The sequence below is a fragment of the Notolepis coatsorum genome (genome assembly GCF_963971535.1).
Source record: "Notolepis coatsorum genome assembly, chromosome: 15".
Lineage (NCBI taxonomy): Eukaryota > Metazoa > Chordata > Actinopteri > Aulopiformes > Paralepididae > Notolepis > Notolepis coatsorum.
The window spans coordinates 10,925,134-11,059,452 of record NC_140179.1 but is presented as its reverse complement, the minus strand read 5'-3'; the positions used below and the strand labels follow the sequence as shown (position 1 = coordinate 11,059,452).

The 134,319-nt window shown below is 46.3% G+C and overlaps 2 protein-coding genes across 2 annotated transcripts in view; one reads left to right on the top strand and one right to left on the bottom strand.

Moving 5' to 3' along the window:
* LOC311241665 (matrix metalloproteinase-15-like) overlaps window positions 1-3,156 on the bottom strand; it is a gene marked incomplete at its 3' end in the record, with an annotated part of 68,051 nt that extends 64,895 nt beyond the window's left edge. The window contains exon 1 of the mRNA XM_084330541.1: window positions 3,042-3,156. The remainder of the gene's footprint in view (window positions 1-3,041) is intronic.
* A 28,030-nt stretch (window positions 3,157-31,186) lies between these two features.
* LOC311241315 (synapse-associated protein 1-like) lies at window positions 31,187-94,388 on the top strand. Its single transcript, XM_084330095.1, has 9 exons — window positions 31,187-31,533; window positions 33,535-33,653; window positions 40,841-40,907; window positions 45,642-45,715; window positions 52,358-52,497; window positions 56,673-56,821; window positions 60,272-60,321; window positions 83,657-83,828; window positions 91,694-94,388. The coding sequence occupies exons 1-9, from the start codon at window positions 31,344-31,346 to the stop codon at window positions 91,822-91,824; spliced, it is 1,092 nt and encodes a 363-aa protein (XP_084186221.1). The 5' UTR covers window positions 31,187-31,343; the 3' UTR covers window positions 91,825-94,388.
* The last annotated feature ends 39,931 nt before the right edge of the window (window positions 94,389-134,319 follow it).

Here is a 134,319-nt window from a genome sequence, read left to right as displayed (position 1 = left end):
CGCTCGCGAGAACGCGCTGCGCTCGGCTCGGATCGTTGTGTTTACCTGCGGCGCTACCTCGCATTATCATAACAATAGCCGCTATAGGCTGGTGTCTTCAACCAGTCTGGGACTCTTTGTGATGTAAATATGGAACGTCCCAAGTTGCCGCTGCCCACAGAGTGCACCGCCGTCCAAAGGTGAACGACGGCGAACGAAGGGCCAAATCAAAACAGCCGTCAATTCCGAATTGACAACTGTTTTGATTCAACCCCCCACCCACCACCACTCACCCCCGGACAACAACACACTCTGCAAACAGCAGCAACCCGGGACATTCCATATCTACATCACAAACTTCGGGACTGAGTAGATAATTAATTAATCTTCTCTTTATTTTTATTATTTATATTAAAACTGAATCAAACCATAAACAAGGTTGCCTGTTGGGATGTTAGATCCTAATGTGAAAAACTGATTTTATATGTCTGCACTTTATGTGCTCATTTTATGCCTGTCTTAATTCTGTTGTGAAGCACTTTGAGCTGCAGTTTCTGTATGAAAGGCTATACAAACAAAGTGTATTATTGTGCGCGAGGGAACATATGCGCATGCGCGCGGGGCCGCGCGTGCGCGCGCGCGTGCGCGCGGCGTCATTATCCTGCGTGGCGGCTCAGCCCATAATAACAACGCAACGCTGGGTATTGGTAAATACGCGGCTCGCCTGTACGTTAATGCCAAGCAAGCAGTGCAAAAATGCTTCCGCATTCGTCACCGCACGCTAGTGCGGTAAAGCGCCCTTCTTTTCAGACAAATGCTACCGTGCGTGCACCGGCGGCGGCGTGCTCGCTCAGGTGCGTGCGTGCGCCGGCGTGCTCGCGCGAGGTGCCCGCGCATGCGACACGAGCGGAGCTCAATATATATAAGTCACCGCCCCTTATTCAGTATCTAGCAAATAGCTCAATTGGCAAGGACACATGGCTGTGGATCCTATGGCTTGTTTGCTGGCGAGTTCGAATCCCATCGAAAGTATTTTTTAACGTGATTTTTTTTTAACGTGTATTCTTTCGCCGATTAAGGTTAGGCATTGTTTCGGAGTTGGTTAAGGTTAGAACGGTTAAGTTTAGGCGCTGTTAAGGAGCTGGTTAAGGTTAGAGTTTGTCAAAGAGAATGGCAATATAATTTCTAAGGTTAAGGTTAAGGTTAGGCATTGTTTCGGAGTTGGTTAAGGTTAGAACGGTTAAGTTTAGGCGTTGTTAAGGAGCTGGTTAAGGTTAGAGTTTGTCAAAGAGAATGGCAATAGACAGCCTATTTCCGCGCGACCTGGGCGCTGGGCGGCGGAAAATGAAAGGCGCATTACTGCATGCCACTACGGTAAATTTTTGCACTGCTTGCTTGGCATAAAGCTACACGCAAACGGCTCCTCCTGTCGTCAGACATGGAGCCTAGCGTACCGGCTGGTGGAGTCCCATTGACTGATGGATCACACGTGACGCTGTAGCAGTGTAGCAGTGTAGCAGCGTGTCAGTGTGTCAGGCTCTGCTGGAGGAGTGAGTGAGCTGAGCTCGTGTGTGTTTTGGCTCGTGTGCCTCTAGTTTAGGGCTCGAACATTTCCTGGAGAATTGGAGCTCCGTGCGTGCAGGAGGGGGAGCCCGACTTTAACCCTTTCACTGCCACACAACAGCAGGTTAACCCTTTACTATCACACTACTACAGACGGTTACCCCGACTTTAACCCTTTCACTGCCACACAACAGCAGGTTAACCCTTTCACTGTGACAATACTACAGACAGTTACCCCGACTTTAACCCTTTCACTGCCACACAACAGCAGGTTAACCCTTTCACTGTGACAATACACAGAAGGTTAACCCTTTACTATCACACTACTACTGACGGTTACCCCGACTTTAACCCTTTCACTGCCACACAACAGCAGGTTAACCCTTTCACTGTGACAATACACAGAAGGTTAACCCTTTACTATCACACTACTACTGACGGTTACCCCGACTTTAACCCTTTCACTGCCACACAACAGCAGGTTAACCCTTTCACTGTGACAATACACAGAAGGTTAACCCTTTACTATCACACTACTACTGACGGTTCCCCCGACTTTAACCCTTCCACTGCCACACAACAGCAGGTTAACCATTTCACTGCGACAATACACAGAAGGTTAACCCTTTACTATCACACTACTACTGACAGTTACCCCGACTTTAACCCTTCCACTGCCACACAACAGCAGGTTAACCATTTCACTGCCACACAACAGAAGGTTAACCCTTTCACTGCCAACCCGTCGGTAGTGTGATAGTAAAGGGTTAACCTTCTGTAGTGTGGCAGTGAAAGGGTTAAGGAGATCGTGCATGCAGCGGGACCCCGGCCGACTCTAAGGAGCAGTGGTGCCTGGTGATAATAGTCTCGCCGCGTGCTTGTTGTGAAAGTAACCCGGTCTCCCGCGTGTCTATATGAATTGAAAATGGGGGACCCTGATGGAAACAAGACAAACGTCTTTCTCAGGTCTGCATCCCCTTAACAATTGTGTGTATTGAGCCGTACTGTATTGTACCCATTCTGCAATCTGTTAAATAAAGTTTTCATTCATTCATTCATTCATTCATTCATTCATTCATTCATTCATTCATTCATGTCGGGAGTGGGACCTCCACCACGCGCACCTGCGGCACTCAGTTGTGCTTAAAATGTTCACTTTAATAGATCCGCTTCTTTTGTTTCGGAACGTCTGAAGTGCGCATTACAAGACAGTAGAGTGGCTCTAAATACCCAGAGAGCGGCAGCAGAATATATAACATCTTTATAACATTATTATAATATATTATCATAATATATTATAATAATTTGTATGATGTGGTCCTCATCAAAACAACACAACAGCAAGATGTGGTCAGATCATCATAAGTAACACATTACACAAATGCAGTATGAAGTTACATACTTTGAGTGAGTTGGCCCATCATCTGACAGTAATTCATGTTCTATATTAAAAGAAAAGTCGTTGTTATTATTATAGGCTATATTTCATTTTCTTTTACCTCTGCGTTGAATGCGACGTCCTCTGTGGCGCTGTGCGTCCCGGCGAGCAGGAACAGCCCCAGCAGGAGGAGGACGGTCCGTCTGAGCGACCAGAACCAGCTGCTGTCCCGCCGCGGGGAGGCCATGGACCCGCTGACCAGACCACTGGACCCGCTGACCACTGGACCCGCTGACCACAGAATACTGGACCCGCTGACCAGACCACTGGACCTGCTGACCACTGGACCCGCTGACCACAGACCAGTGGACCCGCTGAGCACTGGACCCGCTGACCACTGGACCCACAGACCACTGGACCCGCTGGACGCAGACTGACCACAGACCACCGGACCCACTGGACCCGCCAACAACGCGTCTCTTTGTGTTCTGGTGCTCAGGGCTCCACCGCGCAGCGAACAGTGATGTGGACGCGGCTGGACGATCTCTTCTTCAGACGCGTCTCAGAGGCATCAGAGCAGCAGATCCCGCTCATGAAGAAGAAGAAGAACACGATGAAATTCTCAAAAAGAAAACAAAAAGTCCCATTCCGGTCGGCGGGGGTTAATAGAAAGTGGTTGTTAGCTCTCTCTCTCTCTCTCTCTCTCTCTCTCTCTCTCTCTCTCTGGTCCCATGGAGGGTTGGTCCGACTCCCGGACCGGCAGCAGAGCTCCTGTTATCTGTGGCGGGCGGGTCCCATAATATTACTATTCAATACTTTGCTTTATATAAAGAAAATATAAAAGGTGTTTTATACCAGTTCACCTTGAACGCGGACTAGTGAGCTGCAACGACACGCGGCTCGTCCGGGTCGGTCTCTAGAAACATGTTGTAGGTGAATAATCTGCGAACAACATGTTGACATTAAAACAGAATCTCCTCTCGGGTCCGGAACGACATGGAGCAGAGAATCACTTCAAGTTGATCCGAAGCAACAAATATGAGCAAAAGTTCACCGTAACTGACCGACCGACCGCCGGTGCGACGATAGTTATTATTATAGATGTTAATATTATTCCAGTCGGGGTTAGAGGAGATGGGACGGCTGTTTGGAATCGCGACCCGCAGCTGTTTGTAAAAGATTTGATGTGATGGTTTCTCTGCCGTTAAATCCTGGTTTCCGCCCGGAGGTTTTCCTGCAAGGCGTCCCTCCAGTCCCTCTGTGCTTCTCCCGGTGCTCCTCCCGGTGCTTCTCCCGGTGCTCCTCCCGGTGCTTCTCCCGGTGCTCCCGGTGCTTCTCCCGGTGGATCTAAATAAAACCTTTTTTTTTTTTTATAAAGCGGGGCGGCTTGTTGTGTCCGGTGTTCTGCCGGGTCTGGAGAGAGAAGTGGCTTCAGTCAGTCAGCCTCCTCATAGTAACACTGAGGGGAGGGAGCGAGAGAGGGAGAGGGGGGGGAGAGAGGGAGAGGGGAGAGAGAGGGGGGAGGGAGAGAGGGGGGGAGGGAGAGGAGAGAGAGAGGGGGGAGGGAGAGGAGAGAGAGAGGGGGAGGGAGAGGAGAGAGAGAGGGGGAGGGAGAGAGGGGGGAGAGAGAGAGAGGGGAGAGAGAGGGGGAGGGAGAGGGGGGGGGAGGGAGAGGAGAGAGAGAGGGGGGAGGGAGAGGAGAGAGAGAGGGGGAGGGAGAGGAGAGAGAGAGGGGGAGGGAGAGAGGGGGGGAGGGAGAGGAGAGAGAGAGGGGGGAGGGAGAGGAGAGAGAGAGGGGGAGGGAGAGGAGAGAGAGAGGGGGAGGGAGAGAGGGGGGAGAGAGAGAGAGGGGAGAGGAGAGAGAGGGGGGAGAGGGAGGGAGAGAGGAGAGACAGAGAGGGAGGGAGAGAAGGGGGAGAGGAGAGGGAGGGAGAGAAAGAGAGAGGGGGAGAGAGAGAGAGGGGGAGAGAGAGAGAGGAGAGACAGGGAGAGAGGAGAGACAGAGAGGAGGCGGACGGCAGTAAACACGGCCCGCCCCTTTGAGACCACAGCGAGGTGACAGAACCATATAGTTCAATGGACTCACGCACGCGCCCAGATCGCTGTCTGTCTCTCTGTCTCTCTCTCACACTCTGTCTCTCTCTCTCTCACACTCTGTCTCTCTCTCTCACAATCGCTCTCTCTCACACTGTCACTCTGTCTCTCTCTCACACTCTGTCTCTCTCTCTCACACTCTGTCTCTCTCTCACACTCTGTCTCTCTCTCTCAGACTCTGTCTCTCTCTCACACTCTGTCTCTCTCTCACACTCTGTCTCCTCTCTCACACTCTGTCTCTCTGTCTCTCTCTCTCACACTATGTCTCTCTCACCTCTGTCTCTCTCTCTCAGACTCTGTCTCTCTCACACTCTGTCTCTCGTCTCTCTCACACTCTGTCTCTCTCTCTCTCACACTCTGTCTCTCTCTCTCTCTCACACTCTGTCTCTCTCTCAGACTCTGTCTCTCTCTCACACTCTGTCTCTCTGTCTCTCTTTCACACTCTGTCTCTCTCTCACACTCTGTCTCTCTCTCAGACTCTGTCTCTCTATCACACTCTGTCTCTCTCTCTCTCTCACACACTGTCTCTCTCTCAGACTCTGTCTCTCTCTCACACTCTGTCTCTCTGTCTCTCTCTCACACTCTGTCTCTCTCTCACACTCTGTCTCTCTCTCTCAGACTCTGTCTCTCTCTCACACACTGTCTCTCTCTCTCAGACTCTGTCTCTCTCTCACACTCTGTCTCTCTGTCTCTCTCTCACACTCTGTCTCTCTCTCACACTCTGTCTCTCTCTCTCTCAGACTCTGTCTCTCTCTCACACTCTGTCTCTCTGTCTCTCTCTCACACTCTGTCTCTCTCTCACACTCTGTCTCTCTGTCTCTCTCTCAGACTCTGTCCTCTCTCTCACACTCTGTCTCTCTCTCTCTCTCACACACTGTCTCTCTCTCAGACTCTGTCTCTCTCTCACACTCTGTCTCTCTGTCTCTCTCTCACACTCTGTCTCTCTCTCACACTCTGTCTCTCTCTCTCACACTCTGTCTCTCTCACACACTGTCTCTCTCTCAGACTCTGTCTCTCTCTCACACTCTGTCTCTCTGTCTCTCTCTCACACTCTGTCTCTCTCTCACACTCTGTTTCTCTCTCTCTCAGACTCTGTCTCTCTCTCACACTCTGTCTCTCTGTCTCTCTCTCACACTCTGTCTCTCTCTCACACTCTGTCTCTCTGTCTCTCTCTCTCAGACTCTGTCTCTCTCTCACACTCTGTCTCTCTCTCTCTCTCACACTCTGTCTCTCTGTCTCTCTCTCTCAGACTCTGTCTCTCTCTCTCACACTCTGTCTCTCTCTCTCTCTCTCTCACACTCTGTCTCTCTCTCACACTCTGTCTCTCTGTCTCTCAGAGAGAGACGGTGGGAGGACTTTCCACGAGTGCAGACCGTACACACTAGGACGAAGGCACGGGTATCCTCCTTCATCGAACCGGCCGGTATGGATCCACTGGAGCACCTGGGGCGTACAGAGTCAGGTACAAAGAGCCGGCTAGGGGGTCCATTACCTGGGTCTGGTTGAGTCTGCTGGGCCTCCCTGACGATGGACTCGATCTCCCAAGTAGCGGTGGCCACATTTACATTTAGTCAGTGGCCAATCAGAGAGCGTCCTGCAGAAATGCGGCTACGGAAAGTATAGACGCAGGGTGGGCAGTTCATTGTACTGAGAATAGGCCACCACACGGGAGGAGGGAGGGATGGTGTCTGGGTGGACAAGGAGTGAGAATAGGCCACCGCACAGGAGGAGGGAGGGAGGGTGTCTGGGTGGACAAGGAGTGAGAATAGGCCACCACACAGGAGGAGGGAGGGAGGGTGTCTGGGTGGACAAGGAGTGAGAATAGGCCACCACACAGGAGGGAGGGGGGGAGGGTGTCTGGGTGGACAAGGAGTGAGAATAGGCCACCACACGGGAGGAGGGAGGGAGGGTGTCTGGGTGGACAAGGAGTGAGAATAGGCCACCACACAGGAGGAGGGAGGGAGGGAGGGAGGGTGGACAAGGAGTGAGAATAGGCCACCGCACAGGAGGATGGAGGGAGGGTGCCTGGGTGGACAGAAGCATACTGGCGAGAGAGAGCACCAGGGTGGAGGTTCTTGGATCCAGGACGGTAAGTCAGAGTAAGGTTGAACCCACCGGGCCTGACGGGAGTTCAGACTCCTGGCCGTCTGAATGTATGCGAGGTTCTTGTGGTCCGTCCAGACCAGGAATGGAAGCTCGGATTCCTCCAGCCAGTGTCTCCACTCCTCCAGCGCGAGCTTCACCGCCAAGCGCTCCCGGTCCCCGATATCGTAATTCCACTCCGCCGGAGACAAGCGACGTGAGTATGTAGTAGAACACAGGGGCGGAGTTTCTGGTCGGGTGCAGAGCGCTGCATGGGAGAGGGCCGCTCCAACCCCTAGTGTGGCAGTGAAAGGGTTAAAGTAATAGCAGCTGGAGTTGGAGCAAGGCAGCCATTAGACCATCAGCTCAACATCGACTTGAAGCTACGCTTGTCATCACGCCAGGATCTGTAGCTTTACAAAACGTATTATTATTATTATTATTATTATTATTATTATTATTATTATTATTATTATTATTATTATTATTATTATTATTATTATTATTATTATTATTATTATTATTATTATTATTATTATTATTATTATTATTATTATTATTATTATTATTATTATTATTATTATTATTATTATTATTATTATTATTATTAATTATTATTATTATTATTATTATTATTATTATTATTATTATTATTATTATTATTATTAAATGACTAAATGTAAATGTAGCGTTGCACAGCCATCACGGAGCGCTGTGTGTATGTATTCATTAATTAAAGCTTAATTTTCCGTTGAAGCTTGTATTGTGAATGTCCAGGGTCCTGGATTTCTGGTGAAACTAACCTTCTTACTGTCTTCTACTATCATGGACTCTTCCACTAATTCACCCTCCTTGTCTATATTACTACCTACTATACTAACATGTCTATGCACTCAACACTGCAGCACCCAAGTTTCAACACTGTTTGATGAACATTGTTACTCAGCTGAACGAGTTGTACCCTTCCTGATGACTTGTCGTACAGACGTACAGAACTTGTAAGTCGCTTTGGATAAAAGCGTCAGCTAAATAACTAAATGTAAATATAAAAATGATGGAGTATGCCATGACAAGTGATTAAGTGTTAATGCTTACAAAAGCATTTTTCCCCTCTTGTTTTTTCCCACTTGGGCATTTCCTGATGTGATAATGATCTGCTTAGCTTCAAAACGTAGCACATTATGACTCAAGTCAGCTGATATAAGACCCCTGGCCATGACACCTGCTCTGAGTCAGTCTGTGTTCTGCCTCGCTGGGCTCGTCTCAGCTTCTGCTACTAACAGACACGATGATGACACACACCAGAGGAAAACCCCTCCAAATGTGGATGGTTAACCTTCTGTAGTGTGGTAGTGGAAGGTTAACCGTCTGTAGTGTGGTAGTGAAAGGGTTAACCTTCTGTAGTGTGGTAGTGAAAGGTTAACCTTCTGTAGTGTGGTAGTGAAAGGTTAACCGTCTGTAGTGTGGTAGTGAAAGGGTTAACCTTCTGTAGTGTGGTAGTGAAAGGTTAACCTTCTGTAGTGTGGTAGTGAAAGGTTAACGTTCTGTAGTGTGGTAGTGAAAGGTTAACCTTCTGTAGTGTGGTAGTGAAATGTTAACCTTCTGTAGTGTGGTAGTGAAAGGACTAACCTTCTGTAGTGTGGTAGTGAAATGTTAACCTTCTGTACTGTGGTAGTGAAAGGTTAACCTTCTGTAGTGTGGTAGTGAAAGAGTTAACCTTCTGTAGTGTGGTAGTGAAAGGTTAACCTTCTGTAGTGTGGTAGTGAAAGGTTAACCGTCTGTAGTGTGGTAGTGAAAGGGTTAACCTTCTGTAGTGTGGTAGTTAAAGGTTAACCTTCTGTAGTGTGGTAGTGAAAGGTTAACGTTCTGTAGTGTGGTAGTGAAAGGTTAACCTTCTGTAGTGTGGTAGTGAAATGTTAACCTTCTGTATTGTGGTAGTGAAAGGTTAACCTTCTGTAGTGTGGTAGTGAAATGTTAACCTTCTGTAGTGTGGTAGTGAAAGGTTAACCTTCTGTAGTGTGGTAGTGAAAGAGTTAACCTTCTGTAGTGTGGTAGTGAAAGGGTAACCTTCTGTAGTGTGGTAGTGAAAGGTTGACCTTCTGTAGTGTGCTAGTGAAAGGGTTAACCTTCTGTAGTGTGGTAGTGAAAGGTTAACCTTCTGTAGTGGTAGTGAAAGGGTTAACCTTCTGTAGTGTGGTAGTGAAAAGGTTAACCTTATGTAGTGTGGTAGTGAAAGGGTTAACCGTCTGTAGTGTGGTAGTGAAAGGGTTAACCTTCTGTAGTGTGGTAGTGAAAGTGTTAACCTTCTGTAGTGTGGTAGTGAAAGGGTTATTCCTTCTGTAGTGTGGTAGTGAAAGGTTAACCTTCTGTAGTGTGGTAGTGAAAGGGTTATTCCTTCTGTAGTGTGGTAGTGAAAGGTTAACCTTCTGTAGTGTGGTAGTGAAAGGTTAACCTTCTGTAGTGTGGTAGTGAAAGGTTAACCTTCTGTAGTGGTAGTGAAAGGTTAACCTTCTGTAGTGTGGTAGTGAAAGGGTTAACCTTCTGTAGTGTGGTAGTGAAAGGTTAACCTTCTGTAGTGTGGTAGTGAAAGGTTAACCTTCTGTAGTGTCGTAGTGAAAGGTTAACCTTCTGTAGTGTGGTAGTGAAAGGTTAACCTTATGTAGTGTGGTAGTGAAAGAGTTAACCTTCTGTAGTGTGGTAGTGAAAGGTTAACCTTCTGTAGTGTGGTAGTGTTAGGTTAACCTTCTGTAGTGTGGTAGTGAAAGGGTTAACCTTCTGTAGTGTGGTAGTGAAAGGGTTAACCTTCTGTAGTGTGGTAGTGAAAGATTACTTTTATTCTTTAGTGTTTGGATTCTCCTGGTATGGTTTGGTTTGTGTTTATGCTCTGTGTGGTACTGATGGTTCTTATGTGGGTGGTCTTTGTGTTTATGCTCTGTGTGGTACTGATGGTTCTTATGTGGGTGGTCTTTGTGTTTATGCTCTGTGTGGTACTGATGGTTCTTATGTGGGTGGTCTTTGTGTTTATGCTCTGTGTGGTACTGATGGTTCTTATGTGGGTGGTCTTTGTGTTTATGCTCTGTGTGGTACTGATGGTTCTTATGTGGGTGGTCTTTGTGTTTATGCTCTGTGTGGTACTGATGGTTCTTATGTGGGTGGTCTTTGTGTTTATGCTCTGTGTGGTACTGATGGTTCTTATGTGGGTGGTCTTTGTGTTTATGCTCTGTGTGGTACTGATGGTCAGGGGAGGAAACTAACTTTTTGGCTTACCAGCCAACTGGCGAGTATCTGATTTTTTTTACCAGACAAACTGATTTTTTACCAGCCCAAAAAAATCGCTAATTGTGATAATTACTTCTTTGTATGTCTTTGTCTAAATTGATTTTCAATCATAGTAAAAATCACACCGTGTCTCTACTCTTTAAAATATTTATTAGCATAAAACATTAATAACAGTCTCTACTCTTCACAATATTAGCATACAACATGTATTAATCACACTGTCTCTACTCTTCAAAATATTAGGATATCACATATTAACATGAAAGAGGGAACTATTCTGGACTGGGTTGGGCTGAACTAGGCAGTGAAAGATGCTGGGCTGGACTGGACTAGGTTGGACTGGTCTAGGTTGGACTGAGTTGGGCAGTGAAAGAACCAAGCATTTCACTGTAATGTAATAGCTAAATAAAACAACTTGACTTGTTACATTTGCACTCTGGTTGGATGCCAAATGTATTCTGGTTGTACTGTACTTGTGCTGTAAGATGACAATACATTGGAACCGAATCGACAACGCTAGGGGTTCAGCAGGTGTATTCTGAATGCCAAGTATGACAACATCACCGTTGTGAAGGGCATATGGGCGAGTGGTGATATGGGGGGAAACCCGGTAATAATAAAATGTCACTCGGCTGCATTTAAGCAAAGCCGCTCAGTATAGTCCACTATGTTGAACGCGCGTTATGGTAGCTTGTTACATGCTAGGTAGCTAGCCGGCTAATGCTGGTGCCTGGTTGACTTGTCATTCTCATCCGACTCGAAGGAGACGCGTCGCATGCTATTGTTCGCCCCCATGTCAGACCGCACTGATATCCGAAAGCGACGACACTACATGTAATTATTTTCATCCACTGATGTGTTTTTGTCTAAGTTTGTCTACGTTGTCAAGCCGGTGGCAGGAGTCTGTAGGTCCGCGCGCAGTGATCTGTCCACTTCCCCTAGATGGGCGGCATCTTCTAGAAAATGAGTGTTCATTGGAGGAGCTTAGAGCGCATCTGTACAACGATGATGTTCATTGGTTATGGTTGGATTGAGGCGCAAATGGGAGGAATCAAGGGGGGAGTCAGAGTTCGGCTTGTGCCAGTGAGCGAATCAGCAGATTGCAGAATGATTTTTTTGTTTGTTTTGTAATTACAAGTACTCGCCAGACTGGCGAGTGCTCTTCATGAATTACTCGCCAAACGTAAAAAATACTCGCATTTGGCGAGTAAAGTGGCCTAATTTCCTCCCCTGCTGATGGTTCTTATGTGGGTGGTCTTTGTGTTTATGCTCTGTGTGGTACTGATGGTTCTTATGTGGGTGGTCTTTGTGTTTATGCTCTGTGTGGTACTGATGGTTCTTATGTGGGTGGTCTTTGTGTTTATGCTCTGTGTGGTACTGATGGTTCTTACCTGCTCTTGTTTGTACTGCACTTTGGTCAATGTGGGTTGTTTTTAAACATGCTTTATAAATAGATTTAACTTGACTTGTTTTTAAACATGCTTTATAAATAGATTTAACTTGACTTGTTTTTAAACATGCTTTATAAATAGATTTAACTTGACTTGTTTTTAAACATGCTTTATAAATAGATTTAACTTGACTTGTTTTTAAACATGCTTTATAAATAGATTTAACTTGACTTGTTTTTAAACATGCTTTATAAATAGATGGGGATTAAGATGGGGATTTTCTTTGCAGTGTACATAACTAAGTACTCTGAAAATAAGATTTTAAGACTCAATAAATCACACTCCTCCACCCCCCTACAAGGACCACAATGGAAATAAGCTCTGAGCTTTTTTGTGTTTCATCCTTGGCAGTATATTCCGACTGTGCTCTTCTGTCACATGTTTATTTTTATATTGTCAAATAAAGTCATTCATTCATTCATTCATTCAATATACGTTTAAAATATTATTATAATATAACGTAGGATTTTGGGAATCAGATTTGGGATCACACTGTCTCATATAGATATATACTTACTTTAAAAAACAAACTATGAAACGATACCAAATCAAACTATACATTTAATCAAATCATCTATATCTTTTTTCACATTTAAAGTTTTTTATTTTTCACAAGCAAGACAATACATACATGACAAGACAAACTAAGACAAAAATAATAATAATAATAATAATAATAATAATAATAATAATAATAATAATAATAATAATAATAATAATAATAATAATAATAATAATAATAATAATAACATCAAGGGGGTGAGGGGGGGTGGGGGTTGCAGAGTGTTACAAAGGTTCAGTACACAAACATATTCCAGATAGTGATCTAATAAAGTTCAGAGGACCTTGAAGGCCATCGGGCCGATCACTCTCTTGAAGAGACAGAGCAGCCTGTTCCATTGATAACAAGTCCATGAAGTCCTTGCGCCAGTTCTCCAAACTGAAGCAGTTCAGTTTGCGTTCTTTCCAGTTCATTAAAATAATCCATTTGCATGCTAGAAAAGCCAGTGCTACAATATTATTTACAATCTTTGCTTGAGCAGTGTCCATTTTTACACCCAATATACACGTTATAGGGCAAGGATTAATGTCAATTTGGAGAGTAACTGACAGGTCCTCAGCAATGTCCAACCAAAATTGCCTAACAAGCGGGCAGTGCCACCACAGCAAGTGCATGAGCGTACCCTCTACTCCACACCCATGCCAGCACAATTTGGGTAGGGTGTGATTCATTTTATTCAGTGTACAGGGTGTTATATAGGCCCTGTGTAGTATCTTTAATTGTATAGTTTTATATCTAACACATTTTGATATTTTAGTACTATTCCTAAGTGCTGCTTCCCATTGTGTTTCAGATATAGGTATACCCACGTCATCTATATCTGGTGTGTATAAACATCACCACCAACATCCAATCTGTCACTGGCCCACTATTCTTTTTTTTATCCACTTTTTCTCCTTATTTTCTATTTTTCTCCCATCCCAATTTCGTATAGCCAATTCTCCCCTTCAATTCTCCCCTCCCCTGTCTTGAACGTTGCTAGACTATGCCCCCCACTGGTCGGTTGTAGGGAGGATAGAAGCCTTGCATCACGTGTCCCCTCCGGTACACGAGGAGGCAGCCTGTCGCATCTTTTCACCAGACAGCGCGGTGGCGAGGTGTAACGTGTGGGAGGCTCACGCTGCCCCCGATACTTCCTCTCTCTGCTGTGCAGGCGTCACCCAACCGACCTGTAGGAGTCGCTGTCCACCACGTCCGATCCCCACCCATCGACTTCCACCCGCTGACTCTACCAATTGAGATAGTATGACGCCGACTCGGGGAGTCGAGACCGGAGTCTCTTGCATTGGTGACGAGCGCAATCTCCGCTACGCCAGCTTTGGAGGATAATGATGGATGAGAACAACTTTATCAAAAAACAAACACGTTTCAGCTGTGAAAGCTTTCATCCAGGTTACATAACAATGAAAATATAATTATATATATAAAGAGATCTCAAATAGGCCACACAAAGGTGCACCAGCACACACACGGAGGCTGCACGGCTGGGGGAACAGGAAGTGATATCAACCAATCCAGGAGAGGGCTAGTTAGTTGCTTTGATATCAGTGGTTTGACTGGGAACTAGCTAAGTCAACTGGTTCTGTCAGAGAACGCCTTCATGGTCCCTGCGGCGGCTTCTATAGTAGCCAGTCAGGGGCCTCCATGTCACGTGTCATCCAAATGGAATGTCTCCGTCCAGGAGCCTCAGAATGTACAGTAAATGACCAAGTATGGTCTTGTCAATATTCCAATGTACAGTTTTGCTTGTACAGTTGTACAGTGTCCCCCACCCACCCACCCACCCCTCCTACCCAACCCCCCCCCCCCCACCCACCCAACCACCCAACCACCTCCAATGTACAGGCCCCCCCACCCCCCCCCCCAACCCCCACCTACCCAACCTCCTCCAATGTACAGTTTCTACGTCAAATGTATATACTCTCTTTTCTGGACTCTTTTCGTATCACAAACAGTACTGTATTTGCAAATCTGGTATGTCATAAATGTATAGATGTAGCAGTACTGTCTATCTGTATGTCATGTATTATGTCATGTTATGATGAATTGAAAATGGGGGACCCTGATGTAAACAAGACGAAAGTCTTTCTCTGGTCTGCAACAATTGTGTGTATTGAGCTGTACTGTACTGTACCCATTCTGCAATCTGTTAATAAAGTTTTCAATCAATCAATCAAAGACAGAGTGCGCGCTGCCGCACAGCAAACACCGGGACCCAAACCCACGACTGGTCACGTCCCCCACCAGGGGCCATACCCACGTAGCTGTCCTGCTGGACGGAGGAAGCTGCTATTACTAAATCTCTTTTGTCAACATGTCTTTTGTCAACATGTCTTTGTCAACATGTCTTTGTCAACATGTCTTTGTCAACATGTCTTTGTCAACACCGGAGGCCAGGGGAACTTCCTCCCGACATCAATCACACGCCTGTCCACAGCCTGGATGACTGAGACGCCTCAGGCTCCAACGTCCCACCTGGCTGGACGAGGGGAATGTAGGGCTTGAAACGAGTCACGCGTTTCGTTCAATTCTTACAATGCACAATTGAACGTAATCGCCGATTATCGATTTCAAATTTCAAACCGGTACATGCAATTTTTCGTAATACAAATTCAAATCATGCTGTTGAAATAACAATTAAAACGTGATTGCAAGATCCTACCTAACCTCATTCATTTCGGCCAGACAGGCTTCATTAGATAAAAGGCAGAAACGAGACAACATTAGAAGGTCACTACTACACTTTATCAAACATATCACTCAACATGGAATAGAGGCACAGCCCTTGTATAAGTTTGGATGCAGAGAAAGCTTTCGATTCGGTAAGGTGGTCCTTCTTATACAGTTACATTTACATTGAGCCATTTAGCTGAACGCTTTTATCCAGCGACTTACAAGTTCTGTAGGACAAGTCAGCAGGAAGGGCACACCTCTATCAGCTGAGTAACAATGTTCATCAATGTGTTTTGTATTGTGTTGTCTTGACCACCTGCAGCCCACCATGCCCTCTGTGTGGTCACGCCTGTAAACCTGCTGATGGAGAAAACACAGTGCGCACTAAGGGGCGGGGCACTAAGTGACAAAACACACAGAGATTATTGCACACATGCATCCTACACATACATCCTACACACACACACACACACACACACACACACACACACACACACACACACACACACACACACACACACACACTCACACTCACACTCACACTCACACCCACACACACACACACACACACACACACACACACACACACACACACACGCACACACACACACACGAGTTAGCCACAGCTGAGTTCATAAACACATGGCATGCGGGGAAAAGCAATAGTTTGACGCTAATCTAATGATGAAGAAGAAGAAGAGGCCAAAAGCCCTTCATCCCAAAGGGGCACGACGTCTGGGAAATTAATGGGTGACATCATGAGCCAGCAATGTGACTGGACGTTTATTGGTTAGAAATGTCACAAATTATGCATTTGAGCATCACATCAAGTTATCGTTGTGTGATACAATAATAATGTATTTTAATGAGGAAAGATATAGCTCAACGTCACTCTGCAAATATAGCTAGATTTGTATGAAACGATATAGAGACTATTATTTAAGTTCTCCCTGGAGCAGCTTTGGATGTTTAAAAGGAGTTAGCAGGCTGCCCTATGCCACATCTTCCCTGGAACCGACAGAGACAAAGAGACAAGGCTCTTTTACAAACACTGCATATTTACAGTGTTCATCAGAGTGACTGTGTTCATCAGAGTGACAGTGTTCATCAGAGTGACAGTGTTCATCAGAGTGACAGTGTTCATCAGAGTGACAGTGTTCATCAGCGTGACAGTGTTCATCAGCGTGACAGTGTTCATCAGAGTGACAGTGTTCATCAGAGTGACAGTGTTCATCAGAGTGACAGTGTTCATCAGAGTGACAGTGTTCATCAGAGTGACAGTGTTCATCAGAGTGACAGTGTTCATCAGAGTGACAGTGTTCATCAGAGTGACAGTGTTCATCAGAATGACAGTGTTCATCAGAGTGACAGTGTTCATCAGAGTGACAGTGTTCATCAGAGTGACAGTGTTCATCAGAGTGACAGTGTTCATCAGCGTGTTCATCAGAGTGACAGTGTCCCTCCTATCTGTCCGAGCTCCTGCACCGCCACACCCCCCACCGATCCCTCAGATCAGCTGACCAGATGCTATTGGTGGTACCCAGAACCAGGCTCAAGACTAGGGGAGACAGAGCTTTCTCCACCGCAGCGCCTAGACTGTGGAACAGCCTCCCCCTCAGCGTACAGGCCGCCCAGACCGTACAGGCTTTTAAATCACTCTTGAAAACCTACCTGTTCTCCTTGGCCTTCCCCCCTACTTAACCACCACTAGACCCCTGGCCCTTCTATCCTATTTGTTTTACTGTGTCCTACCAGTTTTTATTACTTTCATTGCTTTATTATGTTTTTAATCCTATATCTTGCACCATATTGTTTTGTTTTTGTTGCTTTCATTGCTTTGCTATGTTTTTTTTTCTTTCTTTCTTTTAATCTTATACCTTGCCTCACACTATTGTGTTTTTATCAACTTGCTTGTGAAGCACTTTGGTGTCAGCTGCCGCTGCTTGGAAATGTGCTATACAAATAAAACTGACTTGACTTGACTTGTTCATCAGAGTGACACTTGGGTGCTGCAGTGTTGAGTGCAGCCTACTAGAGACATACTATTAGTTTAGTAGGTAGTGATATAGACAAGGAAGATGATGTAGTGGAAGAGAGCCTGATAGTAAAAGACAGTACAAAGGTTCCTTTTGATTTCGTTAAATGTCATTTCAGATGTTGATTGAAGAAGTTGTTTTTAGTCGACGGTGGAAAATTGGTCAGGTTTTGTATTAACTCTGTATATCCCGGACAACAAAGAAGATATACTTTCCACCCGGCAGATCCTTATTACGCACCTATGTACGGTGTATTCTGACACTGAGATACTATTGTTGACCTTCGACCCCCACTGTATTTGTACAGTACCTCCCAACACCCCTCTGCTTATACACCACTTGTTTTATACTTTCAATCCTCAATGTTCGACATTCACTTTAGAATTGTTGCGTTGGTCCTCTTTGTGTGAACAAACACCCTTTCACTACCACACTACAGAGGGTTAACCTTTCACTACCACACTACAGAGGGTTAACCTTTCACTACCACACTACAGAGGGTTAACCTTTCACTACCACACTACAGAAGGTTAACCTTTCACTACCACACAACAGACGGTTAACCTTTCACTACCACACTACAGAGGGTTAACCTTTCACTACCACACTACAGAAGGTTAACCTTTCACTACCACACTACAGAGGGTTAACCTTTCACTACCACACTACAGAAGGTTAACCTTTCACTACCACACTACAGAAGGTTAACCTTTCACAACCACACTACAGACGGTTAACCTTTCACTACCACACAACAGACGGTTAACCTTTCACTACCACACTACAGAGGGTTAACCTTTCACTACCACACTACAGAAGGTTAACCTTTCACAACCACACTACAGACGGTTAACCTTTCACTACCACACTACAGAGGGTTAACCTTTCACTACCACAATACAGACGGTTAACCTTTCACTACCACACTACAGAAGGTTAACCTTTCACTACCACACTACAGACGGTTAACCTTTCACTACCACATTACAGACGGTTAACCTTTCACTACCACACTACAGAAGGTTAACGTATGGTTATGTCTATAACCATAGTTATATGAGTATAGTGACGCTCTGCGTCTACTGGAATACACTTCCATATCAGTACTAGCACTGAATAAATTTTCACATGCACCTTTACACACCCATCCGCCTGGCCACACCCCCATCCGCTCCTCTACATAAGCAGGGGTGTGGCCATACTAACAGCTCCTTCCCAAGTCTTTCACCACAAAGGCGAAGACCACGGGGTCCTCAGTGAGTCCGACGCAGAGCGTCACTATACTCATATAACTATGGTTATAGACATAACCATACGTTATATATCGTATAGCTCCGCTCTGCGTCTACTGGAATACAGGAGCTGAGCAGAGCGGAAGCTCGACAAATTTACCCGCTGAGGCCCCCCACAACCATCAGAACCGGGGAGGACCCGAGCCCCCGGACCCCCCTAGCGGAGGACGGGAGGGTATCGGATCCGACTGTGCGAAGAGGAGTTTAGCAAGTCAAACGCACAGGGTGAGCAGACCGTGGGACTTACCTTCCACAGAAGAACCCACGACTACACAAACGCGCAACCCACATGCCACTAGGGAACGAACAGGAAGAAATAAAACCCCTGTTACAACCCTTAATATCACGGGGTCAAGGGCAAAAACCCAACCCCGTGGCAAGGCCGTAGCAGCGGAGCGCGAAGGAGGACCCAGCCCCAGGAAGGGACTGGACCCCCCGGAAAAGTGGGGGCCTGGTGAGGCCAACGACGCTGCAGCATCGAGATCCCACCAGGCGGTCACTAGTGACACCACCCCCCATATCGCCAGTGTATTTGGACAGGGCCCATCCAAGAACAGGCCCTTCCCCCCTACAGCACGCCGCCCCGAAGCACTCAATAGGCTACACCCACAGCAGGACCAGGCAGCGCACCGGGGAGACAACCCCCAAAAGAGGTCGATCCCTCAATCCAGGCAACAGGCCACTCGACCTGAGCCTGGAGCACTGCGGACTAGACAGGCGCCAAAGGGGTCTGCTGAAACAGCACCCCGGCGGAAGGGCCGTATGCTGGCATGCGTTGCACCATGTCGCAGCCTCCACAAAAAAAACCTTGACTCTCTAGAGGGGCCGAGGCAGAGAAGGCTGACATGATTGGCAGACGTCATGAAAGGTGCGGGGGCACACTCACAGGTAGACGGGGCCAAACCCGGCCTACCCCGAGAGTTGACTCTGCTACCAACACACCAGGGAACCAACCACCCCCTTGGTTCTAACATGCGGCGGTTGTTCCTATAACCCCCCAAGAAAAAACTCCAAAAACACAACTGCGGGTATACACTGGCTATACAGCAGTACAAGTGTTTCAGTTTTCAAGAAAGGGTTAACCCAGGCCAACAGGTAGACGAAAACAAATTAGAACCCGGGCCCGGCGGACCGGGACGTACACAGGGATGCCAGAGGAGTTCTACAAGAACCACCTGAACAGCCCCCTCCCAGCCCCGCCAAGCAGGAGAAGAGAGGGGCGAAAAAGAATGGAGAAGGACCAGGCTCCTTCAGCACGGCGCAAGGTACAATACAACATGGACCAAGCAACAGTGAGGGATAACACGTAGTAACACAACCACGAACATCTCCATAACGGCAAACCCTGCAACGCCCGGACCGACCCGGCATTTTCCCCCCGAAAAAGCACAAGTCCCTCAGGGTACCAGAACAGCAGATCTGCGCCCCGGCGGACAATGGGTTAACTGACCTGGTCCGGCGCGACCAGAACCAGTCCCGTGCCCTAATCACGCCGCCATCCCCAGTCCCAGGAGGGGGGTAAGTACGCGTGTCGAACCAAAACATTATAGAGGGCGCCACCCAGACGGTCAGAACACAAAGCACCGCGCCCGGTGGCCCACCCCAAGGGCGTGAGACCCCTCTACCAATGCTTTGATCTATTCTGTTAACATCCCCCAGAGATGAACGAGAATTCGTCGAGACAAGCCTAGTACACTGGCGCTCGGAAGAGACAAACTCCATCCCAGTTGCCCCATAAAAACGCTGTTTCAATGATGAGGAACCAAGGCGCGCAAGCCCATGCATGGTGAAATACGGACATGGGTCCCATACGACGCGGCTGATGGAAAACAACACCCGTCAACCTGCTCCATAAAAGAGGGGACGGGGAGTGACGTACCCTATGGCGGGGGGAATCCCATGACTCAACCGACCATTACAGGCGAGGAGTCAGGGAACTCCCTAAACAACACCCCGTCAACCTGCTCCACAAAAGAGGGGACGGGGAACCCCCAAAGAGACTTCCCACGTGAGCAATAAATTGAAAAGACATATGCAACATTGAGCTATGTAACAATTGGACTAGGACTCTCTGAGGAGGAGGCTCTGAAACTCTGAGGAGGCTCCCTCACTGAGAGGGAGGCTCTGAACTCACCGAGGAGGCTCTGAAACTCCCTGAGGAGGAGGCTCTGAAACTCCCTGAGGAGGAGGCTCTGACCCAATATACACACTACTAGTAGGGAGCAGAGCAGAAGAACAAATCGTCTCTACTGCATTGCATCACCTACCAAGCTCAATACACATACAACAGAGCAGAACTTCTTTTTAAGTTCTACTCACCATGACAATCTGAGGAGGAGGCTCTGAAACTCTGAGGAGGCTCCCTCACTGAGAGGGAGGTTCTGAAACTCACAGAGGAGGCTCTGAAACTCCCTGAGGAGGAGGCTCTGAAACTCCCTGTAACAGAGGTCCACAACATGGAGCCTGAAAATAACTCACGAAAGTCTCACAACCAATAGAAACACGCCCAGTGACGTACTCTATGGCAGCGGGAATTCCGTGGCCCACCGCCCAATATGGCGTGGGACCAGGAAACTCCCTCCCCCCTCCTCCCTACCCTGTGACGCGCTGATCCAGCAACGTGACAGGAAGCCCGAAGGACAGGAGGCCCAACCCCCTGACCAATCAGAAAAAGGGGAGGGAGGTTTTACCAGTTCACCCCCTCATGACCCCTCACCCCTGATACGATGCAATGACAAAGCAGATGTAACAGAGGCAACTCGCCCCTGCCACGAATTCGACCATGCCTTGAGTGGGAGTCGAACCCCAGGCGTCCGCACTGCGGGCGACATCACAAACCGCTGCGCCAAGAAAGGAATTCCCTCCTAAGCGCTCAGTTTGGATGCCTCTGGGGAGTGAGTTTTACACCCGTTACACTCACCCCCCCTAAACTCACACCACCCAAGGCATCCGGGTCACGGCACCAGTGTAACAGAGGCAACTCGCCCCTGCCACGAATTCGACCATGCCTTGAGTGGGAGTCGAACCCCAGGCGTCCGCACTGCGGGCGACATCACAAACCGCTGCGCCAAGAAAGGAATTCCCTCCTAAGCGCTCAGTTTGGATGCCTCTGGGGAGTGAGTTTTACACCCGTTACACAGAGCCATGACACCAGTCGTAGCATGCTACATGAAGCGTTAACAGCTTCACATAGACTCATGTGCGAACCTGCCACCTGCATTTTTACACCTTTTCCTAAAGGAAGAAAAACACAGACCAAGAGAGGGCCCCTTTAAGGGCCCATGTACAAGAGCTTACACATGTAACTTCTGTAGGCCAACACCTAACCCAGTTGTGGATCTTAACGACACACACAACCCTCCACCACAACAAAAAAGGCAAAAGTACACTCTCACTACCGTAAGAGGAACGCCGTTTTTCATAACGAGAGAAGACACAAGTCCTTGATTAAGTACTGGCCACAGGCCTTGCTAAGTCCACATGACAGCCACCAAACAATCTTCAGAAAGGAATTGCCTCTCTAAGCAGGAGCACAACCCCAGCAGAAGCTGAGGGGTTACACCGTATCCCCACAAACATAGTGAAACAATATATTGTAAACAAAATCATGTTTGAGGGGAGGGGGGGGGGGGGGGGGGGCCCAGGGGAAAACCGGGGGAAAAAACGACCCCTCACCACCTTACCCCTGATACGAATCGTTTGAACAGGTACAGCCCTGTTAATATGTGAAACACGCCACCTGTTTATTGTCATCACAAGCTGAGAGAGGGACTCACCCCTCGATCACATGCCACTATGCATAGCTTTGCAGGGTTTTTAACCCAGCCAGTTGTGAGCTCAGCTACGTTGCCTACCTTGCTTCTATGCGAGGTTTTAGGCGGTGAATAACAACACCAGCCTACAAACCACTGCAATGGAGGGGGGGGGGGGGGGGGGGCGCTGCTGATGGAGATTCAGTGTTCAGAATAACAGAACATGAGGTGAGGAGGACCTTTAAGAAAGTGAATATCAGGAAGGCAGCAGGACCGGACGGTATCCCCGGCCGCGTCCTAAAAGTCTGTGCCGACCAACTGGCCCCAGTATTCACTGACATATTTAACCTGTCCTTAGAACAGGCTGTCATCCCCACCTGTTTGAAGAAGTCCACCATCATCCCTGTACCCAAAAAATCTACGCCCACTTGCCTCAACGACTACCGCCCTGTAGCTCTCACCTCCATAGCCATGAAGTGCTTTGAGAAGCTAGTGAAGGGCTACATCTGTTCCTCCCTCCCCATCAACCTGGACCCCCTGCAATTTGCATATTGCCCCAACAGGTCCACGAAGGACGCCATAGCCCATGTTCTGCACACAGCAGCATCACACCTGGACAAGAGGCAGGGGAACTATGTGAGAATGCTATTCATCGACTACAGCTCAGCATTCAATACCATAGTCCCCTCCAAACTCATAGCCAAGCTCAGGGACCTGGGCTTGAACTATGACCTCTGCCAGTGGGTCTTGGACTTCCTGACGGGCAGTCCCCAGGTGGTGAGAGCAGGCAACTGCACCTCCTCATCCATCACCCTCAACATAGGGGCCCCACAGGGCTGTGTTCTGAGTCCCCTCTACTCCCTGTACACACATGACTGTGTGGCTCAGCGGAGCAACAACACAATCATCAAATTTGCTGACGACACAGTAGTGGTGGGCCTGATCTCTGCAAACGACGAGAGGGCCTACCTGGAAGAGGTCAAGGTCCTGGCGGGATGGTGCCAGGAGAACAGACTATCCCTGAACGTCAGCAAAACAAAGGAGATGATTGTGGACTTTAGGAGGTCGGGGGTCAAGGACTACAGCCCCCTCAGCATCGACGGGGCACCGGTTGAGAGAGTGAACAGTTTTAAGTACCTCGGAGCCCACATATCCGAGGACTTTGACATGGACCACACACATTGACAGTGTTGTGAAGAAGGCACGACAATGCCTCTACTTCCTCAGGCGCCTAAGGAAGTTCCAAGTCAGTCAGAAGATCCTTAAGAACTTCTACTCATGTACAATAGAGAGCATCCTGACTGGCAATATCACCTCCTGGTTTGGGAATAGCACTGCACAAGACCGAAGCAGACTACAAAGAGTGACACGTTCAGCGGAACGCACAATTGGAGGGGGGCTTCCCACCCTCCAGAACATTTACAACAAGCGGTGCAGGGGTAAGGCTAAGAGAATCATCAAGGACTCCAGCCACCGGAACAACTGCCTCTTTGAACTGCTGCGGTCAGGCAAGCGATACCGGAGTCTCAAGGCGAGCACAGAAAGACTCAGAAGAAGCTTCTATCCCCAGGCCATCAGGCTGCTCAACGAACAATAAACACTATGCAACAACCATCAAATGCACACAGCACACACACACTCACTTTAAACAAACAACACACTGCAGCACCCACTCTCCACACTTTAGATCACCTAAACACACTTTATATTTATTGGTAAAGGATTTGCACTACAACTTGTACACCTTACTGTAAATTGTACCTAAATTGTACCTCATCCCATTTCTGCTTTGCACTATATAGTATTGTATATTAGTATATTGCATAGTATATTGTATATTGTATGGTAACTCAGTTACTTCTAGTCTGCATCGAACATTGTACATATGTCTATACTGAACACTGGGACCTCTATTTTTACTTCTTTTTACATGCTACTTTATTTTATTTCATACTTATCTTGTCTAGCACAGTCTCTGGAGCGTAACAGTAAGAAGCATTTTGTATAAAAGTATTCTGTACTTCTGTATGACAACTATTAAAGAAACTTGAAACTTGAAACTTAACGTTACATGAACATACAACCTCTCATCATACAACAAAACCAGTAAATTTTTACACACGTAAAAAACAACGCCGTTTTCTAGGTAGAGAGAAAGCTATACCAGCGATCAAGACAATTCACACACAACACATGTCGCATCCCCAAATGTAGTGAAGCAACATACGTTTTGGAAAAAACATCGTTATTACAAAACATTCGGAAAGGGGAAGGAAGGAAGAGGCGTTAAGTGTCCAATGGACCCTTACCTGCACCAATGAACGCAGGCTGAGAGGACTGCAACAGGCTGGTCTCCTTACGTTGACGAAGGCCCTCGCTGGCGGGGCAAAAGAAGCTCTTCAAGGCCGGAGCGAGGCTCCTGCGAAACGCCCCCCTCCAACAGCCGATCATGGTGCAGGGCCGACTACATCTTCTGTCAAAGATGACGTCGTAGTCAGAGTGCTATGGCCTGCTATTCTCACGTCTAATGTTCAATGGTGTAGCACAAGCTAACAGCTAACTCCAGGCTAACTGGTAGCATCAGGCTAACGTTCCCAGCCGAGCGAGCGTACAGAGCTAGCGTCGTAGCTAACAGCTAACTGGCTAACAGGTAGCTCAACCCAGCTAGAACGCAAGCCAAGCAGCCACCACCGAAACTGCACAACGTGAGAACACAATATAGGCCAACACTTCAGACAGCCGCTGTCTGTGCCTCTCCTCATCCGAAGAGAGAAGAGGAAAAGAAGTCAACACAGTCTTCAGAATGGTGATTATCAGACACAGCGGTGCCGGCACAATTCCCTCACGGGCTGCAGCCGACTTGAGCGTGGAGATATTCCTATAATGAAACACCAAACCCACCTCCCTCGTGCCGGGTAACTTTCATCTTGAAAGGTGAGGCCTCGCACGGTGACAGAGAGTATCCGTTTGTCCAGAGATCCGGCGGATTGAACCGCAGATTCGGATACGGTCCCAGGCAATAGAGCTCCCGATGAGGAGCTCATGTAGCATGGGCGTCAAACCAGAACCAGGGTACCAGCCTGGAGCCGGCTTTCGTAAGTCGTGTAGCCATTCGCCCCATAGCAACACAACTGGCGCTCGCATATCAAAACCATCACCCACCCGGAGAGGCAGCTAGCCCTCACAACAGCCGAGCGCCTCTCAAGCAAAGTCCAACTGCAGAGCGGAGGTAATACCTGTCCAACTGCAGAGCTGGAGGAATGCCGGTGGGGATTAGGCCAGCGACGCGAGCCCCTAATACGAAAATGCCGGTGGGGGTCAGAATGATCATCATCTTCTAGACCCACCGGTGGCGAAGATATTATCGCTGTATTTCCTCGAAAATAGTGAGAGAGAAAATAAAGATATGATGTCAACGCAGCCCCTTCATCGTAGCTCCTCTTCAACATTTCACTAATCTCAAAGTGGTGTATACAGACACTCGCCGTGGTGAAAACAAGGAAGGAGCTGTTAGTATGGCGGATGGGTGTGTAAAGGTGCATGTGAAAATGTATTCAGTGCTAGTACTGATATGGAAGTGTATTCCAGTAGACGCAGAGCGGAGCTATACGATAACCTTTCACTACCACACTACAGAAGGTTAACCTTTCACTACCACACTACAGAAGGTTAACCTTTCACTACCACACTACAGAAGGTTAACCTTTCACTACCACACTACAGAAGGTTAACCTTTCACTACCACTACAGACGGTTAACCCTTTCACTGCCACACTACAGAAAGTTAACCCTTTCACTGCCACACTACAGAAGGTTAACCTTTCACTACCACACTACAGAAGGTTAACCTTTCACTACCTCACTACAGAAGGTTAACCTTTCACTACCACTACAGACGGTTAACCCTTTCACTGCCACACTACAGAAAGTTAATCCTTTCACTGCCACACTACAGAAGGTTAACCCTTTCACTACCACACTACAGACGGTTAACCCTTTCACTACCACACTACATAAGGTTAACCTTTCACTACCACACTACAGAAGGGTAACCCTTTCACTACCACACTACAGACGGTTAACCCTTTCACTACCATACTACAGGTTAACCCTTTCACTACCACACTACATAAGGTTAAACTTTCACTACCACACTACAGAAGGTTAACCCTTTCACTACCACGCTATAGACGATTAACCCTTTCACTACCACACTACAGGTTAACCCTTTCACTACCACACTACAGAAGGTTAACCATTTCACTACCACAAGAAGGTTCCTTTTCATTTCGTTAAATGTCTTTTCTTCTTTTCTTCTTCATTTCAGATGTTGATTGAAGAAGTTGTTTTTAGTCGACGGCGGAAAATTGGTCAGGTTTTGTATTAACTCTGTATATCCCGGACAACAAAGAAGATATACTTTCCACCCGGCAGATCCTTATTACGCACCTATGTACGGTGTATTCTGACACTGAGATACTATTGTTGACCTTCGACCCCCACTGTATTTGTACAGTACCTCCCAACACCCCTCTGCTTATACACTTGTTTTATATTTTCAATCCTCAATGTTCGACATTCACTTTAGAATTGTTGCGTTGGTCCTCTTTGTGTGAACAAACACCCTTTCACTACCACACTACAGAGGGTTAACCTTTCACTACCACACTACAGAAGGTTAACCTTTCACTACCCCGCTACAGAAGGTTAACCTTTCACTACCACACTACAGAAGATTAACCCTTTCACTACCAGACAACAGAAGGTTAACCTTTCACTGCCACACTACAGAAGGTTAACCTTCTCACTCACTACTTTACAATGACCTTTGTATATCTACTATGAATAGGTCTGACATTGAAAGAGTCACAGAATACAAAGGTTACATTTAAATACCACGTGAATATTCTTGCCAGTAAATTGCGGGAAAAGATTGGATTTTTGGCCAGAAATAGATCCAGCTTCCAAATGATTAGTAGAAAAAGAGTTGTCGAAGCACTTTTCCTGTCTGTGTTGGATTACAGAGATGTGATTTATAGACATGTGGCAGCTTCCACTCTTAAGCCTTTAGACTCTGTATATAATTCAGCCATTAGATTTATCACCGGTGATAGTTATGGTACTCACCGTTGTGTTCTGAACAATAGGGTTGGGCCATTTTATTTGGCAGAAAGATTTGGCACTGGCATTTGTTTCTATATAAAGCCATAATTGGACATTGTCCAAATTACATTACTTACATTATTGAAAACCTCTGGACAAATGATTGTCTAACACTTAAAGTGACAAGAGTTTATAGTGAACTTGGTAGATGTGACTTTAGTGGGTGAATGTGTGAGTGAATGTGTGAGTGAATGTGTGAGTGAATGTGTGAATGTGTGAGTGAATGGGTGAGAAACAAATTGCGCTTTCGATAAAAGCTGTTATATAAATGCACCATTTACCATTTTATTTGATGGTAAGTGCTTAACGGGCAGCCCCTCAATGTAATTTTGAGTCTAAATTAAGATTTAATGAATGAATGATTCATAAAATGATCATAAAAAAAGCTTCCTGGTACACTGTGTATTCAGATTCAGATGTTGTTTTTATTGTCACATCATTCATACACTGTTACAGTGTAGAGGAGTGAAGTTATTATTTTCATGTAACTGTTTAAACAGATTTTTATCTATGTTTGTATCTGTGTTTTGCCTGTATGTTAATGTTTTTACTTTTTATTTTATTGTAGTGTACCTACGATTTTCTTTCCCTTATATTCAACTGTAAGCTTGACACAGTTACAAAGGAGGGCAACCTCAATTAGTTTTTGTGTGCTAAATAAAGGTTTGAATGAATGACGGAGTTCCAAGAGACACGGAAACTCCTTTTCGATCTTTTCACCACGTTTGCCTGTTTATCTTCTATGATTTACTTCTTTGTTCAGATTTGTAAACACAACCTCAGCATACAGGTAAACACATAACAGTACACAGTTTACTGTGGAATAATAATATTATTCCCTATCACACAGATGGAAAAGACCATTAGAATGTATTGTCATATGCTGCCCCCTGGTGGCCGATCATTGGTAGTGACACCAAGATGAACGACCGAATGAATGAATGAATGAATGAATGAATGAATGAATGAATGAATGAATGAATGCATGAATGAATGAATGAATGAATGAATGAATGAATGAACGAATGAATGAATGAATGAATGAAAACTTTATTTAACAGATTGCAGAATTGGTACAATACAGTACGGCTCAATACACACAATTGTTAAGGGGATGCAGACCAGAGAAAGACGTTTGTCTTGTTTACATCAGGGTCCCCCATTTTCAATTCATATCGACATTTATGACATACACAACATACATGACATTTATGGCATAGGGACATACAGGTATTTAGTACTGATACATTTGTGACATAAACGGTATTCAAATATACCCTGACAGAGTATATACATATGATGGGGAGGGGACTGTACATTAGGAGGGGGTGGGTGGGTGGGAGAGAAATATACATACGGTGGGGTGGAGACTGTACATTTGGAGGGGGTGGGTGGGAGAGAAATGTCATTTCAAGTGCTCAAAACTCATGCTCAGAAGTAGAAGCGCTTTGTAAATATCTTCATCTCAAACAAATATCATAAAGATCTTGTGCTTCAATATCGTCCCCTCAGACTTGAGTTGACTGAGTATCTCCTGCCACGGTCTTATCTGGCTGCACGTTAGCCTAGCTTAACACAATGAATGGAAGCGGACAGTGCCGGTTAGCCTTCGGGAGAGGTGTCAGTTGGACAATGCCGAGGCTAACCAGCACTGTCCGCTTCCATTCATTGTGCTAAGCTAGGCTAACATGCTGCCAGATAGCTTTCTACTGAACGCACAGAGAGGAAACTGGTATCTATCTTCTTGTCTCTCTCTGGAGAAGACGGTAAGATAATTTCCCAAGATGTTGGCGTGTTTCTTTAAGTCTGAGTAAACCCATACGGCTCACCAGAACAAGTTAAATGGATGTTATTGGTCATTACCAACCTGGTAGATTGTCACAGTTGTAGAAAAATGGGGATTAATATGCCAAATAGTATGATTGGGATCCTTCAAAACTGCTCTAAAAACACACCTCTTCACCAAGGCTTTTCCCCATCAGTTAGTTTAGATTAGATCATCCCCCCATTTTCCCCTACTTTCCTAGCCCTATTTTTTGTTATGATTGTGATTGTGAAGCGACCTTGGGTTTCATGAAAGGCGCTATAGAAATTTGATCTATTATTATTATTATTATTTGACATGATATTGTAGCGTTTCTGCAATTAACGACTCACTAACTCGGTTGTTGTTTCTCACTTATCTCTTTATTCAGCGTCTCAGGTACACAGACTCTGTGCATCACCTCTGCTTGCATTCCCATCCCCCAAGACAGTGACAGTGCACTCCAGGTGTATCACCCTCTTATACCCTCAGCCCTGCCCCCTCCCCTCTACCAACCCCGGCTCGTGTGACCAATAGCGTCACCTGCCAGCCCCAGGTTGGTAGAGCGCAGAGTGACAGCTCGGCTGACCAACCACCTCAATCCCAGTGTGGTTACAAATATCATACATTCTACATCATAAGGAATCAAATCCATGTCTGCAGTGTAACCTAAAAAAAAGTTAATAATATTCCAATTCATAATATTCTCCTTCCAAATATGGCATGTTAATTTGATGACAATAGTTTTTGCCAGATGATGAAGATTCACAAACGAGGTGGTTTCATTTTCATGTACTGGCTCCCTGCGCCTGCAGTTCCAGACTTGTATATTTGACTTAATCTGGTCATGGATTCCTTCGCCAGAGCTATTTTTTCTCTTCTTTGTATTTTGTAAAATACATTGATGATGATTTGTCTTGGGATGATGGCTTGGGAGGTAGGGCAGTCGTCTGGTAATCCGGAGGTTCCCGGTTCGATCTCCGCTCCTCCCAGGCAGCGTGGCGAAGTGTCCTTGAGCGAGACCATATTACTTTCTTGTCCTGGGGCGCCCTCTAGTGGCAGAATCCGGCCATGGCTGCACCTGGGAGGCAGAACATGTTGTATGCACCTCTTTTTGTCCCCCACCTCCTGAGATCTTTATTAAGTATATAAAGTATACAGTATGTACTGGTGGACAATCTTTAGTTATCAAGAAATTATCAAACGTTTCTGTGATGTTTCAGTTATAATAATAATAATAATAAAATAATAAATATTCAAGCCAATGAATGTGCTAGTATGAGGTACATCTGTGTGCAGATGTTACAATGATCACATACAGATGGAACAACGTTTTCCTAGCTTCATTCGACCAGCGGCAAAAGGTGCCACTCACGCTGTGCTCTTGCGTTGATATTAATATAATTTCTTTCCATTCTGGTGTGTTGGCAGGCGCAGGCTGGCTATCTGTCAAGCACATTTTACTGTAAATATCTAACCATTAAAAAACGTTGATCCCAGCAAATATCTTAGTTACATCATTATTGTGCTGTCGGAACTGCCAGAACACTATATTGTACACCGATTTGTGTCGCACTCCCACACATGTTATTACAATGGTATGCTATTGTAAGCTATTTAATGTATGTAGTTATTGACACTGAAGTCATTAGGTGGAGTTGCACCCTCTTGGGGTTTGCTTTGGGGAAGAGTTTGTGCGCGACACCTGTCCCAGTTCCGTTGTTGTTATTGTCGAGTGGGAAGAGGAAGGATGTGAATAAATCTGCCGTGTTTTTATTTTACTATATATAAAAGTATAGGCGGACTATTCCTCGGTTAAACAATTTTTGTGATTCGTTGAAATATTCATGTTTTATTAAATATCAGGTTAAATTGCCTTAGAAATAAAAATGTAATACATTCTTACCAAGCTTTATGACATTTATTGTGAAGTCCTACCGGATGTGTGTTCCGTGGTGACGTGCCTCTAGCTGACGGCTAGATGTCAGTGGCCAATCAGAGAGCGTCAGTCAGTGGCCAATCAGAGAGCGTCTCCGAAATGCGGCTAGGAAAAAAAATAACGCTAGCCGACGTGAGGGTGACGCTGCGAGCTGACGTGAGGGCGACGCTGCTAGGGAACACACTGTGACAGCGGAATATATCTATTATTATTATTATTATTATTATTATTATTATTATTATTATTATTATTATTATTATTATTATTAAAAGCAACATATTTATTTGTTCACGAACATGTTCAAAGGCTGGGGGACGTGGCTGGGGTTGGAGAACGTAAACAAGTCTGCCGACAGTGAGGAGGTCGAGCAGGAAGAGCAGGTTGTAAAAGCACAACATGAAGTAAACAAACCGCAGCAGCCAGCTGAGCCAGGAGGCGACCAGGACCAGGAGCAGGAGCAGGAGCAGGACCAGAGAGGCCTGGGGGGTAGGGAGTCGGGACACCTCTCCATACCATTGATTGACATGTATGACATACATGACATACAGATAGACAGTACTGTACTACTGCTACATCTATACATGTATGACATACCAGATTTACAAATACAGGACTGTTTGTGATACAGAAAAATAGTCTAAAAAAGAGAGTATATATTTGAGGTGGAAGAAACTGTACATTGGAGGAGGTTGGGTAGGTGGGGGGCGGGAACTGTACATTGGAGGAGGTTGGGTAGGTTGGGGGGGGGGGAACTGTACATTGGAGGAGGTTGGGTAGGTGGGGGGGGCGGGAACTGTACATTGGAGGAGGTTGGGTAGGTTGGGGGGGGGGGAACTGTACATTGGAGGAGGTTGGGTAGGTTGGGGGGGGGGGGGGACTGTACATTGGAGGAGGTTGGGTAGCTTGAAGCCTTTCTCCAACGCGTTCGTGTTTCCGCGTCTCTGATTGGCCAGGTCATGTGACATGTACGCCCAATCGTGGGACCGCAAGTTTCTACACTGGTTAAGCTTAGGCGCTCTTTCGAAGTTGGTTAAGGTTAGAGTTTGTCTTAGAGCAGGACAATAGAACACCAGCCCTGATTCCAAACTCTAACCTTAACCAACTTCGAAAGAGTCGCCTAAGCTTAACCAGTGATAAACTAGGCGTTAGGACAGGTAGTTTGCAGGCTGTTCGACCCAGAAATAGGCGCAGAACTTGCCGTCCCACGTTTGGCGCACATGTCGCATGACCTGGCCAATCAGAGCGCAAAATGGGAACCCGGAAACACGGACACGTTGGAGAAAAGCTACACGCGGTTGGGTAGGTGGGGGGGGGGGGGCAGGGTGAATTTAGGTTGGAATTGCAGTTTGCGTGTATAACGTTAGTGTTTCTCCCTATGTGGTTGTAGCTTATCCTGGCTCAGTTAACGTCACAGTCAGTAACTGTAATCACAAAGTGAATAACCTTACCTATTGTGTGTTCATCGAAAGGAGAAGCCCACATTTATGTCCAGTTGTTAGGCTATATTATTGTCTTTGCTAACGTTACATAGTTATATATAGGCTAGCGTAATGACATTATCCATGTTTGTTTGGACAATACTGACTTCTAAAATGTTAGATACGTCTACAATATGATGATGATTGATATAAGATAAGATAACACAATAGAAGATATTCCTTGATTGATCCGCTTGGGGCAATTCGGGAGTAATAGCAGCAGGGGGGAGGGGAGGTACAGGTATTGGCAGATATAAACATAGGCAATAAAACTATGTTAACACATTGAGTGCCACGCCCCTTAACCCCATGTAAACGTAGTTGTAGTTTCTAGAACTAAACCTATATTTTATAGTATCGCTATAGGTCTAATAACGCCCTCGAGTCTCATTGAGCTACTTCTGGTCAACGTGCAAAAAACAGATTATTTTTTCATCCATACATTTCCGTTTGATACCGTTTTGAATATGAACATAGTCCGGCCGCTTCTGAGAAATTCCAGGGAAAAGACACGAAAACAGCGTTTTTGTGTAATTCAATAAACACGTTGTAATTTTTCGCCTGAATCTTTCGGATCTTCCTGAAATCAACACTAGATCATCACTATTATCCTTTGTGGTGCACGCATGCAATGTGGTTTAGACCGGCGCGCCCAGCTCAGACAAACTCAGAACAGTATGCACAAGGTGCCCCGCTGAATTATGAATGGATATAGATAATAAAAGAAATACCGTGACAGAAACGTAGATCTACGTTTCCAGCACTCAACGATCGGACGACAGAAACGTAGTTCTACATGAACGGCACTGAAAGTGTTGAGATACAAAAAAAAAGCAGTGTAAACAATATAAGTAACTCTGAATATAAGAATATGAGCAAGTAGGTAGTGTGATCAATGGTGCAGGTGAGGGTCTGTATGCTCTTATCAGTTATTATCTTATATGTTACAATGCATATATGGTCAATACACCACCATATCAACACCCTGCCTCATCTCTTCCTTCTGAAGGCTACATACTCAGCTTCGCCAGTAATGCCACCAAGAAGATATCTGACTCAGTGGCAGAAACCGCTCAGACCATCAAGAAGAGTGTAGAAGAGGGGAAGATCGATGGCATCATAGACAAGGTATGTTCCCCCTTTTACCTGATGATGATTTAGAGCCAACGGATATAACCCCTTGGAAAACTCCCTCCCTGTCTAACTCTGCATCTCCTGGCTGACTTGGGTTTGATCTTTAAGATCAGTAGGCAGTTTGATTGATTGATTGAAAACTGTATATTAACAGATTGCAGAATGGGTACAATACAGTACAGCTCAATACAAACAACTGCTAAGAGGATGAAGACCAGAGAAATACTTTCGTCTTGTTTACATCAGGGTCCTCCATTTTCAATTCATCAAGACATTTATGACATACAAGACATACAAATATTCTTACTGTGTAAGAAAGAGAGAACATAAAAAAAAAATATATCCGAAGGGGAAGAAACTGTACATTAGAGGGGGTTGGGTGGGGTGAGGGAGTGGGGGGGAGATTTTGACATTTACAGGGGCCAGTTTCTAATTGCAGCCACCCGTAGGTGCTCTTTGAGAGCGGTTTTGAAGGAGGGTAGGGAATGGGATTCACATTCCTTTACAGCTCTCTGGGTAGGGCGTTCCAAATTATTGTGTCATAATTGCTAAACGTGTTTAGTCCCTTGTTTGATCCGAATCTGGGTTGAACGTGATTTGTGGAACTCCCTCTGGTGTTGTCAGGGTTCCCACGGTACCTGGAAAACATGGAAAACATGGAATACATTTTTTCATTTTCCAGGTATGGAAAAGTTATGGAAACTGAGCAAAAGTGAACACTTACATGGAAATAGAAACAGTTGTCCTGGACAATTGTATTGGATGATGTGTAAAATAGTAATAAAATGAAACTATTGAGCACAAAATTAAGATGCGTTTATAAAAACCCCCTTGGCATCCTATATGATATGTTGGAATTTGATGCAGGCAACTTGGTGAGGCAGGCAAAAGTATAGTTTCGGATTGGTGGACTTCAGGAATAATAACGTTACTCGCGATCTCAATAGAAGGGTCAAATACATGCATTTCCCAGCCAACACGGGAGCCTTGACATCTACAGTCTGTCTTGTTTTGGATGAATGAGTAGAAATGAAAAACGGAAATCTTGTTTTATTAAAGTAGTTTTGACATGTGATATAGATAAAGATATTGTTTAATTGTGTATTGATTAACTTTACATTTGCGCTTCATTACTTTACAAAAGTTATACTGGCACATGGGTCTAATACAGCAATGGATTATGGGTAAATGCAACGTTAAAGCAGTGCCAATGTAAGACTGACTTTACATTAAACGAATGACAATAATATAGTATAAAGTAGGGTATTATTTGGACTAAAGGATGGTGTTGTCTCACCCTACTCGCATGTTGAGGGAGAGCACCATACATTATACACTGAGAAACCACGGCCGAGAGTGAGCTCTCCGGGAACAACCCCACTTCTGCAACCGTCTTCCGGTCTGACATCCTCTGCTAACGGTCTAATCTACACTGCTGCCACCTATCGTCACAGAGGGGAATTGCAGCCATTTTGTATAAATAAAAAGAAATGGGGGAAAATACGGGAAAATATTTTAACGGTAGGACGGCGGGACAGAAGGTTGAAATACGTGAGAATCCCGGAAAAACGGGATGGTTGACACGGGTATGACATGGAGCGCAATCTTGCTAGCCAACATTCAGTTTGCTAACTAACTAGCTACTAGCTAGTGTTGGCTAGCTTGCATTGCTAGCTAACTACCAATACATTTTCACATTAGGCTGTGACATTACTTCTATACTAGTTGACATGAATAGTCCAGTCTTGATACATTTTGTAACATTCATTCTTATAATATAAAAAATGAAAAATCACAAGCTATTTTGTGATTTTTCATAAAAAAAAAAAAAAAAGATTATACTACTAAATAGGAACATTTGGGGTGAGACATTTTTGAAAAATCATTGATCATGCCTAGACTGATTCTATACATCTATACTGTTAAGCTAAGCTTACTAGTGGGGTTGCTGTACTGAGGAACCACAGGGGAACCAGCCTTATGTTTTCCCCTTTAGGTTCATTAGTTTGATTTACAAAAGAAGAGTAGGCATACTACCCCTTCATAATCTGATAAGACTAATAAATAAAGGAAAGAGGGAGGAGGAAGAGAAGAGGGGCGAAGATGAAAGAGGAGAAGAGAGTAGAGGATGACAAAGGAAAAGGGAGTGGAGAGGAGCTGAGAAGAGTAGGAAGAGAAGACAGGAGCAGACACAAGAGGGGAGGTGTGGAGAGAAGAGGACAGGATGAGATAGGAGAGGAAAGAGAACATATATCAATCCCAGTGCTCATGTGTTTCAAAGTTCCAGTTCAATAAATAGTTTTTCATCTACAGCTTGTTGCATTATTTCATGCATTGCATTTACAATGTAGATTTGACTGGCACATCTTTTAAATCAAGTAAGTCGTCAGGTGTCCTAGGGGGTTGTGTGTGTGAGGGGAGGGGGGCACGGATGGGGGCGGAAAGCTTCAGGGGCCTATAGATCATCACTTAATATGGTACCTGGAAAATCAGGAGGTAGCATGGAAAAAAATTTCAAGGCAAGCGTGGGAACCCTGGTTGTGGTCGTGGTATTCACTGACCTTTAGGAAGTATTTCCACAGGTAAATCAAAATCAAATCAAATATATTTGTAAGGCCCGACAACACACGTTAATGTCCCCATGGGCCGGACACGTCTTCTTTAAACAAGTCAAGAAGAAACATCACAATAAGTCAAGAACAAAACAAGAACACCATAAAGTCCAAACATTTTAAAATAAATGCAAAATAAATAAATGCAACACTCCCAGACATACCCCACGCGAAGGTAAGGAAAAACTCACTAAAACCTAGCAATAGGAAAAAAAATGCACCACAGGCAATGTGGAGGAGAGAAACCTTAGAAGGGCCATTCAAGGTACATGGGTACCTTAGTGGTGTAGTGTATCTTGTAGACCAGGCCCATTGCAAGTTGCTGTACTCTGTCGTCTACTCTAAGCCATCCTAGGTTGTCAAAGCGGGCAGGGGTGAGGTGTGTTTTAGGAGTAAGGCCAAGCAGTAGTAGTCGGGACCACCTAAACTGAGACGAGAGTCCAGACCAAGACCAGAGCTTATCAAGTCTGAGTCCAGACCAAGACCAGAGCTTATCAAGTCTAAGTCCAGACCAAGACCAGAGCTTATCAAGTCTGAGTCCAGACCAAGACCAGAGTGTATCAAGTCTGAGTCCAGACCAAGACCAGAGCTTATCAAGTCTGAGTCCAGACCAAGACCAGAGCTTATCAAGTCTGAGTCCAGACCAAGACCAGAGTGTAGAGCTGCCGCGGTACTGATGTTTTCCTTACCGCACGGATTTGCAAAATATTTACTACCGCCGCGGTATTACCGCACGCACAAAAAAAAAAAAAAAAAAAAGTTTGAATGCATTTTTTTTTTAGTAGTAGTCTACTTTTTATAGCATATAGCCTGCCTCTAGTCTAAATGTCGATCTTTAGAGGATGACTTTGCAGCATGAATATTGTTTGGGATTCGGCAAGCACGCATTAGTTATTGAAAGTGAAACACGGATTCGAAGTTTCCCCTCTGGTCGTGCGCCGTTCACTCGGTGTCGCGGGCAGGGGTGGTTACCCCCCCGACCCTTTTTTATTATTATTACTATAAAGTTACTACTTTATAATAAAGGCATTCGTTTTGTGGCATTACCATTATATAGTTATACGTGCAATAACATCCGCGTATTTACCGGACCATCTCAGTTCCTTTCTTTGCTCAGAGCGTGCTGAGTTGTCCCATTCTGCGGTCTGTTAATAAAGTTTTCAATCAGACAAGTGTATAGAACGAAGGGCTTTTATTATAACATTCGTTGCAGACAGTAAAATCATTATGTCTCGTTTAGTACTCCTGATGAGCGATGGTAGTCCACTCCGGCGGGGAGCTAAAGCTAACGTTATTAGCCGTATTGTGATGAGCTCTGATCAATGGCTGGCATTCAGGATGTAAAAAACTGCAGGACGCTCCCAACGTGTGACGCGTCTCTCTTCTGACCAATCAGTGGTCTGCAATGTTTCACGTGACTTTTCTGGTACCCAATAGGGTCGCTTGGAACCTCGATAGAGAAGTAGGGTATATCTGCAGAGCCGAAAGCCCAACGAGAGGAGGGTACTTCATTATTATTATTATAAAAAACAGCGGTGATGCGGTATTCAGCCTACTCTGCGGTGGCCGTGATGTAACAGCGATACCGCGGTAATGCGGTAATCGCGGCAGCTCTACCAGAGTGTATCAAGTCTGAGTCCAGACCAAGACCAGAGCTTATCAAGTCTGAGTCCAGACCAAGACCAGAGTGTATCAAGTCTGAGTCCAGACCAGAGCTTATCAAGTCTGAGTCCAGAGTCCAGACCAAGACCAGAGTGTATCAAGTCTGAGTCCAGACCAAGACCAGAGCTTATCAAGTCTGAGTCCAGACCAAGACCAGAGTGTATCAAGTCTGCGTCCAGACCAAGACCAGAGCTTATCAAGTCTGAGTCCAGACCAGAGCTTATCAAGTCTGAGTCCAGACCAAAACCAGAGCTTATCAAGTCTGAGTCCAGACCAAGACCAGAGCTTATCAAGTCTGAGTCCAGACCAGAGCTTGATGGGGGGCGAGACCGAGTCCAATCCAAGACCAGCTCATTTTAATGCTTGTGTTATGCAAAGTGTGTCTGTCCTCCTGTAAATTATGCTGAGGGCTGAGCTGTATGAGAGTAATATTGTCCTGCGTTATGTTTTAGTATTGCTGTTTTATATGCATGACTTGATGCGTATAGATCTATTTTATAATCTTATGTTAGCCCCTCTGTCTTTACATTATGTCTATTCCAAAATCCAGAGTAAAGTAAACTAAAACTTCCTTGAAATGGTCGTTTGAGCGTTTGACTGGAATCACGCTATGTTGTTTCAGGACCTCGGACAGCAGCAGGTCTGCGGTAGCCTAACTCATTTAGCCTGCAGGCGGTCTTTCTGACATGATGAATACGATTAAAGTGAGTTAAGCAGCTGTTTTCTTATTGATTTTAAATGCTCAAAAACTGCAGTTGTGGTCTCTACTGGTCTTGAAATAAAATCCTGAGTCCTCTTTGTCCGAGACTAGAGTTAAGACAGAGTACAAGTAGAGTTGTTCCGATACCGATACCACCAGTATCGAAAATGCCTCCGATACAGCCTAAAATGCCGTCGACTCTATGCTCCGATCCCATATGACGTAATTTATCAACAACAACACGTGCGGTGCTAGCGGAGAGTGAGGATTATAAAATGAACGTGTTTTTAAATCGACCGTGAATTAAAGTGTCAATGCTGTTTGTCATTTTAACAGCAGATACACTTTCTTAAATGCCATCTTCCCGACAGAGCGGTATGATGGGGGGGGGGGGGGGCTCGGATGTGTTTAGCTCGCTGGTGTTATTAGCATTAGCTGAAAAGCTAGCTAGTTGTTATTAGCATTAACTGAAAAGCTAGCTAGTTGGAACAACATCCGCTTTACCGTTACATCAAATCAGATGATCGCCTGTCCTTTCTCGAGGACCTGACACTGGCCGTCTAATCAACAATAATGCACCCACGGTGAATCGGATTCAAGCCAAGTAGCCGACTAACGTTATCAAATGTCAATGTGAAGAACCTTGTGTGGAAGACAAGCTAGTAAACGCGGGTCAGCTAGCTTAGCTTGATAACGGTACCTTGGCTAAAGTTGACCACAGTTGGGGCTATTCCTAATCCAGCAATAATGGCTGCAGACCTGCAAGCAAATTACAGCAAGTTAACACAGGAGTATTCACCAAGGTAAATAACTTTTCCCCCAGTAACGTTACATTGTCTTTCCATCTAGCTCACGTTAACTGGCTAACTTAAGTGTCATCACCGACCTCTCGCACACAGGCATGGAATTAAGCTGTTCTTATTGATCTTCCTGGTCAAATAAAGGTAAAATAAATAAACTAAAAGTCTTCAAAAAGTGGTCTTGAGACCGGTCTCGAATACTACAACACTGCCTGAAATTATTTCTATTCATATTTTGAGTAGTGTACCGTACTTTTCGCACTATAATCCGCACCTGACTATAAGCCGCAGCAGCTAAATTGAATGATGTGTACATATATAAGCCGCACTGGACTATAAGCAGCAGTTTTTTTTTTTCTTTTTCCCCCTCCATTTTCCGCCGATTTTCTCCCATCCCAAGTAGTAAAAGTGTATAATACAGGGTAATACAGTAATTTTGCAGTTGGGACCCGACTACAGAAAGCAGCAACATTCTTCTTGTAAATTTTTTTTTAAATATGTTATAATCGCATCGCAAATCGCAATCGCAATATCTGTCAGAATAATCGCAATTAGATTATTTCCCAAAATCGTGCAGCCCTAAGAGGGCGTAGCGTGTGGGAGGACCACACTATCCCCCTCACGTCCAATCCGCGCTTAGCAGGCGCCCCGACCGAACTGTAGGAGTCGCTGTTTACAGCGACCCGGACCCACCCCGCCAGCTTCTCCCACCCTCTGATACAGCCAATTGTATCAGTGCAGACGGCCAGCCAAGCTGGTGACAACCCCGGAGCTGTGAGCTGGATTCGAACAGGCAAATCCAGCTCAGCTCCGGGGCTGGTGACGAACGCAATCTCCGCTCGGCCACCTAACCGCCTAGCCGCAGGTGTTTTAATGTTTAATTACCATATGTTATTGGTAATATGTTATACGCTATTCTTGTGTGTTAACACCTCGCTAAGTGCACCCTCACAGACCACACCCAGCTTCTCGTTTGTAGTCTTTCCACCAGCATTGGGACACAATACTGTCGGACAAATAACAAGAATTAACTCATTTACAAGTTGTATTAAGTTGAGCAAATAAGGGAACAGATAAATAACATTTCAATGCAGTAATAAAAGCAAGATTTTTACATTTTCGGGTTTGGTCCACATATAAGCCGCACCGTTATATAAGCCGCAGGGTCGAAAAATGGGGAAAAAAGCCGCGGCTTATAGTCCGAAAAGTACGGTAATTAGTTAGATGTTGTGTAATCCAGAACACTTCTCTTAAACTGCGTGTGTGCGAGTGAGTGAGTGAATGAGTGAGTGAGTGAGTGAGTGTGTGAGTGAGTGTGCGAGTGAGTGAGTGAGTGAGCGAGCGAGTGAGTGTGCTTGTCTGTGTGCTTGTCTGTGTGTGTTGACCTGTTCATGCTTCTATTTTCAGACTTTTCTGGGAGACTTCCAGAAGGAACAGGAGAAGTTTGTCCAGGAAAATAAAGCCAAGAAATCAGGTCAGATAACCATAACCTTTCACTGACCAAGAGACACTTTTTATTAGTGTCTAATCAATGGGTCTCACTGGTCCTTAACACATTGGGCGCCGGGCATTGTGCCCATCTTATACCACTCTCTGCCACCGTTAAAAGCCTATGGAGATGTTTACCTTCTTTGCAGGGCTATAACTTTTTAAATCGTATTGCTATATTGACATTACTATGGCCCATTCAACATCGATTATCTATCGTTCAGTATGTGGGAACGCTATATTTTTTCATTCATACATTGTTGTGTTAAAGGAAAACGCCAACATTTTGGGAAATTAGCTTATTTGCCATCTTCCCTAGAGTTAGACAAGAAGATACATACCCTTTTCTTCTCTGTGCATGCATTAGGCTTAGGGAACAGCCGCTCCGTTAGCGTAGCTTAGCTTCATCACTGGAAGTGAGTCAGACCTGTACCCTGACGTTCCCTACAGTGCTCTACAGTCACGAAATACACTCCAAATACAACTCCAAAAGTGTTCCTGTAAACATGTTGTGACCTGTGTATTTACCACGTGGAGAAATAAAAAAAATAATTGAATTCGACAATTACGTTTTCTAAGCAAATATACTCTGAATAATTTTTTGCCGAACCACTCCTCTCGGGGCGCAGTCAGTGATTTCACGCAACGCAGTGATACTTACTAACGTGACGCCGTGTTTGTTTACATTCTCATTTCATTCAAAGGATCCGAACTGATTGAAGTTTATGGATACCATGACTTAAAATCCTCTTACCTTGACGATTAAAAGCCTCCCCAATTTAGAAAACAGTATTCCCATGGCTGGTGTTGATATGCTGCTACTGTAGCTAACGAAAACCAACAACCGGACACTCAAGCAGATAACGAGGGTAATAACTTCCGGTCGGGGGGTTCCAAAATAAAAGAGCGACGTCTATAGCAGCGGAAATACGTTTATTTTGTACATTATCTAACGTTAACACGAACCTAAACTAACGTTACAACTAACCTAAAGTTAGTTTAGGTTTGTGTTAACGTTAGATAATGTACAAAATAAACGTATTTCCGCTGCTATAGACGTCGGGCCGCCACAGTCTAGGTAATTAATGGGAAACCCTGACAGTATTATAGATCAGTTTATGTGCAGATGGTAAATGTCACAAGCCACAGCTCTAGCACAACATACCCCAAATGCCAGAGCTCTACAATAAAGTATAACATAAAAGATAGGGTTCCATAATCCACCGCGCAACGAACCATAGCTTTCACCAGCTCTACCAAAAACACACCCTAAGAGCCACAGCTCTACACCAAAAGCCAGAGAGACAGAACTGAGCACAAACGGGGATACATGAAGGAGTGTGGAGGTTGATTGCAGATTGGGATCAGGTGGTGATGGTGACTGAAGTCAGGGGAACATCTGAGAAAAAGATATGGAGAAAACAGGGGGAGACAGAAGACAAAACAACCAAAACCAGACATGTCTACATAACACACACAACATAAATCCCCATACATAAAGTGACGGCATCCGTAACATGCTGTACAAGTCCCACAACATAAGATAACAAATTAAAAATAAAATAAAATTATGATTTCTTTTAATTTAATTAAAAAATTTTATCTCGAAGCTTCGAATTAAAATCGAATCTCGGCCTCAAAGCTTCGAAGGTCAGCCCTAAACACTGGTCATTTCACTTTCTCATACCGCTGTGCAACGCACTGTGCTAGGCATTCTCAGAGAGGCTGCCATCTGTGCTGAGCAAGAGTGTGAAATAGTAGCAATGGCTTGTTGACATCATCATGCGGTTTTCCGTTTCCCCTTGATGATACAGACCACCGCCACCTGCTGGTGTGGAGTTATTTAATCTCACGCAGGCGCAGAAACATACTCGCTCGTCGCTGTTGGAGGTAGTCAGAGCCATAGATATAGATATAAAGATATATATATATATATATCAGTGGAGGCTGCTGACCAAATTTTTAGGTGAAGCACAAATTATTATATTATATATTAAATTATATTTTTTAAACATCCCCAACGCTGCAACACCCCCATTCCTCCCAGGTGTATATATATATATATGTAAATTAATAATAATTATGAATTATGAGTGAATTTGTGTTTCACGTGTTGTCATAGAGAAACCTCCACTGATATATATATATGGTCAGAGCGGTGTGAGCAGTGGAGTATGTCGGCCCTGAGTACAGGCACCGGGAGACGATGGGAGTCACCTTTTGTCTGTGGGATTAGTGTGTTCTTCTGACCTTTTAGATTAGTTAGCATTGTTCAATGTCTTACTGTACTACATTTCAAATATCTTACATTAGGGCTGACCCCTATTAGTCGAATAGTCGACTAATCGATCGAAAGGAGCCGTAGTCGACTGCCAACCTCTTAGTCGAATGCAAAAAAAAAATAAGTATCATTTTTTTAAATAAAAAATAAATATATTATCATTCTTTCCAAAAGAAAAGAGGCCTAGAAGCATGGCTAATGCTAATGGCACGCATACCAGAGGCTAACTGCCTAAGAAAACAGGCACAGAGGCACTGAAAGAGGATTGCACCCATCTTTATATGTATATGTTGTGTCTGTCCACTATGTTTGTTACTTTGTTATCCCCCCCCCTATGTAAAGCGACCTTGGGTCTTCTGAAAGGCGCTATATTAAATGAAGTTATTATTATTATTATTATTATCTAATGAACACACTAGACTAGACAAATATCAAGATGTATCCATCAGTGGACCAATTGCATGCTTTTGCAGAGAACAAGAAGCCTTCCGTCGACTCCTTCATACATTAAGCACCCCCACAGCCCAAATGGAATGATTAAAAAAAAGTATATATATATTTCTTTTTCATAGTCGACTAATAGTCGACTATCGGCTAATTTCGGCCAATCAAAGTCGACTGTCCAAATCCTTAGTTGGGGACAGCCCTAGCTTACATTTGACTCAGCGTAAGTGTAACACCTGCTGTGTGAGAAATGCGGGTGTTTGTTGATTTTCACAGAACTGTACTTTGATTTCTGTAGAACTCCCATTTGCTTACTTCACCTCACCAAACATGAGAATGTTTCTTACATGTCACCCTTTACCACAGTGCAGTATGTGAGAATGTAGCCTATACCGTTCTCAGATAAAGCTGAGGGGTTTTCTAGTAGTGAGCAGTTTGAACCTCAGTGTGTGAATGTAGGTGGTTTGTGAGGTTGACCATGTGTTCCTCATAACATTAACTGACACAGAGAGACATAGTGTTTCATCTGAAGTCATTCTGATGGCAGCAGCCCCTTGTGCGCTTGCTGGATTCATACTAGCACTCTGCAAATCCCTGACACTTGATTGCAATTATTGCATTTGTCGACGGTGGGCTTAACGACACTAATTGCTTTTTGCCTTTTGCAGGGCGGTATAGATATCCGTTCATCAGACTCAGAGCTCACTGCTGGCTTTAGAATCGGAATGCTGACAACGTGATTTATGGGCAAAAACCAAACATTCTAACGAATCAGTAACCAAAGCCCCATCCTGAGTGCTGCAATATAAAGTGAGAAACCTGCAGGTATATAATAATCTATCATTGATTTCCCCAAGGGGATCAATAAAGGAATATCTTATCTTGGAATTCAAAAGGTCTTAGGTAAAGATTAATACACGGCCATGATCATCCTGATGTGCTCTCCTCACCGTGATATCAGTCATTTCTCTCTGTTTTAATGTCAATGGAAGGCCTAATTAACCCATTCTCTGCCGGAGCTTATATTCATCCTTGTAGCCTCTCTGCCAGCACTATTTGTCTATGGAGATGTTCACCTTCTTTGCAGGGCTATAACTTTTTAAATTGTATTGCTAAATTGACATTACTATGGCCCATTCAACATCAATTATCTATCGTTCAGGATGTAGGAATGTTTTACTTTTTCATTCACACATTCATACTAAAATACCGTCCAGAGTATAAATATGTCTTTATCGTTTTCTGCTGTATTTCATAGAACGTGAGATATAGCCATAAATGCATATATTAGATGATCAAATGCAGTTTGATACCGATCAACGTTATATTAACATTTTCACATGTACATGATCCTAAACGTCATGACTGGTCATCTGCTGGTGACCGGAGGGGGGGGGGGGGGTCGTTTATAATGCAATGACCGACGTTAAATGATTCATGTAGTATGGGTGATATATAGATCAGAGCAGTTTGTATGGTTAATAATCAAAAACGCTGAAACTCATGGCAGCTTCCTCGTAGCGATGGGGGATGATACTGGAGCAAAAAGATCGCTATTATGGGATGTTGATCTAGGTGATCCAGTTCCGGTTTGTATAATACTAATATACGTCCAATCATGTTGTTTATTGAGTTATGGCAACGGATCGATATGCACGGTGTCTGGATAGAGTCCCGCGAGCGTTAGCGAGTGGCCGGACGGAATAGCGGACGGACTAAGCACTTCCGGCCACTTCCGGTTTTGGCAACTCGCCGATCGGCCACCAGGTGGCGGTATTGAAGCGTTGGAGAGTTGAGTGGAGATCTACAGCACCAGTCAAGACTCCGTGGGTGAAATGTGAATACCATGACAGAAATTTGAAATATTGATCTCAAAGATGCTGTAAGACGTCATTGGCAGATTACGCGTCATTGGCGGGAGATGGGTTAAAGGGAAAATGACAAAATGCTTAGAGATTAAATATACGCCTGTTCTCTCCGTGTGTTCCTGTCCAGATGCAGCCGTGCCTCCCTGGGTGGGCTACAACGAGGAGGAGACCATCCAGCAACAGATCTTAGCGCTCTCTGCCGTAAGAAATAAAGAGATAAGAAACGTCTGGATGTGTATATAGTAGGGATGTCCGATATTATCGGCCTACCGATATTATCGGCCGATATTGGCATTAAAATGTGATATCTGTATCGGTTTTCAAAAAAAGATTTTTTCTTTTTCTTTTTTTACATTTATTTCACCTTTATTTACCCAGGCAAGCAAGTAAGAACAAATTCAGATTTAATTTATTGTCAAAAGTATGCATAATGTTGTGTTAATTCCATGACAAGAGATATGTAATGTTAATTACCTGAAATTATTCCGATTTTTGGGGGGGGGAAACCCTGCATATATCGGTATCGGTTGATATCGGTATCGGAAATTAAGATTTGGACAATATCGGTATATCGGTATCGGTAAAAAAGCCAATATCGAGCATCCCTAGTATATAGTGATGTTGTATATGAGTAAGTAGGTTCATTTCAGCACTTCTCTAACTCACACGCGCTGTAGAGGCTGGTGGAACAGCCCAGAACATCTATGGTTCTCAGCTTCCCTCACTTCTCTAACTCACACGCGCTGCAGAGGCTGGTGGAACAGCCCAGAACATCTATGGTTCTCAGCTTCCCTCACTTCTCTAACTCACACGCGCTGCAGAGGCTGGTGGAACAGCCCAGAACATCTATGGTTCTCAGCTTCCCTCCGTCCAGGATATAGACAACGCATGGTGTCAGCAAAGCCTGCAGGGTTATTTTGTATTCTTTTGTATTTATTGGTTTAAAATACAGAGACAGTGCATATTAAGGAACATTACTGTAAATATGCCAGTTTAGCCAGGTTGGCAAATTTTCAACAGTAGTCTCTGGGGCAGGTGACATGAGCACTACAATAATTTAAACACAGTACAATAATTAAAACACAGTACAATAATTAAAACACAGTAGGTTATCACAAGCCGCTGATAAATCACATGACAATACACTAAAATACATTAAAATACATCACAACCCCTCACTTAAAATGGTCGCACACCATTTTTTCAACCATGATTTTAAGTTTGATTTAAATTAAATTTATCTTTGATACTCCCTGAGCCGTGTTGGCAGACTGTTCCAGGTGTGGGCTGCTCTCACCGAAGAGGCTGCCTGACTAAAAGCAGACCTCCTGTTTGGAACTACACAGTCCCCTCTAACTACAGACCTGGTACATCTGTTTGGGACTACACAGTCTCCTCTAACTACAGACCTGGTATATCTGTTTGGGACTACACAGTCCCTCTAACTACAGACCTGGTATATCTGTTTGGGACTACACAGTCCCCTCTAACTACAGACCTGGTATATCTGTTTGGAACTACACAGTCCCCTCTAACTACAGACCTGGTACATCTGTTTGGGACTACACAGTCCCCTCTAACTACAGACCTGGTATATCTGTCAGCAGAACTACACAGTCCCCTCTAACTACAGACCTGGTATATCTGTTTGGGACTACACAGTCCCCTCTAACTACAGACCTGGTACATCTGTTTGGAACTACACAGTCCCTCTAACTACAGACCTGGTATATCTGTTTGGGACTACACAGTCCCCTCTAACTACAGACCTGGTACATCTGTTTGGGACTACACAGTCCCCTCTAACTACAGACCTGGTATATCTGTCAGCAGAACTACACAGTGGGAACACCAGGGCCCTGTTCTCAGTGGTCAACAACTCACTCCGCCCCCCTGACTCCCTTCCCTCACACTTCTACTCCACTGAACATTGTAACTCCCTGATGTCATTTTTCAATAAAAAAATAGCCAATATCCACCAGCAACTGACCTCTCTCATGTCCAGTTGTCCATCTCCCCTAGCTCCACCCCCCCCCCCTCTCTGCACCTCTCTCCTGCTTCCATCTCCCCTCTGCTGCCGATATATCAAAACTCATCCGGAAATCCAAGCCATCCACCTGCCAACTTGACCCCCTGCCCTCCTCCCTGGTCATAGCCTCCCTCCCCTCTCTCCTGCCCCTTAGAACTGCAATCATCCATTCCTCCCTCACCTTTGGTTCTGTCCCATCATCTCTCAAATCCGCTGCTGTAACACCGATTCTAAAGAAACCTGGTTCAGACCCCAACATTTTCAATAACCTCCGCCCCATCTCCAACCTGCCATTTCTCTAAAAAATCCTGGAAAAAGTAGTGGCTTCTCAGATTCATGCTCACCTCTCCAACAATAACCTCTATGAACAGTTCCAATCTGGTTTTCGCCCCCATCACCGCACAGAAACAGCCCTCCTCAAAATCACTAATGACCTCCTGATGGCAGCTGACTCCGGACTATTATCCATCCTCATCCTCCTCGATCTAAGCGCCGCATTTGACACCATATCTCACTCCACCCTCCTTAACCGACTAGCCTCCATTGGAATCTCCCACACATCCCTAGACTAGTTCCATTCATATCTCTCTGGTCGTACTCAGTTCATTCAGTTAAAATCATTCACATCCCATCCATCCCCCCTCTCCTCCGGTGTTCCCCAGGGCTCTGTCCTTGGCCCTATCCTCTTCATCATCTACCTCCTCCCATTTGGTCGGATTCTCCGTAAATACAACATCAATTTCCACTGTTACGCGGACGACACCCAGCTCTATGTTTCCTCCAAACCCACTTCCACCCTCCCTCCCTCTTCCCTCTGTGCCTGTTTACAGGAAATCAAATCCTGGTTCACTTCAAATGTCCTCAAACTAAACAGTGATAAAACAGAGGTAGTCCTCATTGGCTCCAAGTCCACACTCACCAAGCACCCCAGTTTCACCCTCACCATAGACAACTCCTTGGTTTCCCCTTCCCCCCAGGTCAAGAGTCTGGGTGTCGTCCTCGACAGCACCCTATCATTACATTCCCACATCAACAACACCATCCGGTCCGCCTACTTCCACCTTCGCAACATCAACCGCCTCCGCCCTTCACTCACTCCCAACAGCGCCGCAATCCTGGTCCACTCCCTCGTCACTTCCCGCTTGGATTATTGCAACTTTCTTCTCTTTGGTCTCCCCCACAAACTCCTCCATAAGCTCCAACTGGTCCAGAACGCTGCTGCTTGTATTATAACCAGAACCCCTGTCATCAGTCACATCACCCCCGTCCTACACCAACTACACTGGCTTCCCATTAAACACTGCATAGACTACAAGATCCTCCTCCATACATACAAGGCCATCCACAACCTCGCCTCTCCATACCTGTCCGACCTCCTTCACATCAACATTCCCACCCGGTCCCTCAGGTCTGCCTCCTCCATCAACCTGACCGTCCGCCCAGCCCGTCTGTCCACCATGGGGTCAAGAGCCTTCAGCTGCTCTGCCCCCCGCCTCTGGAACTCCCTCCCCCCCGACATCAGGAACATTGACTCCATCATCCCATTTAAAACCCACCTCAAAACCCACCTGTTTAGGCAGGCGTATGTCTGATTTTATTTTTTAAATGGATTGTGATTGTAAATGAACTGTTTTTAAATTGTTGTACGGCGACCTTGAGTGTCTTGAAAGGCGCCTTATAAATAAAATGCATTATTATTATTATCCGTCAGCAGAACTACACAGTCCCTCTAACTACAGACCTGGTATATCTGTCAGCAGAACTACACAGTCCCTCTAACTACAGACCTGGTATATCTGTCAGCAGAACTACACAGTCCCTCTAACTACAGACCTGGTATATCTGTCAGCAGAACTACACAGTCCCTCTAACTACAGACCTGGTATATCTGTCAGCAGAACTACACAGTCCCTCTAACTACAGACCTGGTATATCTGTCAGCAGAACTACACAGTCCCCTCTAACTACAGACCTGGTATATCTGTCAGCAGAACTACACAGTCCCTCTAACTACAGACCTGGTATATCTGTCAGCAGAACTACACAGTCCCCTCTAACTACAGACCTGGTATATCTGTCAGCAGAACTACACAGTCTCCTCTAACTACAGACCTGGTATATCTGTCAGCAGAACTACACAGTCCCCTCTAACTACAGACCTGGTATATCTGTCAGCAGAACTACACAGTCCCCTCTAACTACAGACCTGGTATATCTGTTTGGAACTACACAGTCCCTCTAACTACAGACCTGGTGTATCTGTCAACAGAACTACACAGTCCCTCTAACTACAGACCTGGTATATCTGTTTGGAACTACACAGTCCCCTCTAACTACAGACCTGGTATATCTGTTTGGAACTACACAGTCCCTCTAACTACAGACCTGGTGTATCTGTCAACAGAACTACACAGTCCCTCTAACTACAGACCTGGTATATCTGTTTGGAACTACACAGTCCCTCTAACTACAGACCTGGTATATCTGTCAGCAGAACTACACAGTCCCTCTAACTACAGACCTGGTATATCTGTCAGCAGAACTACACAGTCCTCTCTAACTACAGAAACACAACATTGTACTTATTTGGGATAGCCGTGTCGGAGATAAAATGCCGGTTTGCCAACATGAAGCGAGGTGGAAACATAACGTTACATTTCCTACAAAGGGGCTGGTCGTCCTGCACAATACATTTGGTTATTTTCTCTATTATCAGCTTTGCTTTGTTACCGTCTGCAGGGAGTTTCTCGCACTTCTGAATGGTTTCCAGCGAAGTTAGTTGCGGTAAAAACATTTCCTCTTGGCATTCCTTCATTGCACGTATAAATTCGGCATACTCCGTTTCAATGATGTAACGTTAGTGCAAGTTGCTGCCATCCCTAGAAATACTTCCGTTGCAGATATTCCACTCGGCTGTGTATGTATCTTCTTGTCTAACTCCAGGGAAGATGTTAAATAAGCAAATTTCCCAAAATGTTGGGAGTTTTCCTTTAAGAGGTTAACACTATGTGGACCGTCCACGTATACATACGTGTTTCGATTCCATGCGTTGTGTACCAGAGCCACGAGTTAACTCGTGGCGAGTTGTTATTGTTTTATTCCATATTTATAACGCTATTAACGTCCGCGATCGAGATGCATGACCTACCCACATATTTGATTTTCGAAACATGCAATACCGGCCAGATCCGCTTAGGGGCGCCATCGCTCCACTGCAGTATCATTGAGGGGATTGAAAAAAAAATTCTTTTCACTGTCTGTGGGCGGATCATATGAGCCTCGCTTCCAAACGAAGACCCTCCATCTTTGATCCCGTTACCGAACGCATATTTCAGCCTGGAATAATGGGATTTATGATTAGCCAATGGACATATCGATCTACCGGAATCCGATGACTAATGAAGAAATGCTGCCGGCGACCACATGGCCTGACGGTAGGATACTATTCCCCCAAATTACAGCTGGATTGGACATTGTTTTAAAACCTAACGTGATCGATCACTGACATTGGCTACCTGAACGCACACTGTATTGCTAATCAATAATACTAATCAGCGTTCCCCGCCGCCCCCATTTCATCCATAGATGCTCTGTAATAGTCCGGATGCTACGCAGCTACAGCAGAAATGGCGTTTGATATAACGGCGCCAACGTTTAGCCTATTATCTAGCTTCCTGGAAAAAAGACGAGACGCAAAGCGCGATAAACCTTATATTCACGACGCTATAAAATGACAACCAACCAATGGATCTTTATTTTCTTTAAGCCATTATGAAGGCACGGTTTATGCACTCAAGTGACAATGAGAATGGACAGATAGCAATACTATAAATTATATATATATAGCTCTTAGAAAGTACATCGGTTTGTAAACAAACCTCTGTCCTCTGAGGCATAAATCGCCGCAAGACTGTGGTCGCCAAAGTGTTAATATAGCCTACATAAACAAATCTGTCTATTTATTGATACATCACGACGTTGCATTACTGCTGATCAGCACACCTTTCAGGTTAACTGGTGAAAAAGAAAGTTTAAGTGGTAACGTTAGCTAGCTATAATCTCTTTTGGCCATTCGAGACCCTTTTCAAATGTCCAATCTAACGAATTTTGTTTGCTCATAAAATGCTTAAAATGTTAAGTGATTATAATAGACAACTGGTCATGTATAGCGACGTGCACGGGGACAGACAGGCCGTCAGAATGTTAATTTGGGATCAATAAATAATAATGGGTCAGTAATGAAGAATTTCTCAATTCTCCGCTTGAAATAATTTATCAAAATGTCCAATCTAACGAATTTCGTTTGCTCATAATAGCCTACTGCTGAATAACATGGACAAATAAATAATAAATTATTTTGTGCAGATCTTGCATGGTGCAGAATCACAGCAAATCCGCCCCTCAATCAATATCGCCGTGGGGGGGGGGGGGGGGGGGGGGCATAATCCCACGGGACAATGCATTGGGAACTTGTGTCCCACGACGACATATACCCCCGTGAATATTATTGCACCGATCGGAATACGGGTGTGGGGGGGGGGGAGTGTTGTTGGACGAGGCTCATTTGCATAGAAAGGGGAACATGTTTCGCCCCCATATTACCTCATTTAAATACGCGCTAATAGTAGAGACAGTAGTATAGTAGGTAGTTTTGATTTAGTCAGCTTGGGGAGGACGGCAACCTTCCATAAAAATCCAAATGAAGTACATTTATTATTGTTATTCTCATGTCTCCTCCTCCTCCTCCTCCTCCTCCTTCTCCTCCCTGTCTCCTCCTCCTTCTCCTGCCTGTCTCCTCCTCCTCCTCCTCCCAGGACAAGAGGAACTTCCTGCGTGACCCCCCCGCCGGCGTCCAGTTCACCTTTGACCCTGAGCAGATGTACCCCATCGCCATGGTGATGCTGGATGAGGACCAGCTGCTCAACAGGATGCGCTTCGACCTGGTGCCCAAACAGTCAGTCACTCAAACAGTCACTCAAACAGTCAGTCACTCAAACAGTCAGTCACTCAAACAGTCACTCAAACAGTCAGTCACCTGGTGCCCAAACAGTCAGTCACTCCATCAGCTTCAAACAGTCAGTCACTCTACCAGCTTCCACCTGGAGCTGAAACAGTCAGTCAGTCAGTCAGTCAGTCAGTCAGTCAGTCAGTCAGTCAGTCAGTCAGTCAGTCAGTCAGTCAGTCAGTCAGTCAGTCAGTCAGTCAGTCAGTCAGTCAGTCAGTCAGTCACTAGAGTGATAGGAGGTAGAGTAGTCGTCTGGTAATCGGAATGGTGGGGGGGAGCGGGAAGTGGGGTGACATGGGCCGACTTCGGTAGGTTTGAGATCAGGCGGGCTGCTGCGTTCTGAATGAGTTGAAGAGGCTTGGTGGCAGTGGCCGGGAGGCCAGCGTTGCAGTAGTCGAGGCGGGAGATGTAGTGATGCACCGATGTGAAAATTGTGGCCAATACCGATAACCGATATTAATATTGCTGTTCTGGCCGATACCGATATTTACCGATGTCGATATCTCTGTATAGAAAACACTTTTTTATGATAATCAAATAAAGAGCTATTTTCCAAAACGCATAATTTTTTTACTTTTGTAACTTATTTTCAGAAATGACTGATATTTTGAAACTATTTAAGGCCAAAACATGTAAAAAAAAAAAAAAAAAAATTGTATCTGCCCTATCTTGATATCGGACCGATACCGATGTTTAAAAAAACGGCCATATCGGCCAATATTATATCGGCGGCCGATATATCGTGCATCACTAGGGAGATGACTGTTGATTGGACGAGGAGTTGGGTGGCTTCTTTTGTCAGGAAGGGGCTGATCCTTCTGACGTTGCTCAGGAGGAATCTGCAGGTTCTGGTTGTCACTGCGATGTGAGCAGAGAAGTTCAACTGGTCGTCGAGGACAACACCAAGCTTTTTGGCGGTTGGGGACGCGGTCACAGCTGCATTCTCGACTGTGATGAAAAGGTCGGTCAGGGGGGAGGATTTGGCCGGCAGGTGGAGCAATTCTGTTTTGCTTAGGTGAGGTGGTTGGTCGTCATCCAGGCGGAGATCCGCTCAGAGACGTGGATATCTGAGGGAGGGAAGGAGAGGAAGAGTTGAGTATCGTCTGCATAACAATGATACGAGAAGCCATGAGACGTGATAATGTTACCCAGTGATTTAGTTTAGAGGGAGAAGAGAAGGGATCCTAGAACCGAGCCCTGGTGGACACCCGTCCGCAGGGGGCGGGTGGCCGACAGGGTCCCTCTCCATGACACTTGGTAGGAGCGGTCATTGATGTATGATGTCAGCCATGTCAGCGCAGAGCCAGCCACTCCCATTCCTGCGAGGGCCGCGAGGAGGATCTGATGGTTGACTGTGTCGAAGGCTGCAGATAGATCTAGGAGAATCAGGACAGAGGAGAGGCCTTTCGCTTTTGCTAAGTGAAGTGCCTCTGTGACCGCAATGAGGGCCATTTCTGTGGAGTGGCCAGTCCGGAAGCCAGACTGATTAGGGTCTAGGAGGTCATTCTGTAAGAGATAAGCAGTAAGTTGGTTGGATACAGCACGTTCAAGTGTTTTAGAAAGGAAGGAGAGAAGAGAGACAGGACGATAGTTGCCTATGACGGTGGGGTTTAGGTTTTTTTTTTTTATGAGCGGTGTGACTCTGGCTTGTTTTAGGGAGGTGGGGACCACCCCCGAGTTGAGTGAGAAGTTGATGGTTGCAGTTAGGAATGGGAGGATGTCTGGTGCTATGGTCTGGAGGAGTGGTAGCTGGTCCAGCTGGCATGTAGTCGGACGGTTCGACGTTACCAGTGTCAGGGTCTCTGCTTCTGTAATGGGAGAGAAAGATGATGAGGTTCTCGATTCAGCATTTGGAATGGGTGGGGGTTGGAAGAAGGAGCTGCGGATGTTCTCCACTTTTTCCTCAAAGAAGATTGCGAAGTCTTCGGCAGAGAAAGATGAGGGAGGAGGGGGTGGGGGGGGGGGGTGAGGAGGGAGGACATGGTAGCATGCAGTTTGCAAAGATTCTTGGCAGAGGCCTCGATCCTATGGTGAAAGAAAGAAGCTTTGGCATTAGTAATGGTTTTGGAGAATGTTAACAAGAGGTTGTGATATGTGTCGATGTCAGCAGTGAGGCGTGACTTTCTATACTTCCTCTCAGCCACTCTCAGGGCCTGTCTTTGTTCTCTCACTGGATCTGTCAGCCATGGACTGGGTGGGGAACGGCGGGCAGGTTTCTCAACGAGGGGACAGAGCTTGTCGAAGGAGGTTGCAAGGGCTGAGAGGAGGGTGGAGGTTGCCATCTCTGTGGGGAGAGCAGAGAAGGTGTCACTCATAGGTAGAGCGGATAGTATGTCAGAGGAGAGGGTGGAGGGGGATGGGGAGGGCAGGTTGTGTCTGAGTGAGATGGTTTGAGTTGGGGTGAAGACCTTTCGGTTAAGCATGAGTTAGTGAGAAGGATATGAAGGAATGGTCAGATACATGTAGGGGAGTTACCGTGGTGTTAACACATCCTGCGCCATAAACGTCGCACAACGTGTTTCAAGTTCATGCGAATTCTGCCAATCCACGGCGTACGACGTTATTGAGATCATATTTAATTTCTTCGCCATGTTATTCATAATTCCCTCACGGAGCCTGGTATGATGCAGTGGGAGCATGCACAACTCTGCAACGCTTCAATACTGCCACCTGGTGGATGATCGGCGAGTTGCCAAACCGGAAGTGGATCTCTTGTGATCCCGGTGCGTCTTGGAAATGCGTCTGGCACTCGCATATTGTCGCGGGACTCAAGACACACACTGTGTATGGATCGCTGCCATAACTCAATAATCGATATGATTTGGGCTGTTATTATTATTATACAAACCGGAACTGGATCGACTCGATCGCCATCAAATAAGTGGGATCTTTTTGCTCCAGTCTCACCGGCCAACGGTAAGAGGACACTGATGTCATTTTCAGCGCGTTTGTTTATTATTATCCATGCAAACTGCTCCGATCAATATATCACCCATACTACATAGAGCATTTACCGACGATCACGGAATTATAAACGCCCCCCCCCCCCCGTTCACCCGCGCATGATCAGTCATAACGTTTAGGATCATGTACAGTTGAAATTTTTAATATAGCATGTATCGCCAACAAACGGCATTTGATCATCTACATATGCGTTTATGCCTATATCTCACGTTCTAGGAATTACTGCAGAAAACGATAAAAACATATTTATATTCTAGACGGTATTTTCGTATGAACCTATGAATGAAAAAGTAAAACGTTCCTACATCCTGAACGATAGATAATCGATGTTGAATGGGCCATAGTAATGTCAATTTAGCAATACAATTTAAAAAGTTATAGCCCTGCAAAGAAGGTAAACATCTCCATAGGCTTAGACTGGTGGCAGTGATCAAACATTGATGGATATAAGCGTGGCAGGGAATGTGTCAATGATGCTGGAGTTACGGGAAAATATGAGATCCAAGGAGTTGCCTGCTTTGTGGAGATGAGAGGGTGATTTACAATTCGAATGTCAACGTTATGAATGAAGCTTCGAAGCTTCCAACTATTCTGTACCTGCCTGTGTGTCTCAGTGTGTAGGAGGAACTGTTTGTGTCTCAGTGTGTAGGAGGAACTGTTTGTGTCTCAGTGTGAAGGAGGAACTGTTTGTGTCTCAGTGTGTAGGAGGAACTGTTTGTGTCTCAGTGTGTAGGAGGAACTGTTTGTGTTCCTGTGTGTCTCAGTGTGTAGGAGGAACTGTTTGTGTCTCAGTGTGTAGGAGGAACTGTTTGTGTATCAGTGTGTAGGAGGAACTGTTTGTGTCTCAGTGTGTCTCAGTGTGAAGGAGGAACTGTGTGTGTCTCAGTGTGAAGGAGGAACTGTTTGTGTTCCTGTGTGTCTCAGTGTGAAGGAGGAACTGTTTGTGTTCCTGTGTGTCTCAGTGTGAAGGAGGAACTGTTTGTGTCTCAGTGTGAAGGAGGAACTGTTTGTGTTCCTGTGTGTCTCAGTGTGAAGGAGGAACTGTGTGTGTCTCAGTGTGAAGGAGGAACTGTTTGTGTCTCAGTGTGTGGGAGGAACTGTTTGTGTTCCTGTGTGTCTCAGTGTGAAGGAGGAACTGTTTGTGTTCCTGTGTGTCTCAGTGTGAAGGAGGAACAGTTCTGGAGGAACTACTTCTACCGGGTGTCTCTGATCAAACAGTCCGCCCAGCTCACAGCGCTGGCTGCCCAGCAGCAGCAGACAGAGGAGGAGGGAGACACCAGCACTGCACCTGAGGACGTCTCCCTAACAGGTAAACATGTCAGTCTAGTGCACCTGAGGACGTCTCCCTAACAGGTGAACATGTCAGTCTAGTGCACCTGAGGACGTCTCCCTAACAGGTGAACATGTCAGTCTAGTGTACCTGAGGACGTCTCCCTAACAGGTGAACATGTCTAGTGCACCTGAGGACGTCTCCCTAACAGGTAAACATGTCAGTCTAGTGCACCTGAGGACGTCTCCCTAACAGGTAAACATGTCAGTCTAGTGTACCTGAGGACGTCTCCCTAACAGGTAAACATGTCAGTCTAGTGTACCTGAGGACGTCTCCCTAACAGGTAAACATGTCAGTCTAGTGCACCTGAGGACGTCTCCCTAACAGGTAAACATGTCAGTCTAGTGTACCTGAGGACGTCTCCCTAACAGGTAAACATGTCAGTCTAGTGTACCTGAGGACGTCTCCCTAACAGGTAAACATGTCAGTCTAGTGCACCTGAGGACGTCTCCCTAACAGGTAAACATGTCAGTCTAGTGTACCTGAGGACGTCTCCCTAACAGGTGAACATGTCTAGTGTACCTGAGGACGTCTCCCTAACAGGTGAACATGTCTAGTGTACCTGAGGACGTCTCCCTAACACAGTGCTTCTCAAACTTTTTCTGTCAGGCCCCCCTTTGGCGGACCAAAATATTTTGGGCCCCCCCCCCCCCTCGCCCCAACAAAATAGTCATGAAATGTGCCATGTTTAAATTTATTGAAATAACACCAATATCGTGACCTTTCAAATTGGCCCTATATTTTGTTTTCAGAGCTGTCATGGATGAAAAGCCAGCATGTGGTGCTGAATGGTATCAACACCTTAACTGCTGCATCATGAGATACTTGGTGGGCCATGAGATGAGATACTTGGTACTCAGCACCACACTCTGAAACTAGCTCTCTAGGTGGTATCAGATGAGATTTTAAAGAGTTCTTCCAAGAGTTTGGATGGAGATGTGTCAGGAAGCTTTGTCTCAATGTTGTCTATAACGTTTTTTTTTATCCAGAGTAACTTGGTGATCCTTTTCTGTGTTTTATTAAATAATGATTTTCAGATTTTGAGAAATGGTATTTTCATGGAGAACAGTGCAGCTGCAACAGATAGCACTTTAGTGATAATTTTCTGTAATCCAAAAACATTTTTAAATTTTAAAATTTTTTTTAATCAATCTCAAGGCCCCCCCTGTCATGCCTCTGCGCCCCCCACTTTGAGAAACACTGCCCTAACAGGTGAACATGTCTAGTGTACCTGAGGACGTCTCCCTAACAGGTGAACATGTCTAGTGTACCTGAGGACGTCTCCCTAACAGGTGAACATGTCTAGTGTACCTGAGGACGTCTCCCTAACAGGTGAACATGTCTAGTGTACCTGAGGACGTCTCCCTAACAGGTGAACATGTCTAGTGTACCTGAGGACGTCTCCCTAACAGGTGAACATGTCTAGTGTACCTGAGGACGTCTCCCTGGTGGCTGAGCAGGTCGGGTCACATACCAGGGCTGTGTCTGGAATCCCTACTAGCCCTACTACCCACCGTACACAATATGTGCATTTTAACTCATTGACTGCCACACTGTTTTCCCATCTTTACTCCCTGGCGCCAGCGTTATTGACCATTTTCACGATGTTTGCAGACCCATCGTATATTCTGTATTATAGCTATGGAGACAATAGTATGGCTCATTTGACAGGCACTATTTATACACCAACATGGAAAAAACAGTGTATGTCTACATACCTTCGTTTGTGCCCTATCCCGTGCTAATGATCGCCTCGTTTCACTATAATCCAGGCTGATATCCTGGAATGGGAGTTATGACATATTATGTGCATTATGCGCAAATTGTTCGGGTTGCTCGCCTGAAACCTATATTATTTGCAAATCTAGGTATATACCATATAGATGTTTCTTCACAAAGTCATCAAGGGGGGGGGGGGGGGGGGGGCGTTTAAGCTGCGATCGTTACCAAAAGCATGTTTTAGGCACGGTAAAATACGACGTTGTGATCAATACAAAAGCATGTTTTAGGTTTGGTAAAATAGACCTAAAATAGACCTTATACCTTTGTCAGAAGGTACTCCAAAATGAATAATCCCAGTAGTTCCATCGCGATCGCCATTATCGGTGTGCATTGGGCCTGGCTAGAATACGGAAAACAATAGGTTACATCCTCGCAAAATCGGCGACAGATGGCTGTGTGCTGCTTCACTTTGAGGGGGAAGGGATTCCTGCAGCCAGTGAGAGACAACTGAGAGACAACTGAGAGACCCAGTTCAAAAGCTAGGTGATACTGCCACATGTCGGGATTCGATCGCCATTGCAATTATAACGTAGGCAGCGGTGCCAGGGAGACACAGGCATTCCGCGCAAGTGTTTAGAATGGGGAAAGATGGGAAAAAGAAAAAAGGATCCCAATTAGCTTATGCAAATGATAAAAGCCATCTACTATAAATGTCTGTCTAGAACTGAGATAATGAACAGACTATGCAGGGGGTGTAAACAGACACACTAGGGTGTGTTCCATATGCTTCTTTCGTCTTGTCACCTTCTGTTCCTCTGAGCAAGGGCTCGAGGTCGAGGGAAGGAGAGAGGAACAGTAAAGAGAGGTCGAGGGAAGGAGAGAGGAACAGTAAAGAGAGGTCGAGGGAAGGAGAGAGGAACAGTAAAGAGAGGTCGAGGGAGAGAGAGAGGAACAGTAAAGAGAGGTCGAGGGAGAGAGAGAGAGGAACAGTAAAGAGAGGTAGAGGGAAGGAGAGAGGAACAGTAAAGACACATAATGCTCGCCGGGCAGACTAGGCTGTAAAATGCTTTGGCAATATTTAATTGAATACCCTCTTTAGTCCCCTGACCCAGGATCAAAGGTCATTACAGACCCCGTCTAGGGTGAATCAGGGTGGAGTTCCACAGAACCATCACTTCGGCACTGCAGTGAGCGGTCACCAGACCAGTGTCTGTGGGGCGGATTCACGAAGCGCGGCTTTTTCTGACGCTAAGCCGGCGCAAGTAGCTCTGAAACACAGTTTGCTATTATTCACAGAGGAGGCGCGACGGGGTGAAATGAGGTGGCAACTGCGTTGCATCAGCATTGCGTCCGGTGCTATTAGCTCATATTTAAATGAGGTAATATGGGCGGAACATATTCCCCTTTCTATGCAAATGAGCCTCGTCCAAAAACACTCCCAATTCACAACGGGGCGGTTAAAGGGACGCGCCCTTAACGTCTTCAGAGATCTGGTGGTAACTAAGCGACGTGGAAACATTTGGGTGGTTTTGCGCAAGCTCCCACGCATGCGCCCCCGTGTGCGGATCGACGTGAGATTTCTCCCGGTGGTAGATCTCGGCTAATTGTGTTTGTTTGCATTTCTACACCCAAATTAAGTTTCTTTCTATCAGTTCCTAATCAGATGGTATGCCACGTAAAACTAACGGTGTTGTATTCCTTGTGCAGAAACCGTCAGACCTAAAACCCCGCCTGTTTCCATCAGTGACAAGCAGAAGGTAAGTTGTATCCATCGTCAAGGTAACATGATGCACAGTAACACACTGATGCTTCCAAGCTTTCAATCATGGTGAACGAGAAGCAGGCTATTCTCTGTCCTCGCTCCACAATGGTGGAACGAAGTTCCCACCACAGTCAGGACAGACAGCTGAAACCATCACAGTCAGGACAGCTGAAACCACCACAGTCAGGACAGACAGCTGAAACCACCACAGTCAGGACAGCTGAAACCACCACAGTCAGGACAGACAGCTGAAACCACCACAGTCAGGACAGACAGCTGAAACCATCGCAGTCAGGACAGCTGAAACCACCACAGTCAGGACAGACAGCTGAAACCATCACAGTCAGGACAGACAGCTGAAACCATCACAGTCAGGACAGACAGCTGAAACCATCACAGTCAGGACAGCTGAAACCACCACAGTCAGGACAGACAGCTGAAACCACCACAGTCAGGACAGACAGCTGAAACCATCACAGTCAGGACAGACAGCTGAAACCATCACAGTCAGGACAGACAGCTGAAACCATCACAGTCAGGACAGACAGCTGAAACCACCACAGTCAGGACAGACAGCTGAAACCACCACAGTCAGGACAGACAGCTGAAACCACTACAGTCAGGACAGCTGAAACTATCACAGTCAGGACAGACAGCTGAAACCACTACAGTCAGGACAGCTGAAACCATCACAGTCAGGACAGCTGAAACCACCACAGTCAGGACAGCTGAAACCATCACAGTCAGGACAGACAGCTGAAACCACTACAGTCAGGACAGCTGAAACCATCACAGTCAGGACAGACAGCTGAAACCACTACAGTCAGGACAGCTGAAACCATCACAGTCAGGACAGACAGCTGAAACCACTACAGTCAGGACAGCTGAAACCATCACAGTCAGGACAGCTGAAACTATCACAGTCAGGACAGACAGCTGAAACCACTACAGTCAGGACAGCTGAAACCATCACAGTCAGGACAGCTGAAACCACCACAGTCAGGACAGACAGCTGAAACCATCACAGTCAGGAGCTGAAACCATCACAGTCAGGACAGACAGCTGAAACCACCACAGTCAGGACAGCTGAAACCATCACAGTCAGGACAGACAGCTGAAACTATCACAGTCAGGACAGACAGCTGAAACAATCACAGTCAGGACAGCTGAAACCATCACAGTCAGAACAGCTGAAACCATCACAGTCAGGACAGACAGCTGAAACCATCACAGTCAGGACAGACAGCTGAAACCATCACAGTCAGGACAGCTGAAACCATCACAGTCAGGACAGACAGCTGAAACCACCACAGTCGGGACAGCTGAAACCACCACAGTCAGGACAGACAGCTGAAACCATCACAGTCAGGACAGCTGAAACCATCACAGTCAGGACAGATGGCTGAAACCATCACAGTCAGGACAGACAGCTGAAACCATCACAGTCAGGACAGACAGCTGAAACCATCAGTCAGGACAGACAGCTGAAACCATCACAGTCAGGACAGCTGAAACCATCACAGTCAGGACAGACAGCTGAAACCATCACAGTCAGGACAGACAGCTGAAACCATCACAGTCAGGACAGACAGCTGAAACCATCACAGTCAGGACAGCTGAAACCATCACAGTCAGGACAGCTGAAACCATCACAGTCAGGACAGACAGCTGAAACCATCACAGTCAGGACAGACAGCTGAAACCATCACAGTCAGGACAGACAGCTGAAACCATCACAGTCAGGACAGACAGCTGAAACCATCACAGTCAGGACAGACAGCTGAAACCATCACAGTCAGGACAGCTGAAACCATCACAGTCAGGACAGACAGCTGAAACCATCACAGTCAGGACAGCTGAAACCATCACAGTCAGGACAGCTGAAACCATCACAGTCAGGACAGACAGCTGAAACCATCACAGTCAGGACAGCTGAAACCATCACAGTCAGGACAGACAGCTGAAACCACCACAGTCAGGACAGACAGCTGAAACCACCACAGTCAGGACAGACAGCTGAAACCACCACAGTCAGGACAGCTGAAACCACCACAGTCAGGACAGACAGCTGAAACCACCACAGTCAGGACAGACAGCTGAAACCATCACAGTCAGGACAGCTGAAACCACCACAGTCAGGACAGACAGCTGAAACCACCACAGTCAGGACAGACAGCTGAAACCATCACAGTCAGGACAGACAGCTGAAACCATCACAGTCAGGACAGACAGCTGAAACCATCACAGTCAGGACAGACAGCTGAAACCACCACAGTCAGGACAGACAGCTGAAACCACCACAGTCAGGACAGACAGCTGAAACCACTACAGTCAGGACAGCTGAAACTATCACAGTCAGGACAGACAGCTGAAACCACTACAGTCAGGACAGCTGAAACCATCACAGTCAGGACAGCTGAAACCACCACAGTCAGGACAGCTGAAACCATCACAGTCAGGACAGACAGCTGAAACCACTACAGTCAGGACAGCTGAAACCATCACAGTCAGGACAGACAGCTGAAACCACTACAGTCAGGACAGCTGAAACCATCACAGTCAGGACAGCTGAAACTATCACAGTCAGGACAGACAGCTGAAACCACTACAGTCAGGACAGCTGAAACCATCACAGTCAGGACAGCTGAAACCACCACAGTCAGGACAGACAGCTGAAACCATCACAGTCAGGAGCTGAAACCATCACAGTCAGGACAGACAGCTGAAACCATCACAGTCAGGACAGCTGAAACCACCACAGTCAGGACAGCTGAAACCATCACAGTCAGGACAGACAGCTGAAACTTTCACAGTCAGGACAGACAGCTGAAACAATCACAGTCAGGACAGCTGAAACCATCACAGTCAGAACAGCTGAAACCATCACAGTCAGGACAGACAGCTGAAACCATCACAGTCAGGACAGACAGCTGAAACCATCACAGTCAGGACAGCTGAAACCATCACAGTCAGGACAGACAGCTGAAACCACCACAGTCGGGACAGCTGAAACCACCACAGTCAGGACAGACAGCTGAAACCATCACAGTCAGGACAGCTGAAACCATCACAGTCAGGACAGATGGCTGAAACCATCACAGTCAGGACAGACAGCTGAAACCATCACAGTCAGGACAGACAGCTGAAACCATCAGTCAGGACAGACAGCTGAAACCATCACAGTCAGGACAGCTGAAACCATCACAGTCAGGACAGACAGCTGAAACCATCACAGTCAGGACAGACAGCTGAAACCATCACAGTCAGGACAGACAGCTGAAACCATCACAGTCAGGACAGCTGAAACCATCACAGTCAGGACAGCTGAAACCATCACAGTCAGGACAGACAGCTGAAACCATCACAGTCAGGACAGACAGCTGAAACCATCACAGTCAGGACAGACAGCTGAAACCATCACAGTCAGGACAGACAGCTGAAACCATCACAGTCAGGACAGCTGAAACCATCACAGTCAGGACAGCTGAAACCATCACAGTCAGGACAGACAGCTGAAACCATCACAGTCAGGACAGCTGAAACCATCACAGTCAGGACAGACAGCTGAAACCATCACAGTCAGGACAGCTGAAACCATCACAGTCAGGACAGCTGAAACCATCACAGTCAGGACAGCTGAAACCATCACAGTCAGGACAGACAGCTGAAACCACCACAGTCAGGACAGACAGCTGAAACCACCACAGTCAGGACAGACAGCTGAAACCACCACATTCAGGACAGACAGCTGAAACCACCACAGTCAGGACAGACAGCTGAAACCACCACAGTCAGGACATACAGCTGAAACCATCACAGTCAGGACAGCTGAAACCATCACAGTCAGGACAGCTGAAACCATCACAGTCAGGACAGCTGAAACCATCACAGTCAGGACAGCTGAAACCATCACAGGCAGGACAGCTGAAACCATCACAGTCAGGACAGACAGCTGAAACCACCACAGTCGGGACAGACAGCTGAAACCATCACAGCCAGGACAGACAGCTGAAACCATCACAGTCAGGACAGACAGCTGAAACCATCACAGTCAGGACAGCTGAAACCATCACAGTCAGGACAGACAGCTGAAACCATCACAGTCAGGACAGATGAAACCATCACAGTCAGGAAAGCTGAAACCATCACAGTTAGGACAGCTGAAACCATCACAGTCAGGACAGACAGCTGAAACCACCACAGTCAGGACAGACAGCTGAAACCATCACAGCCAGGACAGACAGCTGAAACCATCACAGTCAGGACAGACAGCTGAAACCATCACAGTCAGGACAGCTGAAACCATCACAGTCAGGACAGCTGAAACCATCACAGTCAGGACAGACAGCTGAAACCATCACAGTCAGGACAGGCAGCTGAAACCATCACAGTCAGGACAGCTGAAACCATCACAGTCAGGACAGACAGCTGAAACCATCACAGTCAGGACAGCTGAAACCATCACAGTCAGGACAGCTGAAACCATCACAGTCAGGACAGACAGCTGAAACCATCAGTCAGGACAGACAGCTGAAACCATCACAGTCAGGACAGCTGAAACCATCACAGTCAGGACAGACAGCTGAAACCATCACAGTCAGGACAGACAGCTGAAACCATCACAGTCAGGACAGACAGCTGAAACCATCACAGTCAGGACAGCTGAAACCATCACAGTCAGGACAGCTGAAACCATCACAGTCAGGACAGACAGCTGAAACCATCACAGTCAGGACAGCTGAAACCATCACAGTCAGGACAGACAGCTGAAACCACCACAGTCAGGACAGACAGCTGAAACCACCACAGTCAGGACAGACAGCTGAAACCACCACAGTCAGGACAGACAGCTGAAACCACCACAGTCAGGACAGACAGCTGAAACCACCACAGTCAGGACAGACAGCTGAAACCATCACAGTCAGGACAGCTGAAACCATCACAGTCAGGACAGCTGAAACCATCACAGTTAGGACAGCTGAAACCATCACAGTCAGGACAGCTGAAACCATCACAGCCAGGACAGCTGAAACCATCACAGTCAGGACAGACAGCTGAAACCACCACAGTCGGGACAGACAGCTGAAACCATCACAGCCAGGACAGACAGCTGAAACCATCACAGTCAGGACAGACAGCTGAAACCATCACAGTCAGGACAGCTGAAACCATCACAGTCAGGACAGACAGCTGAAACCATCACAGTCAGGACAGCTGAAACCATCACAGTCAGGAAAGCTGAAACCATCACAGTTAGGACAGCTGAAACCATCACAGTCAGGACAGACAGCTGAAACCACCACAGTCAGGACAGACAGCTGAAACCATCACAGCCAGGACAGACAGCTGAAACCATCACAGTCAGGACAGACAGCTGAAACCATCACAGTCAGGACAGCTGAAACCATCACAGTCAGGACAGCTGAAACCATCACAGTCAGGACAGACAGCTGAAACCATCACAGTCAGGACAGACAGCTGAAACCATCACAGTCAGGACAGCTGAAACCATCACAGTCAGGACAGACAGCTGAAACCATCACAGTCAGGACAGCTGAAACCATCACAGTCAGGACAGCTGAAACCATCACAGTCAGGACAGCTGAAACCACCATAGTCAGGACAGACAGCTGAAACCATCACAGTCAGGACAGCTGAAACCATCACAGTCAGGACAGACAGCTGAAACCACCACAGTCAGGACAGACAGCTGAAACCATCACAGTCAGGACAGACAGCTGAAACCATCACAGTCAGGACAGCTGAAACCATCACAGTCAGGACAGACAGCTGAAACCATCACAGTCAGGACAGCTGAAACCATCACAGTCAGGACAGCTGAAACCATCACAGTCAGGACAGCTGAAACCATCACAGTCAGGACAGACAGCTGAAACCACCACAGTCAGGACAGACAGCTGAAACCACCACAGTCAGGACAGACAGCTGAAACCACCACATTCAGGACAGACAGCTGAAACCACCACAGTCAGGACAGACAGCTGAAACCACCACAGTCAGGACATACAGCTGAAACCATCACAGTCAGGACAGCTGAAACCATCACAGTCAGGACAGCTGAAACCATCACAGTCAGGACAGCTGAAACCATCACAGTCAGGACAGCTGAAACCATCACAGGCAGGACAGCTGAAACCATCACAGTCAGGACAGACAGCTGAAACCACCACAGTCGGGACAGACAGCTGAAACCATCACAGCCAGGACAGACAGCTGAAACCATCACAGTCAGGACAGACAGCTGAAACCATCACAGTCAGGACAGCTGAAACCATCACAGTCAGGACAGACAGCTGAAACCATCACAGTCAGGACAGATGAAACCATCACAGTCAGGAAAGCTGAAACCATCACAGTTAGGACAGCTGAAACCATCACAGTCAGGACAGACAGCTGAAACCACCACAGTCAGGACAGACAGCTGAAACCATCACAGCCAGGACAGACAGCTGAAACCATCACAGTCAGGACAGACAGCTGAAACCATCACAGTCAGGACAGCTGAAACCATCACAGTCAGGACAGCTGAAACCATCACAGTCAGGACAGACAGCTGAAACCATCACAGTCAGGACAGGCAGCTGAAACCATCACAGTCAGGACAGCTGAAACCATCACAGTCAGGACAGACAGCTGAAACCATCACAGTCAGGACAGCTGAAACCATCACAGTCAGGACAGCTGAAACCATCACAGTCAGGACAGACAGCTGAAACCATCAGTCAGGACAGACAGCTGAAACCATCACAGTCAGGACAGCTGAAACCATCACAGTCAGGACAGACAGCTGAAACCATCACAGTCAGGACAGACAGCTGAAACCATCACAGTCAGGACAGACAGCTGAAACCATCACAGTCAGGACAGCTGAAACCATCACAGTCAGGACAGCTGAAACCATCACAGTCAGGACAGACAGCTGAAACCATCACAGTCAGGACAGCTGAAACCATCACAGTCAGGACAGACAGCTGAAACCACCACAGTCAGGACAGACAGCTGAAACCACCACAGTCAGGACAGACAGCTGAAACCACCACAGTCAGGACAGACAGCTGAAACCACCACAGTCAGGACAGACAGCTGAAACCACCACAGTCAGGACAGACAGCTGAAACCATCACAGTCAGGACAGCTGAAACCATCACAGTCAGGACAGCTGAAACCATCACAGTTAGGACAGCTGAAACCATCACAGTCAGGACAGCTGAAACCATCACAGCCAGGACAGCTGAAACCATCACAGTCAGGACAGACAGCTGAAACCACCACAGTCGGGACAGACAGCTGAAACCATCACAGCCAGGACAGACAGCTGAAACCATCACAGTCAGGACAGACAGCTGAAACCATCACAGTCAGGACAGCTGAAACCATCACAGTCAGGACAGACAGCTGAAACCATCACAGTCAGGACAGCTGAAACCATCACAGTCAGGAAAGCTGAAACCATCACAGTTAGGACAGCTGAAACCATCACAGTCAGGACAGACAGCTGAAACCACCACAGTCAGGACAGACAGCTGAAACCATCACAGCCAGGACAGACAGCTGAAACCATCACAGTCAGGACAGACAGCTGAAACCATCACAGTCAGGACAGCTGAAACCATCACAGTCAGGACAGCTGAAACCATCACAGTCAGGACAGACAGCTGAAACCATCACAGTCAGGACAGACAGCTGAAACCATCACAGTCAGGACAGCTGAAACCATCACAGTCAGGACAGACAGCTGAAACCATCACAGTCAGGACAGCTGAAACCATCACAGTCAGGACAGCTGAAACCATCACAGTCAGGACAGCTGAAACCACCATAGTCAGGACAGACAGCTGAAACCATCACAGTCAGGACAGCTGAAACCATCACAGTCAGGACAGACAGCTGAAACCACCACAGTCAGGACAGACAGCTGAAACCATCACAGTCAGGACAGCTGAAACCATCACAGTCAGGACAGACAGCTGAAACCACCACAGTCAGGACAGACAGCTGAAACCACCACAGTCAGGACAGACAGCTGAAACCACCACAGTCAGGACAGCTGAAACCACTACAGTCAGGACAGACAGCTGAAACCACTACAGTCAGGACAGCTGAAACTATCACAGTCAGGACAGACAGCTGAAACCACCACAGTCAGGACAGCTGAAACCACTACAGTCAGGACAGCTGAAACCATCACAGTCAGGACAGCTGAAACCACTACAGTCAGGACAGCTGAAACCATCACAGTCAGGACAGCTGAAACCATCACAGTCAGGACAGCTGAAACCACTACAGTCAGGACAGCTGAAACCATCAGTCAGGAGCTGAAACCATCACAGTCAGGACAGCTGAAACCACTACAGTCAGGACAGCTGAAACCATCACAGTCAGGACAGCTGAAACCACCACAGTCAGGACAGCTGAAACCATCACAGTCAGGAGCTGAAACCATCACAGTCAGGACAGCTGAAACCACCACAGTCAGGACAGCTGAAACCATCACAGTCAGGAGCTGAAACCATCACAGTCAGGACAGCTGAAACCATCACAGTCAGGACAGCTGAAACCACCACAGTCAGGACAGCTGAAACCATCACAGTCAGGACAGACATCTGAAACCATCATAGTCAGGACAGACAGCTGAAACTATCACAGTCAGGACAGACAGCTGAAACAATCACAGTCAGGACAGCTGAAACCATCACAGTCAGAACAGCTGAAACCATCACAGTCAGGACAGACAGCTGAAACCATCACAGTCAGGACAGCTGAAACCATCACAGTCAGGACAGCTGAAACCATCACAGTCAGGACAGCTGAAACCATCACAGTCAGGACAGACAGCTGAAACCATCACAGTCAGGACAGCTGAAACCACCACAGTCGGGACAGCTGAAACCACCACAGTCAGGACAGACAGCTGAAACCATCACAGTCAGGACAGCTGAAACCATCACAGTCAGGACAGATGGCTGAAACCATCACAGTCAGGACAGCTGAAACCATCACAGTCAGGACAGACAGCTGAAACCATCACAGTCAGGACAGACAGCTGAAACCATCAGTCAGGACAGACAGCTGAAACCATCACAGTCAGGACAGCTGAAACCATCACAGTCAGGACAGACAGCTGAAACCATCACAGTCAGGACAGACAGCTGAAACCATCACAGTCAGGACAGACAGCTGAAACCATCACAGTCAGGACAGCTGAAACCATCACAGTCAGGACAGCTGAAACCATCACAGTCAGGACAGACAGCTGAAACCATCACAGTCAGGACAGCTGAAACCATCACAGTCAGGACAGCTGAAACCATCACAGTCAGGACAGCTGAAACCATCACAGTCAGGACAGACAGCTGAAACCATCACAGTCAGGACAGCTGAAACCATCACAGTCAGGACAGACAGCTGAAACCATCACAGTCAGGACAGCTGAAACCATCACAGTCAGGACAGCTGAAACCATCACAGTCAGGACAGCTGAAACCACCACAGTCAGGACAGACAGCTGAAACCACCACAGTCAGGACAGACAGCTGAAACCACCACAGTCAGGACAGACAGCTGAAACCACCACAGTCAGGACAGACAGCTGAAACCACCACAGTCAGGACAGACAGCTGAAACCATCACAGTCAGGACAGCTGAAACCATCACAGTCAGGACAGCTGAAACCATCACAGTCAGGACAGCTGAAACCATCACAGTCAGGACAGCTGAAACCATCACAGGCAGGACAGCTGAAACCATCACAGTCAGGACAGACAGCTGAAACCACCACAGTCGGGACAGACAGCTGAAACCTTCACAGCCAGGACAGACAGCTGAAACCATCACAGTCAGGACAGACAGCTGAAACCATCACAGTCAGGACAGCTGAAACCATCACAGTCAGGACAGACAGCTGAAACCATCACAGTCAGGACAGATGAAACCATCACAGTCAGGAAAGCTGAAACCATCACAGTTAGGACAGCTGAAACCATCACAGTCAGGACAGACAGCTGAAACCACCACAGTCAGGACAGACAGCTGAAACCATCACAGCCAGGACAGACAGCTGAAACCATCACAGCCAGGACAGACAGCTGAAACCATCACAGTCAGGACAGACAGCTGAAACCATCACAGTCAGGACAGCTGAAACCATCACAGTCAGGACAGCTGAAACCATCACAGTCAGGACAGACAGCTGAAACCATCACAGTCAGGACAGGCAGCTGAAACCATCACAGTCAGGACAGCTGAAACCATCACAGTCAGGACAGACAGCTGAAACCATCACAGTCAGGACAGCTGAAACCATCACAGTCAGGACAGCTGAAACCATCACAGTCAGGACAGACAGCTGAAACCATCAGTCAGGACAGACAGCTGAAACCATCACAGTCAGGACAGCTGAAACCATCACAGTCAGGACAGACAGCTGAAACCATCACAGTCAGGACAGACAGCTGAAACCATCACAGTCAGGACAGACAGCTGAAACCATCACAGTCAGGACAGCTGAAACCATCACAGTCAGGACAGCTGAAACCATCACAGTCAGGACAGACAGCTGAAACCATCACAGTCAGGACAGCTGAAACCATCACAGTCAGGACAGCTGAAACCACCACAGTCAGGACAGACAGCTGAAACCACCACAGTCAGGACAGACAGCTGAAACCACCACAGTCAGGACAGACAGCTGAAACCACCACAGTCAGGACAGACAGCTGAAACCACCACAGTCAGGACAGACAGCTGAAACCATCACAGTCAGGACAGCTGAAACCATCACAGTCAGGACAGCTGAAACCATCACAGTTAGGACAGCTGAAACCATCACAGTCAGGACAGCTGAAACCATCACAGCCAGGACAGCTGAAACCATCACAGTCAGGACAGACAGCTGAAACCACCACAGTCGGGACAGACAGCTGAAACCATCACAGCCAGGACAGACAGCTGAAACCATCACAGTCAGGACAGACAGCTGAAACCATCACAGTCAGGACAGCTGAAACCATCACAGTCAGGACAGACAGCTGAAACCATCACAGTCAGGACAGCTGAAACCATCACAGTCAGGAAAGCTGAAACCATCACAGTTAGGACAGCTGAAACCATCACAGTCAGGACAGACAGCTGAAACCACCACAGTCAGGACAGACAGCTGAAACCATCACAGCCAGGACAGACAGCTGAAACCATCACAGTCAGGACAGACAGCTGAAACCATCACAGTCAGGACAGACAGCTGAAACCATCACAGTCAGGACAGACAGCTGAAACCATCACAGTCAGGACAGCTGAAACCATCACAGTCAGGACAGACAGCTGAAACCATCACAGTCAGGACAGCTGAAACCATCACAGTCAGGACAGCTGAAACCATCACAGTCAGGACAGCTGAAACCACCATAGTCAGGACAGACAGCTGAAACCATCACAGTCAGGACAGCTGAAACCATCCCAGTCAGGACAGACAGCTGAAACCATCACAGTCAGGACAGACAGCTGAAACCATCACAGTCAGGACAGACAGCTGAAAGCATCACAGTCAGGACAGCTGAAACCATCACAGTCAGGACAGACAGCTGAGACCATCACAGTCAGGACAGACAGCTGAAACCACCACAGTCAGGACAGCTGAAAGCATCACAGTCAGGACAGCTGAAACCATCACAGTCAGGACAGCTGAAACCATCACAGTCAGGACAGCTGAAACCACCACAGTCAGGACAGATGAAACCATCACAGTCAGGACAGCTGAAACCATCACAGTCAGGACAGCTGAAACCATCACAGTCAGGACAGCTGAAACCACCACAGTCAGGACAGCTGAAACCATCACAGTCAGCACAGCTGAAACCATCACAGTCAGGACAGCTGAAACCACCACAGTCAGGACAGCTGAAACCACCACAGTCAGGACAGCTGAAACCATCACAGTCAGCACAGCTGAAACCATCACAGTCAGGACAGCTGAAACCATCACAGTCAGGACAGACAGCTGAAACCATCACAGTCAGGACAGCTGAAACCACCACAGTCAGGACAGCTGAAACCATCACAGTCAGCACAGCTGAAACCATCACAGTCAGGACAGCTGAAACCACCACAGTCAGGACAGCTGAAACCATCACAGTTAGGACAGCTGAAACCATCACAGTCAGGACAGACAGCTGAAACCATCACAGTCAGGACAGCTGAAACCACCACAGTCAGGACAGACAGCTGAAACCATCACAGTCAGGACAGACAGCTGAAACCATCACAGTCAGGACAGACGAAACCATCACAGTCAGGACAGCTGAAACCATCACAGTCAGGACAGATGAAACCATCACAGTCAGGACAGCTGAAACCATCACAGTCAGGACAGCTGAAACCATCACAGTCAGGACAGCTGAAACCATCACAGTCAGGACAGACAGCTGAAACCACCACAGTCAGGACAGACAGCTGAAAACCATCACAGTCAGGACAGCTGAAACCACCACAGTCAGGACAGCTAAAACCATCACAGTCAGGACAGCTGAAACCACCACAGTCAGGACAGCTAAAACCATCACAGTCAGGACAGCTGAAACCACCACAGTCAGGACAGCTGAAACCATCACAGTCAGGACAGACAGCTGAAACCACCACAGTCAGGACAGCTGAAACCATCACAGTCAGGACAACCGAAACCCGCCCAATTTTCCACCGTCTACTAAAAACACACTTCTTCTATCAATATCGGAAATGAAAAAAAAGAAAACCTTCATACTGTCTTCTACTATCATGTACTTTTCCACTAAATAATCGTCCTTGTCTATATTACTACCTACTATACTAACATGTCTCTACACTCAACACTGTAGCATTCAAGTTTCAACAATGTTTGATGAACATTGTTACTCAGCTGATAGAGTTGTACCCTTCCTGATGACTTGTCGTACAGAACTTGTAAGTCGCTTTGGATAAAAGCGTTCAGCTAAATGACTAAATGTAAATGTAGACTCTCCCCAGACTGACAGTAGGGCAGCACGATGACCTTTGGATAAAAGGGTCAGCTAGATTTAGATGGTATTCGATGCCAAAATCAAGATTCAAATGATTAATTAAAAAAAAAAAAAATGTCCGACTCCAAAAGGTTGCCTACGTCAGAAATAAGAAATATCTTATTGAAATAATAATCATTTTGAAAATCTGTTCTTCTGAGGCATGGATCATGAGAACTTTCAGAAACACATATAGCCCTTAGCTCTCATTTAGCAGCCGCGTTGTAAATGTGTGGGGTGGGACCAGCCCTACCTACATAATAATAATAATAATAATAATCAACTTTATTTGTATAGCACCTTTCATACAGAAACTGCAGCTCAAAGTGCTTCACAACAGAAAAAAGACAGGCATAAAATGAGGACATAAAGTGCAGACAAAATCACAGTTTTTCACATTAGGATCTAACATCCCAACAGGCCACCTTGTTTATGGTTTGATTCCGTTTTAAATAGACAATAATAAAAAGAGTAAGATAAAATAGACAGAGTAAAATAGTGCAATAGTGCAGTGCAATAAAATAGTAGAATAGAGTTTTGCTCCACCTGCTCCAAACAGAATTGCTCCACCTGCCGGCCAAATCCTCCCCCCTGACCGACCTTTCCATCACAGTCGAGAATGCAGCTGTGACCGCGTCCCCGACCGCCAAGAACCTTGGTGTTGTCCTCGACGACCAGTTGAACTTCTCTGCTCACATCGCAGCGACAACCAGAACCTGCCGATTCCTCCTGAGCAACGTCAAAAGGATCCGCCCCTTCCTGACAAAAGAAGCCACCCAACTCCTCGTCCAATCAACAGTCATCTCCCGCCTCGACTACTGCAACGCACTGCTCGCTGGCCTCCCGGCCACTGCCACTAAGCCTCTTCAACTCATTCAGAACGCAGCGGCCCGCCTGATCTCAAACCTACCGAAGTCGGCCCATGTCACCCCACTTCTTAGGGACCTGCACTGGCTCCCCATTGCTGCATGAATCCGCTTCAAGGCCCTCGACCTAGCATACCGTGCGGCAAAGGGAACTGCTCCCGCCTACCTCCGGTCAATGGTCTCTAACTACACACCCTCAAGACCCCTACACTCTGCATCTTCTGGCCGCCTCAGACCTACTCCTATCCAAGCTCCGGGAGGGTCATCAAAGAGAAGTCGCCTATTCTCAGTCCTTGCCCCACAATGGTGGAATGAACTACCCACCCCAGTTAGGACAGCCGAAACACATCCAATCTTTCGCCGTCGACTAAAGACGCACTTCTTCAACCATTATCTGAATTAAAAAAAGAAAAAAAAATCTAACCCTAACTAACCATACTGTCATGCACTTGTCCTAATAAACTAACCTACACTGTAGCACTCAACACTTTGATGAACATTGTTACTCAGCTGATAGAGTTGTGCCCTTCCTGATGGCTTGTCGTACAGAACTTGTAAGTCGCTTTGGATAAAAGCGTCAGCTAAATGACTAAATGTAAATGTAAATGTAAATGTAGAGTAGATAAAAAAAATAAAAAAAGTGCGGCCGGGTAGCGCAGCGGACTAAGCGTCTGTCTACCACCACAGAGACAGTGGGATCGAATCCAGCTGTGGTGCCTCCGGGTTGCGTGAATACTTTCGGCAGCCAACTTGCCCTTCCGCGTTGCTCTGATTGGCCGAGCGCGCGCATGCGCATGAGCCGCGACGCGCTCCTCAGCCAGCTCCTCAGCCAGGCTCCGCTTAACGCAATTTATACAAATGGAAGTATTGATTACGCCGTAACGAATCATTAAAAAAATATACCCTTAACTGGAATATGTTGTGCCTTTACACATATGTTGGATTATGTAATTGGTTTGTCATGACAAACCAATAAAAAATCGCGAATTAACCGGTGGCTACAACAACACACAGTAACTACATCCATCATTGTTTACAATGAACGGTGGGGCTATTCGAAAGGACTGGACACAGACGCGTTAAACTAACCTAAAGTTAGTTGTTCACCAACAATCTACAGACACAAACAAACACAGAACCGGACTGTTATATTAAATTAATTGATTGCTGTTTAACGCGTCTGTGTCCAGTCCTTTCGCGGTGGATCAATAAAAGGATCGATTTTTTTCTAATGGCGATCAGGAATTGGAATAATCCATTTGGATACCATCTGATCTCAGGTAAGGAATCTATGTTACCAGTCTTAGGATAATCAGACCCGTTTTCACGGAGATATAAGCTTTTTCTTTTTTTTGTGATATGGCTGTTTGACTCTAAGAGCGATCAGGAACTGAGAGAATCGATTTTCAGCGCGCGGCACTAGCGTGCACACGTACACATACTATCGATAATCTAGCGTTTATTTGAAAAGATTCATAAATAGGCCGACAAATGACAACGTTCTAGAATATTACAGTACATCAGCGATTATCATGGAATCCTCTTTTTTTTCCGTGAAAACGAGGGGTTTTCTAAATGCTATGAAACGGAAATGAACCGATAAAAAAACAATCTGCTTCGACAATGTTGACTGGAAATAGGTCATTGATAATGCGACGGGCAGATTAGACACATAGCCATAATTTAAAACATAGATTAGGCGATATTAATGCTAACATTGAAGTGGATGTGGGCATTCAAGCACTAAATGTGCACCCCCTGCTGGGCATTCAAATTGACAAAAATATAATAATAAATAAATAAATAAAATAAAATAAAAGACAAATAATTTTTTTACAGTGCAATAAAATAGTTCTTTATTACTGTTCAACAGTTCAAAGTCGTCTTTACCTTCTCTGTTTGGTATATCCACAGTTTAGAACTTGACAGTCTTCCCTCCTGTTTTATACCCACTTTGACCCTTCGAACCTCCCACCCAGGGTACAGTTCCCTCTCTCAGGGTGCAGTTCTAGGCCTGGATCCTACACAGTTTTAAAGCCTGACAGTCTCTTGTTTGATACCAACACAGTTTAATACCTGACAGTTTTACATGTCACTGTAACAGCAGACAGACCTGTTCCACAAGGTCAACAGTGACACACATTCTGTTATTTACCCAGGTAGGCTTGATCACAGTGACGTGTAATTACATAATCATTATGATCTTCCTCTTTCCTCCCATCCCCCAATTTAGGAGGGTGTAGACTACCACATGCTGCCCTACTGTCGGTCTGGGGAGGGTGTAGACTACCACATGCTGCCCTACTGTCGGTCTGGGGAGGGTGTAGACTACCACATGCTGCGCTACTGTCGGTCTGGGGAGGGTGTAGACCAGCGGTTCTCAACAGGGGTGCCTAGGCACACTAGGGTGCCTCAGAGAGCTGCCAGGGGTGCCTTGAGATTTCTAAAAAAAAATAATTAATATGATTAAAGAAAATGATCACTAAAGTGCTATCTGTTGCAGCTGCACTGTTTTCCATGAAAATACCACATTTTGATAAGTTTGACCATTTCTCAAAAACTGAAAATCATAATTTTTTTTAATATGTTTGGGTAGCTTTTTCATTTGTTTATTGGACAAGTCCGGCAGAGAGGAAGGATGGGAGAGAGATATGGGGGAAGACATTCGGCAAAGGTCGCCGGGTCCGGGAGTCGAACCCGGGACGGCCGTGCACCACCCTGAAAATCATTATTTAATAAAACACAGAAAAGGATCACCAAGTTACTCTGGATAAAGAACCCCTTTACAGACAACATTGAGACAAAGCTTCCTGACACATCTCCATCCAAACTCTTGGAAGAACTCATTGAAATCTCATCTGATACCACCTGGAGAGCTGGTTTCAGTGAAGTGCCCCTGGAAACATGTTGGTCTGAGTGTAGAGCTGAGTACCAAGTATCTCATGATACCATTCAGCACCACATATCTGTGTGAAGCTGGCTTTTCATCCATGACAGCTCTGAAAACAAAATATAGGGCCAAGTTGAGCCTTGAGGATGACATGCGTGTTGCCTTGTCAAAGATCTCCCCACATATTGACAGTATTATTAGCCAGCAGCAGCTAATAAAATGTCCACTGAGTGAACGAGTGCTTATTAGTGTGGGTGAACCACATTATTGTAATCTACCGTATACTATTTATTTATTATTTATTCCGCCGACTTTTGTCCGCTAACTCCTCCCAGAGCTTTCGCACCACATACACGTGTAACTAAGGTATAAAAACGACCGGCTTGGTCCAACTTGAGTTGCTATTACTTTTTGGAAAGTTTCACTGCACCGTTTGGCTACAAATCGACTTTAAGCGGGACATTTTGGTCCATAAGGAATTAATGGCATAACATTCTAGAACATTTGTGATGTCACAGTATGATGTCATAATAGAACATTCTAGAACATTTGTGATGTCACAGTATGATGTCATAATAGACCATTCTAGAACATTTGTGATGTCACAGTATGATGTCATAATAGACCATTCTAGAACATTTGTGTATTCAACAATTCACTCAGATCTTTAACAGATCTTTCTCATTAGTAGCATCTTGGAACAGGACCGTCTGGCTACAAATCGACTTTAAACAGGAAATATGGAAAACCTGCATTTCTCATACAAGATGCGTTGCCGACTGTTTTGCTGTGGAAAGGTGAGTGTCCACAACGGCTAGCTAGCTGTCCTCCGGAGGAATACAGACCCTCTCCCGTTGGCCGGCGGTGCACAGGCATCACCCACACTTTCACAATTTCCCCGTGCGGAATTGTCTAGTCTTCTGTATTTATTTATATTTTTTGAGAAATGGTAACTTGGTGATCCCTTTTCTGTATTTAAAAGAAATACATGATTTTCTGTTTTTGAGAAATGGTCACACTTATCCAAATATGCAATTTTAATGGAAAACAGTGCAGCTGCAACAGATAGCAGTGGCACTAGTGATAATTTTCTGTAATTTTATTTTAAAATAAATATATTATATGCTATTTGATTTACTACTAAAAGCAGTGTAATGTCAACAGTACTAAGCCATTTAGACCTGAAACGCCATTTAGACCTTATTTTGAAAGCAAGCACTTTTGTCATCATTGTAGCAAAAAAGACAGGACCGGAAAAGTCTTTATCGTATATAGGGGTGCCCTGGAATATTTTATTGGACACAGGGGTGCCTTGGCAGCAGAAAGGTTGAGAACCCCTGGTGTAGACTACCACATGCTGCCCTACTGTCAGTCTGGGGAGGGTGTAGACCAGGGGTCAGCAACCTTTACTATCAAAAGAGCCACTTTTCCCCCATCCCACAAAATAAAATGCTCAGGGAGCCGCACAACCTATTTACCCTTAAAATGAAGATAACACAGTGTATAACGTTTTATATATCCCCAAGCATACCCCACATTTAGCATAAAATGCCTGACAATTACATACCCAAAGTAATTTGCGATTTATTATACTTTATACTTATAGCACACAGTTTGTTGCATTAATGGAATTATAAAGCAACAAAAAGAAAATGTGACTTTTTATTGCTGTTTTTACCTGTTATAACAAAAGAAACCCTCAAACTCTTATGAAGAGGAGAAAAAAGACTGGCTGTGTAGACCTATTTTTAAATAAAACACAGAAGAGGAGACAAAACACTGGTGTCTGTAGACCGACTTTGAAATAAAACCCTGAACTATTCAGGTATATTTGAGTCCTTCCCTTATTTGTGGAACATTTATAAAATAAAAAGTAGTCCACTTTGAAAAAAGACTACCATGTGTAGACCTACTTTGAAATAAAACACAGAAAAGGAGAAAAAACACTGGCATCTGTAGACCTACTTTGAAATAAAACCCTGAAGTATGCAGCTCTATTTGAGTCCTTCCCTTATTTGTGGAAAATCTATAAAATAAAAAGTAAATGTTTCATTGTTCGCAAATTTCGCACCACATATCAGGCATACAGGTAAACCTGCATTGTTAGTCGTGAAAGCAAATTAATCTGTCCACGCTGAATTAAACCCTCTATTTTCCTCAGACAAAATATAGGGCCAAGTTGAGCCTTGAGGATGACATGCGTGTTGCCTTGTCAAAGATCTCCCCACATATTGACAGTATTATTAGCCAGCAGCAGCTAATAAAATGTCCACTGAGTGAACGAGTGCTTATTAGTGTGGGTGAACCACATTATTGTAATCTACCGTATACTATTTATTTATTATTTATTCCGCCGACTTTTGTCCGCTAACTCCTCCCAGAGCTTTCGCACCACATACACGTGTAACTAAGGTATAAAAACGACCGGCTTGGTCCAACTTGAGTTGCTATTACTTTTTGGAAAGTTTCACTGCACCGTTTGGCTACAAATCGACTTTAAGCGGGACATTTTGGTCCATAAGGAATTAATGGCATAACATTCTAGAACATTTGTGATGTCACAGTATGATGTCATAATAGAACATTCTAGAACATTTGTGATGTCACAGTATGATGTCATAATAGACCATTCTAGAACATTTGTGATGTCACAGTATGATGTCATAATAGACCATTCTAGAACATTTGTGTATTCAACAATTCACTCAGATCTTTAACAGATCTTTCTCATTAGTAGCATCTTGGAACAGGACCGTCTGGCTACAAATCGACTTTAAACAGGAAATATGGAAAACCTGCATTTCTCATACAAGATGCGTTGCCGACTGTTTTGCTGTGGAAAGGTGAGTGTCCACAACGGCTAGCTAGCTGTCCTCCGGAGGAATACAGACCCTCTCCCGTTGGCCGGCGGTGCACAGGCATCACCCACACTTTCACAATTTCCCCGTGCGGAATTGTCTAGTCTTCTGTATTTATTTATATTTTTTGAGAAATGGTAACTTGGTGATCCCTTTTCTGTATTTAAAAGAAATACATGATTTTCTGTTTTTGAGAAATGGTCACACTTATCCAAATATGCAATTTTAATGGAAAACAGTGCAGCTGCAACAGATAGCAGTGGCACTAGTGATAATTTTCTGTAATATTATTTTAAAATAAATATATTATATGCTATTTGATTTACTACTAAAAGCAGTGTAATGTCAACAGTACTAAGCCATTTAGACCTGAAACGCCATTTAGACCTTATTTTGAAAGCAAGCACTTTTGTCATCATTGTAGCAAAAAAGACAGGACCGGAAAAGTCTTTATCGTATATAGGGGTGCCCTGGAATATTTTATTGGACACAGGGGTGCCTTGGCAGCAGAAAGGTTGAGAACCCCTGGTGTAGACTACCACATGCTGCCCTACTGTCAGTCTGGGGAGGGTGTAGACCAGGGGTCAGCAACCTTTACTATCAAAAGAGCCACTTTTCCCCCATCCCACAAAATAAAATGCTCAGGGAGCCGCACAACCTATTTACCCTTAAAATGAAGATAACACAGTGTATAACGTTTTATATATCCCCAAGCATACCCCACATTTAGCATAAAATGCCTGACAATTACATACCCAAAGTAATTTGCGATTTATTATACTTTATACTTATAGCACACAGTTTGTTGCATTAATGGAATTATAAAGCAACAAAAAGAAAATGTTTGACTTTTTATTGCTGTTTTTACCTGTTATAACAAAAGAAACCCTCAAACTCTTATGAAGAGGAGAAAAAAGACTGGCTGTGTAGACCTATTTTTAAATAAAACACAGAAGAGGAGACAAAACACTGGTGTCTGTAGACCGACTTTGAAATAAAACCCTGAACTATTCAGGTATATTTGAGTCCTTCCCTTATTTGTGGAACATTTATAAAATAAAAAGTAGTCCACTTTGAAAAAAGACTACCATGTGTAGACCTACTTTGAAATAAAACACAGAAAAGGAGAAAAAACACTGGCATCTGTAGACCTACTTTGAAATAAAACCCTGAAGTATGCAGCTCTATTTGAGTCCTTCCCTTATTTGTGGAAAATCTATAAAATAAAAAGTAAATGTTTCATTGTTCGCAAATTTCGCACCACATATCAGGCATACAGGTAAACCTGCATTGTTAGTCGTGAAAGCAAATTAATCTGTCCACGCTGAATTAAACCCTCTATTTTCCTCAGACTTTCCTTTTTTTGGATTTATCCATCGTTAGCTTACTGGGGGGTCGGAAACTCAAGATTAGCCACTTGCAGACGGCAGGGAGAGGCGCGGTGTGTGACGTACTGTATATTTTAGTTGATGAAATATTTTTGTTGACTAAATATTTTAGTTGATGAAATTTTTTTTCATTTCAGTGTCACAGTATGACATCGATCTCCAAAATAAGAGAAAAAAAGGTTAAAGGTTTTTTTGACCAGGGAGCCGCAGCTGATTGGCTAAAGAGCTGCATGCGGTTTCGGAGCCGCAGGTTGCCGACCCCTGGTGTAGACTATCACATGCTGCCCTACTGTCAGTCTGGGGAGGGTGTAGACTACCACATGCTGCCCTACTGTCAGTCTGGGGAGGGTGTAGACTACCACATGCTGCCCTGTGCCCTACTGTCAGTCTGGGGAGGGTGTAGACTACCACATGCTGCCCTACTGTCAGTCTGGGGAGGGTGTAGACTACCACATGCTGCCCTACTGTCAGTCTGGGGAGGGTGTAGACTACCACATGCTGCCCTGTGCCCTACTGTCAGTCTGGGGAGGGTGTAGACTACCACATGCTGCCCCACTGTCAGTCTGGGGAGGGTGTAGACTACCACATGCTGCCCTACTGTCAGTCTGGGGAGGGTGTGGACTACCACATGCTGCCCTACTGTCAGTCTGGGGAGGGTGTAGACTACTACATGCTACTGTCTGTCTGGGGAGGTGCTACTGTCCCCTCCCTGCTGAACAGGCGCCCCGACCGACCAGTAGGAGTCGCTGTTGCAACAACCAGGACTCATACCCCATCGGCTTCCCACCTGCGAACACTGACACATTGTGTTCGTAGGGACGACTGACCAAGCCGGAGGTACCGCTGACAGCTGGATTCGAACCCAGAGTCTCCGTGGTGGTAGACGAGTGCTTAGACCTCTACGGATAGCAGTTTTATGTTGACCTATTCGGGCTTTGAGGGGGCACTTGGTTTGCCCCACGTACACTCATCCACATGGGCCTCCCAGCATATAGACAACAGGCTGCGGTCGATAAGGTGGTTCATCTTTAACCCTTTGCCCGTGTTAGGTGTGTGAACTCCAGATCAGAGGAGTTGCAGCAATCCCCTTTCTATCCACTCCAGCTCATCCCCTTTATATCCACTCAAGCCCCTCCCCTTTCTATCCACTCAATCGCATCCCCTTTCTATCTACTCAAGCTCCTCCCATTTCTATTCATGCAAGCTCCTCCCCTTTCTATCCACTCAAGCTCCTCCCCTTTATATCCACTCAAGATCCTCCCCCTTCTGTCAACTCAAGCTCCTCCCCCTTCTATACACTCAAGCTCCTCCCCTTTATATCCACTCAAGCTCCTCCCCCTTATATCCACTCAAGCTCCAATGGGTTTTCATAAACCGTGGGCTCTCCTGTCCTTTTTTTGCGAGCCGACCGACAGAATTGTATCGCCTCCATTGTTATGAATGAGAGAACCCACACGTCAGGAGATTTTGAAGCGACGGTCGCGCAGCAATTTCTGTCGCCTGGCAAAAAATTGCCTCGATCCTATTTTTTGAGGCGACGGCAGGCGACAGAGCAAGGACAATGAGGAAATAACATGACTTCTACAGTAGAAGTTCTACTGGTGTATCATTTGTACACCATTAATTTATCAATATATTCATTGATCAATAACCTAACAGGAACAATTTAAATAAATAACATTAGTTGGAGAAGCTATAGTGGCCGCTTGTCATTAACTAATAAATGAACAATGCGCCACAATGCACATACTTAGATGTTTTTGTACTCGGGTAACAAAATAAGTTGTGGATGTTGACAGAGTTTAATGTCCAGGCTGCAGCTGATGTGGTTTATAAGGTTTATTGTCCAAAGAAAATGATGGTTGAGAACAGAACAGCGAAAAAACATTCTCTCTCAGCTGCATAACAATACTTGTCCAATCGGTAGTAATGAACGTATTGTAGCGATCAGTCATGCAGTAATGTCAGGAAGAATGAGGAGAGGTTGTATTCGTATAGGTGGTTTAATTCCAGCTCAATATGGGTTTAGTTCCCTCGTAAAAGCACAACACAGCTACCTGCTAATATGCTAACCTAACATCCGGTCCGTCCTCTGATATCTCCCTCCGGGGGGAAACAAGTAACCACAGCCCCAGCTAGACAGAGCGACGGTCGCCTCTGGTGTGGGGGGCCAGGCGATTGTCGTTGAGCGACAGACGATCGCATCGCCAGGCGACGTCGGTCGCCCGCCGTGTGCAGACCACTTAACCCTCGCTCTGCTGTCCTTTCTCCCGTCCCAGTCGCTGGAGCTTCAGGAGGAGGAGGAGGAGATCTCCACCAGCCCCGGCGTGTCAGAGTTCGTGAGTGACGCTTTCGACTCCACGGCCATCGACCAGGAGGACCTGAGGAAGGAGATGGAGCAGCTGGTGCTGGACAAGAAGGAGCCTGAGGGACTAGCCTGCTCTCCTGAAGGTAGTTCTGCTGTTTAACAACAAGGAGGAGCCTGAGGGACTAGCCTGCTCTCCTGAAGGTAGTTCTGCTGTTTAACAACAAGGAGGAGCCTGAGGGACTAGCCTGCTCTCCTGAAGGTAGTTCTGCTGTTTAACAACAAGGAGGAGCCTGAGGGACTAGCCTGCTCTCCTGAAGGTAGTTCTGCTGTTTAACAACAAGGAGGAGGAGCCTGAGGGACTAGCCTGCTCTCCTGAAGGTAGTTCTGCTGTTTAACAACAAGGAGGAGGAGCCTGAGGGACTAGCATGCTCTCCTGAAGGTAGTTCTGCTGTTTAACAACAAGGAGGAGGAGCCTGAGGGACTAGCCTGCTCTCCTGAAGGTAGTTCTGCTGTTTAACAACAAGGAGGAGGAGCCTGAGGGACTAGCCTGCTCTCCTGAAGGTAGTTCTGCTGTTTAACAACAAGGAGGAGCCTGAGGGACTAGCCTGCTCTCCTGAAGGTAGTTCTGCTGTTTAACAACAAGGAGGAGGAGCCTGAGGGACTAGCCTGCTCTCCTGAAGGTAGTTCTGCTGTTTAACAACAAGGAGGAGGAGCCTGAGGGACTAGCCTGCTCTCCTGAAGGTAGTTCTGCTGTTTAACAACAAGGAGGAGGAGCCTGAGGGACTAGCCTGCTCTCCTGAAGGTAGTTCTGCTGTTTAACAACAAGGAGGAGGAGCCTGAGGGACTAGCCTGCTCTCCTGAAGGTAGTTCTGCTGTTTAACAACAAGGAGGAGGAGCCTGAGGGACTAGCCTGCTCTCCTGAAGGTAGTTCTGCTGTTTAACAACAAGGAGGAGCCTGAGGGACTAGCCTGCTCTCCTGAAGGTAGTTCTGCTGTTTAACAACAAGGAGGAGGAGCCTGAGGGACTAGCCTGCTCTCCTGAAGGTAGTTCTGCTGTTTAACAACAAGGAGGAGCCTGAGGGACTAGCCTGCTCTCCTGAAGGTAGTTCTGCTGTTTAACAACAAGGAGGAGGAGCCTGAGGGACTAGCCTGCTCTCCTGAAGGTAGTTCTGCTGTTTAACAACAAGGAGGAGCCTGAGGGACTAGCCTGCTCTCCTGAAGGTAGTTCTGCTGTTTAACAACAAGGAGGAGGAGCCTGAGGGACTAGCCTGCTCTCCTGAAGGTAGTTCTGCTGTTTAACAACAAGGAGGAGGAGCCTGAGGGACTAGCCTGCTCTCCTGAAGGTAGTTCTGCTGTTTAACAACAAGGAGGAGCCTGAGGGACTAGCCTGCTCTCCTGAAGGTAGTTCTGCTGTTTAACAACAAGGAGGAGCCTGAGGGACTAGCCTGCTCTCCTGAAGGTAGTTCTGCTGTTTAACAACAAGGAGGAGGAGCCTGAGGGACTAGCCTGCTCTCCTGAAGGTAGTTCTGCTGTTTAACAACAAGGAGGAGCCTGAGGGACTAGCCTGCTCTCCTGAAGGTAGTTCTGCTGTTTAACAACGAGGAGGAGGAGCCTGAGGGACTAGCCTGCTCTCCTGAAGGTAGTTCTGCTGTTTAACAACAAGGAGGAGGAGCCTGAGGGACTAGCCTGCTCTCCTGAAGGTAGTTCTGCTGTTTAACAACAAGGAGGAGGAGCCTGAGGGACTAGCCTGCTCTCCTGAAGGTAGTTCTGCTGTTTAACAACAAGGAGGAGCCTGAAGGACTAGCCTGCTCTCCTGAAGGTAGTTCTGCTGTTTAACAACAAGGAGGAGCCTGAGGGACTAGCCTGCTCTCCTGAAGGTAGTTCTGCTGTTTAACAACAAGGAGGAGGAGCCTGAGGGACTAGCCTGCTCTCCTGAAGGTAGTTCTGCTGTTTAACAACAAGGAGGAGGAGCCTGAGGGACTAGCCTGCTCTCCTGAAGGTAGTTCTGCTGTTTAACAACAAGGAGGAGGAGCCTGAGGGACTAGCCTGCTCTCCTGAAGGTAGTTCTGCTGTTTAACAACAAGGAGGAGGAGCCTGAGGGACTAGCCTGCTCTCCTGAAGGTAGTTCTGCTGTTTAACAACAAGGAGGAGGAGCCTGAGGGACTAGCCTGCTCTCCTGAAGGTAGTTCTGCTGTTTAACAACAAGGAGGAGCCTGAGGGACTAGCCTGCTCTCCTGAAGGTAGTTCTGCTGTTTAACAACAAGGAGGAGCCTGAGGGACTAGCCTGCTCTCCTGAAGGTAGTTCTGCTGTTTAACAACAAGAAGGAGCCTGAGGGACTAGCCTGCTCTCCTGAAGGTAGTTCTGCTGTTTAACAACAAGGAGGAGGAGCCTGAGGGACTAGCCTGCTCTCCTGAAGGTAGTTCTGCTGTTTAACAACAAGGAGGAGGAGCCTGAGGGACTAGCCTGCTCTCCTGAAGGTAGTTCTGCTGTTTAACAACAAGGAGGAGCCTGAGGGACTAGCCTGCTCTCCTGAAGGTAGTTCTGCTGTTTAACAACAAGGAGGAGGAGCCTGAGGGACTAGCCTGCTCTCCTGAAGGTAGTTCTGCTGTTTAACAACAAGGAGGAGGAGCCTGAGGGACTAGCCTGCTCTCCTGAAGGTAGTTCTGCTGTTTAACAACAAGGAGGAGGAGCCTGAGGGACTAGCCTGCTCTCCTGAAGGTAGTTCTGCTGTTTAACAACAAGGAGGAGGAGCCTGAGGGACTAGCCTGCTCTCCTGAAGGTAGTTATGCTGTTTAACAACAAGGAGGAGGAGCCTGAGGGACTAGCCTGCTCTCCTGAAGGTAGTTCTGCTGTTTAACAACAAGGAGGAGGAGCCTGAGGGACTAGCCTGCTCTCCTGAAGGTAGTTCTGCTGTTTAACAACAAGGAGGAGGAGCCTGAGGGACTAGCCTGCTCTCCTGAAGGTAGTTCTGCTGTTTAACAACAAGGAGGAGGAGCCTGAGGGACTAGCCTGCTCTCCTGAAGGTAGTTCTGCTGTTTAACAACAAGGAGGAGCCTGAGGGACTAGCCTGCTCTCCTGAAGGTAGTTCTGCTGTTTAACAACAAGGAGGAGCCTGAGGGACTAGCCTGCTCTCCTGAAGGTAGTTCTGCTGTTTAACAACAAGAAGGAGCCTGAGGGACTAGCCTGCTCTCCTGAAGGTAGTTCTGCTGTTTAACAACAAGGAGGAGGAGCCTGAGGGACTAGCCTGCTCTCCTGAAGGTAGTTCTGCTGTTTAACAACAAGGAGGAGGAGCCTGAGGGACTAGCCTGCTCTCCTGAAGGTAGTTCTGCTGTTTAACAACAAGGAGGAGCCTGAGGGACTAGCCTGCTCTCCTGAAGGTAGTTCTGCTGTTTAACAACAAGGAGGAGGAGCCTGAGGGACTAGCCTGCTCTCCTGAAGGTAGTTCTGCTGTTTAACAACAAGGAGGAGGAGCCTGAGGGACTAGCCTGCTCTCCTGAAGGTAGTTCTGCTGTTTAACAACAAGGAGGAGGAGCCTGAGGGACTAGCCTGCTCTCCTGAAGGTAGTTCTGCTGTTTAACAACAAGGAGGAGGAGCCTGAGGGACTAGCCTGCTCTCCTGAAGGTAGTTCTGCTGTTTAACAACAAGGAGGAGGAGCCTGAGGGACTAGCCTGCTCTCCTGAAGGTAGTTCTGCTGTTTAACAACAAGGAGGAGGAGCCTGAGGGACTAGCCTGCTCTCCTGAAGGTAGTTCTGCTGTTTAACAACAAGGAGGAGGAGCCTGAGGGACTAGCCTGCTCTCCTGAAGGTAGTTCTGCTGTTTAACAACAAGGAGGAGCCTGAGGGACTAGCCTGCTCTCCTGAAGGTAGTTCTGCTGTTTAACAACAAGGAGGAGGAGCCTGAGGGACTAGCCTGCTCTCCTGAAGGTAGTTCTGCTGTTTAACAACAAGGAGGAGGAGCCTGAGGGACTAGCCTGCTCTCCTGAAGGTAGTTCTGCTGTTTAACAACAAGGAGGAGGAGCCTGAGGGACTAGCCTGCTCTCCTGAAGGTAGTTCTGCTGTTTAACAACAAGGAGGAGCCCGAGGGACTAGCCTGCTCTCCTGAAGGTAGTTCTGCTGTTTAACAACAAGGAGGAGGAGCCTGAGGGACTAGCCTGCTCTCCTGAAGGTAGTTCTGCTGTTTAACAACAAGGAGGAGGAGCCTGAGGGACTAGCCTGCTCTCCTGAAGGTAGTTCTGCTGTTTAACAACAAGGAGGAGGAGCCTGAGGGACTAGCCTGCTCTCCTGAAGGTAGTTCTGCTGTTTAACAACAAGGAGGAGGAGCCTGAGGGACTAGCCTGCTCTCCTGAAGGTAGTTCTGCTGTTTAACAACAAGGAGGAGGAGCCTGGGGGACTAGCCTGCTCTCCTGAAGGTAGTTCTGCTGTTTAACAACAAGGAGGAGCCTGAGGGACTAGCCTGCTCTCCTGAAGGTAGTTCTGCTGTTTAACAACAAGGAGGAGGAGCCTGAGGGACTAGCCTGCTCTCCTGAAGGTAGTTCTGCTGTTAAACAACAAGGAGGAGCCTGAGGGACTAGCCTGCTCTCCTGAAGGTAGTTCTGCTGTTTAACAACAAGGAGGAGGAGCCTGAGGGACTAGCCTGCTCTCCTGAAGGTAGTTCTGCTGTTTAACAACAAGGAGGAGCCTGAGGGACTAGCCTGCTCTCCTGAAGGTAGTTCTGCTGTTTAACAACAAGGAGGAGCCTGAGGGACTAGCCTGCTCTCCTGAAGGTAGTTCTGCTGTTTAACAACAAGAAGGAGCCTGAGGGACTAGCCTGCTCTCCTGAAGGTAGTTCTGCTGTTTAACAACAAGGAGGAGCCTGAGGGACTAGCCTGCTCTCCTGAAGGTAGTTCTGCTGTTTAACAACAAGGAGGAGGAGCCTGAGGGACTAGCCTGCTCTCCTGAAGGTAGTTCTGCTGTTTAACAACAAGGAGGAGCCTGAGGGACTAGCCTGCTCTCCTGAAGGTAGTTCTGCTGTTTAACAACAAGGAGGAGCCTGAGGGACTAGCCTGCTCTCCTGAAGGTAGTTCTGCTGTTTAACAACAAGGAGGAGCCTGAGGGACTAGCCTGCTCTCCTGAAGGTAGTTCTGCTGTTTAACAACAAGGAGGAGCCTGAGGGACTAGCCTGCTCTCCTGAAGGTAGTTCTGCTGTTTAACAACAACAAGGAGGAGCCTGAGGGACTAGCCTGCTCTCCTGAAGGTAGTTCTGCTGTTTAACAACAAGGAGGAGGAGCCTGAGGGACTAGCCTGCTCTCCTGAAGGTAGTTCTGCTGTTTAACAACAAGGAGGAGCCTGAGGGACTAGCCTGCTCTCCTGAAGGTAGTTCTGCTGTTTAACAACAAGGAGGAGGAGCCTGAGGGACTAGCCTGCTCTCCTGAAGGTAGTTCTGCTGTTTAACAACAAGGAGGAGCCTGAGGGACTAGCCTGCTCTCCTGAAGGTAGTTCTGCTGTTTAACAACAAGGAGGAGCCCGAGGGACTAGCCTGCTCTCCTGAAGGTAGTTCTGCTGTTTAACAACAAGGAGGAGGAGCCTGAGGGACTAGCCTGCTCTCCTGAAGGTAGTTCTGCTGTTTAACAACAAGGAGGAGGAGCCTGAGGGACTAGCCTGCTCTCCTGAAGGTAGTTCTGCTGTTTAACAACAAGGAGGAGGAGCCTGAGGGACTAGCCTGCTCTCCTGAAGGTAGTTCTGCTGTTTAACAACAAGGAGGAGGAGCCTGAGGGACTAGCCTGCTCTCCTGAAGGTAGTTCTGCTGTTTAACAACAAGGAGGAGGAGCCTGAGGGACTAGCCTGCTCTCCTGAAGGTAGTTCTGCTGTTTAACAACAAGGAGGAGCCTGAGGGACTAGCCTGCTCTCCTGAAGGTAGTTCTGCTGTTTAACAACAAGGAGGAGGAGCCTGAGGGACTAGCCTGCTCTCCTGAAGGTAGTTCTGCTGTTAAACAACAAGGAGGAGCCTGAGGGACTAGCCTGCTCTCCTGAAGGTAGTTCTGCTGTTTAACAACAAGGAGGAGGAGCCTGAGGGACTAGCCTGCTCTCCTGAAGGTAGTTCTGCTGTTTAACAACAAGGAGGAGCCTGAGGGACTAGCCTGCTCTCCTGAAGGTAGTTCTGCTGTTTAACAACAAGGAGGAGCCTGAGGGACTAGCCTGCTCTCCTGAAGGTAGTTCTGCTGTTTAACAACAAGAAGGAGCCTGAGGGACTAGCCTGCTCTCCTGAAGGTAGTTCTGCTGTTTAACAACAAGGAGGAGCCTGAGGGACTAGCCTGCTCTCCTGAAGGTAGTTCTGCTGTTTAACAACAAGGAGGAGGAGCCTGAGGGACTAGCCTGCTCTCCTGAAGGTAGTTCTGCTGTTTAACAACAAGGAGGAGCCTGAGGGACTAGCCTGCTCTCCTGAAGGTAGTTCTGCTGTTTAACAACAAGGAGGAGCCTGAGGGACTAGCCTGCTCTCCTGAAGGTAGTTCTGCTGTTTAACAACAAGGAGGAGCCTGAGGGACTAGCCTGCTCTCCTGAAGGTAGTTCTGCTGTTTAACAACAACAAGGAGGAGCCTGAGGGACTAGCCTGCTCTCCTGAAGGTAGTTCTGCTGTTTAACAACAAGGAGGAGGAGCCTGAGGGACTAGCCTGCTCTCCTGAAGGTAGTTCTGCTGTTTAACAACAAGGAGGAGCCTGAGGGACTAGCCTGCTCTCCTGAAGGTAGTTCTGCTGTTTAACAACAAGGAGGAGGAGCCTGAGGGACTAGCCTGCTCTCCTGAAGGTAGTTCTGCTGTTTAACAACAAGGAGGAGCCTGAGGGACTAGCCTGCTCTCCTGAAGGTAGTTCTGCTGTTTAACAACAAGGAGGAGGAGCCTGAGGGACTAGCCTGCTCTCCTGAAGGTAGTTCTGCTGTTTAACAACAAGGAGGAGCCTGAGGGACTAGCCTGCTCTCCTGAAGGTAGTTCTGCTGTTTAACAACAAGGAGGAGGAGCCTGAGGGACTAGCCTGCTCTCCTGAAGGTAGTTCTGCTGTTTAACAACAAGGAGGAGGAGCCTGAGGGACTAGCCTGCTCTCCTGAAGGTAGTTCTGCTGTTTAATGGAACCAGTGATAAGATTAAATTAGTGCTGTCAGGCGATTACATTTGTTTATCTAATTAATTACAGGATTTGTAATGAATTAATCTAAATAATCACATTTTAATCGCATAACCATTTTAGGCCTGATATTCTATATTCTATAATCATATTCAAATGGCATGTGTCCGGATGGCAGAATTCTGTACTGTATCTACAAAACCTTCTGTCTAATCATCTTCCATTTATTAATTTGCTTAGATTTTTCAGGTCTGGTAAATTTTAGCATGGTGTTATTCACAGTCAAAGATTAAAAAAAAAGATTTAATTGATATTCTAATTTGGTTCATTACAATTTACTCAAGCCTAGTAACAGACACAGTATTTCTGACACTGGGAATACATTCCCTGAGATCCATAGATGTCCCTAGAATCAGATACCAAGAAAATGCAAATTAACCATATTAAAAAAAAGTCTGTAAATGTGTATTCTAAATTAATGAGATAAAAAATATTAAAATTATTATTATAATTTTGTTTATTAATTTTGAGTTAATTTTCATAACGCGATCATTTTCTGTGTAATTAATTAATTAATTAAATTAACGCGATAAACTGACATCCCTAGATTAACTCAAATGTAATCTCTCTCTCCCCCTCCCTATCTTTCTCTCTCCCCCCCCTCTCCCTCTATCTCCCTCTCCATATCCCTCTCTCTCCTCCTCCCTATCTTTCTCTCTCCTTTATCTCTCTCTCCCTCTCCCTATCTTTCTCTCTCCCTCTTTCTCTCTCTCCCTCGCTCTCTCTCTCTTTCTCTCTCCCTCTTTCTCTCTCTCTCTCGCTCTCTCTCTCCCTCTCCCCCCTCTCTCTCTCTCTCTCTCTCTCTGTCTCTCCCTCTCCATATATTTTTCTCTCTCCCTCTCCCCCCCCTCTCAGATGAGTCAGCTGACTGGGAGAAGGAGCTACAACAGGAGCTTCAGGAGTACGAGGTCGTGACGGAGTCCGACAACAAAGATGACCAATGGGACCAGGAGATTGAAAAGATGCTTCAGGCCGACGACAGCTAGACACTCTGTCCCCGCCCCCCATACTGATCTGGCCCAATGAAATGACAGCTAGACACATTGTCCCGCCCCCCATACTGATCTGGCCCAATGAAATGACAGCTAGACACATTGTCCCGCCCCCCATACTGATCTGGCCCAATGAAATGACAGCTAGACACATTGTCCCGCCCCCCATACTGATCTGGCCCAATGAAATGACAGCTAGACACATTGTCCCGCCCCCCATACTGATCTGGCCCAATGAAATGACAGCTAGACACATTGTCCCGCCCCCATACTGATCTGGCCCAATGAAATGACAGCTAGACACATTGTCCCGCCCCCCATACTGATCTGGTCCAATGACATGACTGGCGACCTATACATTGTACGATATACAACAGCAGTGTTTCCCGTGGGCTCCTGTGCTATTGGTGGCGGCGGCGACTCAGGACAGTGGAGAGAACTGAGTAAAGTTAATGTTTTATTTGAAAATTCTATTTGCGGTGGCCCTGTCTGATGTTGCAGTAGATAAAGCTGTGGGAAACATTGGTTCTCATCTGATGACTTATCCCAGCGCTCCCTGAACGCCTGGATGTGAGCGTATATATCTAGAGATCGGGACACGGCCTCTGCCGGAGACACACGTTTGGGCGGTGGATTAGTAACGTTTTATTGTCCCTGTTTGTTTAGCTTTCTTCACCATTCCATCTTCCATGTAGTGAGGTAGAGCGCTGCTAGAGGGCGCTGCAGGGCCACTCTGAGGTGTTGTGTTGTGGGTTCACCCGGCCTGAGATCCAGAATCACATTAAATGAGTGAGATGAGAAATGAGAGAGAAATTGTCACGAGTACACTAGTGCTGAGCCCAAACGTTCTGACCTTCGGACCTTTGTTCGTTACGTTGGCATTCAAATTCTAAATTAACATTTTAATTTTTAATTTTTAATACATTTTTTTCTTTTCTTTTTATATATATTTTTTGTATGTGTCTATTCATTCTGTTTAAGCCAATGGGGTTTTTCTTCACAGTTGCAGATAAAGATTAGGCTACACTAATATTATAGTATTAAAACTGATGAGTTATAGGGCGGTCAGGTGGCGTAACGGAGATTGCATTCGTCACCAACGCCGGAGACGCTGGATTCGCCTGTTCGAATCCAGCTCCCGGCGTTGTCACCAGCTTGGCTGGCCGTTCACACTAATACAATTGGCAGTATTAGAGGGTGGGAGAAGCTGGCGGGGTGGGTCCGGGTCGTTGTAAACAGCGACTCCTACAGTTCGGTCGGGGCGCCTGCTCAGCGCGGATAGGATCTAAGGGGGGTAGTGTGATCCTTCCACACGTTACACCCTCTCAGTGAGAGTCCGCGCTGCCAGGTGAAAAGAAGCGGTTGATTGGCTAGACGTGTGTCGGAGGAAGCACGTGATAGCCTCCACTCTCCCAGACCGACTGTGGGGGGTAAGTGCGCAGCGACCAGGAAGGGGATTGGGAATTGGCATAACGACTAACATTGGGATGGGAGAAAATCGGAGGAAAAAGGAGGGGGAAAAAGATAAAAAAAAAAAAACTGATGAGTTATATTCATTAAAGAAAGTTGATTTATAGGGCGGCTGGGTGGCGCAGCGGACATTGCGCTCGTCACCAACGCAAGAGACACCGGGTTCGAATCCGGCTGTCGGCATTGCCTCCGGCTTGGGCCAGCCGTCATACTGGCTCAATTGGCAGAGTTAGCGGGTGGAAGTCGATGTGTGGTAATCTGGACGTTGTGGACAGCAACTCCTACAGGTCGGTTGGGGGACGCCTGCACAGCAGAGAGGAAATGGCGGGGGTAGTGTGAGCCGTTACACCTCGCCAATGAGAGTCCGCGCTGGCAGGTGAAAAGATGTGACAGGCTGCCTCCTTGTGTACCGGAGGGGACATGTGATGCAAGGCTTCTATCCTCCCGACAACCGGCCAGTGGGGGGCATAGTCGAACAACGATCAAGACAGGGGAGGGGAGAATTGGCACGGCTGAATTGGGATGGGAGGAAAAATAGAAAAAGTGGATACAAAAAAAAGAATGATTTAATATATATATTTTTTAAGACTCATTTAATCAGATTAATCACTTTATTCAAATTGAGGATTTAGTTTAAGAATATTTTTAAAATGTCTTTTCAAATTTAATGTAAAATATATTTTTGGGGATTTTTTTTAAAGGTGACATGCATTATAAATGTCATTTTTCAGTCTCTAGCATTGTATTATAGTAATAGATTATAGTAATATTGGCAGATTGCTCTGATTCAGCTCAGACCATTTCCTGCTCCAGTAAATTAGGCCATCCTGATTTGAAGGCCTGAGTGATGTCACTCAGGCTCTGGGTAGCGGACAGTGATGTGATTGGCTCTGTGGTTGTAGCTAATGCCCGCCCACAATCTACCTAGACTGACTACACAGCGAGTGGAAACCACTTCCTCATACTGCGGCAGAGTGAAACCCACCTCTGCATGCATTCTGGAGGGATGGAGAGAGAGAGAGAGATAGAGAGCATTTGGGAGCACTTGGGGGGGGGGGCTGCCGCGCGGCACACCCCCCTGAACGGGAGAGAGAGAGTGAAAGAAAGAAAAAAAGAAAGAGAGGGAGGGAGAGAGGGGGCCTTATCAATAACGGCCTGTCTTTTTTTTCTCTCTCTCTCTCTCTCTCTCTCTCTCTCTCTCTCTCTCTCTCTCTCTCTCTCTCTTGCTCTCTCTCTCTCTAACTCTCTCTCTCTCTCTCCCACCCCCCCCCCTCTCTCTCTCTCTCTATCTCTCTCTGTCTACCAGTCGCAGACTGTGTGGACTGACTGTCACTCAAAGTGCTTATGGGCGGAGCCAGGCCATAACAGCCTGAAATCCTGAGGATGAAAAATTATGGTTTTGAGTACTTGATTAGAAATATAAAACAATGCATTTTTTTGAAAAAAAAACTTACAGATGTCTTCAATAGACTCACAGGAATTGTGAAGTTGCCCATATAGTGCTAGGAATAGCAATGCATGTCCCCTTTAAATGATTATTCAAAACAAAGGTTCGAACGTCTGTTTGAAAAACCCTGACGAAGTTTGAAGCCCAAAAACAGGCTTCGGGGAAACAGCCCTAGAGTACACAGCGGAAACACTACTTCTCATGAGGATCTCCCTCTCTGTGTGTCTCTGCTCGTTCTCCACGGTGTGATGAGGGAGCTTTCAGCTGCTGTATGCAAATCCTGCTCTCTGAAAATACTGTATACTTTTACCTCTTCTTTTTCCAATAATAAACATGCTTCTTTTAAATATGGTCAAAAGGGACATTTGCATCATTGGCCAGGTTTATAAATCCAAGGTGTACATGAAGCTTAAGAACGAAGGAAGGAAGGAACGTCATTCAAGGAAAGAAAGTCCTTTGTTGAGTTTCAAAAGATGTTGTTTTTATGGAAGTATATATTCAGTATAGTAAGTATTCAAGTTTCAAGTTTTGTTTTATTCTTATAAGGTACATTACAGTGAAATGCTTGGTTCCGTATGATTGATTGATTGATTGATTGAAAACGTTATTAACAGATTGCAGAATGGGTACAGTAGAGTACAGCTCAATACATACAATTGTTAAGGGGGTGCAGACCAGAGAAAGACTTTCGTCTTGAGCCTCCTGAGATTGTGCTTCATACAGTAAAAGAGTAAAAGACCAAACACTACAAAATATACAAATCTAAAATGTAAGGTAGAAGAGGTGGTGCACATTTCTAAGAATAAATAGATAAAATATGGTGTAATGTTTCAAAGTAAAGTGACTGTTTAAGGTGATTGTTTAAAGTGAGTGTGTGCAGTGAATGTAGAATGGTTGAGTTAATGCTACATTAAGTCCACGTTGAGCATCCTGATTGCCTGGGGATAGAAGCTCCTTCTGAGTCTGTGCTGCCATGAAACTCCGGTAGCGCTTGCCTGACCGCAACAGTGCAAAGAACAATGACATTTTAACTTAAGGATATATAACTATAACATACTATCATTTTGGACCATTTGGACTTGTTACTATGGGGGTAGATTTCTATCAAAAATAAACAAACGCAAAAGTAGAATCCACAATCGTAAAGTAGAATCCACAATCGTAAAAACTATCCACACACACACCTCAGAATCCACAATCATAAAAACGATCCACACAAACACACCTCTCAATTTGTGTTTCATAAATCATAAAAACACGCTTGATTTGTTTATATTTACGTACGGAATTCTAAAAACAGCTTGATCTGCTTAGATTTACGTACGGAATTCTAAGGACACACTTGATCAACTTGGAGTTACATACGAAATTTTGAGACAAATATTTTGCTGTTTTCCCCGTGGGGATTTGTGTGTGACGCTTCTTCTTCTTAGAGGTCCATCAAAAATAAACAAACGCAGAAGTAGAATCCACAATCGTAAAAACGATCCACACAAACACACCTCTCAATTTGTGTTTCATAAATCATAAAAACACGCTTGATTTGTTTATATTTACGTACGGAATTCTAAAAGTTACGGACAGAATTTTGAGACAAATATTCCACTGTTTTCCCCGGCGGGGATTCGTGTGTGAAGCTTCTTCTTCTTCGGCGCTACCGAACACGGCCCGAGGTGTCTCTGGCTCATGAGCGCTACCAGTGGCCAAAATCGCACATTATCTTTAGCCATCATTAGGCATCAACATTTCATTATGAAAATGAATGCTCAAAGTATATATAGTACCATTTTGAAGATAACAAATAGGGCTTTCAAATGATATAAAATATCTGTATGATTATCATGATTATTATTATTAATATCTTTCATATTTGATACAGAAATTATTACAAAAATCTTGTCCGGGGCCACCACATTTCAACAAACTGCATTTTCAACCACTTTACTGACAAGCTAGCAGGAAACTTAGATGGTAAGGGATATAGACAATTATGTGGGCAATATAGAACAGCTGACAGATTAGAAATATAATTTATTGTTCAAAAGTTATGATAATTATAGTGATAGTAATAAAACAATTCCGTCTGAAAATGAACTTGAATGGGTTTATGATGAATATCTGTTTGTGGGTATGCTCAAAGTAATATATTATTCATATCTTTCATATTTGATACAGAAATTATTACAAAAATCTTGTCCGACCACCACATTTCAACAAACAACTGCATTCTGAATTAATTTAGCCTTGTAGTTTCTAATCCCATCGTTTTTTAGTTATATTTGTATTGATTAAACATAAGTCAGTTACTGTACATGTCAAATATGCTAAGGTAATTAGCTTTAACTTATTGCTTATGGAGCAGTGTCCCCATTTATCCCAGATGAGTTGATGAACACTCACTGCAGCTTTATTATCTAAGAAATACATACAGTATATAATAATTGTAAAGTGTTTTTTGATGTTTTGGTGTAAATCTAATATAATATATAATCTATAAATGCTAAATGATCTGATAAAGTATACAGTATTCACATGAGGTGCTATAGGTTCCTAGTTGGATGTCTGGCAGCAGTCCCTGCCCACTGTTGTGGAGTCTGATGGCCGCTGGTATGAAGGACTGGCCGAGGCGGTGAGTGTGGGGGGGGGGGGGGGGGGCTTCTCATCTTGACTAGCTCGTCATAGAGGGGGTGGGAGGGATTCTCCAGGATAGCAGCCAGCTTCCTTCTCATCCTCCCCTCTGCCTTTAGATTGGCAAGAGTATAGGGTTTTAGGATGAGGTGGTCATATAAGTTCCTTGGGGTACACCTGAAACAATAAACTGGACTGGTCGGACAACACAGAGGCCCTCTACAGGAAGGGACAGAGCAGGCTGTTCTTCCTGAGGAGACTCCGGTCCTTCAATGTTTGCAATAGACTGCTGCAGTCATTCTACCAGTCTGTAGTGGCCAGCGTCCTCTTCTATGCTGTGGGGGCTACATCAAATCGAGGGAATTTGAATTTGAATACAGAAAATTATCACTAAAGTGCTATCTGTTGCAGCTGCAGTTTTCCCTAAAAATACCATATTTGGATAAGTTTGACAATTTCTCAAAACTGAAAATCATTCTTTTTAAAATAGTCTTTAATATGTCTTTGGTAGCTTTTTCATTTGTTTATTGGACAAGTCCGGCAGAGAGGAAGGATGGGAGAGAGATATGGGGGAAGAAATTCAGCAAAGGTCAGGACGGCCACGTTGCACTGCAGCAGTTACATGGTGCACCACCCTGGCGCCCTGAAAATCATTATTTAATAAAACACAGAAAAGTTCAAGTTCAAGTTCGTTTATTATTTGTCATACAGACAGAATACCTTGCATGAAATGTTTCTTTCTGTTCTGCTCCTGAGAGTGTGCTAGACAATAACAGATAAATAGAAAGTCAAGAGTCAAGTAAAACAAGTGTAAACAACAATTGTTCAGTATACCTCTATTTACAGTATGTACATCTGGTACAAAAATGGTGAGGTAGGGGGCGGCTACGTGGCGTAGTGGGCAAGGCGCTCGCCACGAATGACGGAGACGCTGGGCTTGCCTGTTCGAGCCCAGCGCTCCACATTGCTTTCAGTTTAGCTGGTCGTTCATACTAATACACATTGGCCGTATTAGGGGGTGGGAAACTGATGGGTGGGGATCGGGCGTTGTGGACAGCGACTCCCACAGGTCGGTTGGTGCGCCTGCGCAGTAGAATCAAGAAGTGTCGGGGGCAGCGTGAGCCTCCCACGCGTTACTCCTCGCCACTGAGAGATCGAGCTGCGCAGGTGAAAAGATGCGACTGCTGTTACCTCAAGTACCGGAGGGGACTTGTGCTATGTATGACTTAGTCAACATTGCAGCCGGCTTGTGGGAGGCAAGAAACAGCGTTCGTGACAGGGGAGGGTTGAATTGGATGATACGAAATTGGGATGGGAGAAAATATAGAAAAATGGGAGAAAAAGTGGATACAAAAAAAAATGGTGAGGTAGGATGCATGTTTTTATGATTTATGAAATACAGATTGAGTGGTGTGTGTGTGGATCGTTTTTACGATTGTGGATTCTAAAAGGATCACCAAGTTACTCTGGATAAAGAACCCCTTTACAGACAACATTGAGACAAAGCTTCCTGACACATCTCCATCCAAACTCTTGGAAGAACTCATTTAAATTTAAATCTCATCTGATACCACCTGGAGAGCTCGTTTCAGTGAAGTGCCCCTGGAAACATTTTGGTCTGAGTGTGGTGCTGAGTACCAAGTATCTCATGATGCAGCAGTTAAAAGGGGACATGCATTGCTATTCCTTGCACTATTTGGGCAACTTTACACAATTCCTGTCAGTCTATGGAAGACATCTGTAAGGTTTATTTAAAAAATAAAATCAGTTTTATAGGCCAAGTCATATTCTTATTTTAACCTCCACTGTATTTTTTTTTAATAGCGTTAGCGTTTTAAGGGAGCCTACTTGTAGAGCCTACTGTCCTGACTTATTTTTTTTCTTTTTAAGTTTTAAAGTTAAATGCATCAATCTGGTGCACTTTGAGAGCAAAATTAAAAGGCTAGCTCTATGATGAACGTTGTGCTCGAAACACAAAATCGACTAGAGACTACATTTGCGCCATCAAAGAAATTAAGCAAAAGTGGTTACCTGTGTTGAACTAGTTTATTTTTTAGAAAATTAAAATAGACTGGATTACTATTACGACTACTACCAATACTACTGATACATCCCTATTGGGAAACTTTATATTAAAAAAAAAAAAATCAAAATATTATATAAATATATATATAACATTTACAGAAATCAGTCTCAAGACGGAACGCTTTAATGCCTGTATATATAATATACAAAAAGAAAACGTTAAACTCTGGTTACCTGATCAGCTTGTGATTTGTGTCTATGTGCACAAGGTACTTTGGACAGGGCACAGAGTATGTACACCTGATGACGCATCCCAACTGAGTCATTCTGGACAAAACCCCAAGACTGTCCACACGGTACATGGATGCTCTGACTCTGTCCCATTGCAGACGGTGTCCCTGTGCCTGCAGACTCCCTTTCACAAGTCGATAGCCGACATGGGGCATCCTCGTCTTAATTTCTGTGACCATTGCATCCAGCTCTTCATCGGTACAGGTGGTGTACAATGCCCTGACTGATATGTTGTTGTCTTGCATCCTTCTGTAGAGGGTGGCATATGACACCCCCAACAAATTGGCGATGCAAGCCACAGGCAGCCCTATCTCAAGGAGATTAACCAAGCGATCCATGTCGACTACTACCCTTGGGCGTCCAGGTCCTCTTTCCAGGCGTATCTCTGGAGGTGGCAGTTGGTTTTGTCTGTGTCTCTGAATCATGTTGTGCAGCTCTGTCAAACATTCCATAAACCCCTCAGACATTTGAATGTGCTGTGATATGGCATCAATAAAAACCATTTCCTGACTGCACACAAACTCAAGATAGTCGATATCCAGTGGTGGGTGCTGGAGCACGTGTGAAAGGCGGTCTTGCAACCTCGCCATGATGTGCTGTTTTAACAATTCCTACAGAGAAAGGAAAAACCTGTGAGGGGACAATTCAACTTTGCTATATTTTACACTATATGTAAAGAAAATCTCCTTTTGTATTTACCTATATATAATCCCTTCTGCTTGAATGAGGGTAAGCTAATATTAATATGGCTCTCCAACAATAATTTACAATCTGATTAAGATAAAATAATCCTTTATTGATTCCCTTGGGGGAAATTCGGGTGTCAAAGCAACATGGGGGGGGGGGGGGGGGGTGGCATACAGGGTGGGGGATCCGGGGATGCATAGCTTCACAATACAAATACAATATAGTAATATAAAAAGTACAAACACAAGTTGTTGTTCCCATCAGATTCAAGAGCTGTATGGTTTTTATACTCAGCTGCTCTACTGTGGAACTGACTCCCGATCAAACATTGGGACAAAGATTCAAGTGGATAGAATTGAAGGCAAATTAGACAAATGATAAATATAATGAAGGGGAATATCTACTGCTTTCTACAACTAGCCTACACTGTAATCATAACTACCTACCTCATAATAATTATTATTATAATAATAATAAACTTTATTTGTATAGTACCTTTCATACAAGAATTGCTCAAAGTGCTTCACCGCACTAAGAAAAAACAGGCATAAAATGAACACAAAATTGGCAGATCAAGAGCAATGGATAAAGTGCAGACATAAAACAAGTATAGAATAGACGAAGTCATGGTAAGACGAAGCATTAAATCACGTCGTTTTTCATATTAGGATCCAAACTCTTAATAGGCCTCTTTGTTTATGGTTTGATTATCACTGATACACATCCTTTTAACTTTAGCCTTTGTGATTTATGATCACAGGGACTCGAACCCACGACGGTCTAGTAGTTTTTACATGAAAATTACTCTTTATTATTAACAGAAAATGTATATGTACTCATACTATAGTCTACCCATATAACTCTGTATGATAGCATGTACAATAATGCTGTATATACCATATATATATATTTTTTTACCATACATGATTACATCTTACCTGCATATAACCCATAGTGTAGCATTTCCCAGCACTTTGAAAGAGTGCCTAAGCTTAAGAACTTGCAGTCACGGCACGGCAAACAGCTGCATGCATCTCACAACAACACAACTATCTCAACCAAGCTAGAAGCTAGAAATTGGATTCGGCCAATCAGATATCGTCTCTGTGAAATTCTGCCATGGAAAGAAATACTGGCGTCGGCCAATCAGAGAGCGTCTCCGCGAAATGCGGCTATGGAAAATCCTTCACGGAAGTTCACGCTGCTGGCTAGACCGCTTCAAATCGCGCTCGGATTCCAACATAATAGTCATATTTCAACGCACAACGCCGTATGCACTGATTGGCTGTGACGGAGACAGCGATCAAACTGTGACGCGCACGCAGAGCGCTATCGCGTATTGCCCCCGAGAAATACGAAAAAATTAAAAAAAATAAAAAAAACGTGATGTCACTTCCTGCTCTGGAAAACGGTGTTTTTTTAATTTAGATAATAACGTTATATTGTGCATTGGAAATACAAACATACTTAAAATGAGTAAATATTATTAATTTTAAACATGTTTATATTATTTATAGGGCTATAAAACACAAAAACGAAAAAGTTTTATTCTCTTCTTCTCTGATTTAACAGCAGCTGGCCAGCAGGTGGGTCGGCGCCCTAGCGCCCCTAGTGGTAGAGCCGCCACTGGGTACAGTACAGTACAGCTCAATACACACAATTGTTAAGGGGGTGCAGCCCAGAGAGACTTTCGTCTTGTTTACATCAGGGTCCCCAATTTTTTATTCATGACATTTATGACATACACAACATACAGATATAAGAATCTAATCTAATCATCTAAACTAATCTAATCATGGCATTTAAGACATGCATGACATACAGATATATATATGAGCACCTGAAGACTGTGCTATTAAACCAGGAAGTGCAGCACTGTTGATAAGGCTGTAGCCTCCACTACTGTAGTGCCCTGCGCTGCAACACAACTCACACAAGAGTGAACAAAAAACGCTCATGGTCTGTCGTTGACTGCTCGCTTGTGTTGTTCGTTGGATTAGTTTTGGATTATTTGGGCTCGCCAAACAAACTATCAAAACATACACATATGCGTCTGTCTGACTATTTCCATGGGAGCGTGTGCAGCATTGGAGGTTATGCCAAGACGAAGAGGACGGTCGTTCGGCAAATGGACTGAAGATGAAAGTTGTTGCATGTTAGAAAGTTCAGTCAGGCTAGCCATGTCGGCTTAGCTAAAGGCAGGGACAGCTAGTTAGCTTTAGCTACGGTATCGAGTGCTAACGTGTGGTTCAGTCGGGTTAGCCATGTCGGCTAGTAGCTTAGCTAAAGGCTAACTAGCGTTAGCTAACCTAGAGAGAGCGCGTGCAGCATTGGAGGTTATGCCAAGATGAAGAGGACGGTCGTTCGGCAGATGAACTTCGTCAACTCTCCTTCCTCTTGGACGTTTGGTGAGTTTTTAATGCACTCTATTCTATTCCCGCCGTGGAGATATCTCTCTCTCTCTCTCTCTCTCTCTCTCTCTCTCTCTCTCTCTCTCTCTCTCTCTCTCTCTCTCTCTCTCTCTCTCTCTCGGGCCGGCTAGCTATCGTGGCTAACGTCATGTTGGCTAACGTTATGTGGAGCCAGTGGGCCGGCTAGCTGTCGTAGCTAATGTTATTATTGAGCCAAGCGGGCCGGCTAGCTGTCGTAGCTAACGTTATATTGAGCCAAGCGGGCCGGCTAGCTGTCGTAGCTAACGTTATATTGAGCCAAGCGGGCCGGCTAGCTGTCATAGCTAACGTTATATTGAGCCAAGCGGGCCGGCTAGCTGTCATAGCTAACGTTATATTGAGCCAAGCGGGCCGGCTAGCTGTCGTAGCTAACGTTATATTGAGCCAAGCGGGCCGGCTAGCTGTCGTAGCTAACGTTATATTGAGCCAAGCAGGCCGGCTAGCTGTCGTAGCTAACGTTATATTGAGCCAAACGGGCTGGCTAGCTGTCGTAGCTAACGTTCTGTCGAGCTAGCGTCAGTACCTGGCTGTTACGGACGGTGTCCTTATGTGTATATATATGGGGGTTATGTATGTTATCTGTTGTGCGTGTGTGTATATAGGCATGTTTTGGTTGTTCTGTTTTTGTCTCCCTCCTGTGTAACATATCCCATTCTCAGGTGTCTCCCAGTTACAGCAGCAGAAGCAGCAGCAGCTAATTAATCTCCACATCCCTTCATATACCCATTTTGTGTGCAGTGTTAGTTAGCTCTTTTGGCTCAGTGTGGTGGTGGGTGTCTCTCTGTGTTTGGTGATAATTCTGTGTGTGCCTGCGTGGACCAAACCCTGTATGTGGGGTATATATATACTGTTGGCTCTGTTTTGCCATTTGCCACTGTAAGTGTGGGTATGTATATTTGAGCTAGGTAATGCTCTATTTGCTCTAATGTTTGGTGTGTGAGTTAGTTTCTGTGTTTGGTGATAGTTCTGTGTGTGCCTGCGTGGACCAAACCCTGTGTGGGGTATATATACTGTTGGCCCTGTTTAGCCATTTGCCACTGTAAGTGTGGGTATGTATATTTGAGCTAGTTAATGCTCTATTTGCTCTCATGTTTGGTGTGTGAGCTAGGTAATGCTCTATTTGCTCATGTTTGGTGTTTGAGAGCTGGCGAAAGCTCTGGTTCACTCCATTGTGTTTTGGTGTGTTCTTTGTTGTACATTTCTGTTAAACCATAACCTGTTTGTGTATTTGTTTATTCCTTGTGTCACCCAGCCTATGGTGATTGCTTTGTTTTGTATTAACCTTTTGTTTCGCACACAGGGACATTGAGGGCAGGAAGATACCCTGGGTCTACATTCTGCATCACGTAGGCGACCTACTGTTAAAGACACCAGCTTTAGAGTGAGCACCACCACCTGTACTTTGGGGCGTCCGCGCCTGTAAAGGGGGGGGTTTTGTTTCCTTTTAATATTTGATTTTGTGCTCACTGGTAGGTCCTCTTTGCTCTCTGTGTTGCCGAGTTTTGAATATTGTGAAATAAATATTATTATTTTGCAATTTGTCTCTGGTGTTTTGTGTCACTGCACCCTCACCTACCCTGTCTGTGGCCTTGTGTTGCGTCTCCCCACGGGGGTACGTAACACTGGCCACTCTATTTGCAGTTAGCCTCTTTAGCTGATGTCGGCCGTTGGCTCCTTGCTACTTTGTTTTCTCTGGTATAGACCCTCTTCTCTTTGGATTTAAGTGTTGATCTTTGTCCTTTTGGATCTATGTATATTCATGTTGCCTTTGTGAAGTTATCTTTTCCTTCTGTTTTGGTCTTCCATTAAAAGTTGAATATCCTTTAGGGGATCATCTTAGCTGTCTTGCTTATCTCTCTCTCTCTCTCTCTCTCTCTTTCTCTCTCTCTCGGCGGACTCTTTCTAAAAGAAACACTCCCCCCCATAAAGAGTCAGCCCATGGCTGGCGACAACACAACATACCACCCAAGTACCCCATCAGTTTTCCCAAAGAACACACATCATAACACAAAGCAAAACATCCACCACTGCCACCAACCAAACAGACCATCACCTTCCGCCTCTTCATACCTCTCTTGGTAGCATTTGATATGATCAGGGGTGCTGTTGACACAAAATGTCCAGGGGTACAGCAGTCCCAACACCAACATCAAAAGTATTAAGACCGTGGTCTGAGAAGGCACCTCACAAAAAGAAAACAGAGGGACGGTTCATGGTTAAAATGCACAATGGCAGACTGCTGCCCTCTCCCTCCTCGCAAAGTAAAATACATAATACAATGTGAGAAAGTCCACACAGCACAGCACAAAATGCAGCATTACAATACGCTGAGCAGCAGAGAGACCCCCCTCAGAGACAGCACTAGCCCCATGCAGCCACTTTTCAAGCCTGCACACACAAGACAACAAACCCCTCACCTGAGGATTGTTGTGAAGAGTCCCTCCCATCAGCTGCTTCAACAGCCTCAAAGGGCCGCCTATTGACCGAATTTCATTCACAACTGAACTGACCACCTCTCTGCTTCCAGCTATCCCTGGAGCAGGAGTAGTAACTGAATATGTGACCAAACCAGCGTCTTCACTCTGGGCAACTACCAGCTTACCACAAGTCCTGGGTAACCGTGTTGTCTCAGAGGCTAGTGTTCCCCGTCGAATTGTCACCCTGTCACTCGTCACAACTACAGGTTGTGGAGCACGGGTGATCGCACACACTGGCACATCTGGGAGAAACGGAGCAAACACATCAGGGCACAAAACAGTAGGGCGATCCAAAACTTCAACACATGGCATAACTCTGCCACCAGCGATGTCATTACCTAACAAAAAGGTGACACCTCCCACTGGTAATGACGGGCGCACGCCCACCTTGAACACCCCCTTTGCCAACCCGCAGGTTAAATGTATCTGATGGAGGGGCACCGACACAAAGCCCATGCCGATCCCCTGCACCAACACACTAGAGCCAGTCGATGACTCATCACAAAATGGTAACATGTCTGATATGACGAATGACTGTGCTGCCCCAGTATCCCGCAGTATGCGTACTGGACGCTGGTCCAACTCACTGTCACTGAGCGAGACCAACCCGTCCGACATAAACGGATTGTAACTGGGACCTGGGATGTCACACACTGTCTGGACCAAACCAACCGCTTTAGGTCGTCCATCTGTCTGAGACTGCTCCTTGCGTCTCAGAACAACACAGTCACTTATTACGTGGCCCACTTGATGACAGTAAAAACACTCCCGCTCCTCCTTGTAGCGGGGAGATACTGAGCGGGGCGGACTAGTCTGTCCAACATAGCCACTGCGGCGGATCTGCGGCGGACTAACATGTGACCTAGCTGGAGTGTGAGCAGAGGGATAAAAGGTCCTACTCTCATGTCGGAGAGTACCAAAAGTTTGCCTATGGGTCAGCACAAACTCGTCAGCGAGCACTGCAGCCTGAGCCAACGTACCCACTTTTAGCTCATTCAAATATGTAGCCAAACGGTCAGACAGACTACCTTTAAACTCCTCCAGCAACAGTAACTCAGCCAGTGAATTAAAATCAGACACGTCACTTGCCTTACACCACCGAAAAAATAGAGACTCCTTCTCACGAGCGAACTCCACAAAAGTACTGCCAGGTAACTTTCTGTGAGCTCGGAATTTTTGCCTATATGCCTCCGGCACTAACTCGTATGCTCGAAGTACAGCCGTCTTAATTGTGTCATAAGACAAACTGTCAGTCAGAGGGAGGGCAGACAAAATGTCCTGGGCTTTTCCCGTGAGCTTACATTGCAGTAAGAGAGCCCAGACCTCTTTAGGCCACTTTAAAGATGTAGCCACTCACTCGAAAGCATTAAATTATGAGTCTACCTCCGCCTCACGAAATTGAGGTACAAGAGAAATTAGTCTACTCACGTCGTAAGCCCCCACAGCCGTGGAAGAGGGTTGAGCAGGACTCCCAATTTGAGCAGCTTCAAGCTCCAACTGCTTCATTTTAATCTCAGCGTCCATCCGGTGGTTCTCCATCTCACTCTCCAGCCGGCGGGCTAGAGCCTCAGCCTCAGCCTCCAACTCCATCTTCCTGACAGCTAACCTGTGACTATTCTCCTCCCTCTGTGCCTCCCTCTGCGCCTCAAATTGCAATGTGCCAAACTTAGCTGAAGACTGGCCTCCTCAGTACTCCCACTAGGGATAGGTGAAGCATGTCTGAGCACTGGAGACGTGACACCCGAAAGGTCTTTAACTGGGTCTACCATCTGAGGTGCCTCGCCCTCCCGCTCCTCGTCTGAGACTAGAGGGGAAGAAACAAAAGACGCCCCCTCACCGACACCGAGCACCTTTTTCCACACTAATATGCGCACCACCTCTTCTCTCAGGTCAGCCTTAGCCAAACTTTTAGCAAGGGCGACCTGAAAATGCGAGGCGATAGCAAACAAGTCTTCCCTCCTACATTGATCCAAACGATCAACTGAGGGATCACTCAGAAACTCCTCCACCCCAAAAGACGACATGCCTACCCAGACACTAGTGCATACACACACCAAAAACACACCTAACAAACCACCACCCAAAACCCAAACTAACCAACGTGCCCACCGCACACCAACTGTCTGTTGCCCACTACCGAGCCCCCATTTATGTTACGTACCCCCGTGGGGAGACGCAACACAAGGCCACAGACAGGGTAGGTGAGAGTGCAGTGACACAAAACGCCAGAGACAGATTGAAATAAATAATAATATTTATTTCACAAATGAGGATCAGCAACACAGAGAGCAAAGAGGACCTACCAGTGAGCACCAAATCAAATGTTAAAAGGAAACAAAAACCCACCCCCCCCTTTACAGGCGCGGACGCCCCAAAGTACAGGTGGTGGTGCTCACTCTAAAGCTGGTGTCTTTAACAGTAGTTCTCCTACGTGATGCAGAATGTAGACCCAGGGTATCTTCCTGCCCTCAATGTCCCTGTGTGCGAAACAAAAGATTAATAACAAGAAAAACAATCACCATAGGCTGGGTGACAAACAAATATACAAAGGATTAAGGTTAGACAGAAATGTACTACAAACACCAAAATACACAAGGATTCCAATAAAGAACTATTCACCAAATAGTTCTTCCTCAAAAGCACACAGCTCTACAATTACAATAATGCTCCAGAAGCCACAGTTCTACAATAAGGCTGAACCCAAAAGATATCTCCTAACCTAACTAACAGCACAAAGTGCCAGAGCCTTCACCAGCTCTATTACCACACAAACGGAGAGAGCTCTACCTACAAAAGCACAGAGACATAGTTACCACCAACACACAGACCAAACGAACCAGGGAGCTAACTAACACTGAAACAAAAAGGGTATATGAAGGGAGAGTGGATGTTGATTGCAGAACGAGTCTCAGCTGCCGCTGCACCGGGGTGAGTTGCTGATTGACCAGCTGCTGCTGCAACTGGGAACCTGAGAGTGGGATATGTAGACACAAGAGGGAGACAAGACAACAACAAACAAAACATGCCTATATACACAACAGATAACATACATTACTCCCATATATATACACATGAGGACACCGTCCGTAACATGGTTCCCTGACCGGGAATCGAACCCGGGCCGCGGCGGTGAGAGCGCCGAATCCTAAAAGAGTCCATGGACTCTTTCTAAAAGAGTCCATGGACATAGTAGGCCCCAGTATTTTGTCTATCATAAACAGCTCTCTGGAATCTGGCTCTGTTCCCTCCTCCCTTAAGCACGCCATGGTTGAGCCCCTCCTAAAAAAACCTAACCTAGACCCTGCTCTTTTCAATAATTACAGGCCCATATCCAAACTACCCTTCCTATCTAAGATTTTAGAAAAGGCTGTCCTGGCACAGCTCCTCCCCTTCCTACATCACAACAACCTCCTAGACAAATTCCAGTCAGGTTTCAGGGCAGGGCACAGCACTGAGACAGCACTAGTCAAAATCTACAATGACCTGCTTCTCACCATCGACTCAGGTAGCTGTGCCATGCTCCTCCTCCTGGACCTCTCTGCCGCGTTCGACACGGTCGACCACTCCACCCTGGTCGATCGTCTCGAACATAGGCTAGGTATTGGGGGGTCTGCCCTAAACTGGTTCGCATCCTACTTGAGCGTCCGCTCCTTTTCGGTCAGTTTGGGTGGACACTCCTCCCCCACAGCTAGTCTACCGTATGGGGTCCCCCAAGGTTCCATCCTGGCCCCCATACTCTTCTCCATCTACATGCTCCCTCTGGCCGAAATCATCCAGAAACACAACATTTCATATCACTTTTATGCCGATGACTCCCAAATCTACCTTCCCCTCAACCCCTCTGACACAGCTAACCTAGACTCTCTTAAAAACTGTCTTAGGGACATAAAAAGCTGGATGGCCCTCAACTTCTTACAGCTAAATGAAAATAAAACTGAGATCATTTTGTTTGGACCCCCCTCTTCCACCAAAACACTCTCCAACAGCCTAGGACAACTCTCCACCCACCTCAAACCCCACGTCAAGAGCCTGGGTGTAATCTTTGACCCAGAGCTCAAATTCGACCGGCAGGTAAATGCCGTAGTCAAATCATGCTTCTTCCAACTCCGCAACATCAGTAAAATAAAAGCAATCCTTTCACCCGTCGACCATTCATCACTTCACGCCTTGACTACTGCAATGCCCTCTACACCGGCATCAGTCAGGCAGCCATGTCCCGCCTCAAAATGGTCCAGCACTCTGCAGCTAGGTTCCTTACCGGCACCAGAAAGAGAGAGCACATCACACCAGTCCTAGCCTCCCTACACTGGCTCCCAGTCCCACTTAGAATAGACTTCAAAATCCTCCTCCTCACCTTTAAGGCACTATCGGGTGCAGCACCCCTATACATCACAGAGCTCATCACCCCCTACGCAGCACCCAGGTCACTAAGATCCTCCAACCAGGCTCGGCTGGTCCCCCCCGCACCAGACTCAAAAAGAGAGGCGATCGCTCCTTCAAGGCCGTGGCCCCCAAGCTATGGAACCAGCTTCCCCTGGAGATCCGATCTGCCCCCTCGCTGGAGACATTTAAGGCCCGTCTAAAAACCCACTTCTATTCCCTGGCCTTCAATAAACCCTGATTCTCCCACACCCTAACTCACACACTCCCATGTAATTTTATCCTGCCCCCTCCCTCTTGTATCTCTTCTTATGCTCCTCTGTCCCCTGTGTCCTACTGTACTTTGTGTTCCCCTATCCGTGTGTTGTCCTACTGTCCTATTCTCTGAATGTACTGTCTTGTCCTGCTGTGCCTTTTTGTATTTGTGTATTTTATATTAGGACATTGATTTTAAGCTTTGATTGTACAGCACTTTGGTTGGCTCTTGTGCTTTTAAATGTGCATATAAATAAATTACTTGACTTGACTTCTCTCTCTCTCTCTCTCTCTCTGTCTGGACCACAGACTCATCTCTCTCTCTCTCTCTCTCTCTGTCTGTCTGTCTGTCTGGACCACAGGACTCATCTCTCTCTCTCTCTCTCTCTCTCTCTGGACCACAGACTCTCTCTGTCTGGATCATCACAGACTCTCTCTCTCTCTCTTTCTCTCTCTCTCTCCTCTCTCTCTCTCTCTCTCTCTCTCTCTCCTCACTCTCTCTCTCTCTCTCTCTCTCTCTCTCTCTCTCTCTCTTCTCTCTCTCTCTCTCTGTCTGGACCACAGACTCATCTCTCTCTCTCTCTCCCCTCTCTCTCTCTCTCTCTCTGGCCTTGCTCTGGTAGAGGGTGTGCCACTGTGTGTGTGCCATCATGTTAACGTTAGCCTCAGTTAACCTTGCAAGGCCTCATTAGATGAAGCTGTGTTCTGAGGTGTCCTGTGTTCTGAGCTGTGTTCTGAGCTGTGTGCTGAGGCTGTGTTCTGCATGTGTTCTGTGTTCTGAGATGTGTTCTGAGCTGTGTTCTGTGTTCTAAGCTGTGTTCTGAGCTGTGTGCTGAGCTGTGTTCTGCATGTGTTCTGTGTTCTGAGGTGTCCTGTGTTCTGAGCTGTGTTCTGAGCTGTGTTCTGTGCTGTGTTCTGCATGTGTTCTGTGTTCTGAGCTGTGTTCTGAGATGTGTTCTGAGCTGTGTTCTGAGCTGTGTTCTGAGATGTGTTCTGTGTTCTGAGCTGTGTTCTAAGCTGTGGTTGTGTTCTGAGCTGTGTTCTGAGCTTATATAGTGCTTTTACTAACTATTATATTTCTCTCATCCTCTGGTCAGGGGCATTGCCGGGTCTGTGCAGCAATAACACTGTATATTGACTGTAGAACGGGAGCTCTCCTCTTGTTCTCTTGCTCTCTCTCTCTCTCTCTCTTGCTATATGTTGACTGTATCATGCCCAGCCTCGGGCAGCGCTATTATTTAAGAATATGTTGACTGTATATATGAAATAAAAAATTATATTATATATATATATTTTTTTTACCCTTAGGGGGGGGTGCGGGGGGGGGGGGGGGGGGGGGGGGGGGGGGGGGGGGGGGGGGGGCTCACGTTTAAATCTCGCACAGGGCCTCGCATTTCTCCCAGGGCGGCCCTCGGTAACGGCGTTAAGATTGGAAGAGTAATCCGTTAGATTACTTGTTACTGAAAAAAAAACATTCTAGAACATTTGTTATGTCACAGTATGATGTCATAATAGCACATTCTAGAACATTTGTTATTGGACAGACATCCCGCAAATTAATATTGGACAGACATCCCGCAAATTAAAAATCAGATTGAACGAACACAGAAGCAATATAAAGCGGACTGACATTAATTCCCCTGTGGCACGACATTTTAACGAAATGGATCATAAAATTAATGACCTCAAGTGCATAGGTCTAGAGATGTTTTTTCTTAATAGAAGGGGTGGCAACCATGAACAACTGCTTTTGCAACGGGAATGTGTATGGATTCATCGGCTCAAATCTATGTATCCAGTTGGGATGAATGAAGAGTTCAATTTGACTCCATTCCTTTAGCTATCATAAGTTATCTACTGTATAAACAAAAAACTAGTACACTGATTAATGAACGGTCTTACAACCTGATACCCCCAATGTACTGTGTTTTTGTTCCATACAGAGTTGTAAATTATATATTGTATATTGTATTGACATCGGCTCAAAATCGATGTATTCCATCTGGGATGAATGAAGAGTCCAGTTTGGCTCCATTCCTGTAGATGCTATCCTAAGTTATCTACTATATGAGCTCCATTTATTTAGGTACTATCCAAAGTTCTACTGTATGAGAGAAAAAAACTAGTACACTGTTTAATGAACGGTTTAACAACCTGATGCACCCCAATGTACTGTCTTTTTTTATTCCATACAGGTCTGAAAATATTGTAATATTTATCAATTTGTTGTTTTCATACATTGCCATCATACACATTTATGTGATATTGTGATATCTACTTGTCAATCTAGCCCTGCTACTAATCATGACGTCAACCTAGCCTGTTAACTGATTGCCGATTGTTCCCACCTGTTGTCAAGTACAGCCTATTTAAGTTGTGTTTGTCACATTTGTCATTTGCACACTGATGAAGGCCGGATGGCTGAAAACGTTTTGTGCCCTTTAACAACTTGAAAATAAAAACAACAATATTCTGAGTGCGGTCCCTACCTCCTTTTTTTGCAACTTAATTAATGTTGGACTACGCACCTGTCTGAGCGCAGTGGTTACCCCCTTTTTCTACTAAAAGAACATTTGTTATGTCACAGTATGATGTCATAATCAAACATTCTAGAACATTTGTGATGTCACAGTATGATGTCATAGAACATTCTAGAACATTTGTGTATACAGTATATGTTGTGAAGGGCCAGATTAAACCGAATATATATATTTATTTATATATATATATTTAATTGTATTTGTATATTCTCTAATATTCCCTGATATCCCTTGTATATTCCTTGTACAATATGCATTGAATATCCATTCTAGCCTACTGAACATCCCATAATAGTCTCCATTCTACTATTGGTCGAGACCTTGGTGCCAGGCTGCCATACCCCTCAGACCCAGTTCAAACGTACCGCTCCACATGTACGAACAAGTCCTAGTTCCGCGTAGGAATCTGGCTACCGCACCACTAATGGGACTATTTGTTCATAGTGCGTATATATACTGCGCTACTAAAGTAGGACTTTCTTTTCAGTCCAGTTTCTTACCCTCCAATAGAGTCACAGACGTAAAGCCTCCCCGCGACGCCACGTGTGGGAGTAAGGCCAAGTTCGCCTATCATCGGTATTGAGACATTGTGTATATTAATATTTGAATAGTCATATTTGGCACTATATCGTCGAGTTGGACGTAGTCTATTAAGCTAATAATAGTCTGTTAATATATAGTGCTTCGTGCGGTGAGAATACTACCGTAGTCAGTACCCCATCGTTTCGGGCAGAGAACTGGCTGCTTACCCAGGGTGGTTGACCCCACGTGAAGCTGCACCCGAGGAGCCCCAGAGCCGACGAGCGAGTGGACCTGTATACCGGATTATTCTACCGACGACAGCCCGCCTTCCCAGGCACGGATTATGCTTTGTACACATTGATTATTCCATGGATAAAGACCCCCGACACTGCCGTGTGTTGGAACCCCCCCCCTGGAGAGGACGCAAGGTGAGGAGACGCTCTGCAAGACGAGGTCGCTTCACGTCTCTCCTCCGTGGACCGGATGACGCCGGCCCACAAAGAGTCCACCTGCTTTCATCTGTGGTCCAAGGATCGCCGGCGCATTGAACGGCACTACAGTGGGTTCACCTGGGATACCCTTGGCCGGATGAGGCAGTCGGATTCTACCCCCCCCCCCCCTTCCTACTCCTGTCGGCTTACAAGCGACCGGATTAACCCCCTCTAGTGTATCCAGTATATAATCATTAAAGTATCATTGCTGTTATTCCTTAAACTATTCCAGGTCGTATATGTACCACCTGCGCCTTCAGAGATTGGACATTCTCTATTGATATACCGACGAATACTCTTGCCATAAAAGTGCATACTAATTCCATTCATAAATGTGATTGATTTGATTAAGTGCTTGCTCTACACACCATCGCTGTGTAGAAATAAAGACCTATTTCTAATTCGTACATTTGTGTTGGATCCGTTTCATCTACGTGACAGTGTTCATCATAATATATTTATGCCGTGTACTGGGTGGCCGAATATTAAGTACAAAGGTAGTGGTAGTAAGTATCATATCTAGTAATACAGTCAGGGAATTGTACCCCTCAGTTACAATTGGTCCTTCGAGCCGGATGGTAATCAGTGTAATATTAATATAGTGTTATTAATATTGAAATGGCCTATGATGAACACTCCACGAAACGATCCTCCTAACCAACGCCCGCAGCGCGAACGACGGCTCCCTCAGTACTTAGAGGCTTACGCTGTCAGTCAACAACCTAGTCTTCTACTAACAGTAAACGCGGTAAAACTAGAAAGTAAAAGTATGTCTAACCCCAACGCCCAGACTACCCCGACCATAGAGGCCCCTACGGGCTCTAATGTAACTGACCAAGTTCACGGTGGGGACCAGTGGGAACCAGACATGACTTCACACCCCGCCAGTACTGAAGAAGTAGTCCCCGATGAGTCCCGGGAGGAATACAACGCTACCGAGAGAGAACTCGGCACGGAAGAAGACGGGGAGAGCACCGTGGAGATAGAGCTCCAAGGCTCCGCAAGGAGTACCCCGAGGGAAGGCTCCCCTATACAACCGCCTTCTCCCAGCGAGGCAGAGAGGACCCTACAGCAGGCCTTCCTCATCAGCCTGAACGCCGCTGCTGAACGCGACCGACTGCAGATCCAGCAGCGAAGCGAGAGAATGTGGCCCGAGAACGAGCCGGTGCTCAACGGGACGCAGCGCGCGACAGACAGCAGTCGCAACTAATAGAACAGCTGATCAGACGGACAAGACCCTCTCCCTCCGCCAGAGGCTCCAGGAACTCGTCTAGACACACCTCCAGGGCGGCATCCCCTAGCCGAGTAAACAACCCTGAACTTGACCAACAGACGAGGTCTATACCCCCCACAGACCACCTCCCCCCACCGGTCCAAGCGAGACCTAGCAACCGGGAAGGAGCAGCATATCCTGTGGAGAGGCTAAACCAGAGACTACAAGCACTGGATGACCTAACTGAAGACGAAGAGGAAGAGGAGGAGAACCACGCCCGAAGACAGCACAGTACGCTACCGGACCAGGAGGTCCGGTACAGCCCAGGCTATACTCCCGCGGAGCTGCGCTACAGACCCCCGACTCTATACACGGGTGAGCACGACGCACGACCCGCACCGAGGAACAGCACCTGGACAAGCGGGCCATGGTACACTGCCGGTACCAGCCCATACCAAGGAGCGGGAGGAGACTCGCCTAGGAGGCCTCTCCCCCAACGCTCGCCGATGTATCCACAGTCAGCGTCATACATTGGCACGCCTATGGTACCCGACTTCACCCAAGAGAACCGGGCCCAGTATACAGAACTCCGCATGTGTCTGGAGACCATGTTGGTGGATGTATTGGATGAACGCCACAAATACGCCATCCTACTGAAGCACTTAAAGGTGCCCCGCGCACATAATATAGCGCTCGCCTACGCGACTTCCACCACCCCATACACAGCAGCGCTGGTAGCATTGGACCAGAGGTATGGGCGCATATGGGATTACGTGATCCAGGAGATCCGACACATCGACCGCTTACCCCCAGCAATAGACAATCGAGCACTGGACGACCTGTCCATCAGAGTGCAGTCCCTGGTAGGGATGTTGGGAGCGCTAAGAGAGAAGGGGAGGCATGAACTTTACGCCAACTCAAATGTGGAAAGGATTCTGGAGAAGCTGCCGCCCGCTCGTCAGGAGCGCTTTAGGCGGCAGAGGGACCACAGAGACCCGAATGGCCCCGAACCGAACCGAACCTCCTCGATCTAGCAGACTTCCTGGCGAGAGAAGTCAGCAGCCTACGGCTAGATACATTCGGACGGAGCACCCCTGGCTCCAGAGAAGGAACCAGACGACTAAATGATGGAAGAAGATCGGTGACCGTGATGCACCAATCGGAGTCAGTACCGAGCAGCAGGAGCCACAGTACCCCCTCCAGAACGGAGAAGTGGAAGATAGTGTGCCCCTACTGTGAGAAAGAACACTGGCTAGCGCAATGTGACTCCTTCCCCAAGCTGAACGCGGAGGAAGCCAGTCAATGGATAAAGTCCAACAAGCGCTGCTTTCGCTGTGCGCGCTCACACATGGCAGCCGAATGCCGCTTAAAGAAAAGGTGCACCAAGTGCAATGGAGCCCATCTGGACATACTTCACGACAGTAACAGACGGCGCCCTTCACCCGCACCATCCAGCCGCAAAGCGAGCGTCATGTACATCGATCCCGCCAGCAGCAGTGGAGCCCGAGTACTCCTAAAAGTAGTGCGTGTGACACTAAGCTACCAGAATAAAGTCCTGGACACTTACGCCGTCCTCGATGACGGGTCAGAGAAGACCCTGCTGCTCGCCTCCGCTGCGGCCCAGCTAGGGCTGCGGGGGAGCGAAACCCAAATGACAATTCGGACAATAAGACGAGATTTGAAGACGATAAAGGGCGAGAATGTCTCATTCTCTATCGCAGCAAGCGGCCAGCCTGAGCGACGGTACCAGATTACAGACGCTTTCACCAGCCAAGAAATAGGACTGTCGCGGTACACATACCCCGTCGCCAAGCTGATGGAGAAATATGCACATCTGCGCAAGTTACCGATCCCGCTCATAGACAATGCTATGCCGACCCTGTTGATAGGCTCCGACCATGCAGACCTCATTGTCCCGATAGACCGGGTTCATACCGGACCCCGAGGCTGTCCTGCAGCAGTCGAGACCCGTTTGGGATGGACTCTCCAAGGCCCGCTCGCCAAATCTCTCAACCGAAGTACAGCCACTAGATGTCTCCACTCCCGAGTCACAGAGGGAGAAACCGCACTCCTGCAACACGTAGAGCGGCTATGGACCTTGGAACAAATGCCCTTTAAGAACGGAAAGAAAGACATTCGCTCTAAAGATGACATTTACGCCATTCACCTCCTCGAGACAGGGACCAAGAGAGTCCCGGTCAACGGCGTGTTGAGATACGCCACGCCACTCCTGCGGCGAGAAGGAATGCCTACTTTCCACGCCAAGACAGACGCCACAGAACGGTACCTGCTGAACACGGAGCGGCGCTTAGCCAAGAACCCCGCCCAAGAGAGTGTATACCGCGCTGAGATTGAGAAGCTCATCACAGCGGGACACGTCACAAAGATGGACATTAAAGAGGCTGACCAGACCACTGAATCGTGGTACGTGCCTCACCACAAGGTCCATCACAACGGTAAAGACCGCATAGTATTTAACTGCAGCTACCAGATCGGATCCCAAAATCTGAATAAAGAGTTACTGCCCGGTCCCACACTCGGCCCCTCCCTACTCGGCGTTCTACTCCACTTCCGCCAGGAAAAGGTGGCCATCAGCGGGGACATTAAAGGAATGTTCCTGCAGGTGAGATTAGTAGAGGCGGACAAGCCCCTGTTACGGTTCCTATGGAGAGAGAAGCCAGGAGATGAGCACCCAGCCATCTACCAATGGGAAGTCCTCCCCTTCGGAACGACGTGCAGCCCCTGCTGTGCTACATTTGCACTACAGAAACATGTAGCAGAGGACCCAGCAGCGGACGAAGAGGTCCGACACAGCGTAAAGAACAGCTTCTACGTAGACAACTGTCTACAAAGCCTTTCAACCCAAGAAGAAGCCGAGGCTCTCCTGATTAAACTCCGCGCCTCATTGATCAAAGGCGGCTTTGATCTCAGGCAGTGGGCCAGCAGCGATCCGCAAGTACTGCGCAGCCTCTCCTCCGAGGACAAGGCAGCCAGCAGCGAGACCTGGATGGCTACAATCCCGGGAGAAGCCCAGGAGATGACCCTGGGATTGGTGTGGCGATTCAAAACAGATTCGCTTCACTACAGACACAAGCCCCTGACTACGGAGCAGGGAAGGCCGGCGGCGGCGCCGACCACCAGACGGAGTGTGTACACAACACTCGCCCGACAATATGACCCGCTAGGATGTATTCTACCGTACACCACCAGGGCAAAAATGATTGTACGAGCATTGTGGGACAAGGACCAGGGCTGGGACGACCCCATTCCCGCACACCTTGCATCCACCTGGAGAGAGTGGGAGATGGAGCTCCACTCACTCCCAGGCGTTAATATGCGCCGAAGCTACTTCCCACCCACGGTGAGGCCAGAGACATGTAAAATGGACTTACACGTCTTCAGTGACGCCTCAGAGGTTGCATACGGATCAGTAGCCTACTTGCGGGCCCAAGACCAGGGGGGAGAGATCTACACAGCATTTGTCCTCGCCCGCTCGAAAATAGCCCCACGCAAGCAACAATCTATCCCACGTCTAGAGCTCTGCGCAGCCCTAGCCGGAGCGCACCTAGCCACGCTCATCCAACGTGAGCTCACCATACCGGTGTCTAGAACAATCCTGTGGTCAGATTCCACGACGGTACTCGCCTGGATCAAATCGGACTCATGCAAGTACAAAGTCTTCGTGGGAGTCAGAGTCACCGAGATTCAAGACTTAACCGAAGAGTTAACCGGAGAAACAGAGTGGCGCTACGTTGATACAAAACAGAACCCAGCTGACGTCATCACCCGGGGGATGCCCCTGGATGACCTCACCCGTCGCAATGTCTACAGTGACGGCCCCGCATTCCTAAGACTCCCGGAAGGACAGTGGCCCATGCCTATCCCGAGGGAAGCAAGTCCAGAGGAGGTGGAAAATAAGAAGTCTGTGTTCTGTGGATTGAGCACCGTAGCCTCCACCGACCCTAACATAGACGATTGCACGTCCATAGAGAGTGCACAACAAAGAACATTCCTGCGGTACCACCCGGAGTGCAAGTCCCCCGCTGATATGTCAGCAGCTAACTACGAGGAAGCAGAATTGCTTCTACTGCAGCGAGCCCAGAGAGACTCGTTCCCCGATGAATTGGCCTGTCTACAGGGAGGAAAGCCCGTCCCATCCGACAGCAGATTAATTCATCTGGCCCCCGAGAGCGACGCTCATACCCTCATCAGAGTGGGTGGTCGCCTACGCAGAGCCCCCAATCTACCGGATGACATTAAATACCCGATCGTATTGAACAGCCGACACAAGGTCACAGAGCTGATTATAAAGAAATACGATGAGGATGTACATCACGCAGGAGCAGAAAGAGTCTTCGCGGAAATCAGACGTCGTTACTGGATCCTACAAGGAAGAGAGGCGGTACGACGCTTCCAGCGAACATGTCTAGACTGCCGCAAGTGGCGCGCGCAGCCCAGCATACCAAGGATGGCTGACCTTCCTCCATGTCGCCTCCGAATCGGTGACAAGCCATTCCACTCAACGGGTATGGACTGCTTTGGCCCGCTGCACATAAAGAAAGGAAGAGGAACCGAGAAGCGGTGGGGTATTGTATTCAAATGCATGACCACCAGAGCGATACACATCGAGCTTCTCCCGACCATGAGCACAGACTCATTCCTTATGGCCTTCCGTAGATTCACATCACGGAAAGGAAGACCGTCTACCCTATTGTCCGATCATGGGACAAACTTCAAAGGCGGCGAAAGAGAGCTGAGAGAGAGCTTCCAAGCTATGGGCCCAGAACTTAAGACCCACCTCGCTCCAGCACAGGTTGATTTCCAATTCAACCCCCCAAACGCACCCCACTTCGGTGGCACTTGGGAACGAGAAGTGCGCTCCATAAAGACAGCCCTGTACGCAGTACTTGGGGCCCAGACTGTGGCGGAAGAAGTCCTAATGACAGTCCTCACGGAGATTGAGGGAGTACTTAACTCGAAGCCCCTCGGATATGTCTCCAGTGATGTGGCGGATATCGACCCAGTTACCCCCAACACACTCCTGATGGGGCGGCTAGATCCTGCATTACCCCAGACAATGTACCGGCCTGAAGAAGCGAACGGCCGACGAATGTGGAGGTACAGCCAAGTATTAGCCGACAAGTTTTGGAACAGTTTCCTACTGCACTACCTACCGTCTCTACAGACCCGCCAGAAGTGGGTAAAGGAGAGAGACAATTTGACAGAAGGAACAGTCGTCATGATTATTGATCAATCACTGCCCAGAGCTATGTGGCCGGCCGGCCGCGTAAGCAAAGTGATCACCGGTGCCGACGGCAAGGTCCGAGCAGCTGAAGTGCTTGTCCAGGGTCGCACTTACACCCGTCCCGTGGCGAGGCTCATAGAACTGCCTCGACTCCCAGACACAATCGATGATGACCATGACCCTACAACCCTATGACTTTGTGAAGTTGACTGACCCCTACAGCAAACCCTTATGTGTAAATAGACAACGCGATTAATCTGTCTCTGTTTAACTGATTAGGTCTGGGACCAATCAGGGGGTGGCTGTTGTGAAGGGCCCGATTAAACCGAATATATATATTTATTTATATATATATATTTAATTGTATTTGTATATTCTCTAATATTCCCTGATATCCCTTGTATATTCCTTGTACAATATGCATTGAATATCCATTCTAGCCTACTGAACATCCCATAATAGTCTCCATTCTACTATTGGTCGAGACCTTGGTGCCAGGCTGCCATACCCCTCAGACCCAGTTCAAACGTACCGCTCCACATGTACGAACAAGTCCTAGTTCCGCGTAGGAATCTGGCTACCGCACCACTAATGGGACTATTTGTTCATAGTGCGTATATATACTGCGCTACTAAAGTAGGACTTTCTTTTCAGTCCAGTTTCTTACCCTCCAATAGAGTCACAGACGTAAAGCCTCCCCGCGACGCCACGTGTGGGAGTAAGGCCAAGTTCGCCTACCATCGGTATTGAGACATCGTGTATATTAATATTTGAATAGTCATATTTGGCACTATATCGTTGAGTTGGACGTAGTCTATTAAGCTAATAATAGTCTGTTAATATATAGTGCTTCGTGCGGTGAGAATACTACCGTAGTCAGTACCCCATCGTTTCGGGCAGAGAACTGGCTGCTTACCCAGGGTGGTTGACCCCACGTGAAGCTGCACCCGAGGAGCCCCAGAGCCGACGAGCGAGTGGACCTGTATACCGGATTATTCTACCGACGACAGCCCGCCTTCCCAGGCACGGATTATGCTTTGTACACATTGATTATTCCATGGATAAAGACCCCCGACACTGCCGTGTGTTGGAACCCCCCCCCTGGAGAGGACGCAAGGTGAGGAGACGCTCTGCAAGACGAGGTCGCTTCACGTCTCTCCTCCGTGGACCGGATGACGCCGGCCCACAAAGAGTCCACCTGCTTTCATCTGTGGTCCAAGGATCGCCGGCGCATTGAACGGCACTACAGTGGGTTCACCTGGGATACCCTTGGCCGGATGAGGCAGTCGGATTCTACCCCCCCCCCCCTTCCTACTCCTGTCGGCTTACAAGCGACCGGATTAACCCCCTCTAGTGTATCCAGTATATAATCATTAAAGTATCATTGCTGTTATTCCTTAAACTATTCCAGGTCGTATATGTACCACCTGCGCCTTCAGAGATTGGACATTCTCTATTGATATACCGACGAATACTCTTGCCATAAAAGTGCATACTAATTCCATTCATAAATGTGATTGATTTGATTAAGTGCTTGCTCTACACACCATCGCTGTGTAGAAATAAAGACCTATTTCTAATTCGTACATTTGTGTTGGATCCGTTTCATCTACGTGACAGTGTTCATCATAATATATTTATGCCGTGTACTGGGTGGCCGAATATTAAGTACAAAGGTAGTGGTAGTAAGTATCATATCTAGTAATACAGTCAGGGAATTGTACCCCTCAGTTACAGTATATATTCAACAATTCTCTCAGAAGATCGCAGATCTCAGAAGACAAGTGAAGATCTCACTTGTTGTTTCCGGCTATTTGTCTGTAAGCTTGAATATATTCTGTAGATACAATTTAAAATCCCCACATGGAAACGGAAACAATGTCCTGTACAATCCTTAATGAGCTGCGTCTGGAGGGAAGGTTCTGTGATGTGGTTATTAAAGTCAACAGCACTGAGTTGAATGCCCACAAGGCCCTCCTGTGTGACTGCAGTGACTATTTCAGGTAAGTTTAGCTTGGTTCAGGTTAGCTTGGTTCAGGTTAGCTTGGTTCAGCTTAGCTTGGTTCAGGTTAGCTTGGTTAGTAAACAGATACCATACTCTACTTTTACTGTAAACAGATACTATACTGTACTGAGCTCTGTTAACACTTTCTATGCCACTCACGAGTTTTCTCGGATTTATAATAGTTACGTTGAAAGCCACTCACGAGATTTCTCGGATTTTTTTTTTTTTAAGCGATCTGAAATCATATTGCATCACGCGAGCCTACCCTAGTCTACCCGAGAGCCGCCAGCGATCAGATGTGGAAAAAAGCGGCCCCTATCGTCTCCCAGATGACATAAGGGATTTTGGAATGGACTCAATGAAAATGGATGGGGGAAAAAATCCTGTACTCCACATTTTCCAGTCCACTGATGCAGCCGGGGTTCATTACGTTAGATCTATACTTATATTTTTTCGAATGGTGATCAGGAATTGGAATATACCAGTTGGATACCATCTGATGTCAGGTAAGGAATCTATGTTATCAGTGTTAGGATAATCAGACTCATTTTGATGAAGATATAAGCTGTTTTGTGAAATGTCCTCTATCGGTTTCACTGTGAAATCCATGAGGAAATGAACACGGCTATTATCAGCGCGCGGCTCGAATGGGCGTGCGTGTACGTATAATATTGATCATCTAGCGTTTATTTGAAAACGATTCATAAATAGGCCGACAAATATCAACGTTCTGGAATATTCCAGTAAAAGACGATTATCACAGAATGGCCCAGAATGGGCTGTTTTTTACCTCAAAACGGGTGCTTTTCAAAATGCTCTCAAACGGAAATGAAGCGATAAAAAAACAATCTGCCTTGACAGCACTGACTGGAAAATGATTCTTTGATAAGCGACGGGCAGATTAGACACAGCCATAATTTAAAACATAGATTAGGCGATATTAACGTTAACATTAAAGTGGATGGTGGCATTCAAGCGCTAACTCTGGCGCCACCTGGTGGCACTGAAAGTGTTAAGGAAGGACAGGACACACTCACTGAGAAACATTGCTTTATACTGAAAACTAGGGTAAGCCATTTTAAGTTTATTAGTGAATCTTAAAAGTGAGGAACCAGCTGACTTGATTAAAGTGGCGTGTTTAAAACGGCTATTTTGTTTAGTTAAGTGCCCCCATTAAGGGACTGTTTCCTATTTACTAGCAGCAACTGATTTGCTAAGTGAGCCATTAAGAGCCTGCCCTGTTTAAAAGCAGAAGTCCAGACTGTGTTGAAATCACTCTGTACTGAGCTCTGTTAAGGAAGGACAGGACACACTCACTGAGAAACATTGCTTTATACTGAAAACTAGGGTAAGCCATTTTAAGTTTATTAGTGAATCTTAAAAGTGAGGAACCAGCTGACTTTATTAAAGGGGCGTGTTTAAAACGGCCATTTTGATTAGTTAAGAGCCCCCATTAAGGGAGTGTTTCCTACTTACTAGCAGCAACTGATTTGCTAAGTGAGCCATTAAGAGCCTGCCCTGTTTAAAAGCAGAAGTCCAGACTGTGTTGAAATCACTCTGTACTGAGCTCTGTTAAGGAAGGACAGGACACACTCACTGAGAAACATTGCTTTATACTGAAAACTAGGGTAAGCCATTTTAAGTTTATTAGTGAATCTTAAAAGTGAGGAACCAGCTGACTTGATTAAAGGGGCGTGTTTAAAACGGCCATTTTGTTTAGTTAAGTGCCCCCATTAAGGGACTGTTTCCTATTTACTAGCAGCAACTGATTTGCTAAGTGAGCCATTAAGAGCCTGCCCTGTTTAAAAGCAGAAGTCCAGACTGTATTGAAATCACTCTGTACTGAGCTCTGTTAAGGAAGGACAGGACACACTCACTGAGAAACATTGCTTTATACTGAAAACTAGGGTAAGCCATTTTAAGTTTATTAGTGAATCTTAAAAGTGAGGAACCAGCTGACTTGATTAAAGGGGCGTGTTTAAAACGGCCATTTTGTTTAGTTAAGTGCCCCCATTAAGGGACTGTTTCCTATTTACTAGCAGCAACTGATTTGCTAAGTGAGCCATTAAGAGCCTGCCCTGTTTAAAAGCAGAAGTCCAGACTGTATTGAAATCACTCTGTACTGAGCTCTGTTAAGGAAGGACAGGACACACTCACTGAGAAACATTGCTTTATACTGAAAACTAGGGTAAGCCATTTTAAGTTTATTAGTGAATCTTAAAAGTGAGGAACCAGCTGACTTGATTAAAGGGGCGTGTTTAAAACGGCCATTTTGTTTAGTTAAGTGCCCCCATTAAGGGACTGTTTCCTATTTACTAGCAGCAACTGATTTGCTAAGTGAGCCATTAAGAGCCTGCCCTGTTTAAAAGCAGAAGTCCAGACTGTGTTGAAATCACTCTGTACTGAGCTCTGTTAAGGAAGGACAGGACACACTCACTGAGAAACATTGCTTTATACTGAAAACTAGGGTAAGCCATTTTAAGTTTATTAGTGAATCTTAAAAGTGAGGAACCAGCTGACTTGATTAAAGGGGCGTGTTTAAAACAGCCATTTTGTTTAGTTAAGTGCCCCCATTAAGGGCCAGGTGTTAAGACAGCACTAATTAGTGATAGAGATTTAAAGGCTTGCTGGCTTAGCGTCAGCGAAGAGAAACGAAGAGGGACAAAGAGGAGGAGTTTTCCTGGAGTTTTCCGCCGAGGGATCCACCGATCCACCCAGTGCTAAGTACACCATAATCCTATATTTCCCTCCCACTCTGCTATTTCTCTACTTCCTCCCTGCCACTCTTGACAAGACAATGTGTCTCATACCTATATCCACAATCTGCTCCTCTAGAACAGATTCAACCCACCCACGGCAGTTTGCTAGCAACCCGGCTAATCTCTCCTACCCTCCTACAGCCACTAATACACCTGTCACAGTACGGGGAGGCTTATGGAATTGTCAATCAGCAGTCAAGAAAGCTGACTTCATTACTGCCTACGCCCATAGTCTAAATCTGCAGCTCCTGGCTCTAACTGAGACCTGGATAACCCCCAATAACTCATCAACACCTGCAGCATTATCTACAAACTATAACTTCACTCACACACCTCGACCTTCCAGACGGGGTGGAGGCACTGGCCTCATGACATCTCCTTCATGGGCTACAAACGTAACACCACTCCCAGAACTGTCACTCTCCTCTCTCGAATATCATGCAGTATCCGTCTCTAATCCTTTCAATCTCTCCATTGTTACACTCTACCGCCCTTCAGGTCCACTTGATCACTTCACAGATGAGCTGGACATGCTTGTAAGCTCCTTACCGGAAGATGGTACCCCTCTCCTTCTATTGGGCGACTTCAACCTGCCTGACTCATCTCAGTCAGTCATAGTAGTCTCCCTCCTACAATCGTTTGACCTGACTCCCACTGCCATGCCTCCCACCCACAAAGCAGGCAACTCCTTGGATCTCATATTTTCCCGTAACACCACAGTAACTCCCCTACATCTATCTGACCATTCCTTCATATCCTTCTCACTAACTCTCATGCTTAACCGAAAGGTCTTCACCCCAACTCAAACAGTCTCACTTAGACGCAACCTGCCCTCCCTATCCCCCTCCACCCTCTCCTCTGACATACTATCCGCTCTACCTTTGAGTGACACCTTCTCTGCTCTCTCCACAGAGATGGCAACCTCCACCCTCCTTTCAGCCCTTGCAACCTCCTTCAACAAGCTCTGTCCCCTCGTTGAGAAACCTGCCCGCCATTCCCCACCCAGTCCATGGCTGACAGATCCAGTGAGAGAACAAAGACAGGTCCTGAGAGCAGCTGAAAGGAAGTATAGAAAGTCACGCCTCACTGCTGACATCGACACATATCACAACCTCTTGTTAACATTCTCCAAAACCATCACTAATGCCAAAGCTTCTTTCTTCCACCATAGGATCGAGGCCTCTGCCAAGAATCTTCGCAAACTGCATGCTACCATGTCCTCCCTCCTCACTCCCCCCCACCCCCCCCCTCCCTCATCTTTCTCTGCCGAAGACTTTGCGATCTTCTTTGAGGAAAAAGTGGAGAACATCCGCAGCTCCTTCTCCCAACCCCCACCCATTCCAAATGCTGAATCGAAAACCTCATCCTTCACTCTGTCATCTTTCTCTCCCATTACAGAAGCAGAGACCCTGACACTGGTAACGTTGACTACTTGCCAGCTGGACCAGCTACCCTCCCCACTCCTCCAGACCATAGCACCAGACATCATCCCATTCCTAACGGCAACCATCAACTCCTCACTCAACTCGGGGGTGGTGCCCACCTCCCTAAAACAAGCCAGAGTCACGCCGCTCATAAAAAAACCAACCCTGAACCCTACCGTCATAGGCAACTACCGTCCTGTCTCTCTTCTCTCCTTCTTTTCTAAAACACTTGAACGTGCTGTATCCAACCAACTTACTGCTCATCTCTTACAGAATGACCTCCTAGACCATAATCAGTCAGGCTTCAGGACTGGTCACTCCACAGATACAGCCCTCATTGCGGTCACAGAGGCACTTCACTTAGCAAAAGCGAAAGGCCTCTCCTCTGTCCTGATTCTCCTAGATCTATCTGCAGCCTTCGACACAGTCAACCACCAGATCATCCTTGCGGCCCTCGCAGGAATGGGAGTGGCTGGCTCTGCGCTGACATGGCTGTCATCATACCTCAATGACCGCTCCTACCAAGTGTCATGGAGAGGGACCCTGTCGGCCACCCGCCCCCTGCGGACGGGTGTCCCCCAGGGCTCGGTTTAGGACCCCTTCTCCTCTCCCTCTACACTAAATCACTGGGTAACATTATCACGTCTCATGGCTTCTCCTACCATTGTTATGCCGACGATACTCAACTCTTCCTCTCCTTCCCTCCCTCAGATATCCACGTCTCTGAGCGGATCTCGGCCTGTCTGTCCGACATCTCCGCCTAGATGACGACCAACCACCTCAAACTGAACCTAAGCAAAACAGAATTGCTCCACCTGCCGGCCAAATCCTCCCCCCTAATCGACCTTTCAATCACAGTCGAGAATGCAGCTGTGACTGCGTCCCCGACCGCCAAGAACCTTGGTGTTGTCCTCGACGACCAGTTGAATTTCTCTGCTCACATCGCAGCGACGACCAGAACCTGCCGATTCCTCCTGAGCAACGTCAGAAGGATCCGCCCCTTCCTGACAAAAGAAGCCACCCAACTCCTCGTCCAATCAACAGTGATCTCCCGCCTCGACTACTGCAACGCACTGCTCGCTGGCCTCCCGGCCACTGCCACTAAGCCTCTTCAACTCATTCAGAACGCAGCGGCCCGCCTGATCTCAAACCTACCGAAGTCGGCCCATGCCACCCCACTTCTTAGGGACCTGCACTGGCTCCCCATTGCTGCACGAATCCACTTCAAGGCCCTCGACCTAGCATACCGTGCGGAAAAAGGGAACCGCTCCCGCCTACCACTGGTTAATGGTCTCTAACTACACACCCTCAAGACCCCTACGCTCTGCATCTTCTGGCCGCCTCAGACCTACTCCTATCCAAGCTCCGGGAGGGTCATCAAAGAGAAGTCGCCTATTCTCAGTCCTTGCCCCACAATGGTGGAATGAACTACCCACCCCAGTTAGGACAGCCGAATCACGTCCAATCTTTCGCCGTCGACTAAATACGCACTTCTTCAACAATTATCTGAAAAAAAAATATCTAACCCTAACTAACCGTACTGTCATGCACTTGTCCTAATAAACTAACCTACACTGTAGCACTCAACACTTTGATGAACATTGTTGCTCAGCTGATAGAGTTGTGCCCTTCCTGATGGCTTGTCGTACATAACTTGTGAGTCGCTTTGGATAAAAGCGTCAGCTAAATGACTAAATGTAAATGTAAATGCACTTCTACTGTAAACAGATACTATACTGTTTACTCATCAGATTTCTCTATACTCTGCGTCCCACAGAGCCCTCTTCACTCGCTGGAGCGACTCAGAGAAACCAGTCCACACTATCCCTGGGGTGTCCTCGGGTATGATGCAGCTCATCATAGAGTACTCCTACACACGCTTTGTGCTGGTGACAGCAGAGAACGTGGAAGAGCTTCTGGTGGCTGCAGACCAGCTTCGCGTCACTGGCATAGTAGGAGCGTGCTCTGACTTCCTAGAAGGCCAGCTGTCTCTGGAAAACTGTGTCGGCATCTGGAGGTTTGTGGACAACTACAACTGCCCTGACCTGAGGCGCAAGGCCCATCTCTGCATCGTGTGCCACTTTGAGGAGATGTTGCACGTCTCACAGGAGTTTGTGGAGCTGTCCCTGCAGCAACTGGTGGACATCATCGAGAGGGATGATCTGAACGTGAAGAGCGAGGAGATGGTGTTCGAGGCCGTCCTCCGTTGGATCGACCACTCCCATGAGGAGCGTAAAACACACATCCCTTTGCTGCTTCCCAAGGTATAATTGTATTACTGTGCATTACATTAAAACAACACTAGGTTCCCTAGTACAGTGGTTCTCAAACATTTGGGTCCAAACTGTTCCCTAGCAACAGAAATGTCTACAACCACTGTCTAAGTTGTCTGCTTGTCTCTTCCCAGGTTCGCATGGGCTTGATGAGGCCTGACTACTTGCTGAACAACGTCCAGAACAACCCTGTGGTGAGGGACAGCCACGACTGCAGGCCCCTCATCCTCAGCGTCCTGAACCCCCCTGGCTCTGACAGTCTCCCAAACCCCCTGACCCGCCCACGCCTGCCCCAGGAGGTCCTATTGGCCATCGGAGGCCTGGGTGGCGGCATCCTGCCCATGGAGGCTTACAATATCCGAGCCGGTGGATGGATGGACGTGAGAGTTGAGGGGGAGAGTCCCCGGTGGTGCCACGGCACCGCTTATCTCCAGGGTCTGGTCTACTGCGTCGGCGGCTTGGACGGCAGAAAGACTCTCAGCAGTGTGTGCAGGTTCAACCCCGTCACTCGCAGGTGGCTGCAGGCGGCTCCCATGCACTCACACCGCTGTCGCCTCAGCGTGGTCGTATTGGACGGCTGTATCTACGCCATGGGAGGGAGAGTAGGACGCGTGCATCTGAACACCGCCGAGCGCTACGAGCCTGAAACCAACCAGTGGACAGTGATCTCACCCATGCTGGAGCTCAGGAACATGGCAGGGGCAGCAGCCCTCCAGGGCAAGGTGGGTGGAACTGAGGGACACAGGGTGCTAGATGAACACAAGGAACTTTAGATCAGAAATCATAAATGTCTTTATTGCCAATTGAGCTTGCACATACAAAAGATGTGTCTGGGTCCTTTGGTGCATCAACATTAACAGACAATTAAAGTAGAATGAAATAAAATGGAATATATAAACTAAATTAGAATATTCTTTCTTATTACAGGTTTACATCTGTGGTGGCAGCAACATGATAGAGTATCTGCTCACAGCTGAGTGCTACAGCCCAGACACCGACCAGTGGACCCTGATCGCCCCCATGAGCAGCAGGCGTGCCGGAGTGGGAGTCGCTGCATACGGAGGACAAGTCTATGCGGTAGGTGCACACGGAGACAAATGCTTTATACTAGATATTTCTATAGATATGTATCATTTGACTTGCAATGCTGCTGTGATGCCCTCATTTCCCTAAATATTGGATTAATACAGTGTCTGCCTGCCTGAGCCACACACTAAAACATTCCTCTCATGTGTCCTGTCCTCAGGTGGGAGGGTGGGACGGTATAAACGACCTGCGTAGTGCAGAGGCCTACAGCCCCTTGACTGACTGCTGGAGCGCCCTGCCCGACATGCTCACCCCCCGCAGAGACTTTGGCATCGCGGTGCTGGACGACCTCCTCTTCGTGGTCGGAGGCTACAATGGCTCCACCGTCCTCTCCAAGGTGGAGCACTACAACCAGAGCAGCGACAAGTGGACTGTAGCCGAGGACATGGAGATCCGGCGCTATGGCCTAAGCTGCTGCATAATGCATGGCCTGCCATTTTACATGAGCCAGTATGCTGCTCCCCGTGGAGGAGGAGAGGAGGAGGAGGAGGAGGAGGAGGAGGAGGAGGAAGAAGAGGAGCAGGAAGAGGAGCAGGAGGAGCAGGAGGAGGAGCAGGAGGAGGAGGAGGAGCAGGCTGAGGAGGAGGAGGAGCAGGAAGAGGAGGAGCAGGAGGAGGAGGAAGAGGAGGAAGAAGAGGAGGAGGAGAATGAGGAGGAGGAGCAGGAGGAGGAGGAGGAGGAGCAGAAAGAGGAGGAGTAGGAGGAGGAGGAGGAAGAGGAGGAGGAGGAGGATAATGAGGAGGAGGAGGAGAATGAGGAGGAGGAGAAGGAGGAGGAGGAGGAGCAGGAGGAGGAAGATGAGGAAGAGTAGGAGCAGGAGGAGCAGGATGAGGAGGAGGAGGATGAGGAGGAGCAGGAAGAGGAGGAGCAGGAGGAGGAAGAGGAGGAGCAGGAGGTGGAGGAGGAAAAGGAGGAGGAGGAGGATGAGGAGGAGCAGGAAGAGGAGGAGCAGGAGGAGGAAGAGGAGGAGCAGGAGGAAGAGGAAGAGGAGGAGGAGCAGGAGGAGGAGGAGGATGAGGAGGAGCAGGAAGAGATGGAGCAGGAGGAGGAGCAGGAAGAGGAGGAGGAGAATTAGGAGCAGGAGGAGGAGGAAGAGGAGGAGGAGGAGGAGGAAGAGGAGGAGGAGGAGGAGGAAGAGGAAGAGGAGGAGGAGGAGGAAGATGAGGAAGAGTAGGAGCAGCAAGCTCCACACTCTCTGCCCTTTAATCACTGGAAACAGTTATTAGCTGATGTTGTAACAACCTGATGCACCCCAATGTACTGTCTTTTTTTATTCCATACAGGTCTGAAAATATTGTAATATTTATCAATTTGTTGTTTTCATACATTGCCATCATACACATTTATGTGATATTGTGATATCTACTTGTCAATCTAGCCCTGCTACTAATCATGACGTCAACCTAGCCTGTTAACTGATTGCCGATTGTTCCCACCTGTTGTCAAGTACAGCCTATTTAAGTTGTGTTTGTCACATTTGTCATTTGCACACTGATGAAGGCCGGATGGCTGAAAACGTTTTGTGCCCTTTAACAACTTGAAAATAAAAACAACGATATTCTGAGTGCGGTCCCTACCTCCTTTTTTTGCAACTTAATTAATGTTGGACTACGCACCTGTCTGAGCGCAGTGGTTACCCCCTTTTTCTACTAAAAGAACATTTGTTATGTCACAGTATGATGTCATAATCAAACATTCTAGAACATTTGTGATGTCACAGTATGATGTCATAGAACATTCTAGAACATTTGTGTATACAGTATATATTCAACAATTCTCTCAGAAGGTCTCAGATCTCAGAAGACAAGTGAAGATCTCACTTGTTGTTTCCGGCTATTTGTCTGTAAGCTTGAATATATTCTGTAGATACAATTTAAAATCCCCACATGGAAACGGAAACAATGTCCTGTACAATCCTTAATGAGCTGCGTCTGGAGGGAAGGTTCTGTGATGTGGTTATTAAAGTCAACAGCACTGAGTCGAATGCCCACAAGGCCCTCCTGTGTGACTGCAGTGACTATTTCAGGTAAGTTTAGCTTGGTTCAGGTTAGCTTGGTTCAGGTTAGCTTGGTTCAGCTTAGCTTGGTTCAGGTTAGCTTGGTTAGTAAACAGATACCATACTGTACTTTTACTGTAAACAGATACTATACTGTACTGAGCTCTGTTAACACTTTCTATGCCACTCACGAGTTTTCTCGGATTTATAATAGTTACGTTGAAAGCCACTCACGAGATTTCTCGGATTTCTTTTTTTTTTAGCGATCTGAAATCATATTGCATCACGCGAGCCTACCCTAGTCTACCCGAGAGCCGCCAGCGATCAGATGTGGAAAAAAGCGCCCCCTATCGTCTCCCAGATGACATAAGGGATTTTGGAATGGACTCAATGAAAATGGATGGGGGGAAAAATCCTGTACTCCACATTTTCCAGTCCACTGATGCAGCCGGGGTTCATTACGTTAGATCTATACTTATATTTTTTCGAATGGTGATCAGGAATTGGAATATACCAGTTGGATACCATCTGATGTCAGGTAAGGAATCTATGTTATCAGTGTTAGGATAATCAGACTCATTTTGATGAAGATATAAGCTGTTTTGTGAAATGTCCTCTATCGGTTTCACTGTGAAATCCATGAGGAAATGAACACGGCTATTATCAGCGCGCGGCTCGAATGGGCGTGTGTGTACGTATAATATTGATCATCTAGCGTTTATTTGAAAACGATTCATAAATAGGCAGACAAATATCAACGTTCTGGAATATTCCAGTAAAAGACGATTATCACAGAATGGCCCAGAATGGGCTGTTTTTTACCTCAAAACGGGTGCTTTTCAAAATGCTCTCAAACGGAAATGAAGCGATAAAAAAACAATCTGCCTTGACAGCACTGACTGGAAAATGATTCTTTGATAAGCGACGGGCAGATTAGACACAGCCATAATTTAAAACATAGATTAGGCGATATTAACGTTAACATTAAAGTGGATGGTGGCATTCAAGCGCTAACTCTGGCGCCACCTGGTGGCACTGAAAGTGTTAAGGAAGGACAGGACACACTCACTGAGAAACATTGCTTTATACTGAAAACTAGGGTAAGCCATTTTAAGTTTATTAGTGAATCTTAAAAGTGAGGAACCAGCTGACTTGATTAAAGTGGCGTGTTTAAAACGGCTATTTTGTTTAGTTAAGTGCCCCCATTAAGGGACTGTTTCCTATTTACTAGCAGCAACTGATTTGCTAAGTGAGCCATTAAGAGCCTGCCCTGTTTAAAAGCAGAAGTCCAGACTGTGTTGAAATCACTCTGTACTGAGCTCTGTTAAGGAAGGACAGGACACACTCACTGAGAAACATTGCTTTATACTGAAAACTAGGGTAAGCCATTTTAAGTTTATTAGTGAATCTTAAAAGTGAGGAACCAGCTGACTTTATTAAAGGGGCGTGTTTAAAACGGCCATTTTGTTTAGTTAAGTGCCCCCATTAAGGGAGTGTTTCCTATTTACTAGCAGCAACTGATTTGCTAAGTGAGCCATTAAGAGCCTGCCCTGTTTAAAAGCAGAAGTCCAGACTGTGTTGAAATCACTCTGTACTGAGCTCTGTTAAGGAAGGACAGGACACACTCACTGAGAAACATTGCTTTATACTGAAAACTAGGGTAAGCCATTTTAAGTTTATTAGTGAATCTTAAAAGTGAGGAACCAGCTGACTTTATTAAAGGGGCGTGTTTAAAACGGCCATTTTGTTTAGTTAAGTGCCCCCATTAAGGGAGTGTTTCCTATTTACTAGCAGCAACTGATTTGCTAAGTGAGCCATTAAGAGCCTGCCCTGTTTAAAAGCAGAAGTCCAGACTGTGTTGAAATCACTCTGTACTGAGCTCTGTTAAGGAAGGACAGGACACACTCACTGAGAAACATTGCTTTATACTGAAAACTAGGGTAAGCCATTTTAAGTTTATTAGTGAATCTTAAAAGTGAGGAACCAGCTGACTTGATTAAAGGGGCGTGTTTAAAACGGCCATTTTGTTTAGTTAAGTGCCCCCATTAAGGGACTGTTTCCTATTTACTAGCAGCAACTGATTTGCTAAGTGAGCCATTAAGAGCCTGCCCTGTTTAAAAGCAGAAGTCCAGACTGTATTGAAATCACTCTGTACTGAGCTCTGTTAAGGAAGGACAGGACACACTCACTGAGAAACATTGCTTTATAATGAAAACTAGGGTAAGCCATTTTAAGTTTATTAGTGAATCTTAAAAGTGAGGAACCAGCTGACTTGATTAAAGGGGCGTGTTTAAAACGGCCATTTTGTTTAGTTAAGTGCCCCCATTAAGGGACTGTTTCCTATTTACTAGCAGCAACTGATTTGCTAAGTGAGCCATTAAGAGCCTGCCCTGTTTAAAAGCAGAAGTCCAGACTGTGTTGAAATCACTCTGTACTGAGCTCTGTTAAGGAAGGACAGGACACACTCACTGAGAAACATTGCTTTATACTGAAAACTAGGGTAAGCCATTTTAAGTTTATTAGTGAATCTTAAAAGTGAGGAACCAGCTGACTTGATTAAAGGGGCGTGTTTAAAACGGCCATTTTGTTTAGTTAAGTGCCCCCATTAAGGGCTAGGTGTTATGACAGCACTAATTAGTGATAGAGATTTAAAGGCTTGCTGGCTTAGCGTCAGCGAAGAGAAACGAAGAGGGACAAAGAGGAGGAGTTTTCCTGGAGTTTTCCGCCGATCCACCCAGTGCTAAGTACACCATAATCCTATATTTCCCTCCCACTCTGCTATTTCTCTACTTCCTCCCTGCCACTCTTGACAAGACAATGTGTCT

Excerpts from the sequence above, each read along its gene's own strand:
- LOC311241315 (XM_084330095.1), top strand. The coding sequence starts at position 31,344 with ATGTTCAAAGGCTGGGGGACGTGGCTGGGGTTGGAGAACGTAAACAAG. Across the intron at positions 45,716-52,357 it reads AGATCTTAGCGCTCTCTGCC|GACAAGAGGAACTTCCTGCG; the intron begins GTAAGAAATAAA and ends TCCTCCTCCCAG. Across the intron at positions 60,322-83,656 it reads CCATCAGTGACAAGCAGAAG|TCGCTGGAGCTTCAGGAGGA; the intron begins GTAAGTTGTATC and ends CTCCCGTCCCAG.